The sequence below is a fragment of the Lissotriton vulgaris genome, chromosome 9 (genome assembly GCF_964263255.1).
Source record: "Lissotriton vulgaris chromosome 9, aLisVul1.2, whole genome shotgun sequence".
NCBI lineage: Eukaryota > Metazoa > Chordata > Amphibia > Caudata > Salamandridae > Lissotriton > Lissotriton vulgaris.
The window spans coordinates 528,675,371-528,819,549 of NC_141697.1; positions in this window are offsets into that span (position 1 = coordinate 528,675,371).

Here is a 144,179-nt window from a genome sequence, read left to right on the forward strand (position 1 = left end):
GTGTGGTCCATCTTTTGTTGGCGGTTGATGCTTGCACTGCTGCTGCCTGTTCTTGGAGTTGGGTTCTTGTGGTGGGGAATGCCCAGACACTGACCCTTTTGACCAGCACTATGCTTACGAAAGAAACTAAAATGAGACCGAACATCCCTCAGTCCCTTACTGTATGTAATCGTGCACATTCCTTACTTTTGTACACCTTGTTACAGACAAACCTATTGTTTTGTGGCTTCTCTGTGCTTTGACTTTTCTTGTTTCTTGGTAATGTACCCCTCCCATCGCTCCACCTCCACGTGCTAAAGGCCTCAGCCTCTGCAGGTGGTTTTAGTTATGCTTGGAAATCGGAATGAAGGAGGCGTCCTGGGATTTTGGGGATTTCTGTTCAAGACAAACTGCCTCGCTAGCGCCTGAAAAAAATAATTTCTCTGCTGTCTCCTTTTTCCTCACCCAGCCTCTAACCCACCCGCCATTCCCCACATTTCAGTTAATTTAGTTGTGAAGCTTTGAGGACAGCAAGGAATAGGCACAGGCAAAGAAGCCAAGGATTACACAGCGCATTGTGTTTCTGCCTGGGCTCCTTGAGGTTTGACCCTGCCCTCTGTCCCACCTGCAGTTTAAAACAGGGGGCTCCTGCCTTCCACCCCTCCTATCCCGATAGATGCCGTAGTGACCTTCCAGGGAATGATCCTGCCTTCCACCCCTCCTATCCCGACAGATGCCGTAGTGACCTTCCAGGGAATGATCCTGCCTTCCACCTTTCCTATCCCAGACAGATGCCGTAGTGACCTTCCAGGGAATGATCCTGCCTTCCACCTTTCCTATCCCCGACAGATGCTGTAGTGACCTTCCAGGGAATGATCCTGCCTTCCACCTTTCCTATCTCCGACAGATGCTGTAGTGACCTTCCAGGGAATGATCCTGCCTTCCACGCCTCCTATCCCCGACAGATGCTGTAGTGACCTTCCAGGGAATGATCCCGCCTTCCACGTCTCCTATCCCCGACAGATGCTGTAGTGACCTTACAAGGAATGATCCTACCTTCCACCATTCCTATCCCCGACAGATGCCGTAGTGACCTTCCAGGAATGATCCTGCCATCCACCTTTCCTATCCCCGACGGATGCCGTAGTGACCTTCCAGGAATGATTCTGCCTTCCACCCCTCCTATCCCTGACAGGATCATTCCCTGGAAGGTCACTACGGTATCTGTCAGGGATAGGAGGGGTGGAAGGCAGGATCATTCCTGGAAGGTCACTACGGCATCTGTTTGGGATAGGAGAGGTGGAAGGCAGGATCATTCCCTGGAAGGTCACTACGGCATCTGTGTTTCACCTCTCCTATCCCCGACAGATGCCGTAGTGACCTTCCAGGGAATGATCCTTCCATCCACCTCTCCTATCCCAGGCAGAGTGAGATAGTGGATTCTCAGGTGCCTATCGTCCTCCCGGGGGTGGAGTCAATGGGCTCTCTGGATTTCTGCTTCCCAGCTCTTTGGTCATTCTTGGTGCAGAGGGAACATGACTCCCGGGATCCCCTCTATGTCTATGCTTGAAGGGTGCTGCCTTGTTGCACTTACGGTGCCTCCGTGTGCCCCTGTTGCCTGCTTGTGCCTCCGTGTGCCCCTGTTGCCTGCTTGTGCCTCTGTGTGCCCCTGTTGCCTGCTGGTGCCTCCGTGTGCCCCTGTTGCCTACTTGTGCCTCCGTTTTCGTGCCCCTGTTGCCTGCTTGTGCCTCTGTTTTCGTGCCCCTGTTGCCTGCTTGTGCCTCCGTGTGCCCCTGTTGCCTGCTTGTGCCTCCGTGTGCCCCTGTTGCCTGCTTGTGCCTCTGTGTGCCCCTGTTGCCTGCTTGTGCCTCCATGTGCCCCTGTTGCCTGCTTGTGCCTCCGTGTGCCCCCGTTGCCTGCTTGTGCCTCCGTGTGCCCCCGTTGCCTGCTTGTGCCTCCGTGTGCCCCCGTTGCCTGCTTGTGCCTCCGTGTGCCCCTGTTGCCTGCTTGTGCCACCGTGTGCCCCTGTTGCCTGCCCCTGTTGCCTGCTTGTGCCTCTGTGTGCCCCTGTTGCCTGCTTGTGCCTCCGTGTGCCCCTGTTGACTGCTTGTGCCTCCGTGTGCCCCTGTTGCCTGCTTGTGCTGTGTGGGTGTGTGTGGAGGGCTCTGTGTGGCTGTGTGTGTGGGAAGCTTTGTGTGGCTGTGTGTGTGGGGGGCTTTGTGTGGCTGTGTGTGTGGGGGGCTCTGTGTGGCTGTATGTGTGGGGGGCTCTGTGTGGGTGTGTGTGGGGGGGGGCTCTGTGTGTGTTTGTCTGTGTCATTTGCGAGAGAAAGCTAGTGGCATTGTAAATGACAATGCCATTTATTTATGTTAAAAAAAACGTAAATAAAAATAATGTCAAGAGCAATGCCAATAGCTCTAACTTTAACAAAGGCAAAACCATTGCATTGTAAATGCTTGTTTTAAATGGAATTTTGTAACTTACACATGTAAGTTACAAAATGGCATTTTAGGTTTGTTTATGTACAGGAAGGGACACCTTCCTGTACATAAACAAACCTCCCTGCTCACAGGGACCCTTGCACTCTGGTGCAAGGGTGCCTGCGTTGGCATTAAGTCGTGAGACTTAGCGCCATCGCAGGGGGAAACGCCAGGCTGCACCATATCCTTGGTAATATGGTGCAGAATGGCGCTTCTAACGCCTCTCATCGCCACTTCCTAGATAATATGCCCCTGAATCTTAATTTGTTTCTGGTACTCCACACTGGCACTTAATTGTTAACACCACACTTAGGACAGTCTGCCACATGGTGACGCTGCTCATCTAATTTAGAGATGAGCAGAACAACGGTTGTTTATAAATACAATTTACGTTAAAAATGACTAATATCTGCCGCCAAAGTCATTCCTTTAGCTTTGGGGACCTCGAATAATCTGAACTGTTGCACTTGTTGGCGAGAGAGATGGCTATTAGTTGTTTTGGCAGCGATGACAGGAGCGATAGTTTGTGCAAGCTGCAGTGGCCTCCTGGTCAGGGCCCTGGCACTTAATATTTTACAAATTAAGCACTGCACACAACAACTCCCCTTGGGTGCAGAGGACACCATGCCTGCATTTAACTATTTAAAAAAAATGCTATCCTTGTCCCCTTACAGCAGACCATTAACAAAACAAGATCCCTGTGCAAGGCACAACTGTGCTTGTCATTGACAATCACCCCTGCACATCCTTCACCACTCATTCAACATTCTAGCTTATTTTGTCCCTCCATTGCCCATAAGAAAAATTCTGGTTATGTTTCTGGAGTTGCACACATCCTTTTCCTATGGTTGCCACCTAACTGGTTTTATATGGGCATGAGCTGTATTTTAATGTCCCGGCCAGTACAACAATTAGAAAATTCAGATTGGTATGTTTGCTCCTTATTAGTAAATAGTTTAAACAGGCAATGTAAGAAGTAAACACTTTAAGTGTGCTCTACAGCTGCCCTGGTGACCCCTGACTGACAAAGACAGAAAAGCCATATTCAAGTGAATAACAATGATTTCTTATAAAGTTCTATTTCAGAACCATGTTGGGGCCTTTTTGCAGAATGTTAAATTGTGAACAGATGACTACATTTGTCTGATGCAATTAAAGGTAGCAACCTTATCTCTTCCCCAATAAGTTCTGTGCAGCCCCTTCCCCTCTCAGACAAGCAGTGCTCTAAGGAAGACGCGTTCTGTGAGGAGGAGTGGGAAGGGGGTATCTGCTCTTGTAAGTGAAAAAGTTGTTATTTTGTCTCTCTTCACATCTGAGTCAGCTGTGTCCCCTTAGAGCTGCTCAAATCGGGCTGCAAACTGCATATTCTTTACAGGAGACACACACCCCAGACAAGCAAGCTGAGGGGGACCCCCTGAGGTTCCGTGAATTCTGAACCCTTGGGTTCCATTTTGTGCATGGCAGCCATTTTGTGGTTGCCCTCACATAGGCCGATGACTTTAGGTGACTTCTGGATGACCTGAGTGAACTGACCCTGTTGCCTGCAGCTGACCTTGTTAGACCAGTTCCTTGCCCAGTAGCTGATCAAGATTAAGGATCAGAGCACAGGAGATTGTAAAGTTTGGTATACACATACACACCCCTTATCCTACTTCTCATCTGTCTCTGTTCCTTACTTCTTTTATGGCTTGTTTACGATATGGGTTGTGGTCTTTTATTATGGGTTTGTCCGGCTTTTGTAAGAAGGAATGTTGGGCTTTTTGCATGCTTGCAAAAGCTAGGACTGCCCCTTACTTTTGTGCTGAGTTTTGTAACCCTAAGCATATAAAAGGCCTCTGTTCTCTGTATTCCTCAGACTACCTCATTCAGTTGCTACGGCTTCTGTGTGACGTGGCCTCACTTAATTAAGTTTAATAAAGATGTCTTTTTATATTTCAGCTTCTGTGCCAAGTTCTTTATTGATATTTGTAAGACCCCTGAGAATGAAGATTTTTTTGGATTTCCTCACCCCTTCATATAAAGAAGAGTGGGGGACCAGGCACTGTGGGGGCTGCGGGGGTGTCTGTTACGCCACTGCCCAATGTGCGCAGTCAATTCCGCATAATTGCCGGCGCCGCCCTCCAGTATGGGGAATAACACCAAAAAAAACGTTCTGAAGCACTAGAGTAAGTCTGTTGCATTGTTATTTTTCCATCTGCAAATCTTACCAGACCTTACGCGGCGAAAACTGTGCTCTGGAATCCTTGAATGTTGTGGTAACATAAGATACATCTTGAGATCCCGACGCAGGTGTCACATTTCGGCTCAGAACTGGGATTTCCAGCCCAATTGTACTAGTTCAAGTTCAAGTTCGGGAATATATATAGCGCACTACTCACCCAGAGGGTCTCAAGGCGCTTGGGGAGGGGGTTCATTATTTATCGAATAGCCAGGTTTTAAGTTCTTTTCTGAAGGAGATGTGGTTTTGTGTAAGGCGGAGGTGAGTGGGGAGTGAGTTTCAGGTCTTGGCCGCCAAGTAGTAAAAGGATCTACCTCCCATGGTGGATCTTTGGATACGCGGAACTGCGGCGAGGCATTGATTGGAGGATCTTAGTTGGCGGGTGGGTGTGTAGTAAGGATAGTAGGGTGTTGAGGCATTCGGGCCCTAGTTTGTAAAGGGCCTTGTGTGCGTGGGTGAGGAGACGGAATGTTATTCTCTTGTTGACGGGAAGCCAGTGGAGGTCTTTCAGGTGGCTGGTAATGTGATCTTGGCGAGGGATGTCCAAGATGAGTCTCGCTGATGCGTTTTGGATGCGTTGGAGTTTTTTCAGTAATTTGGCTGTAATTCCGGCGTAGAGGGTGTTTCCGTAGTCTAGTCGACTCGTAACCAGTGCGTGGGTGACAGTCTTTCTTGTTTCGGTGGGGATCCAATGGAAGATTTTTTTGAGCATACGAAGTACGTTGAAGCAGGAGGATGAGACGGCGTTGACTTGTTTGTTCATCGAGAGTGAGGAGTCTAGGATGAAGCCAAGGTTATGTGCATGGTCTGTGGGTATGGGTGCTGAGCCCAGATCCGAAGGCCACCATGAGTCGTCCCAGGCAGAGGGGGATGATCCTAGGATGAGCACTTCTGTTTTGTCTGAGTTAAGTTTAAGGCGGCTGTTTTTCATCCATACGGCTACTTCTTTCATGCCTTCGTGAAGATTGTTTTTGGTGGTGTTGGGGTCTTTGGTGAGGGAAAGGATCAGCTGGGTGTCGTCAGCGTAGGAGATGATGTTCAGGTTGTGTTGACGCGCGATGGAAGCGAGTGGACTCATGTAAACGTTGAAGAGGGTGGGACTGAGTGATGATCCTTGTGGTACACCGCAGATGACGTCGGTGGCCTCTGATTTGAATGGGGGAAGTCGGACTCTCTGAGTTCTCCCAGCTAGGAATGAGATGATCCAGTCCAAGGCTTTTCCTTTTATGCCGATGTTGCTGAGGCGTTGTATGAGGGTGCTGTGACAGACAGTGTCGAAGGCGGCGGAGAGGTCGAGTAGAATGAGGGCCACTGTTTCTCCGTTGTCCAGTAGTGCTCGGATGTCGTCTGTTGCTGCGATGAGGGCGGTTTCGGTGCTGTATTTGGCTCGAAAGCCGGACTGTGAGGGATCGAGGGAGATGTTGGATTCGAGGAAGGCGGCGAGTTGGCTATTGACGGCTTTTTCAATGACTTTGGCCGGGAATGGGAGGAGGGATATGGGGCCGGTAGTTTTTAAGTTCAGAGGGGTCTGCTGTGGGTTTCTTCAGGAGGGCGCTGACTTCGGCATGTTTCCAGCTTTCTGGGAAGGTAGCAGAGATGAAGGAGCAGTTGATGACGTCACGGAGATGGGGTGCGATGATGGAGTCTGCTTTGTTGAAGATGTGGTGGGGACATGGGTCGGTTGGCGAGCCAGAGTGGATGGAATTCATTAGGCGGATGGTGTCTTCAGTGGTGATTGAGTTCCAGGCGCTGAGATTGTTAGAGGGCGGTTTAGGTTCTGAGGGGGGTGGAGAGGATTGTTCGTTGGAGCTGTTTTCGAAGCTGTTATGTATGTCAGCAATTTTGTTGTACAAGAAGGAGGATAACGAATCGCAGAGGTCTTGGGAAGGTGTGATGTCGTTAGAGGCTGCGGTGGGGTTGGTGAATTCTTTGACAATGTTGAATAGTTCCTTGCTGTTATGGGCGTTGTTGTCGAGTTGATTCTTGAGTGCTGATTTCTTGGTGGATCGAATCAGCTGGTGGTGTTTGCGGGTGGCTGCCTTGAAAGTGGTCATGTTGTTGGTGGTTGGGTTTTTTCTCCATATTTTCTCGAGGGTACGGCATAGCTTTTTGGATTTCTTAAGGTCATCGTTGAACCAGGGGGCTTTTTTGCTGTCTAGTTTGGTGTGATGGTTTTTCAAGGGTGCTAATTCGTCAGCGCTGTGAGTGATCCATTGTTTGAATTTGATGGCAGCTTGGTTTGGGTCCGATGAGAGGGCGGGTGGGTTTTGGTTGAGCGATGTGAGGAGTTGGTCAGTGGTGATTTTGTTCCATTTTCTTCGTGGGATAGGTTGTGGGGGGTTGTGGGTCGAGGTGGTTTTGTAGCTGAAGTGAGCACAACTGTGGTCCGTCCAATGGAGAGCTGTGGTGCGATCGAAGGAGATGTGTTTGCTGGAGGTGAAGATTGGGTCGAGCGTGTGTCCGGCTACATGGGTGGGGGTGTCAACAAGTTGTTTGAGATCGAGATTGGCCAGGTTGACAAGAAGGGTGGTGGTGTTGCTGTCGTTTTTCTTTTCCAGGTGGAAGTTGAGGTCTCCTAGTAGAATGTAGTTCTCGGAGGCGAGGGCATGTGGACTGATGAAGTCAGTTATGTCTTCGCTGAATTGTTTACGGGTTCCTGGAGGCCTGTAGATGAGGGTGCCTCTGAGTGTGGTCCTAGGGTCGGTGTGGATCTGGAAGTGGAGGTGTTTGGCGGTTGTAAGGCTATCGTCGGAGCTGGTCGTGATTGTGAAGGTGTTCTTATGGACGAGGGCGATGCCTCCTCCTGTTTGGATGGTGCGGTCTTTTCGGATGATCTTGTAATTGTCCGGGATGGCTATGGCGATGTCGGGTGTTGATGATGCATTCATCCATGTTTCAGTAAGGAAGGCGACGTCCGGTGATGTAGTGTCGAGTAGATCCCAGAGTTTGGTGGCGTGTCTGTGGACCGAGCGGGTGTTCAGCAGGATGCACTTCAGGTGGTTAGAGTCTGAGCTGTGTTTGGGGTTAGTGGAAGTGATATGGGTCTTGATGCTGGTAAATTTGCGGGAGTGGCAGGCGAAAGGACCGTGGGTGCGTCCCGGGGCAGCTTCGTAGCATTGAGGTGTGTGTCCGGGGTTAAGGGCTAGGAGGGTGGCGACGTCATACGTTATGTTGGAGGAGTGCGGTTTGCGGGGGCCAGGGGGTCTGGCGCTGGGCACGGTCCAGGCGCGGACAGGCGTAGACGGGCTTACCTTTGGCGCACCTTCGACGCGGCCGCTGCGCGTGAATGCTGTGCGCATTTGCATCTGTCATATGTGGATAGTGGAAGGGGAGGGGCGAGGGAGGGTCAGCTGGGAAGGCGGGAGCAGGGTGGAGACCCGGGCAGGGCGACACAACAACAACAACAACAACAAAATGGCCGGCAGCGTAAAACGGAACAAGCAGCCAATATAGTGCAAAAAGTCAGTGGCCCCGGTCTACTCAGTCACACCTCGAGCAGCGCAGCACCAAAGATAAGGGAAACTGTACTTGCAGCTCGCCCCGGTTATGCAGCGCTACGATGTCACAAACACATAAATGAAATGGCAGTCAAGGCAGCACAGCGACGACACAGAGATTCATGCAGCCAATTAGCAGGCGAGGTGGTTCAGCGCTATTTGGTAAAGTAATACACGCAATGCAGCACAAAATGATTTAGCAGTCAGGGCAGTTTAGCGATGACACAATGAAATACACAATGAAATACAAATGAAATACAAGGTGAATTTGCAGCAATTTAAATCGGCAATTTCTATCCAAGCAGCGGAGAAGCGCAACGATACCAGGCTGTGAGGCGAGGCAGGTCGGGCAGCAGCGTGGGGGAGCGACCGCGTCTGTAGTGAACAGGATGGTCACAGCGCAATCTCGTCAGAGCGGGTCTGATAGTATTAGTGGGAGGGAGGGTCAGCTGGGAAGGCGGGAGCGGGGTGGAGACCCGGGCAGGGCGACACAACAACAACAAAATGGCCGGCAGCGTAAAACGGAACAAGCAGCCAATATAGTGTAAAAAGGCAGTGGCCCCGGTCTACTCAGTCACGCCTCGAGCAGCGCAGCACCAAAGATCAGGGAAACTGTACTTGCAGCTTGCCCCGGTTACGCAGCACTACGATGTCACAAACACATAAATGAAATGGCAGTCAAGGCAGCACAGCAACGACACAGAGATTCATGCAGTCAATTAGCAGGCGAGGTGGTTCAGCACTATTTGGCAAAGTAATACACGCAATGCAGCACAAAATGATTTAGCAGTCAGGGCAGTCTAGCGATGACACAATGAAATACACAATGAAAAACAATTGAAATACAAGGTGAATTTGCAGCAATTTAAATCAGCAATTTCTATCCAAGCAGCGGAAAAGCGCAACGATACCAGGCTGTGAGGCGAGGCAGGTCGGGGAGCAGCGTGGGGGAGCGACCGCGTCTGTAGTGAACAGGACGGTCACAGCGCAATCTCGTCAGAGCGGGTCTGATAGTATTAGTGGGAGGGAGGGTCAGCTGGGAAGGCGGGAGCGGGGTGGAGACCCGGGCAGGGCGACACAACAACAACAACAACAAAATGGCCGGCAGCGTAAAATGGAACAAGCAGCCAATATAGTGCAAAAAGGCAGTGGCCCCGGTCTACTCAGTCACGCCTCGAGCAGCGCAGCACCAAAGATCAGGGAAACTGTACTTGCAGCTCGCCCCGGTTATGCAGCACTACGATGTCACAAACACATAAATGAAATGGCAGTCAAGGCAGCACAGTGACGACACAGAGATTCATGCATTCAATTAGCAGGCGAGGTGGTTCAGCGCTATTTGGCAAAGTAATACACGCAATGCAGCACAAAATGATTTAGCAGTCAGGGCAGTCTAGCGATGACACAATGAAATACACAATGAAATACAAATGAAATACAAGGTGAATTTGCAGCAATTTAAATCGGCAATTTCTATCCAAGCAGCGGAGAAGCGCAACGATACCAGGCTGTGAGGCGAGGCAGGTCGGGGACCAGCGTGGGGGAGCGACCGCGTCTGAGGTCTAAGAGTGCCCTGCCCTATCAAATTTGTGGCAGTACGACTGATGTGGTAATGGCTTTACCACCATTAAACTTGCAGCATTACCTGAGGTCGAGCATTTTGGCCAAACAGCGCCTACATTTGTTGAGTATGTTTCCACCGTGATTGGTGTGTAATAATGTCTTTGAGTTATGGCAAATCCCTATCAGTACCAGTGGCAGGAATGATTGGTTCTTTGCATATAGCTGCAGGGGCACTGGATTTCACAAAGAACTGGGGAGATGGTGAATTCATAATTTGTTTAGGACTAGGGGAGCCATGAATTGCAGTAAGGACCCCTACTAAGGTGATGATGCTGCCAGGCTAGCAGGGTGACCAAGTAGGACTCTGACTAATTTCATGGCTATGTGATTTGAGAATGTAGGATGTTACAATGCATACATTTACAACGCATGCCTTTACAACACAGTTTTTGCATCGCAACATCCTTTACAACGCACTCCAGTACATTACATGACACTACATCGCATTTTCAGAAACTACCTTTACAACGCATTCTATTACTTTGCATTATACCTTTACAAGGCATACCATTCCATTGCATTTAAGGTAAGTATTGGATAGTATAGGGTAAAAATTACTATTCTAACTCCAGGGGGTGCAACAGTAGGGTAAGTGTTGGATAGTGTAGGGGTAACAATTACTATTCTAACTCCAGGTGGTGCAACAGTAGGGTACGTTTTGGATAGTGTAGGGGTACTATGCGTTGTAATGGTATGCGTTGTAATGGTATATGTTGTAATGCCTGAGTTGTAGTGACATGCATTGTAGTGTCATGCGATGTAGTGTCATGCGTTGTTATGCCTGCGTTGTAGTGACATGCATTGTAAAGGATGTTGTGATGTAATGACTGTGTTGTAAGTGTAGTGTGACGTAATGGTTGCATTAAAAAGGATGTTTTCCATGATTTGATGCCTAGATTTTGTGTCATGAGCCATGTATGTAATAACATGTTGTATGAAGGTTATGATTACTGTTTTTTATAATGAGTTGTTAAAAGAAGTGGGGCCTGATACAGGGGTGTAACGTAGGTCCATGCAGTCCCTGTGGTGAAGTGGGGTCCCTAAACCTTCTGGGGCCGCTGCAAGCTTCTGGGGGGTCCCCATTCAGCCACAACCTTTGTATATCTCTGATGTGGGATATTTGTGGCATCATTTTGGGTCATTCTATTGGCCTGAGACTCTGGTTCTCAATTCCAATTCGGTGATTCAGAGGTGAAATCTTGTGGATAGGGGAGGAACCTGAGCAGCTGAAAAATGTAAATTTGTCTGCGTATCATTCCTCTGATGCTTTACCTATTGGCTTGCCGAAGGTGAATATCCACGGGAGGGGAAGGTGTGTAGGATATGAAGATGTGAATGAGATTATGCAATTTTTCAAATGTATGTGTAGGGTGTTATTGATATTGGTCACATTAATGGTGGACTGTTGGATTATGGAGATCAAACTGAATTACCACAGTCTCTGGCTACTTCCCACGATGTTTTTCTTTTGTTTTCTGCCTCAGTGATGGTTTTGGAAAAGCATTCTGATTTGGGTAGGTTGATCTCAAATGTGTGGATGTCACCGGCAATTTTAAGGATGAGGAGGCCAATTTGGACCACCAACAGATATTTCAAATTCCAGATGCGTTTCAAATCTGTTCTGAGATAGGATACATGAGCATCATTGAATGGAGTGAGTGTGGAAATGAGTGATTCAAGGTAGGGGTTGACTTCGTCAGAGTCATAGCCATAGACAGCGAACAGTGTATGTTCGAGGGTAGCAGCGGAGACGTTTTAAAAGATCTAGAAGTGATGGAGAGCAGTTTGTATTTACCCAAGTGTGAGGCTGGTGTGGCATAGGATGGAATGTTAGTGCTTAATGTTCTATTCAGTCAAGACGGATGGGTAGAGAGCATGCGAAGGGGGAGCGTAATATAGTATGAGATTGGTCATGTCCAAGATGATGCTTGTCAGGCCCATCACTTATTAGGTATGATTGAGTGAAGTAGATGTAGAGAGCAACCCCTCATTAACTTTGTGTCGTGAATGCAAGGGAGACTGAAGTCAGACAGCTATGTTGGGATGGAGTTAAAATTTGAGATAATGAAGTCAGAGAAGTCTTCTATGAACTGACTTTTATGGCCAAGGATCAGTGTATGATGTGAAATGCACTGTGATATAGGTATATGTGAGGACAGGCATGTGGGAAGACATTCAAGGCTTCACGTGTCATGTTCAGAAGGGGTGTGAAGGAAACAGTGAGTTTCAGAATGATTGTGAAGCCACAACCTATTTTACGTGGGCAGGACAAGATGCTGTGGCTGTCTGGGATGAGTTTGCCACAGGAGACAGATGGAGGGGTGAGATATGTTCTAAAGAGAACACCAAGTTCATGTTGGGAGCGAAGATCTGCAATGCCAGCTGACTGTGTGAGTTGGCGGGCATTTTGGAAATAGGTTGAAGTGGGTGTGCTTCTTGTTGTGGGTCATGAGTCAGGATGTTTATTATTTTCTGGTGGCTTGGTAGTGGGTGTGTAAAGCTGTGTGGATTTGTGATAGCTGTATATGATGGTGATGTAGAATGACAGGATGGAAGAGTGGTGAGGCACAAGGTTGGATGGTGGAATTAATGGTGGGTGGTGTGGGTGCAGAATATATTCCAAAGTGTTTTAGGTGAGGAAATAATGTATTTGTACACTTCACTCAATTCAATTCAATTCAAAGAATCTTTATTCGGTGATTAAAAAACACCATAAAAGCACACACATATATACATTATAAAAAGTCATTAAACATTTCCAGGATCCTTTGTACAAAGTGTTAACGAAAACATAAAATACAAACAGTGAAAAAATATATAACACTTTAAAAGGGTAAAATTAGAGACATTTCATTCATCTCCCCTAGTTAGCCTTAAACGGACCGCTACCTTAATAAAATTCATAATACTACACATTGTTAAGGGGTCCGAAGCTTTTTGTAAGAAGACTAATGCCTCCCTAGCGTGTGCCAGTTTTTTTTTTTTAAGAGGTTTACAAGAAATCTGCGCCTGGGCATTGAATAAAAGGGGCAGAGTAAGACAAAGTGAAGGGAGTCCTGCGGAGACCTGTTGTCGCAGCCGCAGGGCCCCTTCTGCTCAATTGATGTTACAAATCCTGCTGGTGATGCCAACATAAATGGGAGTAAGTTCAGTCTGAAACGGCACATCAAGAATCTATCCTGTGCGTTATACATGAGGTACAAGTATGGCTCCATACCCTCCACGCTCTTCACCAGGTTATGGGCCCTCACTGTCTTTTTACACCCTTCAGCCTCAGCTCTGCATAGGTTTTTCCGCTCAAGAAAATTTTTCCCTACTTGCATCTTATTCTGAGCTACAATTGTTACGGGGTTAGTAAAGAGGTTCCCAAACCCTAGTTCCTCTAGGGTGTTCTTTACATAATGGAGCCAGGGAATGCGCATACATTTGTCCCTCTCTAAACAATCCGATAAGATTTCTCTACTGAGTGACGCATCAGGATTGACCCAGATTTTCAACCAGGCCACAATGGGCCTCAGTTTTACCAGGTCTTCTATATATGGCCTCCCTAACTCCCTGTGGGCTACAAATCCAGCAGTACTTTGGGGTGCCCTCAGGATAGATTTCAAATATTTGTTTTCTTCCCGTTGGATTCTTGTGGTATTAACAAAGCCCCATACTTCTGCCCCATAAATTACTTTGGAGCATGATACAGAGCTGTACAAGTTCATCACCTGTTCCGGGGACCATCTTCCTAGCCTCCTGCCGTAGCTAGCTATTGCCCCATTAGATGCAATAATTTTACCACAACGCTCCTTCACCAAGGAATCAAACTGTAAGGCGCCATCAAATGTTACACCAAGATAGGGAAACGTTTTAACCTCTTCTACAATGTGACTCCCTATTGTGCAAGTGAATTTGGAGGTAGTTTTTTTCCCCGCCAGGAGCACATAAGATTTACCCAAATTAACAAAGAGGTCCAGGGCACCCATGAACGTTACAAATCCATCGATCAAGATTTGTAAGCTCCTGGGTGTGCGTGCAATCAGCACTGCGTCATCTGCGTAAAGCAGAACAGGAATATGACGCGACCCCTCCCTTGGGCAATCTACCTTTAGACCTAACAGAAACTGCTCCAAATTGTTAATATAAAGGGAAAACAAAAAAGGGGCGAGAATGCAGCCTTGTCGGACTCCACTCATACAGGGAAAAGAGTTGGTCAGTCCCCCCTCCCTATTGAATCGAACCTTAGCCGTGGTGTCGCTATGTAATTCCCACAGTATATTAATTAGGCCACTCTCTATCCCCATACTCGACATCATGACCCACAATTTCTCCCTATTGACGTGATCAAATGCCGCTGCCAAATCCATGAATCCCATGTAAATGGATTCATCGCTAGCCATGGTATATTTGGCAGTCAGCATGTAAAGGTTCAGGCATTGATCACTAGTGGACCTCCCTGTCCTAAATCCATATTGAGTGTCCGAGAAGATGTTATTTTCTTCGGTCCACTCGGACAGTCTGTTAAGGATTGCCCTACCCAGGAGTTTTGCCGATACGTCAATAAGGGAAATCGGGCGATAACACTTAGGATCTTCCCTGTTGCCCTTCTTGAAAATCGGCACAATTACCGCTTTGGACCAGGACGGTGGCAGGCCACAGGTAATGGCAGTATTAATGACCCTTGTCATTAAAGGGGCCCAAAGTTCAACGCTACTCAGAAACAGATCTGGGGGAATTCCTTCGGGACCCGGGGCTTTGTTTTTGGTCAAACCCTCTATCCCTGCAGTGATCTCCTTGATGGTAAATACGACCGGTGGGGCCTGTGTTGGAATAACCGGTAACTCTACAATAGTTCTGGACTCATGGTTATACAGACTCCTATAATGGGTGACCCACTGTTCTGGGAGGATATTAGCCCCTATCTCCGGGGTATCTTTTTCCTGGAAGGTTGGGTTATTAATGATTCTCCAGAAACCCGCTAAATCCTTTCTTTCCCCTGCTTCTCTTAAATCTGCCCACGCTTCTGCATGCAAGGCAAGTTTCCTCCTCTTAATCTCTTTTTTATAATTTACTCTACACGCCTTGATTTTATGGGGGACCCTTGGTTTAGATTTAAGTCAGCTTTTCAGCTCCCTCAAAGCTTTGGAGCAGTCTTTATCGAACCATCGAGGATTACCGTGGTTCTTTAAGGGCACGCTAGTCTTTAGTAAGCCATCAATCAGATTAACAATCTGATCGAATGCTTCCAGTAGCCTCGGTCCGTGGACTTCTGTATCTAAACAGTCATTGATGGCAAGTTTGCCAGCGTCCACCAGGTCCTTATAAAACTTTTCCCCGTCTATTTTGGACCACTTTAGTCTCCTGCCTTGATCTGTTGCCCTCTCTATGATTGTGCATTGGTCTCTATTTCTTGAGCCCACCCTATACATCAGCTCCAGGACAAGTGGGTTATGGTCACTGAAACCACTCCATTCAATCCCTGCACTAGTTATCTTATTTATCAGAGATCTTGAGACCAGGATGTAGTCTATGAGGGATGAGCATCCTCTGCCCTTAAATGTGGGTGGGAGTGTACCATCCTCCTGCGTCCCCATCATGTTAATAGTATGCACAAGGTCATACTTGAGCCGGAGCATACTGAAAGCTAACCCTGTCGATGTATGGGAAAAATGCGGTCCCTTCTCCATGGGACATTGGGACCAGTCTGTATTTGTTTGAACCAATGCCGGGCACAAGTGGCAATTATAATCTCCCATAACCAACAGCGCATATGGCTGCCCCTTTTTTTGGACCGTTGTTTCCTGACCCAACCTGTGATCCAATTCAGCTGCAAGAGGGGTGTGGGTTCCCGCTGTCTCGTTATTGTAGATATTAAAGGCTACAAATCTGAGCCCCTTCCAGGAGAACCTACCTGCCTGAATCCTATGGGAGTTCCAGTCTGGGCAAGAGCATCTGCCCGGAAGGCCTAGGTCTATGTAAATAGCTAATCCTCCCATGGCTCTCCCTGATCTTGATTTTTGCGCGGGTACAAAGAAACACTTATACCCCTGCAAGTGGAAGTTATTCTCCGTTGCCCAAGTCTCCTGCAGACAGATTACATGGAATTTCCTAATGTAGTCGAGCCACTCTTTGTTATTAAATTTACCAGCCAGACCAGCTATATTCCATGAGATCATTCTCAGTGCCTCACCCCCCTGCTCTAATTCCCCATGGGGCCCCCTTTGTATCTCACACCCTGACTTTTCCGTATCCAGCCCATGTCCCCCTCCTATACATCCAATATCTACAGCCCTGGGTCCATCTAGCACGGGCTTCGTGCCACAACTCGATGTCATTTGCTTTGCCACGGGACTGTGCTCCTCCGACTCTTCTGTCGAGACCCCTTTACCCCCATCTCCCAGGGGACCATTATCCGTTTGTCAATACACCCCCTCTAGACCATTCAGACAATTAAACCGGTTGAATGTGTGAAGGGGTGGCTCTGGGCGGCTAAATAATGGCCTGGGGTTAAATTCGTGACGTTCACCCCTCCGACCAACCCTCTCCCAATTATCATAGGTTCGAAGCAAATGTGCAGGGGCAGGGATAGGGGGAAAGAAGAAGGACACCTGCAGGGTTTGAATGGTTGATACCTGCGATCTATTCTTTCCCTGACATATGTGAGAGACCGTTCCAGCGTGACTGAAGCTCACCAATATGCAATCCCCTATAATGGATTTGTGTGTTCTTCCCACCCATGGAAGCCTTCTGACCATTATAATTTCGTTATTTAGATGTACTGGTAGGGGTCTGTTCAAGTTTAGCCACTTAATTACCCTGCTTTTTAGGGAACAAAAATCCTCAGCTTCACCCACTTCTAGCGGGGGAACGCCCGCCATGACTACAGTGAAGTCATTTGCCTCTGGTGGTAAGTTAGGTCTACGTGGCCTGGGGGGAAGCTTCATTAAAGGTGTTAGTGCGGCACTGTCTGTAGGCTGTGCCGGAGGAACAGAGTTTGCAGGGGGGGTGGGCCCATTGGGATTAGTTAACTTCGTTGGTACAGGGTTATTCCTCTGGGGTTGTGATGGGGCAGCCGCATTCGCAACCTGTGTGGGGGCTAGACTCGTTACGCTTTTTGGGGGCTGTTTGGGGGCTGTTGGGGTGGGGATGAGCTCAGGGGGCCTTCCTTGAAGGCTAACCGGGATTTTCATGCTACTTAGTGTAGCCTCCAGGATGGTTAATTTTATTTCAACCTTTTTAATGCTTTCACTAATTGGTAACAATAGTGACCTGAGCAGAAATTCCAAGTTACCTAGCGGGGCGACAGAAAGGGGGACATTAACAATGTTATTTGCTATGTCTTTAATCATAACGGGGGCCAAACCGTCCTGTGCAGCAGGTTTAGGGTGTAATTCATCCACTGGTGTCACAGTCGGTATGGGGGGTTTAGATGACTTCCCAAACTCAGAGTGAGGGGTTTTGGGTTTATTTTTTCCCTGAGCACACCTCGTCTTCCTCCTGCGTTTGTTTGGGGGGGGGGCCCAAATACTCCTTGTACAGCAACTGGCTTAGGTTTAGCTTTCCTAGCTTTCGGAGCTGGGGGGGTTGAGAAATGAGATCAATAGTCACCCTACTTGGGCTTATACTACTCACTGGAGTTAGACTCGTGGGTGAGACTAGGGGGGTTTTTATACAATCCCTCAGCAGGATTGGGACGTCGTCTATTGAAGTCAACTCTTCACTAGGCGTGGTGGGATATTCTCCCAGGGGTCTATTTTTCAGGTTGTCTATAGAGCGTCTCCGCTCTGCCCTGAGCCGGTTTAAAGTGCTCTCCTTGTCCCCATCCCCCACAGCCCGAGGAAAGTAGTTCTCTAAGGTCCTATTTTTAACTACTCCCTGCTTCATGGGGGTGCCTTCCCTTGCCGGGGACGGCATGGCATATAAGGTTTGTAAATGACTATGGGGCACTATATCAGTAAATTGGATCAGGAACCAGATGACCAAAGCAAGAGAGTAGGCCCAGCCCAGCCTACTCCGGCCTAGGACGGCCTAAGACGGTCCCGCCCTTGTCCCGGGCTTCTCCCGGCACCCACCCGCGCGCTCCCGCGCAGCGGTGTCACAGTGCAGTAATAAAGGGGAAGAGGTGGGGCGAGGGGCGGGGCAGTCAGGGAGAGCGACCCAGGTGTTGTGGGTTGACCTCACGCAGGGACTCCTGGAAGTTTGAGTCCCTGCGGGTCCGCTCGCAGCCCTGAACTTGCCTGTATCCACGCCAAAGTCCGAAGTCCAATGTCCAGGAACAGAGCCCCTCTGTCCTCGGGGCGCCTCTCTCCACACCACGAAGCGGGACCCGCGGAGCGGGTCCGGCGAGGTGCTGCGGCAGAAGAGGAAACTCCACAGGTGCAGGGAACAGCCCACGGCAACAACCGGGCAAACAAGGAATCCCACGACGTCCAGGAAAGAGGCCGCTTTCAAGTGCTCAGGCGGGGGGCGGGGCAGTCAGGGAGAGCGACCCAGGTGTTGTGGGTTGACCTCACGCAGGGACTCCTGGAAGTTTGAGTCCCTGCGGGTCCGCTCGCAGCCCTGAACTTGCCTGTATCCACGCCAAAGTCCGAAGTCCAATGTCCAGGAACAGAGCCCCTCTGTCCTCGGAGCGCCTCTCTCCACACCGCGAAGCGGGACCCGCGGAGCGGGTCCGGCGAGGAGCTGCGGCAGAAGAGGAAACTCCACAGGTGCAGGGAACAGCCCATGGCAACAACCGGGCAAACAAGGAATCCCACGACGTCCAGGAAAGAGGCCGCTTTCAAGTGCTCGGGCGGGGCAGTCAGGGAGAGCGACCCAGGTGTTGTGGGTTGACCTCACGCAGGGACTCCTGGAAGTTTGAGTCCCTGCGGGTCCGCTCGCAGCCCTGAACTTGCTTGTATCCACGCCAAAGTCCGAAGTCCGAAGTCCAATGTCCAGGAACAGAGCCCCTCTGTCCTCGGGGCGCCTCTCTCCACACCGTGGAGCGGGACCCACGGAACGGGTCCGGCGAGGAGCTGCGGCAGAAGAGGAAACTCCACAGGTGCAGGGAACAGCCCACGGCAACAACCGGGCAAACAAGGAATCCCCTTCACACTTCACTCAATGGTGGAGCAAACACATATGTGCAGTTCACCAGTGCTGGGTTAGATACGGAGCATACATCCTTTGTAAGGTTCACTAAATGCTGGAATTGGGAAAACACAAATATATTGGCACATTGAAAACTGTGGGTGAGTAGTGTCAGCATTATTTACATTGAATGTGGGTGAGGCCCATGGAGTCTTGTGCACGGCAGTGCTTGTGCGGATGTGTGAACGGCACATGTGACAAGTAAGATAAAGAGAGATACCTTAACTTGGCCCAGGATCATTTGCTTGAACTCATTGTTCCTACAACCAATGTCTTCTCATGTGATGCTGCCCTTCTTTACTGCATTGTGTGTCCACTTTCGTAGCCCATTATATTCATGCTTATCGTACTACCTTCCTTGACTCCCTGTTTTGGGAAACAAACGAGTATTCCTACTTAATGTCAATTTTGGATCTATGCTCTTCTTTTCCGCAGTGTGTACCCCATTCGTAGTCTGTTACATTCCCGTTTAGATTCATCTGCTTGGGATTTGGGTCTGTACTTATGCATGTATTCCTGTTGTGTAATCTTTTCCTGTTGGTGATATTGGATTCATGTCCTTCCTTCCTTCCTCTGTAAAGAGCTCTGATATCCTTCGGGATCTTGTTCGCGCTATATAAAACTTTAAAAATAAAAGTAAAGGTAGTCCCCACGATTGGCCTCTATCACCTCAAATGTGGAATGCAGGACTTCTGCTCTGAGTAGATTCCCAGTCAGGAGATTTGAACTTAGGGGATCCTTAGACCAGATCTCACTTTCATCTGAATAGCGTGTGTCTTACGGAGATCGCCTACATGTAGAGATCCTGGTTGTTAGAATAGGGGGATCAATAGACACCTTTGCTGGCCCTCCAGGGACAGAGAATCAGCTCCCACTGTGCAACCCACGATGCCCTCTGCTCACACTTCTGTGATTGTCTGAATACACCTTGATTTGGAATCCCTGTATGCTTGAAGCATCTCAGAGGACTATGAAGCAGCACAGCGGTGCTATGTTGCTGCTATATAAAACACCTAAAAATGCTCCCAAAGAAAGTTCCAGTGTTCAGAAGAGCAAGCTTGCACATCGACCAGGTTGTTCTCCCTGGGTGTAAATTCGAATTCCATTCATAGGGCAGGGTATAGTGCCTGGAGTGAAAGAGCGCAGATAAGTGCTTGTGGGTGGAGGCACAGTTTGTGGATTTTAAAGAACTTCATACATGATCTGTTGGCCTCTCCTTTTTCAGTTTTTCATTCGGCCAGCAAGAACCATCCTTCAGACATGAAGCTGATGAATTGAGGATTTAGCAAGGAATGATTCTTAATGGGTCAGAGTTACCTTGTTAATGGAAATACCCTTTCAAATGACATGTATGCATGAAACTTTATATAAAATAAGGGCCATGTTTGTGGCAAAGCCACTCAGTGCAGCGCAGCAAGTCACTGTATTGCACTGCACTGTGTTACAGGGAATGGGAAGGAATATTCCGTATTTAAGTTAATATGGTGCATTTCTGCCTTTTCCCCAGCACTGGCGCCCTTTTGACTGCCAATGTAGGCAGTCTTGCACCATGGTGCAAGGGTGCCTGTGTTATAAGGAAGATTGTTTTTGTGCAGGAAGGGACGCCTTCCTGCACAAAAATAATCCCCCGAGGCTGTTTCCTCTATCTACGTGTGCTGCAGAATGAAGCACACATAGAAAGAGATAAAAACGAGGAGAAATACAAATATTTCTCCTCGTTATACCTTACCTGGGGAGGCTCAGGTTTTTGGCACACTCCCAGATCTGCCACTTCTGTTAAATCTGGGAAGGCGTAAAAATCCAGTGGGAAAACCCATGCAACACCCATGGAAATGCATACCAGGTGCAGAGTAATGCAACGGAGTGAGTTGTGCTGCATTGTATTACTCGAGAATTAGGAAGCCACTCAGGGCTGCGTGGCTTCATAAATCTAATTTTTAAATTGTGTCGCTCTTGCACCATGTTGCATGGTGCGAGAGTGGCGCAAAGGGGCTCATAAATATGCCTTTAAGTAGATTGCAACCAGATACTTTCACTACATTACACATGCCTTCATACACTGCCACTCATTCTCACTCACCTGAGCTACCCATCCCCTTGAAATACCCTTCTACCCCCACCCCCCAAGAGTCCCCAGAACTCTAAGCCACACAGAGATTGGTATAAATACCAAGTTTCTAAGCTAGTAGCTGAATCACTTGAATACTGTAGGGTCATGTTGATACTGTCTTTTAACTCCTTCCATGCTCATGACGAGCTCAGCTCGTCATGAGCCGTGGAACGCTCGCATGCGGGGATAATTCCCCTGCTGTGCTGAGCGTTCCACGGGAATGGATGTGGTCATGACGAGCTGAGCTCGTCATGAGCACAGGAGCGCCATGCCTCATGACGAGCTCAGCTCGTCATGAGCATGCGGACGCCGTACACGCCCCCTCCCCCCCCCAGCACAGCGGGAAAATAACCCCCGCAGCGAAGGGGTTAAAAGAAGCTGGAAACTGCAGCATAGGGACAGACAAGGAAAGTGGTGGATTAAGTTATTAATTTCGTCAGGGGGCCAGCTCTGGCCTATGATAATCACAACCTCTACAACAGGCCACAAAGGCTGTCTGTAGCACTGTTCTTCATCAAACACAATATATATTATACTCTGGGGGTCTTTATTTATTGAATGCTTTAAATAATTGCAATTATTGCCCTGGAAATCGGGCACAAAGGCCCAGGTCTGCATCACTTTTTTGACCAGACCCGACACAAAATCCCTTTGGAAATTACAAAGCAGCGTATGTGTTGATTTATGTTGCTTTATTAAAGAAGAAAAAATAAAAAGTAGGACAAGGCAGTGGAATGTGCTGCACTGCATTACTTTGCATCAGGAAGGCATTTCAAGAGTGGTGCTTGGGCAGTCCCGTGTATCCATCCACGGATATTGATGCCAACTTATATTTTCAACTTCCTAGACATGGATTTCTGCCAAAATGGTGTGCTGTCTCTTTGTTATTTCCTCTTTCCATTTGAACTGCAGAAGAGGAAAAAGCACCCAAGGATAGTTTTTGTGCAGGAAAGTACACCTTCCAGCACAAAAGCTATCCTGATCATACACTAGGGTCCCTTGCATTTTGGTGCATGGCTATCTCAGTTCGAGCAAGGCAGCCCAAAGTCCGCCAGTGAAGAAAGAGAGCTTTCATTGAAAATATGTCTCAGTTATGCTCTCTCCTTTTCATTCAATGCAGGGCAGCAACTTCACTTGCTGTGCTGCGTTTCATGAAATGCTTGTAAATCCGGCTCAACATGTTTGATTGTGATGCTTATCGCTTCAAAATCTGGATGCCCCGGTCTTAATTGGGCAGTTATTTACCAGCTAAATTTCAGCAGGTTTGGCCTGCTGATATTTAACAGGGGGAAAATGTGACTGTTGGACCTCTTTTCCAACAGTGGGTTGCATCTGCATCAGAATTTCACGGGGAACGCAGAATAGACTGTAGCGTCTTTCACAAAATGTGTTCTTAGCGTAAGGCAGCTTTATTACATATGGAAAGGAGCAACATTATGAAGGAAGTGGCCCTTTTAGTGTCACCCAAGTCACTCACAACCACCTCTCAGCCTTCCACACAAATGAACAGTTGGTCAGACAGTAGAGAATACAAACTAATATTTGTTTATTCAGATACAGTTGAGTGGAGCCCGGTCTGCCCAGTCTCTTAGGAGTGCTGCAGAGGGACTGGCATGAGCAAACCTGGAGATACTTTATGTACAATTCAGAACCAATGAAGCCACACCATGATGGAATTTTCCAGACAGATGCAACTGAACCAAGAAGTACTTTTGAAATACAATGGTCATAAACCATTACTTTACTTCCACTGAATAAATCAATATATAATCAATGTTATCACATAGTCGCCGGATACGTCTGTCAGATCAACCCTACACATTCAATGTATCAATTTTTACAAAAACAAGCAACAGCAGTAATTTACAAAATCAGGGGCAATTTAATTCATTGTGCTTGCCACTATATTTATATCAGCAATTTCTCAGGATGCCCAAGGGGTGGCATGCAAGAAATAAAAGATTGTCAAGTGCTCAGTAGGAAAATAGGCATAGATATATTCCCAATATTATATACACAATAAATCGGTTGCTCAGTACACGGTCTGACAATAACCTGGCCTATGAAATACATTTTATAGACATTTTTCATTAAATGGAGACATAGCTTCCAAAGACTTGTTGCACTAGAAAATGTGTTTCACAATCCAGGTATTGAGAAAGGGGGGGAGCGTCGTCGTCAGAATCAATCTGCCTAATTCTAAACCGGCCGCTTCATTCCTCCAGGAAACGGCCGGTGTAGAATGCGCGAAATCTTCGAATTAGGCAGTTTGATTCTGTGGACTTTTTCCCCATATACGCCCAGGAACTAAGGGTCTGAGTTATTCACAAACTTTGGACCCTCGATAATGAAAGTTGGGGACTACTTGTAAACACCATGGACATTTGAACATGCAGAGACATAAGCCTGCGATATCGTGAAACCAATTACTCCATCCACGTCCCGTGGACAAGGAATTGTCACTTACTTTGGGACAAAGGGTGAAGACATCTCACTTGGTCCATCCTCACTTTAGGGGCCAACACCACTCTTTTGGTTGCCTGTTTTATTAGTCCTGATGAATACTCGCACAGCCACAGTCTAACTCACCTACAGGCCTTAAGACGAGTCGAAACGTCGACGCTCCCCCCTTTCTCAATACCTGGATTGTGAAACAAATTTTCTAGTGCAACAAGTTTTTGGAAGCTATGTCTCCATTTAATGAAAAATGTGTATAAAATGTATGTCATAGGCCAGGTTATTGTCAGACGGTGTACTGAGCAACCAATTTATTGTGTATATAATATTGTGAATATATCTATGCCTTTATCTATTTTCCTACTGAGCACTTCAATCTTTTATTTCTTGACGCCCCCCAATGGGCAACCTGAGAAATTGCTGATATAAAGATAGTGGCAAGCGCAATTGCCCCTGATTTTGTAAATTACTGCTGTTGCTTGTTTTTGTTAAAAATTGATACATTGAATGTGTAGGGTTGATCTGACAGACGTATCCCGTGACTATGTGATAACATTGATTATATATTGATTTATTCAGTGGAAGTAAAGTAATGGTTTAAGACCATTGTATTTCAAAAGCATATAATACCCAGGTCTTTAAACTTCTTGGGCTACCCCATTTCTGATAATGGCGAACAAAGAAGTACAGTAGGAAAGGTTTTGACTCTGAGGCCGGGCACACACTATATCCTACCCAAGGTCACTCTGTCTGTGCCCGCCACTAAAAGTGTGATCAATTGCATGTTTCATTGGAACAGGTGCACAAGGGGTTGACCTATTGTTAGCCGTTGTCAGTGGAGGGAGATGCACAGGCGGTTTTCCCAGAGTCTTCATTCAATCGGTTTATTGTTTTTGCGGCGGTTGAAGCAGTTTGAAGGGGGGAGATATGTTCACAGTTGTTGAAGGCAGGAAGTTAAAGGATACGGTTACAGGCAGTGCAGAAAACAGAATGTAGATACCGGCTAGGTAGGACAGTTTGGGTAAGGGTTGGGGGCACATTTAGGGATGGGTGTAGTATAAATGGTAGATGAAGCTTGATGTATTAGTGAGCATGGTAGTTTTGTAAGGCAATTTGCCTAGGGATGTTCTTTGTGGTGATGTGCACCTGTTTCAATAAAGCAGGCTTTTCCACACTATAACGTGGCAGTCGTCTGTGCTTTGCCCTTTCGCCCAAACGACACCCATGCTCCCTATTTCAGTTTTTGAGAGAAGTAGAAAGTGCACTCTTTTCTTTAGCTGATTGCGCATGCTACTCTTGATGTCGGTGGATCGAAGCCAATCAGGACTGCTCTAAGGGCCTGTTTACAGAGCAGGCCCGGTACCTCTCACGCCTGACTAACGCTGCAGGTCATTAAGAGCCCTCCAGCCTCCTCTCATGGCATCTTAACATCCCCTCAAAGAACTCTAGGACGTCACTAAAGTCCCCGGCATATTAACATCCGTAGGTGGAGGAAGCCAGCTTGGCTGAAGAAGTGCAGATGCTCTTAAAACACAGTCGGCCACGTCAGATGAAACGCGGATGGTCAGGGTTGCGTGACGCTCCCAGTCATCAGCATCTTAACGCAAGGCCCACTCTTGTTAAGTGGTAGTGTTACTACAGTGCTTCTTGCTACGTTATGGATGTTCTCTAATAAATGGCTACCAGGGTCGGACTGGAACAGAAAATAGGCCGGGCACCCAAATAGAAGGGACCCCATTAGTGGCTCAGATAGCTAAAAGTGGCCCGCATTTACAAATTGGTGAATGGGCTTTCTCACTGTGTGCCCGCCAATATGGGTTAAACCGTTTGTTTATTAGCTGGCAACTGTGAAGAAGGAGGGCGGTGGGTATCCATGACCGATGGTTTGAGGTCTCCCGGGAATGTGTTACATGATTGTGCTGTCCTAATAGGACTGCAATGGGGGGGGGGGGGGGGGGGGGGCATTTTATATTTATGATTAGGGCTCCCCGTTTTCTGTATTTACTGATTTTTACAGATAAATGCAAACACATCATTTTATTTCCTGTCTGTATTCATTTTTAAAAGTGGGAAAAATGAATTTGGCTTCTTTAGAGTGAGAGTGACTCTCATGCTGAGAATAATGACTTTCCGGCCAATAGCTGAGCCACATGAATGTTTAAGACCTGCTTTTTTGTTACCTGTGCTCGGCATAACTGTGACACAGCACAAGCTGATTTCACAGAGCGCTTACCTGTAATCTTAATGACTCATATTTTTGGTTTATTTAATGCTGAATCTTAAATCAATCTAAATCAATTTCTTCAGGTATCATATAGGGACACTATTGCTCCATTTATTATTGGACCAGCTTTACATGTTTTTTGACGGTCTTGGCTCAGGAATATGGGGATTATCCAATTGCAACTTTGCTTGATTTGACCTATACATTTGGAGACTCCTCTCACTAATTTTGTACCGGGTATAGGTATGTTCACCTCTACCCATATATGGGGGCAGGTAAATATAACACAGGATATAAGAAATAAAACGGTGCAATGCATAACAAGCACTTTGACAATAAAGATTTTGCAAATGACGGAAGTACTGAGGGAGTGGCATAAACATGAAATGATAATATTGATTGTGGTAAATATCAACTAAGTACTGCGTAATTATGTATTTAGCCTAATTGATTCATTCCTCTCTACTGTGTTTATCAATTTGAAGGAATGTGGGATAGCAACTTAGCAGGTCCCCTTCTTTGGTGGGGTTTCCTTGCACACTAGCTTCATCATTGGTTCAGTGATGTTTCGTCCTGTGATTACGAATGTAATGTATTGTGATTGTCCTTTCGTTGTGTGCAAAATGGTCTTTTATTGTGTGACTTGTCTATTTTTAAAAGTACTGTATTGTTTCTTGTACAAAGTTATGTTAGTGTATGGTTTCTTATATAGTGTTTTGTATATTATTCACAGCCCTGACGAAGTGCTTATGCTTGTTTGAACGACACGTGTTGGCTGGATATTTGTTTAATGGGAATTTTTCTCATGAAAATTAAATTAAGGAAGAATATTTTTCAATCACAACTGAGGATTTGTGTACTGTTATATTTCTGAATGCACCATTCCACTTCTTTAAAAAATGTGTTTCTGCTTGGCAGTGGTATCAAACAATGGCTGGTACTGGAAAAGAAGTGCACCGGGCTCTAAATAGTTGGAACTGTGTGTGAGGTGTGGTTAACAGGTCCACCGTTGGTGTTGGAATTGACTGCAAATCAGTGACGTGTCGAACTTGTAGAGACACCTTAATTAGGTGTTTTTGCAAGGTATGGGAGACTATGACTCTGTTCTTGCTGCAGGCAATGATTATAGTAATATCATGGATATCAACAGTGAGGAGCATTCACCTTTGATACCGATTGGCTCTACTAATGAGTTTTAGCCATGCTGCACAGCATCCTGAATGCTGTGCAGCATGGCTTAAGTATTAAAAAAAAAAACCTTTCCCAAGGCTGGCCACTTCATTTTGTAGGCATGTGCAGCATACATGCTCACATCTACAAAGTTACACAACTATTTTTTTCCTTTGCAGTTACCAGTCCGAACAGGATTGGTAATTAAAAAGAAAAAACCCCACAAAAAGCATTTTTTCAAGGTGGGGGAGGGGGGGGGGGGAGCCACGCAGCGGAAGCAACACAGGGTGGAACAAAACGGGATAGGAAGACCAAAATGGGTGCGGCAATGTGGTACAAGCAGGGAAGTAGCACAAGGTCAAGAAATCAATGGGGGACAGAACACGAGAGGGAGAGCAACATGGAAGGGGTGGGAAGAGGCACCTGGGTGACGGAGAACCACATGGAGTGCAGTAGGAGAGAAGCACATGAGGAGACACCTGGAAAGTACGCGCACTCCTACCCTTGGAGTGCTTAATCCAAAAGATACAAGTAGGCTTGAGAAGCAAGCGGTGGGATCATAAAAGTAAGCCAATCTAAAGAGATGGTTAAGAGCCTATGTCCAATAGGAGATATAAACACAAGAATGACAATTTGGGACATGAATAAGTCAAATGAGAGTGACAGGGAAGGCAATCAATGGTAAACAATTTAAGGACTCCAAGCTCCCATATGCTCCTAGTAAGCTCACAATATGTCTCGCAACAGGCAATACACACAATGTCTAGTTGGCGAGACCTAAAAAATGGCCCACAAGATCATAAAACAGGCCCACAAACTGCCAATAAGGCCCATTCACTGACCCTTAAGATGAGCTCTTCTAGGGCAGGCACAATGTCATATAGGCCACTCTGGCCTTAATGGCCACAGAAGTAGGGAATATGTTGTGGGGGGAAAAATTGCAGGAGGCCTAAGTATTCTTACGAGCCCACTGCACTGTAACTGAATGTTGGGGTTGGCTTATACCAAGGCTGCCCAATCTTGATTCTACCTCATGCCTCTTTCTTTCTCGCCCTTCACTTCCTATCTCGTGATCTCATACTTGAATGTTCTTTTTCATCGCTACCTTCTCTCTTTGTTAGTTTTTCTTTCTTTATTTTCCTTCCTCGCTTTCTTTTTTCTGCCTATCTTACACTGAGGGTCAAACTCTCATGATGAAAAATAATCCCTGGTCCCCAAAAACGAGTTTTGATGCCCACTGTTGTAGGTGCTGTATTACACAGGCATGGATGTGTGGTTTGGGTTGTGGTGGAATTGTGAGGGTGAATGTGGAATGTAAAATAGCTACTGTGGTGCAGTAGAATCATCAGTGTAGAATGGGATTCGTTTGGTGAAAGGCAGATGGAGACAAATTTCTGCATTTCATATGTACCACAAATGCATTGGAGTACAGTCAGGAACAGTGGGAGGGTTTCCAGTGCTGTGCCAAAATAGCATTTTGCCTGCTGGCGTTCGCCCAATACGCTGAAAAAGTAAATTTTTTGAGGCCTTTTGTATACATTTGGTACCACCACTAGGGGGCAGCCAAAGACTCTTGCTGCCTTCCCTTGAGGAAGCACGGGTCTGGATTAACCTAACTGAGTTACCATAAGCTTAATGACGAATGGATGACATGTGGCACAAATATGATCATGTTACCTTCAGATGACCTTGGAAAGAACCACATGTATCCTGACAAAATACGTGTAATTTTTCTACAAAGACATAATGCCCCCAGAGGGCATCTCCTTGGTCTTATGTCCTAAAAAAACAAAGAGATTGTTGCTTGAACTGGGTTATGGAAGATAAGCAGAGTTGTGACCAATTCCAGAAATGTTACATCCCTAACCATGTCTGACTCAAGCCATTCACTAGGCCCAAACTGTATGGATCATAACCAGCCCAGTGAAGCTCTGTTAAACCCAACTCCTCGTTCTACATCCAAGGTGAAGTTCACACCACTGAACCAGTGATGTCACTCAAAGATTCATCTTACACTAACAAAGCACATCTGAGAACTTTAGTAAGCCATGTTCTCTCATGCTTCAGTTTCAAATCAGAGTAATCGCCATAAAAAGGAGGAACCCCTTGGCATGGTAGGGAGCATTGAACCCCTCTGATTAATGCATGCTTACAGATGATGAAATGCCACCTCCCTTGTTCCAGGCTAGCCTTAATGGAGACCCTAAGCTCACACACCTTGCTAAAAGGCAAGTGACACAGACCTCTAACTATATCTGTCTCAATGCCTGTAACTGCCAACACCTTGGTGAGACCCGTTTTCATTCCTTCATGCCACCCGTCCTGACCTAAGTCTCAGGGTGGGGTGGGACCAGTGCTGCCGTGTGGCAGTAGCAGGGAGCTGTGTGCTTTAAAATATGCATGTCTCTTTGGCCGGCCATCTTGGGAGGGACAGCCATTTGTGCGCCTTTTAAAGTTCTCTAACCCAGCTGTCTTAGGGTTAGAGAAAGCGCAGGCGTCCAGTGCTTTTAGAAGCACTGGGAGAGCCTGCGCTATCCAATCCTGGTGTCGCTTTTATGCTGTGAAAGCAGCGCCAGGATGGGTAGTGCAGTTTTCCCGCATAGGGAGCTTCCTGGAAGACAGCCGAGGGAGGAGGATGTCGCTCTGTGACCACCACCCTTGGTACAAGCCAGCCTCCACTGTAAGAACCATGCACAAACTTACGGTCCATGTGTAAAAAGAGGAGTTTCCGGTCTGCGATTAATTTAAATTATCTACAAGCTTGCGTTCGAATAATAAGGAACTGCAGTAGTGATACACTATTTCACTATTTTTTACTATGATGAGACATACCTTTTAAACAACGAAGAGATATTAATAAAATAAGGATACCCCTATGTGGCAACAAGTAGAAATATAAAAGGAATTAATATTCCTTGATGTACATTGAGACCATTGAAATACTGAATATTGCCAACTGAATTGTAAAGAAGACTGTAAGGCATACGCCTTGCGAAAGAATAATTCCCTGGCTTTTGTTGTGCTAAGAAATGTTTGTATCTGCATAGGTCCTGAAGAAGGTGGTACAGAACCCACCGAAACGCGCGCCGACCTTGCGTGGAACCCATTTTCTACATCTTATGGTCATTAATTTAGGCAGTAAAAATTCTAACTCTGCCTGATTACGTCAAGATTTGTTCAGATACAGCATTTTTGTATGGAATGTGTGGATGGCAATAGGATCAGAATGAATGTGAATGCATGAGTGGTACTGTATTTATTATGTTTGTATATTCCAGGGTTTCTTCCTTTCCTTTTTGTAATAACTTTGTTGGTACTTGATGCAATATGTATTTCTTACAAAACAATATATACCTAAAAAAAGATGAAAACACTTTTAAGAAATGAAAATGAATAAACAAAAAATGATGAATTTATAAAGTACAAATGACAAACAAAAGAATGATGAAATAAAACACTAAAATGAAATTCATTAGTTCTATTGTTATTGTTGTGCATGAACAAAGTAAATATATGTAAACCATGTTTATAATGAAAAGTTTATAGGTCTTGAGGGAATTTCTTCAGTACTGGTTACTTCTCTCTCCTCTCTTTTCCCTGACCTCAAAGTAACGTCAGAGGGGTCCCCTCTTATATGTATTTAGAACCACGCACAATCTACTTAAAACATTCTTGCAACCTTTTGTATTGCTCAGTGCCTCTAACATTAAAAAAATCATGAAGGTAATGGCCGACAGGGTGGGCATTCAAAATATAGATTTTTTTATATCAACCTACACTAATATCGAGTTTTTAATTATGTAGAGACAGAATATCGATGTCAAGAATATCGTTGACCAGAATTTCGACCTTAAGGTAAGTAATATATATTTTTTTATATCGAAGTAATATCGAAGTTAGTAATCTCGAAGTGAGTAATATCGTTAGCAAAAATATCGTTGTTAATAATATCGATAGTTATATTAGTGTTATGTATTTTAGTATGTATTTTATATGTATGTTTAACATTTTTTGTAATGTATTTTTATTATTTTTAAATAAATGTATTAAATGTTTAGAAATTAGTAATTTTTTAAAGTAAATTTTGCGTTTTAGTATTAGAGCGGGTTGTGGGTTTATAGGGGAATAGGGTGGGAAGTAATTTAATTATAATTAATTAATTATTTAATTAATTATTATGCAGTTATTTATTGTCATTGATTATTAAGTATTGATAAATAATTATTAATTGGTAAATCATTTGTATTAATTGATTAATTTATCATTATTTTAATTCTACTTAATTTATTATTTTATTTATTTATTGTTATTGTTAATGAATTTTTTGTTAATAAGTTAATAATTGCTAATTACTTTCTTATTAATTGATTAATTGATAATTACATTATTTATGCTAATTTTTATGTGTAGCTGGTTGTGGGTTTGTAGGGGAATAGGGTGGGAAGTAATTTAATTATAATTATTAATTAATTAATTAATTAATTAATATATTTTTATTTATTGCTGTTGATAATTAATTTATTGTCAATTAATTATTAATTGGTCATTAATTTGTATTATTGCTTAAGTTATACTTATATTAATTATAATTAATTTATTCTTATTTTTTTATTTATTGTTATTGTTAATTAATTTATTGGTAATTTAATATTAATCGGTAATTACTTTTGTATTCATTGATTAATTGAGAATTACATTATTTGTGTTTTTTATGTGTAGCAGATTGTGTGTTTATGGGGGAATATGGTGGGAAGTAATTTAATTTTATTTAAGTAAATATTAATTTAATTTTATTGGTATTTATTATTAATTAGTTAATTAATTTTTAATATGTTATTTATTTCACAAAATGTATTTCATTAATAAGTATGTTAATTTAATCCCGACGCTATCCTACATTTTCCACACTGTTACATTCACTGGAATTGGAATATTAATTTTAACTCCTATGCTATCTAACACTTTTCCTATTGTTGCACTCACTGGAGTGGGAATAGTAATTGTTACCCATAAGCTAGCCAACACTTTCCCTACTGTTTCAAACCCTGGAGTGGGAATAGTAATTTTAACCCCTAAGCTATCCAACACTTTCCCTACTGTTACATTCCCCAGAGTGGGAATAGTAATTTTAACCCCCTACGCTATCCAACACTTTCTCTACTGTTGCACTCACTGGAGTGGGAATAGCAATTGTTACCCTTACGCTATCCAAAACTTTCCCTACCGTTGCACTCCCGGGAGTGGAAATAGTAATTTAAAACCCCAATGCTATCCAACACTTTCCCTACTGTTGCACTCACTGGAGTGGGAATGGTAATTTTTACCCCTGCACTATCCAACACTTTCCCTACTGTTGCACTACCTGGAGTGGGAATAGTAATTTTTACCTCTACACTATCCAACACTTTCCCTACTGTTGCACTCACTGGAGTAGGAATAGTAATTTTTACCCCAATGCTATCCAATACTTTCCCTACTGTTGCACTCACTGGGGTGGGCATAGTAATTTTTACCCCTACGCTATCCAACATTTTCACTACTGTTGCACTGTTTGGAATTGGATTAGTAATTTTATTACCTCTGCTAGCTAATATTTTTTGTATTATTTTAGTTAATGCAGTATATAATTAATATTAAAAAGATAATTTTTAAAAATGTTTTATTCATACTATTGTTTTATGTGTATAGATGTATTTATAATGTATATGATATTTTTTTTATTTAAAAATTATTAGTAAGTAAGTATATATATTATATATTATATGTATATGTTTAATTTATGTTTGCATTATATATATATATATATATATATATATATATATATATATATATATATATATATATACTTATAATTTTTAAACATTTTAAAATATTTTAACTATGTTTATTTTAATTATATGTATTATTTCCTTATTTCTCATTATTTTGTTAACCTAAATAAAAAACGATATTTTTAACAACGGTATTTTTGACATCGATATTTTTTTTCGATATTTTTTTACTTACCATAATGTAGATAGGATGTCGATATTCTTAACTTCGATTTTTTGTAGGGCGATATTCTGAGCTTCGATATTTTGTCAGTGATTCGGCTGATAGTATAAGTGCCTGCCTCTTGCCTGAAACCCCACCCAGAAATGGCTATTGACAACTCTAAATATATACATGAATATTTAAAACCAGGCACATGCGTTTATCAACTGAAAACTCACTGGGTAGAAATCAGCGGGGAGGACTAGATGCAGTGTAATGCAGACTCCATGTCTGCCTTAATCTGGGGTCCTGGTTTTCCTAGCTCGTTTAGCATTGCTACAATTTTATTCAATTCCTAAAACTTATAATTCCTAAAAGAGTGCACAACAATCAATTCATGGGGACTCCCAGAGCACCCACCAAGTTGCACCTCAGTCATTTTCTGTGTTTTTGCCTGTCATTTCTGCACTTGTAACAGGACTTCTGGTTTTGGTGCAGAGTCTCCTCCATGCCCTGTGCCCCGACTCACAACCAACTTATTCACAAGCACTTGGAGAGACCAAACTGCAAATACTGTTCTGTTCTGGCTTTGGACCAGAGGAGCTGGAGGTTCCACAAGGTCCTGTCTGGAGCCAGATTCTCAGACAGGGGTATATTCTGGAATAGTGGTGTGGTTAGCTCTTGGACTGGCAGCACTGTGGGCAGAGTCGATAGAGACCATTAGTGCAACCAAGTCCCCCAGTGAAAAAACACATGGGAAAGACTGGATGGTAAGTCACCTTGCAGTAAACGTGGTGGTGGTGCTGGGAGATGGGAAGGTCATAGAATCATATGCAGAAATTGGCATTACTGGAGTGGGCCCTGCAGGGGTACAGGGGTATTTTTAGGGTTCAGGGCTAGGTTTGGGTTTTGGGGTATAGGGGTATTTTTAGGGTTCAGGGGTAAGTTTGGGTTTTGGGGTACAGGAGCTTTTTAAGAGTTCAGGGCTAGGTTTGGGTTTTGGGGTACAGGGGTATTTTTAGGGTTCAGGGCTAGGTTTGGGTTTGGGGTACAGGGGTATTTTAGGGTACAGGGGTAGGTTTGGGATTCAGGGTACAGGGTTATTTTTATGGTTCAGGGCTAGGTTTAGGTTTTGGGGTACAGGGTTGTTTTAGGGTTCAGGGGTTGGTTTGGGTTTTGGGGTACAGGGGTATTTTAAGGGTTCAGGTCTAGGTTTGGGTTTTGGGGTACAGGGGTACTTTAGGTTTCAGGAGTATGTTTGGGTTTTGGGGTACAGGGGTATTTTTAGGGTTCAGGGCTAGGTTTGGGTTTAGGGGTACAGGGGTATTTTTAGGGTTCAGGGGTAGGTTTGGGTTTTGAGGTACAGGGGTATTTATAGGGTTCAGGGATAGGTTTGGTTTTTGGTGTACAGGGTATAATTATAGGGTTAAGATGGGTTAGTGTTTAAGCGTGTTGGGGTATTTTAAGGAGTACGGGTGGGTTATGATTATGGGGTGCAGGGGTATTTAAAGGGGGCAGGGTGGACACCCGGAGCTGGAATGTACAGAACCTGGGAAGAAAAAACAATGAAATATTGGGCACAATGCTTGCTTTTTTTTCCGTAATCCCGCGCCCCGCACACACCCACGCCCCTAGCACACGCCCACAGCACACAATATGAGACATGGCATGAAGGGCGGAACGTACCTCACGCCCCCAGCGTTTGTCATGCCCCCAGCACACCCCCACAGCACAACGCAGACATGCCCACAAGGGTAAATTTATTTTAAAATCTTACGGTAGACAACATTTTTAGCTTGAGGTGTCATAATAGTTAGGCATGTGTGTGCAGATACTGTGTGTACCTCGGAGTAAGAAGTATTAGCAGATGTCTCTAGTGTGTATGTACTCCACTTCCGTAGGTAAGCGTGTGTGAAAGTGCATTCAGTTGTACATTTCGTGTCCCAGCAGGCAAGCTGAATCGCGTCATTCCCCGCTTGAGGCCCGGCTCCAGTTTTGTTTGATGTTGTGCTTGTGGTGTAAAGTCGTTGATGCAGAGAGTTGAGTGGGTGACAGCGCACACTGGAGACACTGCACGTGTGGGAAAGTGCAGTCAGTTCAAAGGTTGGTGTCCCAGCAGGCGCGCTTAGTCGCGTCATCCGCCGCCTGAGCCCGGCTCCAGCCCGGTTGATGTTGTGCGCCTGGTGTCATTCGTTTATGCAGAGAGTTGAGTGTTTGACAGCGCACAGGAGACGCTGCAGTTAGTGTCCCCGCAGGCACGGTCCTTTATGTTATGCAGAGAGTTGACTGGCTGACAGCGCGCAGGATACTGTGCAGTTATTGTCCCCGCAGGCACGATCAGTCACGTCTGGCCCCACCTAGGCCCCGGCAATTGCCGCGCCCATGGCCACGCCCCTTGCTCCTGCGCAATTGCCGCAGCCATTGGCCTTGGCCACGCCCCCGGCCCAACGCACACATTTGTTTTCCACACGCCCTCAAGGCAAGTTTTGTTTTTGGGGGGATGTGCCACGCGATTGTTGCCGTTTGTCCCACCCATTGGCCACACCCCTTGGTGCCACGCAATTGCAATTGCAGCGCCCATTGGCCTTGTTCACGCCCCCAGCACAACACACACGTTTAAGGAACGCTTTTTTTTCCCTTTCAAATGTATATGGTGGGAATCCGTATAGCCTATGTCCTTCTGCTGCAACTGCCCTTTCCAATGCTGTATTGGGTGTTGTGATTGGTGCTGTGGTTCCTGAGATTACCCGCCTCAAAGGTTTCAGCTCTCTATTTATAATAGTAGTATAGATAGATACGGAAATACGGCAAAATGTTGTGGGCATAGAAAAGGGACATTCATTACAGGACTACCACACAGGCAGCTGTACTGCATAACGAAATTTACTGCATCACGTTTAGGAGATAGGGGAAGCTCCAGAAAACAGACGGCGGCCACTTGGAAATAATACTCCACCAGCATTGATTAGCAGCACTGGTCCCCGATGAGGCACAATGCTGTTATACATGATTTTGCATTTCAGTGTGGTGATGCGGATCACCACACTTACATGCATTAGTCTAATGCCAGATGCGTGGTACTTGGCAGGGCTGAATTAGGCGGCGTGGATTTCGACAAGCTGTGCACGCTAAGGCTTTTATGTCATGGGGTATAAAGTGGACGTTTGTCTATTTTTCTTTGTAAAAATAGTATGGGTTGCTTCTTTACCTTCTGGTACATTTCTGAACAATTTGTTCAGCTAAATTGTATTGTTGCATTGTGTGCGCATGCAGGGAAGAACAAGTGTCTGGCAGACATGCAAAAAATCACCCTACGTCTCAGTATTAACTTCCACACTTCTAAGCAGTATTTCTAATCCTAGAATGAGTTACCTGTTTGCTTTCAAATGACAGTTAGCAAAACAAATAAGTACTTTGCAAGCCTGTATAGGTAGCAAAGGTTTTAAATGGAATTGTTTTTGTGCAAGGTATTGGTTTTCCCAGTTCACAGAAGGAATAAAAAACATCTCCAGATAATAAAAGGGATGACAGGAAGGTGCAATAGCAGAATTTTGATACATGTGGATCAGGTGAGGACTGCAGGCAGCAAGTGCTTGATATGCTATTTGCATAAAAAAATACTATATATTTTTTTCATCATCCTCCATTAGTTATTAGTAAAGAAGGGGGTAGAGAAGCGTTCTCCGACAGCATTCGGTTAGTCTTAGGGAGACAAAGAATGCAGTGGTATGTGGTAGATGCCACCCAGAAATCATAGGTATATGTATCAGGAGCTGCCATTGAAAGGAAGTGGAAATGCGCTTTAGATGTTGCCGGTATTGATGGCTACTGCGCAGTTGCAGACTTCGATGGGCTGACAGTGGGTGGGGAAATGCTACGTTGTCCCTATAGGTTTAATTACATGAATCACGCATTCTCTCTTGTGTTTGTCCTTGGGGTACTTGCTGACTGGTGCTACACATGGGATCAGGGTTGCCTTTGACAGGAGGTATGGTTTAGTGGGGTACATAGTGTAAATTAATGTTGGCGTGGGGAAGACAAAATCTGACCCTTTGTACAGTTAATATTATTGTGTGCACCATGCCGTAAGTGAAAAGTAGCAGGAGCGGCTTTGATGCCGTAGAGGCTAGCAGGATGAACTTTTTTGAGGTGTTCAGTTAAAGTGATTGTTTAACATGTTTTAAACTGCTACAGTGGCATCGGGGAGGGCAGCAGCTGAAAGGCTCAATCTTTACTGGTAGGCAGTGGTTAGATGTGGACCGGCCATCAGTCTTTCTGTCGGTGGTGGACAGGGGAGCAGTGGGCGGCTGTCACGGGTTCTCAGTGACATCTGAAGGGTGGTTTTAAAGGCGAGCGGAAAAGCATAACTGCGGGTTTCGTAGGGGTGATAGTAGAGTTAATTGATGCGTTAGTAGCAGGCACGAAGGCTGTTGTCTGCGTTTGGAGGTGGTTAACTGAGAGGGCTTCGCTTGAAGGTGGGTCATCAAGGAGGAGGATGTGTTTGGTGGGCCGGCTGGAGGCAGTGTTATGTAACTTTGCTGGAGGGCGCAGCAGCAGTATTTACTGAAATATATAAATTGCCCAATGAAGGGGCGGATGTGACCAATGGAGGAACCAGAGTCCTTTTTTATGGCTGGGGTGAGCCCCTGCAATATTGCAAGTCGCTGGCCTGAGAGCTCTTGACTGACACGGAGAATGGGGTCCCCCCTCCATGTAGTTTGCAGGGGGGCTCCCTCAAGTTTCATTACGTCACTGAAAGTGGTGGCAAATGATCCAGATATTTTCAAGAAAAAGGTTTTACATGTGGTCTTGATGTATTTATATTTAAACATGTTCAAGCCCACCAAGTCATATTATCGACATTACATGTGGTACTAGACTAACATTGTATGAATTAAGAAACAGTATGTATTCATTCAATATTCAGAATATTCTCCACATGCACAAATAATGAAACTTTTGATACTAGAATATTCTTCTAGCAATTTTTCGAATACCTTATTGTCAGGACAACTGGAAGTATGCTACAGTGGAGCACCAAATTATGCAGCAGGGTGACGAAATTCTGTGTCAAGAAAAGGCTAATTATGCTGTAATATTATTACTTCATTACTTTCGAATTTGTACACATTGCAACAATGTCTGGGTAACAATGTCATCTCATTAGTACCAGTTTAGTAACCAAATACAGAAACAAACAACTCAATGATGACCAGTTAACCTATACGAATGCCCCAACACATAGAAACCATTTTTTGTGTGAAAATCTGCAGGCTATGCAGCAGATGGTGGATTATGTGGCAAATGTGGCAAATCCATAATTATGAGAAAAAATGCTGCAGCAGCAGAATCACATCATTCCTGTGGCCCTGAATATTGTACAAAAAAGCACACCTGGGCAGCAGCGTTCAAAATACACCTTGGAATGGAGTACAAATCTGTGCAACTTCTGAATTTGTTCTCGAATCTACTGAATGCTACTGAATTAAGTGGTCCCAAAGGAAATTAACACAATTACAACACCTGGAAAACAAACACCCCCCCCAAACACTCACACACACATGCAAACTCACAATCCTACAAATGATCACCTTTTACCAAAAAGATATATACAGACACACAAGAAACATTCATACACCGTCTAAAACTCAATGCATAAACCTTTGTAAAACATAGACAGCCAACAAATCCAGCAGTAACGCACCTGAAACTATATCCAACACGTTTGTCATTTCAATTGCTGGTGCAAAAGGCCCCGTCAATGGTGAAGTGCCAGTAATCTGACCTAGGTGATAGAATTCATTTTTCGATGCCTCACTCATCCCTATTTCTATATGCGAGTTTGCATCATGTGACTAACTGATAAAATACGTATATATGCACATGTTTGCATTACTCTTGCTTGTGACATTATTATTCAATTATATGTGTGATGATATTAGTTCCTTAACTTAGCCCGTGTGCCTCCATTTTGTATATCTCCCTGAGCTTGCGAGTCGCACTCGCTCATCTGCCCCTCCCGTAGGAATAGAGAATTTCACTAAGACAGCAGTTTTCGTTTCTCAGCTAACGGTGGCCGAAACTAACAAGTCTCTTTATCAGTAATGTTCTCATGCCCCAGAGACGCTGAAGCCTAGCTCCGCGGCCTTGAGCAAAGATAGCGATGTATCCCTTGCAGGTGCAGATGCCTACTGTATGAGGACATTGTTCCTCTGTCTGGGTTTCAGTCATTTTCCAGAAGGGGCGTACCCTAATGTACTGTGTTGCATTATAATGTACTGCTGTGATGAAGAGAGTCAGTCCTCTCGTTCGCACTCCTAGGAGTGAGGTCGGACAGGGCCCTCTCATATGAGTGTGTTTGGCCTAATAAAGACTATTGTTTATTCTTCTCCACTGTCCGGCTGACTTTCTACAGAATTACTATAGGTGAGTGCGGTAAGTCACTCGGGTGGATTTGAGCCACACTTATCAGATGGTGCCCGAATAGGGACCCCGCGATAGAGATCTTTCTCACCCGTAAGTGGGTAGCAGAAGACCGGGGACCCGCTGGTCGGCACGGTGGGTCCGGGAACCCATATGATGCCGAGCTTGGTTCTCGCAGCGCTGCCCCACCCTGCTGATCGGGAGAGGTCCCGGTTCGGATCTTATGCCGGGGTCCAGAAGGCGGAACTCGGAGCTGACCGTGTTGGTCCTGGCAGCCGGAGGTGGAGAACGGTAGAGGTCGGTCCCGCGTACGGAAGGTGAGTGGTCCACCTGTGATTGTTTGAGGAACTGGAGTGTTCCGGGAGACTAGGGTGTCTCCAGTGGTTTGAGAAGCCGGTGTGCTCCTGGGGCTAGTGTGCTCCGGGGAACTCAGAGTGCGAGCAGGCACTCTGACAGACTTGACGAGGTTGGGAGAATATTTGGATATATTGTTTGTAGTAATCCGACCGGGTGGTACTGTGGTGAAGGCGTGGCTCATTACGGGTGGACTCCAGAACTTACCCTGAACTCCTAGAGTGGTGGTTCAGTGGAGGTGAGTCCTGGGTCTCCCGCGGTAAAGTGCGCAGTGATCCATAGTGCCGCACGGGGAGCGGATCTGTTCTCCACCCTCAGAACAGTGAGTGTTCTGTTCGGTCTGCGGTAGGGTCCAGGTTCCCCAGGACTTGGTCGACGGGCCTTGTCCCAGTTGGTAACACGTGTTTGGAAGGATTTATATGTGTTGGATGTGTATGTGTGTATGATCCCCAATGTATATTATATGTGTGTGAACGAGCTCGAGCTAGCGATTCAAGGTAGCGAATTTTCTGGAGAAGTGTTTTATTTTTCATCAAAGTAGAGATGCCGTGTTTCAGTAAGTTACGATGTTTTGGGTGCTGTTGTCGTGTATCAGACTCCAGGCTGGCTGAGAGTCAACCTGCACCTCTTGAGGGCACTCCAAACTTTGATATGTATATCAAGCATGGATTGCCCCCGATCTTGTTTGGTACTTTATGGCACCGATATACCGCTGACAATGTGGATTTACAATGGCCCTTGACAGGCTCATTCGAGGCAGCTAAATTGGACTATTTGCAAGATAAATTGTTTGCTAAGCGTAGCCGTCAAAGCATGTTTGATTCTTTAAGAGTATGGCAGAAGGAAGTCAGGGAACGTAAGTTGAGAGAAGAGAAAGCGGCTCTTAAAAGGTCCGCACAGACAATGGCGCAGAAAGCAAGAGAACACACAAAGAATGAGAATGAGCAACGTTTGGAGCGCGCAGATAGGCTTTGCAGGTTGAAAGAAAATAAAAGTTACGTAGTGCGAGAGGATGAACAGGATGAGATGGAAGACCTTTTGAGTACTCGACCCCCTCCTCCTTATGCCCCACAGTCATTGTATCCCACTCTACCAGCTCCCGCCTCCATTAGTGGGGTTCCGGGTCCACTGGCAAGTGCCCCACACCAACTTGGCGCAGCGATTTCTGCCTCCCCACCCTCCACATCGACGCCCCTCATTTCTTTACTTTCGGCCAGTTCACCTACCCCCTCCCCATTTTCTCTGGCACTCCCTACTGTTTCAGCTAGCACCACCCCTAGCCAGGAGATGTCAACGCTGAGTCGAGGCGCAGGTAGCGGGCTGCTCTCACAGGTACGGAAGTTGCTTACACGTTCTACAGTTGGTTTGGATGAGAAAAGTATAGTAGCCAACCAGGCGTGCCAGTGGGCTAGGAATAACATTTATTCGTTTGAGGACATTTGGTCCACAATGAAAGATTTTGAGCCTTTGATGCAACAACACGCTTTATGGCATATGTCAAATGTACTGATATCGCTATGGGAGCAGGGGTATGGAGGTGTGGCGACTTTACGAGATATACAGAGCGGAGCCTACAGAACGAATACTGGGGTGAAAGAGGTGATGCGCAGTCTACATGCCATACTACAGTACAGAAATGAATTACCCTCTGCAGGTGTGCCCCATTTTCCAGGTATACATCCAATGCGTGAAGTGCACCCTATCTTTCATCCCGAGATACCCGAGATGGCAGATCCGGTCACGAAGGCTGTCACCCGGAATAGGGTAGATGCACATTTCCAGGAGCAATGGGTGTATACGCCATGGAAGAGAAGTGAGGTACTGGCCTTAAAGGCCCAGTTGCCAGATTCTAGAAAGAACCCGACTGCATACTATAAAGAGTTGACGGAAGCCGCGTCTTCCACAGTAATGACTTTAGCTGATGTTGAACTTTTTTTTGGGCTTCTGGTCCCAGCCGATGTATGGCGGCAGGTGAAGGGCACGGATCATTCGGAGGAATTAGGTGGTACGTGTCAAGAGTTGCAGGATTGGGACAAGAAACGTAAGCCAGGGGAAAAGCCTAAAGCTGAGATTCTGGCGTTACCGGGGCGAATAATAAAGTACATGCACTCTCTCATTCTCGAACTTCTTTACGAGGTTTGAAGAGACGTTTCTGGACTTTAGTGGGCAGGATGTGTCACAGGATGTTGGGTTGCGACTCTTTGTTAATAGGTTTGTAACAAACTTATTACCAGAGATTTCGGCAAGGTTGCAAGCGTCGGAGAGTACGTGGACGACGTCCTCTCCCTCCGGTATTCTCAGCATGGCTCAGTATTACGAACACAGAGAAAATGAAAGTAAGGACAAGCAGGAAAAGAAGGCTAAGGATCTCAAGACGAGGGTTTTGTTACAGCAGGTGTCTAAGGGACGAGGGAGAGGTGCTGCTCCAGGACGAGGAGGCAGCGGCTATGGCAGAGGCGAAAGCAGAGAAAGACTGGGACCGAATCAGTGTGCGAAATGTAAGCAAGAAGGGCATTGGTGGAGAGATTGCCCTCTGCTTCAGTCGAACGCCGGTTCAGGGCGAGGACGAGGAAGAGGTAGTGGTGACTCCGGGAGACAGAATGTACGGTCAGAAGGGGGCGGGAGGCCAGGAGGCAATTACTTTGACAATGGTGCGGACAGGCAACAACTACAAAGGGGTAGTGGTCAGTATTGCAATGATGACTACTCTGTGGACGATTTGACAGGATTCTCCCATAACTAGGACAGCGTAGGACAGAGCGAGGGACCAGTGCCTGTGGAAGTTGATCAGAGGGGACCCTATGTTGAGGCGGACTTATTGGGGTCTCAGCAGAAATTTCTAGTGTATACGGGTGCAATGAAAAGTTCAGTGGCTCATTCTCGGGTCCCCGGGGCGGCTCTGTCTGGCAAGAACAATATCTCTGTGGGCTTTTCAGGTACCCCGGTGATTAGCCCCATTTCAAAACCCCTTACACTTACGATTGGCCCTTTCACTGTTGATTCACCATTTTTATTGACATCTACTTGTGGAGAGAATTTACTGGGTTTAGATTTATTGAAGAGGTTGCACGCCACCATTTATTGTTCTCCGGACGGCGTGTACCTCACGCTAGGCCCGACTGTTGCTCGCCCATTGCAATGTTTCTCTAAAGATGATCCGCTACCACCCGAATTCAAAGGAATACCCAACAGTTTGTGGGCTACCAATGATACAGATGTGGGTAAGATGGATATTACCCCAGTAACAATAAAGGTTAAGGTGGGAGCGAAATTACCTAGGGTGCCACAGTATAGAATACCAAGGGAGGGAGAGAAAGCCTTGTTACAAATAATACAAGATTTGATTCAGTCAGGAGTAGTGGAGGAGACAGATTCGAACATATGTAACAGCCCCATACTGCCGATCCTTAAAAGACGGTCACCTGATGCTGCAGATAATATCCCTGATGTCTATAGGTTTGTGATTGATTTGCGCCATGTGAATAAAGTAGTGGAGCCACAATATCCGGTGGTGTCGGACATCACTACGATATTGACAATGATTCCCCCATCGGCTAAGTATTTTTCTGTTTTGGATTTGAAGAATGCTTTCTTCAGTATCCCAGTACATGAAGAGAGCCGTTATCTCTTCGGATTCTCATTGGCTGGCCGAAGCTTTAGGTTTAAGAGAATTCCCCAAGGTTACACAGAAAGTCCGAGCATATATAGTCAAGCACTGAAGGCACAATTGGATAAATTGGAACTTCCACCTGGCAACGTTATGTTGCAGTACGTGGATGATATCCTGATAGCCTCGGATGAAGAGGAAGGTTGTCGGGATGCTACGATAAAGTTACTGCATCATTTGGCCAAGAGGGGGCATAAGGTGTCCTTTCCAAAATTCCAATATTGTCGAACGGAGGTTACCTACCTGGGCCACCTCCTTTCGAAAGTGGGGAGAAGATTGACGCCAGAGCGCATAAAAGCGATAACTAACATGAAGGTACCTAACACGCAACGAGAGGTGCGCGCATTCTTGGGCATAACATCGTATTGTCGCCAGTGGATACCTAATTATGCATTACTAACGAAACCCCTATTGTATCTGACTACTAAAGAAGTGCGCGAACCCTTACCCTGGACCCCTGCATGTCAAGAAGCGTTTGAGTCACTAAAAACTGCTTTATGTTCTGCACCCGTTCTGGGGACACCTGATTACCAGAAGCCTTTTGTGCTTTATGTACACGAGGCGGAAGGTTGCGCATTGTCTGTCTTAACACGATGTTTCGGAGGGAAGCAGAGACCCTGCGCTTACTTTTCTGCGATGCTCGACAATGTGGCAAGAGCGCTGCCGAGTTGTCTGAGAGCCACGGCGGCTGCTGCGGTCTCTATAAGGCAATCGGCAGGGCTCGTATTGGGTTCAGACCTCACAGTAATGGTACCGCATGCTGTGGACATTTTGCTAAACAGAACACAGACGCAGCATTTAACTAGTGCTCGTCTTACCGGCTATGAGATGACCCTCTTTGCACCCCATGTAACGATAAAAAGGTGTGCTACACTGAATCCTGCCACATTGTTACCTATCCCCACAGATGCAAAGGACGATGACATGCATGACTGTTTGTTTCGGGCAGAGGAAGAGACAAAAGGGAGGGTGGATCTGACGGACAAGCCCTTAGATGATCCGGACGGGGAATTGTATGTAGACGGGTCTTGTTTTAAACTTGCAGATGGTACATCGACAGCAGCATATGCGATAACGACATTACAGACGGTAGTGGAGACCTCTAGAATACCCTACAATTCGGCCCAGGCTGCAGAAATTATAGCTTTACTGAGAGCATGTGAACTAAGTGAAGGACTGGACGTGAACATTTATACTGACAGCCAATACGCCTTTGGCGTGGCTCATAACTATGGGCGACTGTGGGCAGAACGGGGATTTTTGACTTCACACGGACAACGCATACAGCATGGTCCGCTGATATTACGATTGTTAGCAGCGCTGACGTTACCCAAGCGACTGGCTGTGATAAAATGCAGCGCGCACAAGACAATAGTGGATGATGTGGGACGAGGCAATGCCTTCGCAGATCAAACGGCAAAAGAGACTGCTCGGACAAAACTACCTCGGATGTTTGTGGCAGGCCCAGCTAGATGGGTACCAGATGTTACCATGTTTGCAGACACTGTACAGAGTGTAAAGAATATACAAGAAAAAGCGACTGAGGATGAATTGGGGACATGGAAAGATGGTGGGGGCGATTGGATGCTGATGAATGTTGGACAGATGTGACCGATAAGAGACGATGGTTACTTCCGAACGCGTATGTCCTCCCAGTGGTGATGATGGCTCATGGGCCGACACATATTAGTGCCAAAGGTATATGTAAGCTGTTGGACCCAGTGTGGAGCAATAAAAATATCTCTAAAGTGGCGACTCACTTGGTCCGGCAGTGTATGGTATGTTTGAGGCACAATCCAGGAAAGGGAACGCCTGTCCCAGCGGGAAATTTTGCACCCCCCTCTTTCCCTTTCGAGGTGATTCAGATGGATTATATTGAAATGGAAAGGGTTAATAATCTGAAATACGTCCTGGTGGTTGTATGCGCTTTCAGCAGATGGGTGGAGGCATTTCCAACAAAAGATTGTACAGCCATTTCTACTGCTAAAATGTTGATTAAAGAGTATTTTTCCCGTTTTGGATTGCCTAGGGTGATCTGGAGTGATAATGGCACGTCCTTCAATGCTGAATTAATGAAACAGATATGTAAAGGTTTACAGATTTCCCAAAAGTTCCACGCGGCCCAACATCCTCAGGCCGCGGACTTGTGGAAAGATTTAATGGAACATTAAAATTGAAGATGGCCAAAATACAGGAGAGTACGGGACTCCGTTGGCCAGATGCCCTTCCTTTAGCCTTGCTTTCTACCAGAGTGACAGTTAATTCCAAAACGGGTGTCTCCCCTTACGAGGTAATATTTGGCCGCCCGGCCAACGTTTGGGGAGTACCCAGACCCAAATGTTTTTCAGAAATAGAGTACCCTCTGTTGATAGACTACTTGTATGCTTTGACTAAAGATCTTCGTTCTATTCATCAGCAGGTAGCAGACACCCTGAAGCCGTTGCCGGAGGGGCCGGGCCACGATATCCAACCGGGTGATTACGTCCTCGTCAAAAGATATCAGCGGAAGACTTGTCTGGAGCCTCGGTGGTCGGAACCTCGTCTTGTCCTGTTGACTACACGCACCGCACTTCGAGTGGAGGGCAGGAAGGCGTGGACGCACGCCTCGCATGTCAAGAAGGTCCCGCTACCGCTACCCTACGACAAGTGGTTAAGAGAAGGCATTGCTGATGAGGAACATGAGCAAATACCCAGATATGTTCCCTTCTCGGATGCTTCACTGAGGGGAGAGGAGCAAGGTGACGAGACAAAATTAAAGTCACGTGCAGAACAAAGTGCTTCAAAAGGCTCCGTTGCTCCCGTTGCTACTAGTGGAGGTGAATTCGAGAGTTCAGTTCATGCTACGGATGCACCTGTTTTGTTCACTGACCCCGAAGTGCGAGGGAGCACTCGCTATAATCTGCGGCCCCGAAAAAAGTGAAAGTGTACTGGACTAAACACTGGAAGAAGGGCTTAGCGGAGATTCTGATATAAAAGAAGATTTAGCGGTAGGGATGGACTTGTAAGAGCCCTGGTGTTTAGCCAAAGATTGTGTTCTATGAGACTATAGAGTGGTGTGGGGCCCAGATTAAGTGCTCCTCTGTTTCAATTGCTGTGTGTCAAGCGACGTGGGATTAAGGTATGGACGGTAAAAGCCTGCCTGTGAGGCTTTGAAGGACACAGGGAGAAGATCCCTTTTTAGGGTTGAAGAACCCCTCTGGCCGGTTTTTCAGGATTGTCTGGGACTATTTTTTTAGAGTATCTTTTTCTCATTTTTGATATATTTTGCAATTTGAACATGTACCCTTTTGGCCGCCCCATTCCTGATGAGGAGCAGCCCTTTGCGGCTCCTCCAAGACCCTTGCCTGATTCCCCCTGGTTGGCCCTTTCCCGGAAGGGAAAAATAGTACTCCTTATTATAGTGCTCATTGCTTTCCTAGTGACTCTTGGTATATTGTTTTTCCTGGATAAAGCCTATCCCGTTCATGTGTTTGCACCCACACCTACTGCTGTTCCTGAACATAACATTGTTACTGTGGATTATGGTGAACGAATGCTTAGACGAGGTTACAAAGAAAATGTTTTTATAAAGACCTTGCACCCTGCACATGCCACGACTAACCTGACTGACTGTTGGGTCTGTGGGCTTCTGCCTTCTGCTGCTTACAAAAAGGATAGATTTTTAGCGCTTCCCTTGACACCTGTGAATAGTTGTGTGGGGTGGTATACTCTTATAGGTCTTGTTAAATATTTTCAGCAGCCAGACTTTCTGACTCCTCGACTACAAAATAGGGGATCGACAATGACAATACGAGTTCGCCCTATGCCCCCCTCTTCCCTTGGACGGCTATATACTGACGGACGTTTTGATCAGACATTTATAGAGACGTATGAGAAAAAGGTGGGCCGTTTTTTGACTCCAAATGATACTGACAAAGTTAGAGAAAGTTTCTTACAGCTGAATTCCTCCCTGTCCTTCAGACACCCACCAAAAGGAAATGACAGTGTTAAGTCTTTGATACCCTTGGCTGTAGTGGGTCCGCCACCATTCTTTTGTATAGAGGGTAGGGGCCCCATCAAGGTCGGCAATAGTTCTTGTAACGTGACAGCATCAATACGTTTGCCCCTCAGTCCATCCTTGGTTACTCCCCCCAGCATTTATTTTGTGTGCGGAGATAATGGATACTTATGGTTGCCTGAAGGTTGGGGTGGGGTATGTTACCTAGCTTATATGATTCCGCCCGTATATGTGGCACCCTCTGACTATCACAAGACTCATCGTAGGTTTCCCAGTCCACAAGAGCAGCGTAAAAGGAGGGAACTTCAGGTAGATGACGTTGACCAGACAGACACTTCTCTACAACAATGGACTGATTTCTCTAAGGGTCTCCTGCCTTTTTGGGGTCCGATATTTAATAGTAGGGCCATTCGACGACTGTCCAGGGTGATGGAAAAGGTAGTCCTTACTGAAGCAGACATTGCGACCAACATGTCTGTTGAGATTCAGGCTATGAGATTATTTACGCTTCAGAATAGGATGGTGCTTGACGTCATCTTGGCAGATAGGGGCGGGGCCTGTCGCGTCATCGGAACGTCTTGTTGTGTATATATTCCTGACTCAGCACCGACTGTTAACTTAGCAGTACAGAAACTCCATAGATTAGCGACTGAACTTCATCAAGATAACGGGACATGGTCCTTACAGGGGTGGCTCTGGGGTGCTTTCTCCTCCTGGGGTTGGAAAATATTGATGGGTTTAGTTGGTGTGGTGAGCATCCTACTGACGTGTTGCCTCTGTGTATACTGCCTTCCCCCATGTTGCTCAATGTGTGCTACAAATTTGCGACAACAAAAGAAGGTGTCAGGTCAATATACTGCCTCTATCATTACTGAACTTCCTGATGCACATTGGATGGTGCTTATTGCAGATGATGTTTTTGAATAAATATGATGCCCTGCCCTTAGAATGGTTGTGAAGGCGCTACCTTTTGGCAAATAAATGAGTGGCTGCAGTTAGCCAATGATGCTAAAAGGAGGGGCTGATAGAATTCATTTTTCGATGCCTCACTCATCCCTATTTCTATATGCGAGTTAGCATCATGTGACTAACTGATAAAATACGTATATATGCACATGTTCGCATTACTCTTGCTTGTGACATTATTATTCAATTATATGTGTGATGATATTAGTTCCTTAGCTTAGCCCGTGTGCCTCCATTTTGTATATTTCCCTGAGCTTGCGAGTCGCACTCGCTCATCTGCCCCTCCCGTAGGAATAGAGAATTTCACTAAGACAGCAGTTTTCATTTCTCAGCTAACGGTGGCCGAAACTAACAAGTCTCTTTATCAGTAATGTTCTCATGCCCCAGAGACGCTTGAGCCTAGCTCCGCGGCCTTGAGTAAAGATAGCGATGTATCCCTTGCAGGTGCAGATGCCTACTGTATGAGGACATTGTTCCTCTGTCTGGGTTTCAGTAATTTTCCAGAAGGGGCGTACCCTAATGTACTGTGTTGCATTATAATGTACTGCTGTGATGAAGAGAGTCAGTCCTCTCGTTCGCACTCCTAGGAGTGAGGTCGGACAGGGCCCTCTCATATGAGTGTGTTTGGCCTAATAAAGACTATTGTTTATTCTTCTCCACTGTCCGGCTGACTTTCTACAGAATTACTATAGGTGAGTGCGGTAAGTCACTCGGGTGGTTTTGAGCCACGCTTATCATAGGTGTACTGTCATTTAGGCTCTTCTTTGAATAAGCCATGCCTTCCCTGGACCGAAGCTTGTATCCGGTCCAGGGAAGGCATGGCTTGGCAGTTCGGGCTTGACTGTTCCCATGAGGCACAGGTTCATAAGTGTGGCAGGGTATGCTCAGATGTGAGTCCCTTGCTCACTTTGCCACTGGATTCAAGCAAGCCTGGCTGAAGACGGCAGGTATGCCAGAAACCGGTCGTAGGAAGCTTGTTTCCAGTCCAGGGAAGGTATGGCTTGGCAGTTCGGGCTGGACTGTTCCCATGAGGCACAGGGTCAGACTGACTTGCATAAGGCCATGTCTGAACTGAGGTGGCAGTGGGATAAAGAACGGTGATGAATTAAACCCAGATCTGTTGACTTGGTGTGAGTGTTTGATTGGTCCAGATGCTCCGTCCATCACCACCCCCTTTTGTACCGCTTCTTTGAATAAGGCAGGACTACAGGCCTCATTTAAGCCTCTCTCGCGCCTCCTGCAAAGCCACTGGGCAGTTGCGGCAGCGAGTCTGCCTAACTTAGAGGGAATATTTGCTAAAAGTGCTTCCACCAAGATAGCATGATCCATTTCGGCAAAAGTGTGCAATGCTCAGGGCCAGTGCAACAATCTTTTTTGGAGCTCCACCCCCATGAACTTTTCCTTGGATTCCCTCACTACCACCCCACAAAAGTGCCCTCATTTTTCCATAGCCCCTCTCTCACATACATTTCATTTGTTTTAAAGTGCTGGTAAAGGCTGGCATTACTAATTCGCTCAGCTATCTACATAAAATACAGATCTGTTGTTCGGAGGAGGGATATTAACCCGCTGCGCTACTTTATGGCGAGTCAAAACTGCCACTAGAAAAAACTCCATTCTCTCTGTCTAGCAGGCACATTAATCACAATAGTTATCTTGACATGGATGCACAAGGAACTCTGCAGCAGGTGCTTTTAAATTGTACGTTATTACTAAGCACAATGCACCCCCCCACCTGAGGTCAGTGCCCCATCCAGGTCAGCACCCAGTGCGGCTTCACCGGTCACACCGCCCTAAAGCTGGCCCTGGCAATGCTGACTGGCCTGCCAAATCATGATAGTGCAGTTGGTATTTCTAGTTTTGGCATTAGAGAAGACCTTTTAATTTATTAAAATGATATGTATACTGTATTGTAGGGAGTTTCAGCCAACACTCTTCATCCATTGCTCTGTTTTTGAGTCATTCCATTTTCCTTTCACACACTACAGCATACAACATTGGGCAATGGGTCAGCCCATTCCAGCCAGCTTCACTGTGAGTAAGGGGATTTTTTGCTTTTCATAAGGAGCAAAGCCACACACAAAGTAGCTCCCTTAAGTTGCAGGAAGAACTACTATGGCTCTATGAGCTTTTTGAGACCCAATTTATTTTTTCTCGCTTTTAGACAAAGTTTTTCTTTAGATTGATGGGGGCAGTTTCCGAACATTAAAGTTTTTCAAAAACGTTGACAATACACAACAAGCACTGACCCAGCCAAAAGGCTGGTTGTGAACACCAGAACTTGGCTCGCCTTTCAGGCAGTCTAGCACTGCCAAATGGGCCAGCTTGAAAGGGCCAGCCTCTGGGATAGGTGTTTTGGTCACACCACAGCCCACGTGACCCAAAAAAATGGCACACATACTGGCCCTTTCAGGTAAGTCCCTCAAGTAGTTCGAGACTGCTAGAGTGGCTTTAAGGCCAGTCCAACACTGGGGAACACCAAATGCGTTGTTTTTTTCAGCCTCAAACCCCAATAGTTGGAATTTGTTTCTGAAAAAAAATCCCTGTCGTGCATGTTGGGGGTTATCTCCTACTGAGTTTTCATACATTGCTTATTTTTCTTTCCATGATCTATCTTGCCTTGCATGAATGATGAAATCAGAAGGTCATCCGTACAAAAGGCCGTACCTTCCATCTCTGTTGATTGGCAGTTATCTGGTGGCTGACCGGTAGGCAGGTTGTTACTAATGGGCCCAGGGGGTAACGCCAACCAATGGTGGGCCCCCAGGACCGGTGTGGGCCAGATCGGGCCGGTTCTGCATTTATAGATTTCGTGGGCATCCGGCGATGTAACCGATTGGCTAGGATGCCATCAATCGGGACTGGGGGGACCTGAGGGGCAGGAGCGGCAACTCAGGTAAAATGGGAGTTCATCCCCGTTTAGCTTACCTGGTTTTTACCTCATGTGCAGTAGCGACTGCAGGTCTTGAAGGGGTTGAGTTTTCGTAGACTCTGTAATGTTCCTTCCTTGCCCCCACACTCAATGCACTGAGCCTCTGTAGGTGAACTGCTTTATTATATCTTTACAAAGTAATCATGAGCTTAGGGCGCCGAGCGTCTATTCAACACAAGCTCCGGTCACCAACTGCCGTTTTCCCCGTTCGCGCCTTCACCTCCGTGCCTGCTGCGCATGCGCGCGCCTACCGCTCCAGTCTATGGCGTGACGCGTCATCGCGTACACGCTCATAGACTAGAGCGCACACCACATATCTCCCCCCTTTAACAATGACAAGATAACATTTCCCCCAATCTCACTGGGTGTCCATTGTCCCACAGTCTATGTCTCTGGAGGGCACCGTGGAGGTAACAATACATATGACTAGTGTCCACTCATTTCAAAGTCTCTATATCGAGAGGGCACAGTAACTGCCCTGCCACTGCGGGTGTGTCTTACCGGCATGTTCTCTTCCACCTCTCTCTCTCCTCGTGATCTCTCACCATCTCTCGGATCTCCTCTCTGTACTACACCGGCCGGTGTACCGTCTCTGTCGGTAGACTCTGTGTTAGGAGTTTCCGCTTCACTGCCATCTCCTACTCCATCCCACAGGTCTTCTGCGTTATGCCCCAGTGGAGGTCTTGCTTCTTGGGAGTCCACCTGTATCTCCTCCTCCTCGGACTTGGGCCACACTACTATCTTGTTGACTCTGGCCATGCGGTCTTGGGACCACACTTTGCCGTCGCTGAGGAGAGCCGCCCTGCCTCGCACCTCTTTGACCTGTAAGGGCTGGCTATACTTGCTTTCACCTTTCTTTTGTATGGAAGGGAGTTTGACCCTGACCCATTCTCCTTCTTCCAGCTCTGTTTCCTTCGTGTTGCGTCGTTTGTCGTAGTGTGCAGCATAAATCTTCTGGGCCTTCTCCAGGTTGTGCTGAACCACCGCAGGGGACCACTTGCTGGTGATGGTCTTCTCCCTCCACACTACCTTGTCCCGGGTGAACGGATGTCGTCCTCTTAGCACTTGGAACGGACTGTACCCCACCACCGTGGGGGTGATCCTGTAGGCCCACAGCATACTCCTCACTTCGGTCTCCCAGTCTTTTCCCTGCGAGATGGCTGCCTGTATGGAGCCCATTAGCACGCGGTTGAACCGCTCCACTTGGCCATTGCATGCTGGGTGATAGACTGCCGTGTGTTTTGACTCAATCCCGTTCCTCCTCATAAATTGAGCCCACTTGTCCGAGACAAATTGCGGTCCATTGTCACTGAGAATAGATTTGGGTATACCTTCTCTTAAGAACACAGACGTCAGAAATTTCAGTATCGTGTCCGTATCCATGGACTCTTGTATGTCCACTTCAGGCCATTTGGAATACTTGTCTATCACCACACATATATATTTGTTCACACCTCTGCTGTCCAGGACGGGCCCAAGGATGTCGATGGCCACGTTCTCCCAGGGGCTTTGTGGGGTGTCAAACTTTCCCAAGGCTGGTCTGAGTGGTCGTAGCACTTTGTCCGCTCCTTGGCACTGCCCACACTCCCTCACTTGTCTTTCTATGTGGACATCCATGCCTGGCCACCAATACATTTGCTTGACTCGTGCTTTGGTCTTTACGATGCCCAGATGTCCTTCATGCAGTTGTTTCAACAACTTGGGTATCAGTGTTTCCGGTGGCACGACCCTTTCTCCTCTGTATATGAAGATTCCCGAATCGCTCAGGGACAGTTCCTCTCTCATCTCGTAGAACCTCCGCACTCCTTCCGTGAGCTTCTTTTTGTCTGGCCAGCCAGACGTAAGATGTCTTTTTATCTCTACCTTCTCCGCATCCTGCTCGTAAGCAGCCGCCCATTCCTGACAGCTTATCGTCGTCTCATGGTCCTCCATGCTGGCCACCATCTCCTCTCTGTCCGGGGCCTCCTCCGGCGCATCCTCCATCGCCGCAGCCCGGCTGAGGTAATCTGCAACCCTGTTTTGCGTTCCCGGTAGGTACTCCACGTCATAGGTGTAATCAAGTAGTTTTAGAGTCATTTTCGCAATTCTCGGAGTCGCTGTATCATGGCCCGAGGACGTCAAGACTTTGATCAGGGGTTTGTGATCGGTTTGAAGCTTGAATCTCGTGCCCCAAATGAACTGCCGAAACTTGCCCATGGCCCAAGTGACCGCCAACATCTCTTTTTCAATGACGCTGTACCTTTGTTCCGTCGGGGACAGCGCGCGTGAAGCAAAGCTGATGGTTTCAATGGATCCATCTTCCCTTTCCTGTGCCAAGACCGCCCCTAAGCCCTTGTCGCTTGCATCCGTCGTCACTATGGTCTTGCCTGTGGGGACGTACCCTTGCAGTGGAACAGCTTGGCTGATGCAATCCTTTATTGTGTCAAATTCAGATTGCGCTTCTGAGTCCCAATCAAACTTTGTCTTGTCTCTGATGAGTTGCCTCATTCTGTATGTTCTGGTGGCAAAGTGCCTCACGAACTTGCTATAATACTCGGCCATTCCGAGGAATGACCGCACTTCCTCCTTGGTACTCGGAGCTTTGGCATTCCTGATGGCCTTCACGTTTTGTTCCTTGGGTGAGATACCATGCGTCCCAATTTCATGACCTAAGTATGTTACGGAGTGAGTCCCAATCTTACATTTGCTCCATTCTGCAGTTAAACCCTTGCTTTGCAGCACTCCTAGGACTCTATGTAGCTTTCTGTCGTGATCTCCCTTGGTGGAGCCCATCACCAGAATGTCATCCTGGAAGTACTGCACCCCTGAGATGTCCTTGAACAACCGATGCATCAGCTTCTGAAATACGGCCGCTGCGGATGCCAGACCAAAGGGCATCCTCCGGAACTGGTAGCACCCAAAGGGCGTAATGAAGGAGGTGTACTTCCTACTCAAGGGATGCAGCTCAATTTGGTAGTACGCTGACGTGAGGTCTATGGTGGAGAAATGGGTGACACCTTTTGTTCTTGCCAGCATCTCCTCAATTCTGGGAAGAGGAAATCTCTCCACAATGAGGTTTTTGTTGAGCTCTCGGAGGTCCACACAGAGACGAACCTTCCCATTGGGTTTCTTGACCACCACCAAGGGGGATAGCCACTCCGCACTGTCCACCGGCTCTATGATGCCTTGCTCCTCCAGCCTCAGAAGTTCTTGTTGCACCGCTCCGCTTGTGGATATGGGTATGTTCCTGACTTTGTGTACTACTGGTACTGCTCCCTCCTTGAGGACCATTTTGTGGACGAATTTGTCCAGTTTGCCGACTGTACCCTCAAAAACCTTGGGGTATGCAGATTTCCAGTCTTCTTCTTTCGTGAGGGGCCACTCGTCCGTTAATAGTATCTGTTCTTTCCCGCCTGGGTTGAGTATGATTCCTAGATCCCCTGCGTCTCTCCATCCAAGCACCGATGGGCCCTTCTCCGCAACGTACAGGGTGCATGTGGCCGACCTCCCTCTGAATTCGAATGTGAAGTCTCGGCACCCCACCAGGGGAATGGCGTTCTCTGTATACGAGATGGGTTTGATGTCCGGCGGCATTAGGTCTGGCCCCACTACTGGCGCGAAGTCTTCTTCCCATATGGATCTTTGTACGATGGTCCAGGGAGATCCTGAATCGACGGCCACGTGTACCTTCACTCCCCCTATAAGCATGTCCGTGCGAGGCTTATCTCTTCGCTTCCCAGTCACCTCCAGCACCTGGTCCTCAATGCACAGCACCATTTCACCATCTTCTAGGTCGTCTTCCTCGCTGATGTCCGCGGTAGCCGATTCAACACACTTGACCGTGGACTTCTTCCCCCTCTTACGGCATACCTTTTCAAAATGGCCGACCAGGCCGCAAAACGCGCATCTGGCGCGGAACGCGGGACAGCGTTTATCCTGAGCCGAATGCGCCGTGCTGCCACATCTGTAACACGCGAACTTGCTGTCTGTGCTGGGGGGGACCGTCTGTTTCCCTGTCCATTTTGTATCCTTCCTCAGGTCTCCATACGTCCCCTTTGGTTTACTGGACTGTGATGCCTCATCTATCTTGTTAATCATTTGCCTCGGTGCGCCTTCCCGCTTGGCTGCATCTGCGCCGCGTTTAGACATTTCCGCCTTTTTTACCATTGCCACTACTTCCTTGAGCGAGGTTTCGTTCTGCGCCCATAGTTTGTCTTGGACGGCCCTGCTGGTGGTATGCATAACGATCTGGTCTTTTATGTACTCATCCTGTAGAGCACCATACTGGCACGTGATGGCCAGGCGTCGGAGCGAAGCCACGTAGTCGTCTATGGATTCGCCAGCCTCTTGTTTCCTCTGTTGAAAATTATAACGGTCTATGGAAACACAGACTGCTGGGCGGTAATGGCTGTCCAAGTCTTCCAGTGCATTTTTGAAGACATCTGTCTCAGTTGCGTCCCTTTCCTTGGGCACCAAGTTTTTGAACACTCTCACCCCTTCCGGGCCTAAATTGTGGAGTAACAGTCTCTTTTTCCTTGCCGGGGTGTATTCCCCATCATTTTCGTCCTCGAGTGCCTCAATGTAATTTTGAAAGTATTCCTTCCAATCCTCCCATTTTAACTGTGGTTCCCCCAGTCTGGGCAGGAATGGGACGGGGGCCATCAGGGCTGAAGCTTGATTTGCCATCTTGGCCTCGCCTCTGGGGTCTACTGCCTGGGCACTGTGTTGGGCGGGCACACCGGATGCTCCTGCACTCCCTGCCGTGTCACCTTGACCTCTAGGACTACCTGGGGTATTGTCCCTTATAGCCTGCGTGGGGTTATCAGTCTGCGCCCCTTCCTCTGGCTTGGGGGTGGTGCCTTTGGTTGCCAGGGTGCTGGCTGTAGGCTCTTTTCCCTTGGGCAGCACTGACCTGAATGCTTGTGCTTGTATTCTGGCTTATATTTGTGCTGTTGCGCTGCTGCCACGCCCTTTGCTCGTTCTGGTTGCTGTTCTGTCCTTCTGGCTGGTGTGGGGCTGTTGGAGGGTGCTTGCTCCTGTCCACTGTGCTCGATGGTGTTCGTGGTACCAGCCTCGTCGCCAATGTAATGTTCCTTCCTTGCCCCCACACTCAATGCACTGAGCCTCTGTAGGTGAAGAACTGCTTTATTATATCTTTACAAAGTAATCATGAGCTTAGGGCGCCGAGCGTCTATTCAACACAAGCTCCGGTCACCAACTGCCGTTTTCCCCGTTCGCGCCTTCACCTCCGTGCCTGCTGCGCATGCGCGCGCCTACCGCTCCAGTCTATGGCGTGACGCGTCATCGCGTACACGCTCATAGACTAGAGCGCACACCACAGACTCCTCGGGCAGCGGGTTTTTATTGCTGGTTCGGTATCTTCTTCATGCTTCATTCTTAATTTTGCAAGTTATCACTTTGATGGCAGTTGCTTTGCGAGGACAGCAGGTGGAGCTATGGTATAACTGATTGAGACTCTGGCCTAGCACTAGCAGTTCGCAGATGTGAATCTTCGACATGCTATGGCTTATTGATCTTGTATAGAGCATAGACACCTTCACATTTGCCATAACCTTACATTAGTATTAAACAGTGCAAAAAGAACAAGTGATGGACAGAATGCAGAACAATGTCAACATTCACCCCAATACATAGATCTGTGCCAAAAGCCATCTTTGTTTTGCTCACCATGCCATTCCAGTTTGAACGCTGTTCAGCCCGAACTGCCAAGCCAGGTCCTCCCTGGCCTGGAAACAAGCGTCCTAGGACCGGTTTCATGGTATCACCCCTCATCAGCCAGGATAGCTTGACTCCAGTGGCATGGAGAGCCCGGGCCCCACGTCTGGTCATACCCATCCCACTCGGGGTGACAAATGCAAAAAGAACAATCGATTGACAGAATGCAGAACAATGTCATACATACACCCCTGTAGAGATCTGGGCCTAAATCCATCGTTTTTTTGCTCACCATACCATTCCAGTTTGAACCCAGCCATGTGCAAATCAGTATTGACCCTGTGCCTCATGGGAACAGGGATACAGTCCAGCCCGAATTGCCAAGCCAGGTCCTCCCTTGTCTGGAAACAAGCATCATAGGACCGGTTTCGGGGTATTTTAACCAGTGGCCTCAATCTTGGTCTGCTAGATCCTTCTTTGTACCTTTGAATTGGCTTCTGTTGTTTATTCGGAAGAAGCGGAGGCCCCGGGAAAAAATTGTCAAAGTTGAAAATGGTTGCTTTTGAGGAATAATGTTTGCCATCTTTGACGTGTTGCATATTCAATGTTCTCCTAGCCACACGCTTGTCTGTGCAGCAGCATATGGCTGGATACTGTATGCTGTGAGCTGCCCGAATGCAGATGCTTGGGGGGGGGGGGGGGGGGGTTCCTTTCCATATGGCCACATTTTCTTTGACTCCTAAGGGAGTTGTCATGGGACGTTTGTTCATTGGCATGGAGATCAGCGGAAGGTGTGCAGCTTGTGCTTCAATGCGACATCGAGACCGTTTCCAGAGTGATAGTCTCATATCTGCAGTCCAAAGATGGAGTCATATTGCTAATGACAGGTTGGCAGGGCAAAGTGCATGCGACCTCTTCCCATCTTGAAGCACAGCATGATTATGCAATTTGTAAACTAGGGTGTCACTCGCCTGACTACCAGTTAAGATCAGTGAAGAAAGCAATGACATAGAGGTTCAGGATTGAGCTGCGGCATAGTGTAGTACAGAGGTCTTCAAACTTTTGGATGCCGAGACCCCCCTGTGAACATTTTGAGGCGTAAGGACGCCCTCCTGACAAAAATTTCTAAACCTGTAGGCAGGGCTACTAGAATTATGAGGCAAGTGAGGACCAAATTACGAGACACGCTTGACTAAATTGTGTGGGAAGAAAATGTAAGTGATGTTATGTGATGCCGCATATTTTGGGATAGCATTGCTTCATTATTTTGACATTTTTTACACACAGTAACACTGAGGAAATATTTCACCCCATCAGTACACGTTTATAACCAAAATACAGCAATTAACATCAGAAAGATTTCTAGTCAACCTTTGAGAAGGGCCTTCCACTCCGCAGGAATATGTGCTGCCACATTAGAAGCTCAACTGGCCCTGGCCAGGAGAGGCAGGGGTCCCTTAAAAACCTGGCGGTTTTGTGCAGAGTTAAGCAGTTTACCCATGCAGCTTTCCTCTCACCCCCTCCCTTCCATCCCTCTCTCCTCTCCTAACCCCGGATCCTTCTCTCACTTTGCAGGCCATTTTCTTTCACCCCTTTTTACAACATCTGAACTCTCCCCATTCAACCTCTCACTTTAGCAATGCACCTCATCTCTCTATAGCACCTTTCTGACAAACATTTAATTTTTTTATAGTGCTACTCATAGTTTACTCACACCCAGTTCTGTGATCTGCATGGTACACATTCTTTGTAGCAGGCACATTAACCCTCAGCACACTGTGTGGGTGACAAGAGTGCCCATGTGAGTGTACGCTGAGCGATGCAACCGTGTAGGTTGAGAAGTGACTGCAGGGTGAGTGAGGTGGCGTATGAATTTGGGTGCGGATGCATGTTCAGAATGGGACGAACGAATGTATGATTACTGATGGGCTTGTTTGAGTGAGTTGCTTATTGAGCAGTGAGGGAGTCAGGTGAGTGAAGTGTCACATGAGTGCAGGATGAGTAGTGTGCTCGTGTGACTGCAGGGTGAGGTATAGGATGAACAGCGCAAGTGCATTGTGAGTGCAGAGTGATCACTGTGAGTGCAGGGTGAGCAGGTGAATGGTGTGAGTGCATGGTGATCAGTGTGAGTGCATTGTGATTACTGTGAGTGCAGGGTGAATGGTGTGAGTGCAGGGTGAATGGTGTGAGTGCACAGTGAGCGTGAAAGTGAAGGGCGAGAATGAGGAGTGAGTTGTCTGAATGCAGGGTGCATTTCCATACACTTGAAGTAACTCAGCATGTTCTTGACTGCGGCATAGGGTTTAAGTTCTAAGTTAAACTACTGCGCCATTAATCTGGGATCGAGGGTGGAGGAAATAAATAATGTGCTGATCCTGCAACAAACTTACAGTACTATGGTTAGGGTTGCCAGCAGATTATTTTGATGGCCCAGTCGGTACAAAAATAAGCAGACACCTAAAGCTGTATTTTAAGCACTTATCTGTGCATACATCGAACAACAAATATAAATGGAAAGCACTTTTAATTGTGTTCTAGGGCTGCCTCAATGATCCCTGACTGACAAAGAGAAAAAAGACAGAAAAGTCACATAACTAATGCATAGATACTTTTGTATTTAAAAGTCTATTTAGTGCCAAGAGGAGATCTTTGCAGGCTCTTTAAACAAAACAGGCAGGATTTTTTTCTTTTGGCAAACCCTACTTTATATTCCTTTTCATTAAATAAATGTTCACACTAAAGCAGTAATTGTAAAATACAAATGTAAGGGACAGGCACAGTGGGGGCCCAGTGGGGTACTGAAACCAGGAAAAAAACTAAGCCTCTGTAATCAGTTTACAAAGGCATGTAAATATGCAAATGGTCTTTAAAGACCTGTGAAAAACTTGGGCGTGTTGCAGATGACTCCAGACACTGCCCAGCCCAGCCCACAGCTCGAGTTACACTGCAGCAGCAGCCGGGCTGAGAGACACGAGGGAGGAGGGGGGCTGAAGCCCTTCGGCCTGGGAAGAAGTATGACTGTGAAGGCGCGACCCCCTTTGCATCGCTCCACTGCCCCCCTGGGGGTCGCGCCCCACAGTTTGAAGACCCCTGGTGTAGTACATGGGTACTCGCAAACGTTTTTACAGGGGCCAAAAAGTTTAGACTGTGATGTCCCTGAGGGACGCATTGATGCCAGCGGGGTGGCGTTCGGGCAACGGGGTTGGGGGGATTGGCGATAAGGTGGGTGTACGTGAAGCAAAGGATATACATGAAGTGGCTGGATTGAACAATGTGAAACCAGAAAACCTAAAATTAATCCCTTATTCCCCGCATTTCCAAATTGTGAGATCCTTGGCAATTGTTTAATTTCACAGTCCCTTCTTTTTCTTCATTATTTATTTATTTATTGAAGTTTTGTATAGCGCTAGCTGGACCCGAGGGTGTCAGAGTGCTTCACAGCAAATACAGATATGCACCAAAAAGAAAATGTGGACGATAAACAAGAACAAGGAACACAAGCGGGAAGTAAAAGTCTGCACAACATCAACTTGGGAGCAATACGGGATGGAGATCAAGAGAGAATCATCCGGCTCAGGGATATCAAAGGGGGGAGATAACGGTCTTTCACAGTCAAACGTTTCTCGTGGCGATCAAGAGCGCTCGAGGAAGAGGCCTTTGAGTAGAATCTTGAATTTCGGGAAGGAGGAGGTCATTCTGATATGGGGGGATGGAGTTCCAGATCCTGGGAGCATTTCCTGCAATGGATTTATTTGAGGTTTTGTGTTTCCGTGATTTCAGAGGGATGAGTAGGAGCGTGTTGGAACTTCTGAGGTTCCTAGACTGACCGCCCCTTTTGAGTTTGGCGGCCAGATATTCTGGTGTGCCTGTGTGCAGGGCTTTGTGTGTGAGGCAGGCTGTACGGAAGCTGGCTCGTTGGTCTATAGGGAGCCATTTTAGTTCCTTGAGTGCCGGTGAGATGTGCTCATATTTCTTTGTTCCTGTGACCATTCTTGCTGCTGCTTTGAGGGTGGTGGTAAGAGGCCCCAGGTGAGATTTGGCTGCTCTAGTCAGAGCTGCGATGCCATAGTCAATTCTGGAGAGCACCAGTGCCTGAGTGGCCTGTTTCAGATCTTTCGGGGGGAGGAAGAGTTTTATTTTGTAGAGAAGTTTCAGGTTAAGGAACACACTTTTGGCGGTTTTTGAGATGTGTTTTTTCATGTCCAGTTTGGAGTAATCCCTATGGATTTCACAGAGTCCGATGGTACGAGAGTTTCATTGAGAGCGTTTAAGGCTTTGAGCCATTCTACTATTTGGGGGTTTTCATCTCTATTCGAGATGAGGAGCACTTCTGTTTTTTTTTCATTGAGTTTGAGGTGGTTGGATGAGAGCCAGTGCTGGACCTCCATGAGTGTACCGTTCAGTCTGTGAATGTCTGCGATCGATGTGGTTTCCAAATAGAGTTGTGTGTCGTCCGCGTAGAGGTGGAAGGGGATGTTGGAGTTCCTTAGAAGTGAGGTGAGGGGTTCCATGTAGATGTTGAAAAGTTGCGGGGAGAGTTCTGACCCTTGTGGAACTCCTCTACTAATGGGGAGGGGGTCCGACACAAAGCTGTTGATGATTTTTATTCTTTGTGTGCGGTTGTTGAGAAAGGAGGAAAACCATTTTAGAACTGTCTTTTCATTGCCCGCTCTCTCCTGGAGCACTTTGAGTAGCAGGGTATGGTCAACTGTATCGAATGCAGCCGAGAGATCTAGGAGGATGAGAAGGCTGCATTAGTTGGAGTCGAGTGACAAGTGGAGATCATCTAGGACATTTAGGATTGCGGTTTCAGTGCTGCAGCCCTTTCTGAATCCTGATTGGTGTGGATCTAGTAGATTAGTGTTCTCTAGTTGTTGGGTTAACTGTGACAGCACACATCTTTCAAGAATTTTGGATAAGAGAGGGAGGTTCGATTCCGGTCTGAAGTTGTTCATGTCCGTGGGGTCAAGGCCAGGTTTTTTTTAAAAGCGGCGTGACTTGTCCTACTTTGAGGCAATCTGGAATGGATCCCTCCCTTAAAGAGCTGTTGATGCTCTTGCCCCAAATAGGGGCTAGGGTAAACTTCAGGTCTTTGGTCAGTCTCGAGGGTAGCTGATCGAGGGAGTGGGACGAGGGTTTAGCGGAGGCGATTAGATTGCTTATCGCTTCATCCTGGACGAGCCACTTATAACCTCGATTTAAATGATTTCTGGGTGTGCACTTTACAAAACCTGCTCTTGTGTCTTATTTATTAAACTATAATGTTGTTCATTTATAGCAGGAACCCAGGTCAACAAAAAAGGGTACATACCTTGCCTCTTTAGTTCACTATTGGGGCTATTGTCAGTGTAGGGGGAAGAATTAATGTTTCTAAATCCATGTTTGAAAACTATCACTTTTAAGTTAATGCTGCTCAATGCACTGATATAATGAATTATACTACAGTGAAAAGGTTCTGCGTGCTAATTAAATACAGTTTTTAAATTTTGAAGAGACTCATAATTTTACAGTTTTGTTGCAAGATGTCTTTAAAAGTGAAGGGGTTTCTAAAGTTAAGCGCAGGACTCCCAAGTTACTTTGTTTATTTTACACCAATAAAACTTGAAATAAATCATCAGCTACCTATTTAATATATTTTATATTGTTAGTGCTCAGTGGAGTAACCAGCTTCCCAGTGCTCCTGTTGATCAGGGGGCAACATGTAAAGGTCAGTGGGAGTGCATGCGGACCCCCGGACAATACTTTGAGTAATCATGGTTTAGCATCGTACCATCACGGCACGCTTGAGCAGGTAGCACACTCTCAGGGAAATTGGGAATTGGTGTCTTTGCCTCAGAACTGTCCTGAGGCTAGACAATTGGGCACAGCAAAAAAAAAATCATGCTACACTGCCTATTAATCAGCATTGTATATGTACTCATCAAGGGTCTTGGCTTCATGTGTTGTCAATTATTTTTAACAGATAGGTGGTAAAAACGTACACTGCATGAGCCAAAAACACATTGTGAGACGATTGTCATAGCCAGGCCACTGGAACTATCGAATGCCACATCTTCTTTTTATCCCACATAATCATGGATTTGCCGCCTTTGCCACATAATCCATCATCTGCTGCAAAACAATTGTTTCTAGTTCAAACAGATCTAAAGTTATCAAAATCGCAATGATGTGGGTTCGCGTGCAGAGGAAGGCCCTTTGCAAAGGTTAACCAGTCATCATTCTGTTCCCTTTCCGGTATTTATTTGGTTGTTAAACTGGTCCTAATGAGGGAAAATCTGTGCCCAGTATGTCCATGCATAAAATGCAAAAAATTGAAGTAATAGTATCAAAAATTGGGCGGCATTATGCAGCATAATATTCAGTTTCTTGCTTCTTAATTTAGTTAGCCGCGCCGCATAACTTGGTGCTCCCCTGATACATAATTCCAGGGGTCCTGGACATAGGAGTAAATTATAACTGAGATTAGATTTAGGCAAATTATTTGGCACATACTTATATCACTACTGGGATTTACAGCTGCTCCTTTGATTAAACCAACTCTCAGAAGAATGGTTCACACAGTGCAAAGAAAGTTATATGGGCTACACACCCGGCAAGATGTTGGATACTTATAGAATTAAAACTGGGGAAAGTGGTATCCTGCGTGTCCCACCTCAACCACTGACAACTCTAGCGTCACTGGTGGTTTCAAGTATTGAAACTCAAGACTGCCCCCCCCCCCCTCTCCACAACAGCTCTGTAGTCACCAAATATCACGGACTCAGCAGGCAGCATTGGTTTTAGGGCCATTTGTAGGCACTAAGTGATGCACGCAGGCCTGGCCTCGGCTTTGGGAGGCTTGAAGGCAGACTAAGAACATCACCTTCTTGGAATTATTTCCCATAGTGGTGTTGGTGCACATATGAGTTGATCGATTTTGCAATCTGTGGTTTTTCGGTATGACAACATGGCGATGGTTGAAAGCATTAACTTCCAGCATGCCAGATGCAAGAGAGTACTGGGTTTGTTAAATTAATTGGTTTTAATCTGTTAATGCAATAACATTTTATTTAAAATGAAGCATGTACCAGGTATTTTTTAATAACGTGGCAAGTGCCTTGTCTTGTTTTAGGCTACGGGAATTTTGGCGTTTCCACCCAGGGGTGGAGATGGAACCCACATGTTTCCAGTGACAGCTGTGGAACCTTGGAACACAACTTTTGCAGATTTAGTCGCAGCCAGCCTTGCACCTAAAATGAGAGCTTATGTGAAGCTCTTCATAGTTACTTGGCATACACCTATGATAATTCCCAAATCCATCCGTTTTTCCTTGAACAATTGGTTAGGTTTTCTTTTGCATTTGCATTCGCTTTGCTGCACAGTAGCTAATGCCAGATGCCACATCTCGGCCATGGCCTTTTTCTCGAAGCTAGGAGGGCACACAGATCATCCTCAATCCTTCCTTGTTAGGCAGGGACTCGAGGGGTGGGAAAGGATAGAAGGAATGTTCCCGGATCAGAGGCATCTCATCAATGTAGACAAGTTAGGAAGATTCCAAGCAACCCTGTCCAGATTTGTGATTCTGAATTTGAATCCACCCTGTTCGAGGCAGCCTTCATGTTTGCCTTTTACGAGGCATTCCGAGTCTCTGACCTTACCGCACGATCTAAACAGGACATTCATGAGGGAAGTTTGATTAGTCATTTGTACTGCAGGGGGGATGATCTGGAAATTACCTCACCTCATTCAAAGGTACATCAGTTAGGTAGTGGTGAGCAACTATTTTTGGGGAGGGCAGGCGGCTTCTGTAGAACCAGCTGTTTGTAGACACCTACCCCTCTAGCAGAGTCAAAGCCAGTGGTGCAGGGGACACCTAGAATCTACGGGTTCTTCTTGCTTAAATCATACATTACCAAGAGACCAGGACAACCAGCCGTGGAGGGAAGTAAGTTATTTATTAGCTCGAGCTAAGGACAGGGTCCCAGAATGATACAAAGATAATTCTACGGAGCCTGCTGCTTTAATCTGCATCGCACACATACTTATAGTACTAGCCACGCCCATTTACACAATACATAGTTCCACATTTGATAAGTTCCTCATCTGACAAGTTCTTTGTCAGTTTTGTGGTGCAATCGTGGCCAGGGGACATCTGTCCCTGCACAATGTACATAGCCTCGTGCTTCCTTGATCAGATGGTGTGGTCACCAGGCACAGCCTCGTGCTTCCTTGACCAGATGGTGTGGTCACAGGCCACAGGAGTAGGTTGTGACAGGCTGAGTTACCAACAATGGACAGATATGTGGCTAAGTCTCTTACACAACTGGGGGGGTGAGGCTTACAGGCAGCTTCTCAGAATCGGCTCGACCACAAGGAGGAAGGAGGGTTGTGCAAGTTTCAACAGGGACGTGGAAAGCAAATCTTCACCAGGTTGCAGAGAGCATGGCAACACAAAATGGAGTCTCGTGGGTCATTTTAATTACAGTTCAACAGTCCCTCCTTTTGCCATGCAGAGGCAACAATCAGTTGTCATCCAGGTCAATGTCCATCATCTCCTGGACCTCTTTCGGGATCATCATCATGGCATTGTGATGGTGTGAATTCACTTGTTTGTGTGCCAAAGAGGTGGCACAGAGCCCACACAGCACAGGCATGTATTGAACACAGAGGCAGCAAGAGAATAATGCGGCTGCAAGGATTGCAATGAAAATTATTATCTTCCATCCCCACTGAGATACAATGCTTCAAAACCAGCCTGTTAGGGACCATGAACCCTCATCCTGATGGATGTCGGAAGCAATCTTATGGAGCTTCTGGATTGCTTGATAAACTGTTGGTGCATTATCAGGGATGTAAAAATGCAGCCACTTGTTTTGATCAATGGGCAGACTCCTCCACGGTCCGCCAATATTATGTCAAGCGCCATTCTGTTCTGTAAAGTCATGAGGCGGTCTGCTTGAAGTTCAGCCGTGATGTTACTGAGGGCACAGACAGTCGCGTTGATGGTGGCCTCTACCACCCTGGTGAGATGTCGGAGATTGAGACTATTGACCATAGGGCCCCAAAAGGGGAGGAACACTTTAGCAAAGTCACCAAATTCTTGGCCAGCTGTGTCGTCAGTATCAGCCACACCTCTCTTCTGGATGTGGTGTTTTGCATCGGCTGTGAAGGTGGGCGGTAGCAACCAAGCAATGTAACAGGTGCCTGCCCAAGACTTGGGCAGCCAGGTATAGGCCTTGTTCCCACACACAAAATAGGTATTCAGTGAAGACACCAGAGCTGGGAGAGTCAAACCATTGAGCTGAAGTGTGTAGGCACAGTCACTTTCTCCCACCCATACTGTTTCACTGCTCTTCGTGCAGTATTGTCCGGGATGTGGGTAGACAGGGAGGTCCCTGAGAGGTGGCAGTCTTTTCTTTCCCCCACCATTATAGATGTTCAATGGATAAAAAGACCCATGATTGTTCTCATATTCATTCTTTTCTGCTGAATCTTTATCCATGCTTGACCAGTTCGCCGCCATGATGTGGCGGAATGCTTGTCTGCTACTGATCTTCCCCAGGGATCGTGTGGATGTGTCACCTGAATAGAATGCATCAAAGAACACAGTGTACCAGCCATAGGCCGAACCAGCTCGAGAAAAAGGAGCAGGAATTAGGGACATACCAGTGCTTTGCAGTATGGGGCAGCAACTCACATACCCAACAGTTTGTTGTGTTCACCACAAGCTGGAGCTGGTGTAACATTTGAATGAAAGTGTTGTAAAAGAAACCGTCCTTCTGTTCTTCTCATGGGTGGGTAATGACTCATGTTGATGAGAAGATTCTGTAGAGGTAGGAGGCTCAGGTGCTGCAAGGGCAAAGTGTATTACCCATCCGAGGCAGGCCAAAATAGTCATTAATATGATTAGACGGATCGAGTACCGGCCACGTATTGTCTTTATGTACTCTTGTTTCTTTATTTCTTTGCTCTTCAAGCTTTCAGTGTTCATTTTGTTCATCGTCTGCTTCACTTGGATCTTTCCTAGTTGCTGCCTGTGATTGATGGTTGCTTCACCGGTCAGTGATTCCGGCGGTCCTATTGGCACGTTCCGGTCCGCTGTACCGGCTACGGTCAAAAATGCGCCAGTGTATCACAGCCCTGCAGTGATTTGTCGGACCATGTCAAGCAGAGGGCAGAGACCTTTGTCTTTTCAGTCCTTTTTTTCTGGGTCAGAGGTTGTACCGGGTGGACCTTGGCGTTGTTTGATCAGGAAACAAAGGCTCTGGCTGTTGAGTGTCCTGCAACCTCAGATGTCGTCGTCCTCTCGTTCAGATGAAGCCCAGGCAATGTTGGCATTACTGAAGGGTACAAGGCGTGGGACTTTCTCTCAATCGTCGTCTCCCAGGCCTTCCTTGACCCACCGGTCATATGGTGGTGATAGAGGCACCTTCTTGCAGTGCACTCCGTGAACCCAGTGTTTTCTTCCTGCCACCTTCACTGCAGACCTGGTAGCCAGCAACACTTGCTGGGGCGGCTTCCACCTGGGCCCCAAGTTCTTTGTTCTCTGGAAATTGCGGATGCAGACCCAGTCGCCTGGCTGGATGGTGTGACCAGGGCCCTCAGGTTTGGGTGGTAGGATATGTTGTACCTGACGATGAATGAGACATAGGTTAGTGGTCAATTCATGTAAATAATCAATCAACAATGGGTATTCAATGTCAGAGTATTTCTTTGGGCGGGGTACTCCCCAAATATTTGCTGGCTGACCAAACACTATTTTGTACGGAGATAGTCCGGTACGAGAATGTGCCGTGGCTCTAGTTGATAGGAGGGCGAGGGGCAGGGCATCCGGCCAAGACAGTCCTGTGTCAGCCTAAATCTTTGCCATTTTTAAATTCAGTGTTCCATTGTGGCGCTCAACCAAACCTGCTGACTGGGGGGATTGGCGGCATGGATTCGTTCAGGGGTGAAGAGGCGTCCCTCCTTCGACAGGAGATGACCTAAGTAGGTCACCTCATGTCGACAATATTGGAGTTTGGAGAGGGAAACTTTGTGATTGAACTGTGCCAGATGCAGGAGCAATTTCATTGTAGCTTCTTTACATAATGCCTCGGTGTCTGCCGCTATAAGCAAATCATCAACGTTCTGGAGTGGGGTTGTACCTTTAGGTAGGGACAAGGAATCAAGTTGGCCCTTGAGGGCTTGACTATAAATTGAAGGGCTCTCTGTATATCCTTGTGGAGCTCTGCAGAACCGGAAACTTCGTCCTGCCAATGAGAATCCAAAAAGGTCCCTACTCTGTTCATCAACGGGTATACTAAAGAAGGCATTTTTTAAGTCAATGACAGAGAAGAAACATGCAGACGGGGCAACCATAGTCAGTAGAGTGGTGATATCTGGGACCACAGGAAACTGGGGTACTACTATTTTGTTTATCTCGCGTAAATCAATGACAAAACGATAAACAGGGGGCTTGGAAGGATCGGTGCGTTTTAGGACAAGCAAAATTGGGCTATTGCACACATTTCCTCTAGTCCCTTCAACCACCTCCTTGTCAACAAGTTCAGAAATGATCTGGAGTAATGCCCTTTCCCCCTTCTTTGGGTATTTTGTATTGGGAAGTCGGGGAGGGCGAGCATTTTCCTTCAGTGTAACAGAAAAGGGGGGTATGGACAAAAGGCTGACATCAGTATCACCTTGGGCCCAAAGAGCAGGAGGGACATTCTGAAGTTCCTGGGAAATGGGATCTGAGGAGGCTAAATATACTGGGTGTGTGATAGGGGGACCCATAGTGATGTAAACCCCATCAGGAGAACAGTAAATGGTGGCAAGTAATCTTTTTAATAGATCAAAACCCAACAATTTTCGCCACATGTAGAAGTCAAAACCAAAGGGGAATCAACTGTGTAGGGTCCTATTGTTAGTTCCAGTGGTTGTGAAACAGGGCTAAATACTAGAGTGCCAGAAAACCCCACAGAAATGTTATTTGCGCCAGACAAGGGGGCCCCAGGGACTTTAGACCTAGCAATAGAACTTTTAGTTGCACCAGTGTCGACCAAGAATTTTTCCATAGAGCCTAGTGTTGTAACATGGACATACGGTCCCTTTTGGTCAACAGGAATAGGCACGGGCCCCTTCTCATGTCCTTGGCAATCCTAGTGGGACAAAAACCCCGTCCCTTCCTCGGGCTCATAATCCTCAGAAAAATAATTGCGGTCCTCATAATTAGCGGTATCAAATCTATTCTCTTGCATAAGGGGGCGCCTGTCCTGTAACTGCGTTCTAGGTCCGCCTCGCCCTCGTCCTCTATGGGGACGTTGTCCTGTGAAGCGGTCAGCGGGGGCAGAGTTGTTCTGGGCCAACAAGGGACACTCATCGCGCCAATGACCCTCCTGGTGACAATAAGCACACGGGTTGGGTCCCAGCGGTGGGCGAGGAGTCACAGGGGCAGGTCTCTGAGCTATTCGTTGAAACTTAGGGGCACCTTTGTTTTGGGTCTGGGTCGGGTATGCTTGTTGGAGTAATACCTTTGTCTTGAAGTCTTTAGTCTTTTTATCCGTTCTATCTCGCTCTTCATTCTCCCTATTCTCATAGTACGGGGTCATTGACAAAATACCAGACTGGGTGGAGATGGGCCATGCACTTTCTGACATTTTTAGCTTAGTTCCAAGCTCTGGTAACAGATTGGACACAAATTTATCCACTAACAGTCGCTGCCCTCCTTCTAAAGTCATGTCCTGTCCACTATAGTCGGTGAATGTGCTTTCGAATCGTGTGAATAAGTCAGAGACACTTTCATCTGTCTCCTGCTTGCAAGCAGCTAATCTGTCCCAATTGATACAGTGAGGTTCGAAAGATAGGTGGTGAGGTATTAATAGCGCATAGCCTATGCAGCAATAAATCTACAGCTTATTATCTCAGAATGGGGCATCAAGGGAACCACAGACAGCTACCACCCACCGCTGTCAGGGGACAGTAAATTACAAAAGTAATTCTTGTCACAATAACAAGTTTTGCAGAGTTCCCTGAGCACAAGAGTATGTGAGTGTATCTGTGAGGTTTACAGATGATATCCGTTCAAACAATGAAAGTCCATATCCATGTATTCAAGTTTGAAAAAAGTCCTTATTTTATTTTTCCATCCAGATGATCACGAGGACTTGTAGATATAGCAGTACAGTCTTGATATAATTTACAACAGCCAAACGCCAACACGTGTTTCGTCAAGGGGCATCACCCAATGACTTCCTCAGGGCATGAAATTGATATCACTTGTAGATGTAAAAAACGGATGAGTATCAGGGAACTCTATAGAGCAATCCACCTATAAATGATTTCGTAAATATATTCCTCGCTATTGTCTTCAACAGTATAATATTCTCATTAGGAAGCGATAGGCAAGATAAGCCTATAATTCTGGAACCATCAAGTATATCTCAGGTTCCCGTACCCGATCCTCATCGTTAGGACGGCGATGGCGTTTGGCTGTTGTAAATTATATCAAGACTGTACTGCTATATCTACAAGTCCTCGTGATCATCTGGATGGAAAAATAAAATAAGGACTTTTTTCAAACTTGGATACATGGATATGGACTTTCATTGCTTGAACGGATATCATCTGTAAACCTCACAGATACACTCACATACTCTTGTGCTCAGGGAACTCTGCAAAACTTGATACGGTGAGGTGTCAACATCTTTTTCATGGCAGTAAGTATCTGGGCTGGAAGGGCTAAGATCATGGGATCGGGTTTCTCACCACCAGTTCAAGCTCTTTCAGCTTCCTCAAATTCCTTCCACGTATGGCAAAATTCTGTCTGATCATTATGGCGTATTTTGGACCATACTTCAGTTGGTACTACCTGTCCCATTAACATATCTATATCTGCTAAAGTCCTAAAGTCATTACGCAAGATTGGAGTGTCTGAGTCAATTCCTTATCATAACCTGCTGGATTTTTACGCGGGTCAGGCAATTGGCTTTTAAGTTGGAGGACGTTAGACCTTTTCCAAGGGACATGGACCTACATTTGTCTAAAACCTGCCGGTGTGTCACGGTTGCCATCTATACCAACAATGCGGTCTCTCCAAACAGGCTGTACCTCCCTCATTGGAAAACCCTTATTTAACGTAACACCAGATAAGGAGTCTCTGTAGGCTACTAACGTGACTAGATCACATAATAGTTCTGGGCCCTGAATATCCCCTTTTTCAACCTTATGGCGAAGGTCAGACAGACCTGGAGGTGGACCTGATTCTACAAAATCCTACCACATTTGGATCAGTATCTCACACATTTCACAAAAAATGACAATCTGTTGAATGCGTGTCCTCTGATCCATTGTCATCCATATATCCTGAGCGGTGTACATAGTGTTATTTTTCATCCACATACGAGCTTGTTGACTCATAGCGAGTTGTTCCTGTGTACTACCTATCAGTCTGCGCAAGGTGCGTCGTCTGGGAGTCGGTGGTCTATGCAGAGTTACATAAGGGAAATCACCATGTTTAGCATAGACTTCATGATTAGGAGTCCCCAAAGGAGGAATTGGACAAGATTTCTCCAATGCGGAGTCCTGTGTACAATAACAACAACACCATTTCCAAAACTTACTAAATCCAGGCATCTCTAGACGTGTATCCTGGTTCCAAACATCAAAGGGTAAAATCTAATATTTACAGCATACAACTGTACTTACCCTCTGGCTTCGGCTTTTGCAAAAGTCGAACAATACCCAAAACCAAAATACAATTCACCAAAGAAGTCGGCCACTCCCACTCTTACCTGACCATTAATCTTCCATCAAGTGTCACAAAGGTCTCGATCTCCAAAAACTAGGAACCAGAACTGGGGCGTCAGTCGGGCCGCAGTCGGGTAGCCCACTGGAGGGAGGAATCACGCAATCGGAGACCTCGGGCCCACAAAGACAATTTTCAGCCAATGTAGTGGCGCGCCTCCCTTGGAATTCGATCACGGACCCCTCACGACCACCAGGCTTTATGACGACCACCGAAGACGCCCCACGTTGGGCGCCAAATTGTAGAACCAGCTTTTTGGAGACCCCTCCCCCACTAGGAGAGTCAAAGCCAGAGGTGCAGGGGACACCTAGAATCTACGGGTTCTTCTTGCTTAAATCATACATTACCAAGAGACCAGGACAACCAGCCGTGGAGAGAAGTAAGTTATTTATTAGCTCCAGCTAAGAACAGGGTCCCAGAATGGTACAAAGACAATTCTACAGACACTGCTGCTTCAATCTGCAGCGCGCACATACTTATAGTACTAGCCACGCACATTTGTACATTACATAGTTCCACATTTTGATAAGTTCCTCATCTGACAAGTTCTTCGTCAGTCTTGTGGTGCAATCGATGCCAGGGGACATCTGTCTCTGATTGCACAATGTACACAGCCTCGTGCTTCCTTGATCAGATGGTGTGGTCACGGGGCACAGGAGTTAGTCGTGACAGGCTGTGGTACCAACAATGGACAGGATGTGGCTAAGTCTCTGACACAACTGGAGGGGTGAGGCACACAGGCAGCTTCTCGGAATCGGCTTGACCACAAGGATGAAGGAGGGTTGTGCAAGTTTCAACAGGGACGTGGAAAGCAATTCTTCACCAGGTTGCCGAGAGCATGGCAACACAAAATGGAGTCTCATGTGTCATTTTAATTACAGTTCAACACTTCTATTGGTGACCAGTGGCTATGCTCCTCGAAGTATTTACAAATTCGTCCCTTTGTGGCATCCACCTCCCTGTTGGTCCATGCGTCTGAGTTACCACTCACGAGGTACCAGTTCTCCCTCCCAAGTATTTGCATAAGACATTGTGGGCTGCTGGTATTCAGGGAAAGTTTAGTTTCCATCCCTTCAGGATAGGTACGATGACATCAGCAGGGGGGGGCGAGGCTCAGCACTGACATAGACAAAGGACTCAGGAGGTGGAAGCCAGACTGTTGTAAACACTACGGGGCAGATTTACAAGCCCCTTGCGACACTTTTGCGTCACTTTTAACATGGGAAAATTGACGCAAAAGTGGCGCAAGGGGCTTGTAAATATGCCCCTACGTGTGGCTCCACATGCTAGAAGTTTTGCTGAATTCATATCATGATTTACCAATTTTATCTATGTTTGTATCTCCTCTCAGTTTTGCATAGGGCACATTGCTCCAGCCTTGGGTTCTTGGCCATTCCTTTGTGCGTTGGTTAGAATCGTTCTGCAATTAGTACTGTGGCCGCGCTGCGAAAGCAGGTTTCCGGTTACTTTGGAGCAGTAAAGGTGGTTTGCGTCGTCTTGATGGTTTTTGTCCACTGGTGGAGTGGGTTTTGCGACAACGGCTACCGTGGCCAGCGCACATCATCCTACACAATGCCTTTGGAGCAATGAGCAGAGGAGCCCTATTCGAGAACTTGATGATTGTAATTTCTTGGTTGGCGAAAAGATACCCTGGGGCCATCATCCCATGGTCCCACATCATACCTAAACGAGTATGGAGATAAGGCCGGTCAGCTAAAGGCCTTAGCGAGTCAGCAAGGCGCCTCAATGGCAGGAAGATGTAGCTTCTCAATACTGCACCGTTAAAGTCTATTCTGCATGGGTGCATCTTTGGGGAAGCCATGCTACACAGGGATGGCGTCCATCTGTCGGACAGCGGTCATGAGCGTTTTGTTGTGCATTTAGTAGCATTTGCACCTCAGAGTTTATCTCAACACTAAGTCATCTGATCTTGGGGAGGCTTGGTCAGTCGGGGAACTGCCCAGGGCTGTGGCAGGGAAGGAGTCATGTTTGGGCACAAAAAAAGGTAGACAACCGTTGGCATCAGTAAGCGAAGGGCAGGCGAATTTAGGATGGAATTAGAAAGTCTTTGGCTTAAACCAGGGCTGAGGGTGCCTTTGGGGTGTAGTGGAGGGCTCGAGACGCCCGTTACAGCGATGGTTCTTAGCCTTCCGCTGTACTCTATTACTGGGCCCCGGAGTAGGTCGGGGATGCCGACTGCGCCAGGGGACCAAGGTATTGGCTCAGTTGCCCAGGCCCATCTCCCATTTGGTGCCCGGGGGGATCCCTTTTGGGTTGGCTCTGGCATGGTTGCGTTTGGGGGTCCAGTTTTCATGCTGGCCCACGCTCCCTCTATCTTGAGGGGCAGGGGAGTTCGCCTTGTGATATGCAACTTGTGTGCGATAGAGGGATCACGGCCCAAGTCATTTGGAATAGTCAATGCCATGGTGCCTTGGGGGGCTCAACCATTATTCCTTTGTGATCTGTGGCTAGTAAATGCCAAGTATTATATCCCCTGAGAATATGATGTTTATGACGTAAATATTGTAAATATGAGATATGAATTATGGAAAGTGTGTCAAAGTCGTGTGTATGAAGTTGTAATAAATACGGCTTGAGAATAGGTATATTCTTTAACGCAGCAATTTTGTCAGCGTGTCTTTATCACCCTATGCACTGGACAATTTATACCCTTGTCATGGGGAGGAGGTGGAGTGGACCCCCCCCCCCCCCCTCTTGGCGGGATATCTGGGACAGGTCTGGAGAAGGTCCCCCATATGCGGGACATTGTGGCAGTTATCTGGTGGCTGGCCTGTAGGGGGAAACATCCTTTACGATGCAACTTTTACCACGCAGTACCTTTACAACGCAGGCTTTTTAACACAAGTCATTACAACGAATTGCGCTGGGGGGCGCTCTAGGATAGGTAATAGTTTAATTTACTATCCAACACCTTCCCTACTATCCACGGGGACTGGAGTTGGAATAGTAAATTAAACTATTCACTATCCAGCACCCCCCAACGCAAGTCGTTGTAACGAATTGCGTTGAAAAACCTGTAGGTAGGTTGTTGGAAATGGCCGAGCTGACTGTGGGCCTGACATCAGAAATGAAGCAGTTTCCACATATCTACATGAGGTGACGAAAACTAAGAGTGAGGTAGGCAGCCACCAGTATTTGATGGGTTTCTTCTTATCGCACCTTTGTAAATAAGGCATTAATGACTCCATTAAATGCTTAGCGGCAATCTTACTTCCTTGTTGATAATTTTGGATGCAGAATTACCTATCAATTTCAAATAGGACTCTAATTGTTCCTGAAAAATAAGGATTTACAGCCTGATTCATCATTGGGTGGTTTTGCGAGTCTGAAATAGCGAATCATAAGGAATCGCTATTTCAGACTCGCAAAACGGGATTCATGTAGGAATAGCAACATTTTTTGCGATTCCTACAGATTCCTTATTTGCGATTAGCAAATTGCTAATCGCAAAAAAGGAATAACTCCCCATTCATTCCTATGGGCCAAAAGGCCCATAGGAATGAATGGGGAGTATTCCTTATTTGCGATTAGCAATTAGCTAATCGCAAATAAGATAGCGATTTAAAGGGTGCCAGGGGTGTCCAAAGAACACCCTGTAGCACCCCTTAAATGCAAATTGAAACAGGTGTTGCGCACACACATGTCCAAAGGACATGTGTGTGTGCAACATGCCACTTAGAAAAATGCTTTTAAAAGCATTTTTCTAAGTTTTCGCTATTTACCGCGAGGTTTGACCTCGCGGTAAATAGCGGGCCGAAATTGCGAATTCGCAATTTTTAAATGGATGATGAATTACATTAAAGGAATCTCAAATAGAGATTCCTTAAATGTAATTCTTCGCTAAATAGCGAAATCGCTATTACCGATTTTTGCATTTGGGATGATGAATCCCAAATGCAAAAATAGCGCTCGCAAAGGGCCAGATTCTCAGAATCTGGCCCTTTGCGAGCCGATTTCGGCTTGATGAATCAGGCTGTTACTTCGGAATTAGTATTAGCGAACGCAGCAAACATTTGCACAGCGCCAGAAAACCCACGAATTCTTTAGAAGTATTGTACGCTCTCACAACTCCAATAAAACGTGTTGTTGACCAGTCAGTAACAGCGACGTCTCCTGCACGCTGATCTGAGGATGACATTGGCCGTGATCTGCCAATTATAAGAATCGTAAAGACATACATATAAAGATGCCCATTGCATTTGTTAGCCGAGGTTACCAACATCGACACCAGTGGCGGCTGGTGACATTTGAAAGTGGTGCGGCGGAAACTGATAATCATACTGCACCGTAGCGAGCGCGCGTAGCGCGCGAGCCCGAACCCCCTAAGGAGGGTTCGGGGGGAATTCCCCCCGAGAAAATTTTGAAAAAATTGTGGGAAAATGGTGCATTTCCAAGCAAATTTGAGTAAGCAGGAAGGATAATAAAGCAATTGTCAAAGTGCAGGTATTACATTATTAAAGAGCTGTCATATAACATACTAGGTAGTTGCTTATTCAGTATAACAACAGAGCTTCATAACAGACTTCAAGATACAATGATGAGAACCTCACAGATTGTTTTTATTTAAACTGCAAACAACAAAACAAACCACTTTTTTGATTTAAACTGCAGACAACAAAAGAACCAACTAAACAGGTCACAAACTATCACCATTCAACATATTTACTTTTTGCTGCTCTTTCATCCCGGCTACGACCCAGCAAACAACCGTCCGTGTTCAAGGTAAGGAAACTGATGATATTTTTTGTAGCTTAGAGTTAGGGCTATGTGTATGTGGTCACTCACAGGGTGTAATATGACCTGTAGCTCCACAGACACTAAAAGTATACAAAAGTAGTAGAGACACTAGTACCATCAAGTGTTTTGCAATGGCCACTGATACATGATATTATTCTGTAAAAATCATAATAAAGTTATTGAGCTCTCAAAAGCAACCATTACTCTTGACACGTCCACTCTAAGCGCTCCGATGTGAATATGGTGGCACTGGAGACTGTGACTGCTTCCCTTGCAAGAGGGCCACCTCTTTCAGAGAGCGCAAGGAAGGCGGAGGGTTGGAATATAGATTATGGTCATTCGGCATGCTGCTTTTTCTTTCCACCACTGTTCCTTTTAATAGTGCCCACCTTGCTTGCGATTCACAACCATTCCACAACTGTCGAGGTTGTGAATCTTTGCAGTGCAGCATTTTATTTGGGTCCCACACTGGTTGTAGGGGGAATAGTACACCCCATGAATGCCTACACTGTACTACTTGACTTGGTCTCCGTTACCTTACCATATATCATTCCATTGGATAGGGCTCAGGAGGATAAAGAAATTGAAGACTTGAGAAGAAGACAGATGTTTAAAGAAGACAATTGGACACCCTAAGCCCACCAGTGTCTCAAACCAGCAGACAGCCTGCAGAAATATGTTGGAGGGGTGGTGTTATTTCAGAGGATTTAGCCCCAATACAGTGAGAGCGCATGCTGAGGTGTGAGGGGCTATTATTCAAGACATGCATAGAAGGCATAGAAGGGTGTAGAAGGCTGTTGGCCCCAGACTGTGGGTTCTAAAAGGCCTGATCGGACCCCAGGCATGATGTATTTGATAGCGCCTGATTTGCAGTCGTAGCATCATTCTCAGTTACTCTGGGCGCTTGATAAGTTCTCCAACTGAGTCCTTTGCAATTTTTTTTATATGACGCAAACTCGTCCCGAATGTGTTAGAGCGCTTTACATCAGCACGGGTTCCATGTGGGGTACAAGATGCCTGCAGCAGTCGAGGGTGGAGGTGGGGCTCCTCTGAGAGGTTTCGAGCAGGAGAGGCTGGGGGAGGTGGGCAGATGACTGAGTGCTTCACTGAAAACAACAGTTATGATGCACTGAATGATCACAAAAGATTCTGTTTATAGGGGTGGTCTGTGATTGATCATTGAGTTTGTACCTAGGCAGAATACTATGCAAACTGACATGAGAAGTAGTGCCACTAGATGGACCACAAGGAGGAGGTTGCAGACTCTTTGTAACATATGCTATTTTAGATGAGCACTATACCAGTCCATTTGCAATCAACTTCATCACGGACGCCAGCTCTTGAAAGTTTCCCACATTCCCTCAACAAAAAATGTGGTTGAAGGGAGGAAACCATTAAAGGCCAACCACAGCTAGAACTGTCAGATGTATGTAAGGTTCACACCAAGCAATATTTTTGTAGAGTTAACTTAGAATGTATAGAAAAATATGACATGATTTGCTATAGAATAAAACAAAGTGAAAAAACTAGTGTTATGGGAGAGTAGGCTATGACAAAAGCGGCTTCCTTAACTTCTTCAACTGCCTTTTAATGAAAAACATGAAACCCATATGTGGATAGCAAGCTAAAAATGATTTTCTCCAGCTATATTCAATTAGGCCCACAGTAGGTGGTTGACCACCTTACTTAAGGTCATTATGTATGCTGCCTCCAGTCCTAAACTTTTTCCCTGCAAATTTTTGCTTTCAGGTGTGTTAATTCTATCTAGCAGGTTTGGTGCACTCATTGCATGACTACAGTATCCACAATGCAGTAGGCTATCACACAAAGGTTCTGGAATGAAGTGTTCATAGTGACCGGATGATAGGAAATCTCCTTAGCCGGAAGCGAAAAATGAACGGCACAAGAACAGTCAGGAAAAAGTGAATCATGAAATGTCAATCATTGGTTAAACCCTTTATATTAATTGGAGTCCGTAACCTTTGGCATCAATATGACCCAGACCCAAATGTACTGCATAATAAAGACAGAGAAAATAAAATCTTGTCAGAAGGAAAATATGCTCACACGAAAAGAAATATATAGGCAAAACATGTTTGGACTAATGGACTTGTTCGGTAGAGTGAAGGGACTTAAGCAGGTGTCTCATATGCATACGTTTACCAATCTTTACGTATTTTTGGGACATGCAAGCATAACACGGTATTAACTAAATACATGCATCTAATTGTAACGCTCCATTTGTAGTGACTTTATGGACACACTTCGGCGTCTGCAGGTTTGTTTTACAAGGAGCAGTGTGTTTATTGTCAATAAGGGTGTTGGCGCCCTTTCAACCACTAACAGTTTGCACGGTTAGATAGGGTTTAAAGCACTCCATTAATGAGAAAAGCAAAACTATATATTCCTCAATAGAAAGAACAGTTACACAAAGGTCAGGGCTGTTTGGTGTCAAACATGACGTTAGTGCATCAGAGCAAGCAAAGCAGATTGGTTTTACATTGCCAAATTCTGTTCTGATTCCTATGTGTAACGGCTACCATCGCATCAATATAGGGAAGTACACTAATTAAATAACATACACAAAGCATAGCATTTATTTTTAGGCTTTAATAACATATGGTTTTACAGCAGGCAGGCACACACCGTGATGCGATGGCGGAGCAGAAGCCTTGGGCTAATTCCAGGCAGCTCAGCTCTATTCACGGGCCTCACAGTCAGGGTATCGCGCACTCAGCACATGGCACAGCCTTCGGGTGGAATGGCAGTACGCTCAACGTCAAGTGCAAGGAATAGTCCGTCGTTAGCAATTGTAGCAAGATACCCGGTAATTATGTACTCCCTCCAAAATGGCGGCACACTCAAACGTGCCTGTTGCGGTAGCACGCACCACGCAGAGATGGACAGGCACTTGTACCAAAACGTCTTACTCATTGTTCCTAAGGTTTATTAATAAAAGCAGTTGAAAACTACATCATTGGCTGGACATCGTAACTTCCCAGGACCTAAGTTGGCCAAAGAGAATGCCTGTATCTTATATCAATGTTAACACCATCCCTGTCAATAAAGTGAGTATGGGAGTGGGCTTTAGTAATTTCGTATGTCCTAAAGGGTTTTGGGACCTTGGAAGGTTGGTGTGAACTGACATTGCTTTTCAATGATACTACCGTAACCTAGAGATGCAGATGGCACTGTCGAGAGGCAATGGTATAATTACGTTGACAGAGGTTGCTTTAAGAAACATTAGATTATGTGTTACATTAATTAATAATTCAGAGAAGGACCTGAGTGTAACGACACAGCTGTCCAGCTGTATGATCCCCTTCACATGAGGTAGGCCAGGGATGGAATCAATCTACTCAAAATGTGCAAAGTTTTTTCAGATGCGTAGTGACTTGATGTGCCTAGAAATGAAGGTACCGAATTGCAATGGAACTAAGGGGCATATTTAGCAAAAAGTAATGCAACGTAGCACAGAGCACATCAAGTCACCAGAGGAAGAGCCACTCAACACCCCTGGGACGCCTTCCCAGAGCATAGTAACGCAATGCAGCGATTTGAGATGCATAGTTTGACAGTTTTCTCATTCAATGCACTCCAATAATATCACTGCAAAAGCGCAGTCTTCAGCTTCAGCCCTGGGCAGCAGCCTCCCTGGCTATTCAGCCAGCTCATAAACTGTGCCTATTCATGACAGGAGGATAACACTTGCAATTGTAAATTTCAATTCGTATTTTATGGCCCTCCAGTAAACTCTTACGGCTGCCACTTGTAAGTTGTGTCCTCTGTGTCTGATCTCTGGTGCAGCCTTACTCATGGCAGGAGGAGCTAGGGTCTGGGACAGTGAAATCCCTTGTATTTCTGTAGCCTAATAATACAGTTGCTGAGTACCTGCGCTTTAAAAAAAGAAATGTGTAAAGATCGGCACTGCTTTCACTTCTCTGCCGGGGCGCAATACTTTTATTGGGAGAGAGGGGTGGGGGGAGAGTGAGCAGACTCAAAAACCCTTCAAGTGTGAAAAAGGCCGCTTTATTGGAACAGGTGCACATTTTACAAAATACACAAACTCGGCAACCGCCTCACAATCTAAACCACAAATCAAGTTTTTGTTCGTTTTATTTCAAACCCCAAACCCCGCCCCCACCCCACACCCTCCATCACACCCACCCCCACCCGTACATACCCAACACAAAACCATACAAACCCCAATAACATTATAACATTATAACATCACCTAATAAATATAAAATCTTACATCTCTGACTATAAACCAACTGAACATATCCCCCGAGCCATATTCTCCGAACCCCACCTCAATCAGTCTGAACAATCCCCAAACAAGAACCGATACAACTAACGGGTCCAACTTGGCCCAAAACTGACGATCACATAGCAAAACCGCCACGCACCTGTCCAAAGCGACAAAAGAACAACGTAAAACCCCATGAACACATGTTTCAAACGGCAGCCAAATAAAATAAATAAATAATAGAAAATCCCCTAAAAAGAGGGAGGGAGGGAGGGACAAAAAATTTCTAAGCTCAACCGGCCACCAGGTCACCAAGCCTAAAATGGTGCCCGGAGCGAGGAGCCCCGCCCATTTATAGGGGAGCGCACAATACAACTAAAACCAGCCCAAAAACGCCCAAAAGAACCTGCTAGAAGAAATATCCCCACCCAGATCTCCCAAACCGCCCGGGGGAGGGGACCTCCCGGGGGTCGGCTGCCCTCCCCCAAGCCCCCCTTGGGAGAGAGGGGTGGGGGGAGAGTGAGCAGACTCAAAAACCCTTCAAGTGTGAAAAAGGCCGCTTTATTGGAACAGGTGCACATTTTACAAAATACACAAACTCGGCAACCGCCTCACAATCTAAACCACAACTCAAGTTTTTGTTCGTTTTATTTCAAACCCCAAACCCCGCCCCCACCCCACACCCTCCATCACACCCACCCCCACCCGTACATACCCAACACAAAACCATACAAACCCCAATAACATTATAACATTATAACATCACCTAATAAATATAAAATCTTACATCTCTGACTATAAACCAACTGAACATATCCCCCGAGCCATATTCTCCGAACCCCACCTCAATCAGTCTGAACAATCCCCAAACAAGAACCGATACAACTAACGGGTCCAACTTGGCCCAAAACTGACGATCACATAGCAAAACCGCCATCCAGAAAGCCGTGGGGGGAAGGACTGATATGGAGAGAACCCCACCTTTCTGCCCCCCACCGACCTAAAACAGGGGGAGGGTGGGGGGGGGGTGGGTGGGGGTACAAGGGGGACCAATGAAGAAAAAAGGAGGAGAAAACCAAAGCACAACACCGACTACCACTTACTCACCAACCAACTGTTGCACCGTCAAGCAGCGAGATAGAACCTCCCGCAACTCCAGAAGATATAGGTCCATACCCATACGGGACAGATGTACACCGTCCCCCCGAAAAAATTCCACCGCATCATATTTAATGTCACTATGGACGATGCGACCGAAACCTAGGTCCCTACAAAAACGAGAAACCTCCAGATTCACCTTCCTCCGGGATTTGTCCACCGCCTTCGGTTTCACCGCATACCTCCAAACCCTCCGTGGCACCATTTCCGTCCAAAGGACATGACAACCCGACCACTGGCTGTGTAATAAGGCCAAGTCCTTCTTAATCGCCCGAAGCAGGACAACCCCTTTAACAGAACCCATGTCATTCTCACCCAAATGAAGGACCAGAACATCCGGGCAAACTCCCCCTACCAACCAAGAATTCAAAGCAGGGATAAGCTCTTTCCATAACATACCCCCCTTTCCCCTCCAAACCACATTAAACAAACGATCATTGAACCCCAACGATGAACCAAAATAACTCTGACGAGCTTGAACTTGAGCTCTCTTAATGAAGGAATGGCCCACGATCCAAATCGTAACGTAAGCAGCCCGAGGACCAGCCACAGAACCTGTAAAAGAAAACAGAATCAGACAGGCGAAACAGATGAAGACGCCAGCGCACCCGCAGCCTCATTACGAACATAGCGCCGAAAACAATTCGAAGTCCAGCGCCCCAGACCCATGATGTCCTCCCTCGACCAGCCCCTGTTGAAGGCTTCCGTGGCCGCCCCAATTCGAAACGAGTGAGTACCGTATGAAGACCCATCCAACCCAATATATCGCAGCGCTTTACGCAGCACCATGCGCAGTTGATAATTTGTCACACCAGAACCGTTAGCATGGCGAAAAACTTGAAGCTCCAAAGGCCCACCCGACAGTTTCCTCCAGCAAATCGCCCATTTTAAAGGGCACGTTTCCGGAGTCGAAACCGACTCCAACCAGACACCCTTACCCATACTCCTCTGATCCGTTTTGGAGTGTGAGAGCCAGATGTGGACCCCCCGCTCCGTGATTTGAACATCCCCCCAAAGAAGACCAGGAGAGTACCTGTTGCCAAGCAACTCAGACACACGAAAAGCTCCAAAAAACATCCACACCATCAACATGGCAAACAAACACGCTTCCACTCGGTCAGTGCACACAACCGGGAGAACAGAAATAACCTGGAACAGCCTTTGCCAAGACAAAGGGGATCTCAAAGTGCGAATAGCACCACTCTCCCTAGACCACCCCTCCAACATTCTCCTACCCAACTCCCCGGCCGACGGAGAGTAACCCCACAAGAGCTTACCCATAAAAGACACTCCCGCCAGTTTTCCGGAAATAGTAATTCTAGACAACCTTTTATCCATCAAAAACAAAATGAACTGTACCACATCCTCCGACCGTTGCCAATCCAGTTCCCTCCAACAAGCACCTGACTCCAAAAATTCCTTCCAGGCTAACTCATACGCCGTCCTCGTGGAAGGGGCCAGGGAACCTAAAACCAGGTGAAGGACCCGGTGTTGCCTACCGTCCACAGGTATTCCGGCATGGGAGTCGGCTCCTCGTCTGCCTCCAAAGCAAGCCCACGGAATCTCTCCCACTGTGAACGAGACAAAGCATCCGCAATGTCATTGTCCACGCCAGGAACGTGTAGGGCCCGAAAACCAATATCATGCTTCAGACAACCCAACACAAACACTCTCAGAAGTTTCAAAATCTGGGGATCTCTAGCCGACTGTTTGTTAATCACCTGAACCACAGCCAGATTATCAATCCGAAAGAGGACCTTTTTGTGTGCCAACTCCGCCCCCCACAGTGTGACCGCAACAACCACAGGAAAGAGTTCTAGAAAGGCAATACTCCTACCACCATTCTTCCATTGCAAGGGCCACTGTTGAGCACACCACCGTCCTTGCCAGTAGAGACCAAAACCCTCACTACCGGCGGCATCAGAGAAGATCTGTACCTCCCAACACCAATCCACCTCCCAACACAAAGGCACACCATTGAAGGAATGTAAGAAAAAGACCCACATTCGTAAGTCCTCTTTCACACCCGCTGACAGTCTCACCCTATGATGTGGAAGGGAATGACCAGACAAGGCCCTGCCTAACCGCCTACAGAAAGTCCTACCCGCCCGAACCACTCTGCAGGCAAAATTCAGGTGTCCCAGCAAAACTTGTATATCTCTCACAAACACCTTCCCCTTCCCCAACATAGTTCCAACCAGCTCAAGCATTTTTTGTTTCTTGTCCAATGGAAGACGAGCCTGCATCAAATGAGAGTCAAGCTCGATCCCCAAAAAAGACATGGTCGCGCAAGGACCCATGGTCTTCTCCGGAGCCAACGGCACACCCAAGTAACTCATCAATGATTGAAACGACGTGAGAGCCGCTTGGCAAGCAAGCGAATTGGCAGCACCTACAAAAAAGAAGTCATCCAAATAGTGAGTGACAAGGACATGGCCACTCTGTGTAGTAAACCACCACTGAAGAAATGTGCTGAAAGTTTCGAACAACGCACAAGACATGGAACAGCCCATTGGCAACGCCTTGTCCACGTACCATTTTCCAAGGAAATGGATGCCCAGAAGACACCAGTCTTCAGGATGGACTGGAAGGAGCCGAAATGCGGATTTGATGTCGCATTTTGCCATCAGAGCATCAGGGCCCGCAGAAACAACCAGCTGCATGGCTACATCCACCGATGAATAGGATACCGATGCAGCTTCAGTGTCAATGAAATCATTCACCGACCCACCTTCAGGCCACGATAGGTGTTGAATGAGCCGAAACTGACCAGGCTCCTTCTTGGGGACTACACCAATAGGGGATACAATTAAGTTCACCAGCGGCCAATCCTCAAACGGGCCCGCCATTCGACCCTCACTTACTTCCTTGTCCAATTTGGACTGTACAATATCAGGGTGTTCACTCGCTGACTTCAAATTCTTGGACCAACGTCGTAAACGCGGTCCTTCATACCCCAAACGAAACCCCCTCTGAAAACCTAGCAACAGGACCGACCGCAGCTCGGCAGGCTCGTAGTCCCGTAAAGCAGCAGCCAGTCGAGTAACATTAACCGGCGTACGAGCCTTTGGGCCCAGCACCGGATGAAGACTTCCCTCCCCTGGGAGCTGAGGGTTGTTGAGGTGGCACGAAAGTTCCTGAACTCTGTTGAGAACCCTGGGGCCCTGGAGTCCTAGGACCCCAGCAACGGGATAACGGATGACTCTTCCTCCCACATTGTGAACATTCGTGACGGAATTTACAGAACTGTCTATTACAGGTTCCGGTATTAAAATCCCAACACGTGCCGATAGGCGACTGGGAAGTAGAGATGGCCCCCACCCCTCCCCGGGTGGGACGGGACTGAAAGGGACGATATAATATAGGAAGACCGCTGGCTGTAAAAATGGTTTTACCAGAGGCAGACGACCCCATCGTCTGCTGCCAAAGGTCAGAGTCCAATTCTCCCCATTTCGCCTCAGGATCCCAAGCCATACGTGCCCTAAACTCCTCATCATATTGAGCCCAAGCAAAATCGTTTCTAGTTAGCTGAGCCTTACGGATAACATCCATGTACTTAAATAAGGACACGCAGCGCTCGGGGAATTTCTCACAATAGACGCTGGCAAAAATTAAAAAGGCCGCCGTCCAATTTTCTATAGTCAGGGGCACTTTAGGGCGTTTAGCCAACTCAAACTCCTCCTCCTTGGAACCCTCTTTAGCCCGAACCTCCCTGTGGAGTAATTTCAACAGTTCCACGTACTCACCATTCCATATCCTTTCTTTCGTACTGAGCATCAAATGAGCCCCCAAAGGCTTCGTAACACCCATGTACGGTAACTTTTTGATTTTAAGTTCTTTACTGTGGAGTACATTTTTCGTAGCGCCCAAACCAACCGTGGACGTGCCACTATCCACTTTCTCACCTGTATTGATATCATCACCGTTAGTACCTACACCTTGATCTCGTACAACACGTCCTTTATGTAATTTGCCATCCTTTTCAGTGGATAGCAAATCAACACCAACACCAATAGACACCATATTGGGCCGCACGGCCTGAACTACATTCTCACCTGGACGTAAAAGAGGCGGTTGACTGGTTTCCGTCCTCCACGCCGTCTGTGCACCGTCGTCCGCCCTCCGAGGAGCCCTCACCGAGGGGCCGAGCACTCGTGGCCTTGACGATTCCACACGACTCCGAACCACTTGGTCCTGTAACATGTCACGAGAAACATTAACATGCCCCCCCCCAGACACCAACTCACGAACCTCGCCCTCTTCAGGGCTATCCTCATCATAATCTAAAATGAGTGATTCCTCCAACGGAGGGGGGGGAACAACCATTGAAGTCTGCCTTGACTCCACCGTTTTCGAACGACCCTGGGCCTTACCAGCCCTCACTCTGGACCTAGGTGGGGAGGACGACTGAACTCGTCTATACGTCCCCCCATCAGAACTACTGACAACCTGACGATTTCCAGAAAAAGATAAACCAGTAGTATAACCACCACGAGGCACGAGAGAGGTCGCACTTAACCCGCTCCCATGTACGACGTTGGAATCCACCGCTGAGGCCGGGAAGGTCGTGCCGGACCCAGATGTACCGCCCATGTCGAAATCCCTCGTTGGGCCCATCGAGGTCGTAGTAAACCTGCGTGTGATGGCCATGGCGGGATCCCTCGAAGGTATGGGACGTGCCGCGCTAGGCTCCACCCGCACTTCTCCTCGGCGCACCCGGGCTGCCTGCCGCCCTGCCAAGTCTGCTGCCGTAGGTCGAGCTTCTTCCTGCAAAGAGAAAGGCCGGACTGGTGTGCCGGGTCCCTCACAAAAACCAACTCTATGTGCAGAAGACAGGCCGCCAACAGTAAAACCGCCACCCCTGCCAGCCACCATAAAACTTCCAGAACTAACAGTACTTTTCCTTTTCAAAGCATCGCAAAGCCGCGGAGACGGCGGACAAACCTCCTCATCCGAGCTACCGTCCAACACAGCCTGAACAATCCGCGAAGCCGTTCCCTGAGGATCCCAATCCTGAACCCCCCCAACCGCAACAGCACCCCTAGATGCATGCCCCGAAACCGCCATCCTACCAGGACACTGAAACTCCCCCGCCAGCCTATAAAAAGACCCCTCTCCCTCCTCACGTTGCTGAACAACCTCCTCTCCACTCCCCACCCCCCCGATAGGAAGGTCTACCCCCACCTCCAACCGGCGGTAACCCCCCACCGACCCGACCACAGCACCCAAAACCCCACCAGGTATCAGCAAGTCAGGCCGCCCAACACCCTCTCCCAGACCCATCTGGGCCCATTCCCCCTCCCCCAAGGAACTGCAACCCCCGGACACAGCTTCCCCCCCAACAGATCCCGAGGGAGAGAACAATAACGGACTCTGCACATCCCTCCCCACAGAACGAACAAGCACGCCACGGCCCTCAGGCCCCCCAACACCAGTCTCCGACAACAAATGACCCGCTATGGGCACACCTACCGCACCACCGCCAACCGTTACAGGGCCCTGAACCACATGGTGGCGAATAACGCTCAAAGGAGCGACCACCTCCTGGACAGCCTGACCCGAAACACCTCGTAACGGTTGCTGCGCCACAGAAACCACATCCAAAATGGCCTCCGCCCGCCCCATCTGCGTGACGTCAGTCCTCACCCCCGCGGAGGCAGAAGCCGAACGCCGCGTGCAACCACGTTGCCTGGAAGCACGACGGCCCCGCAAAACGGGAGCAGAGGCTGCTCTTTCCCGCAAACCCACCTCGGAAACCTCCCCCTCCCTATGAGAAAAACCCCCTTCCCCTGCCATCTCCAACAACGAGGAATCCAAAGAAACAGCCGGATCAGAAGAGCTAGCATCACTCCCCCGACGGGCCCTGGAACCCGCCCGCCGAGACCTGGGACGACCCCGCTCACTTACCCCATCCTGCCTCCGCCGCTTCGGAGAGTAACATGCTGCCACCACAGCCGACACCCTCGCAGAGGCCTCCCGCTGGGGGCGCGGGGTCTCCGTCTGACCCCGGTCGCCAATGACCAGGTCCAAACGCCCCGCCTCGCTAAGTAGGCGAATAGCCTCCAACACTCGGTAATCCTCACCCGACATGACCACGAATCAGAAAACACAAGGAAACAAGACACAAAAAATTTCTAAGCTCAACCGGCCACCAGGTCACCAAGCCTAAAATGGTGCCCGGAGCGAGGAGCCCCGCCCATTTATAGGGGAGCGCACAATACAACTAAAACCAGCCCAAAAACGCCCAAAAGAACCTGCTAGAAGAAATATCCCCACCCAGATCTCCCAAACCGCCCGGGGGAGGGGACCTCCCGGGGGTCGGCTGCCCTCCCCCAAGCCCCCCATGTGGGAGTGCACAGAATGAATCAGCAGCAAACAGTGGGGTGGTGGGGGTGAAGGAGGGAGTGAGTACCTTCACTTTCATTTCTAGCACGGATTACAAATGTCGTAAATAAAAGTGACGAGTTAGACTTCCCGCACCTATTACGGGACATTTGGACTAACTTTCTTCTTTGGGCCTCGTTAGGAGATGGGAAGTAATCCGCTTCAGCTGGTAACCGCAGGTGACGGACAAGTTCAGTTTACAAATTCTATGGGAACAATGCCACGCGTGAGTTTAGCCAGGAAGTAACACTGTGCAATGTTTTTCAGAAACAGGGACCAGGAATAGGTCTAGGTGGAAATGTATACCAAATGGGTGTGTGCCAATGCCCCCAGGCGTGGGCGTGCCAATGCTCCTCGACCGGGCGGTGTGCCACTACCCCTAGCAATAAGGGCTTCTGGGCACTGTAATAAATACGCACAGTAGAGCGGGGCACATCCCCGGAACACTTCTTAATCAGCATTGCAGACAGGGTGGACGGTGCACGTTTTTCACACTTTCTATCAATACTGCTCACCTGGACACTCTGAGAACTCTTCTTTAAGCATCACTGAAAAAGTGAACATCAACAGCGGTTCTTCTCTCACCGCCACCAGACAAGACTACGAGGAGTGCTTTGGACACCATCTCATTATCGCAAACAAAAATGCAGAGGCCGCAGGAGCCGCGATTTGTTTTAATATTTCGCAGACACCGAAAAGAAAACAGATCTAACTCCTTGCTGCAGAATTTCTACTTCTATGAATAAAAGCTAAAGCACCAAGACATTTTGGCTTGTCTTGGTAGTGTGCTTTATAAAGCTATATTATCATAAGATAACATGGGTCTTTTTGTATTGCGATGAAGCTTTTATAAAGCGCTGCCCAGATGGTGTTTCAAAACGCTCCACTTTGCATTTGGTGTACTTTTCCAGTTTGTGATTGAAATTAGCTGTAGACTGGCCTATGTTAGGGTCAGGTGTTGTCGAGGGGTGTGAAGCGCTTAATTTGTACGGGTGATTGCAGTTTGTGGGCACTGGCACTCACTTTTTGGGGGGACAGAGACCGAGACATATTTTATCATTAGACTCAGACTCAGAGCAAGAGATAAAACAGCAGAAAGATTAAAAGAATGAGGCAAACACTCCACTGCCCTAGTGTCGGATTATTATAGCCAAGGTCGCCCTGCCAGCCCTCAGAAAGCACTTTTCTGTTCCGCACAGACAGATATATATGTTCGCCTTCACAGCTGTGCAGTGACCAGCTCTGGCAGAGGTGGGGGGAGTGATGGGGTGGGGGTGAGTGGGGGCTCGAGGTGGGCTCTGAGTTTTACCGCAGTAAAATAGATCCATTCTTTAAGTTTGAAGAACGCCACTGATCTGCTTTCCAGAGAGACAATTGTTTCCCCCCTTCCCTCCCTCTCACTGCTCCGCATACACTGTCAAATTCACCTCCGTTCAACTCTCAAAAACAATAAAATAACAGGACGTAAAGGCAGGACGGATGCCCAAGACAGGTTTCAGGTTTGACACAAAAATCAAGCATTTCAGATGTATTCAGAAGTGGGGATATGTTGAAATATCGCTGGCGCTGAAGCACAATAGAGAAGAAAGAAAGGCAATACGAGAGTTTTTTTTAGATATACCTATAGGCCCGCAGCGCTATCTCTAAGGTTACTAAATGGGCCTGCAGTGCGACAGGTCGGACAGGAGGGTGTAAAGAATAAACTGCATAGCATTAACAACAGTAACGTTACTTACATCACCACGATACGATACGACGACGAGTCGGGAGTCAGTCACGCGCTCTCCTCTCCGGATGGATCGACTGGACTCTCAGTAGTGGTCTGGTCTGGACTTAATTAGTTCTAGAAGAACTTCGACTTTCAGTTTCACAATCACTCAGTCACTTGTTGTTGTAATGTGTGTGGCACTGGTGCGCCACGCGCGGTCACGTCACTGCAGCTTTCAGAAATGGCCAATCACCTCAACATGGCTTGATATAGCCATATGTGATTGTCCATTCTGAACAGAGCAGCAAACAGCCACACTCGGCACCATGATCTGACCCTGCTGTCTTCTCAGCCAATCCTGGCGCAGGCTTAACAGCGCCACTGCGCCAGGATTGGGCTACGAGCAGGAGAAAATCTGCCCATACTGAGACCGGGGCCCCGGGTCCCTGCCAGTGTCTCTAAATGCTGTAGGGGGGGGAGGGCGAGGTCTAATAGGTACTACGCATGCGCAGGCCAGTCTCAATTATGAGTACCCCTGGCTGTCACATGCGTAGTCACCCCGACCCCGCTGCAGCTGCTTACGCTGCCTGTGCGCTGTCACTCACTCTGTCGCAGCCCCGCCCCCCACGGCCCACTTCCATAGGCAATGCCCGATTCTGTCGGGCTCGTCCCGGCCCGGTAGCGCTGAGTCAGTGCGCTCGGATTTATTTTAAAGAATGTGTTTTGGAACTTTTATTATGCATGTTGGCACCAGCGGCGGTCGTCCATGGCTAGTGGGGCAACGCCCCAACGCCCCCAATGGACGCACCGCCACTGAGTTACCACAGAAGGAACAATTCAGACATCCCAGACCCGGCCAATAGTTTCTTTAAAATTATTTTTTGTTCCAAAGGTTTTATGGATTTTTATTGCAGTAAAGAAAGGAAAGACCTCTCCATAGACATTACAATAAGACAATATGTTAACCTGTGTTAACCTGTGTTCAGAAACGATACGAGGATAACCACACAGTTATTGAAAAACACAGAGGAAATGAGAACTTGGTACTTATATCTAGCAGCAAATTGTAAAACTCACTCTATAAAATTTGGATGGGTGGAGATGTAATCATATATGGATTTCTTCTTCTTCTTCGAGTGGTCTAGACTTTGGCCAATAATTTTGAATGTAATTTTTTATCTTCGATTTATAGACGCTACGTGTTTTTTCCCCTTACTTCTGAGGGATTACTATCTAATCTTTTGCTGACTCATCAGATGACACAATTCCACCTGGCCCACCTCTAGCGTTCATACCAAGTGAAGCACAGTCTAAGTCAGACAAGATATCATTCCCACGTTTATTGAAAGAGTACCTCAGTAGTATGTTTCCTTCAAGTGTTTACAACCGATACCGTCCATGGCAACAGGACAACCTGTGTGTAACAATCCTCTGTTGTCTTCCTATGCATTCTGCCTCTTCTCCTAGGCACACAGCCCAAAGGCCTTGCACCTGGTGATATGAGCTTAGTCAGTCAGCACTCTGTAAGGAATATGTGACGTTATTCCGCATACAAATACCCCGCATAACATCACTCCGCAAAAATTATTCCGCACATACTATCACTCCGCAAATTAACACAACACAAACTTTTACAACGAATATGCCTTTACCACGCATGCCTTTACAACGCAAAGGCATGCATGTTAAAGGTATACTAATTGTAAAAGTTTTCAAGGTATGTAAGAGTACCCTACCCTACCCCCTATGTAGTACCCCTGCACTACCCACCCTCGACACAGTCCTTTTCCTACATTTACACTACCCAGCACGACCCCCCAACACTACCTTAAAGCACTTTTCTTCCCTACACAAACACTACAACACTACCTTAATACACTACCCCCAGCATGGCCCTACACTACACAAACACTACACTACTACCCTAAACCCTAAAACACTACCCCCAGCATGACCCTACACTACACAAACATTACAACACTACCCTAAACCCTAAAACACTAACCCCAGCAGGACCCTACACTACACAAACACTACAACACTACCCTAAAACACTTCCCCCCAGCATGACCCTACACTACATAAACACTACAACACTACCCTAAACCCTAAAACACTTCCCCTGCATGACCCTACACTACACAAACACTACACCACTACCCTAAACCCTAAAACACTACCCCTGCATGACCCTGCACTACACAAACACTACAACACTACCCTAAACCCTATAACACTGCCCCTAGCACGACCCTATACTACACAAACAATAAAACACTACCCTAAACCCTAAAACACTACCCCCAACACGAACCTACACTACACAAACACTACAACACTTCAGTAAACCCCAAAACACTACCCCCGCATGACCCTACACTACTCAAACACTACATCTACCCTAAACCCTAAAGCACTACCCCCTGCATAACCCTACACTACACAAACACTACAACACTACCCTAAACCCTAAAACACTACCCCCTGCATGACCCTACACTACACAAACACTACAACACTACCCTAAACCCTACAACACTACTCCCAGCACGACCCTACACTACATAATCACCACACTACACTACACAAACACTACACTACAAACTCACTACCCCAGCACGACCCCCACCCCTAAAAAATGAACCCAAACCCCCTTACCTCTCTCGTCTTCGTGGTTCCACACTCCTCCTGGTTCCATCTTCTTGAAGTCTATTTTTTTTCACAACGCATGTGCATTTACCATACATGCCTTTTCAACGTAATTCGTTGTAAAGGCATGCGTGGTAAATGCACACACGTTGTGAAAAAATGCGGAGTGATGTTATGCGAGGTCAAAGACCTCGCGGAGTAATGGTATGCGGACTCAAAGTCCGCGGAAAAAAAGATGCAGAGTAAACGTTGATTACCCTCTGTGAGGCGTAGGCCTCACCTGCTGAGGTGCGGTAAGAAACCATGAGGGCAGAGGGCATTCAGCACTGATGATGGCCCTGGGGACCGCCACCCCCCAGGGCCGGCTCGTGCAGTTTCCTAGGGTGCCTATCCTCGGGACACTGTAGTTTGCTAAGGCAGGGCGGGAGCCTCGCGGCTCTCGACCCTGCCATAGCAAACTTGGTTTGGATTTTGAAAGAGAGAGCAGAGAAACCGGCTTTCTCTTTCAAAATGCAAACCAAATTGCTTTTCCACACGGGGAGCTGCATCTTAGCAGCTCCCTATGTGGAAAAGCAATGTTGGCTCCCGAGGGACCCGGGGAGCCGGCGGGACCGTGGGGGGATTGGGGACCTCCCCCACATGGTTCCCAACAGAGAGGGCTAGCCCCGGGCGATGGGGTCCCTGGGGCTACAAGAGGCCCGGGAGGGGGGCCACGCAGCTCCCCTCCCGAAAATGTAATTAAAAAACATAATAATTAAAAAACAAAGGCCGTCCCCGGGCCATAAGTGGCCTGAGGAGGGGGGCAACACAGCCCCATCCCAAAAATGTATAATAAAAAAGGCCATGCCCCGGGGATGGGGTCTGCGGGGCCGATTAAGGCCTCTGGAGGGGGGCCACGCAGCCCCCTTCCAAATGTTTTAATTAAAAAAAAAAATAATAATTAGGGGGCAGGCCCTGGGGGATGAGGTCCCCAGGGCCAATAAATTAGAAAAAGAAGGGGGGCCACACAGCTCTCCTTCTTAAAAAAAATTATAATAAAAGGCCATCATCGCGCCAGAGGCCATGCCCCCTCCTTGCAGCACTCTGCAAACGCGCCCCCTGGCGCGTTTGCAGATGGGGAACAAATTCCCCTTGAATACTGGGGGTTCCTGTGGGCCAACTAGCCCACCAGGAACCTCCAGTATGCGCCAGGGGGCTGCGTTGCAGAGAGGTGTTCTGAGGCCACAGCCCTTTTTACACCTCTCTGCAACGCAGCTCTGTGGTGCTTAATGGAGTTAGCTGGTGGGCTAGTTGCACCCCAGGGACCCTCAGGATTCAAGGGGAGTTAATCCCCCAACTTAAAACACGCCATAGGGCACGTTTGCACAACAGTGAATGAAGGGGGCGGGGCCTGAGGTGACATGTGTGCAAACACGCCCTGTGGCGCGTTTTAAGTTGAGGAATTAATACCTCTTCAATTCTGAGGGTCCCTGGGGGCCAACTAGCCCATCAGGTACCTACAGTAAGCACCACGGAGCTGCGTTGCAGAGTGTTGTAAAAAGGGCCGTGACCTCTGAACACCACTCTGCAACGCAGCTCTCTGGCGCATACCGGGGGTACCTGGTGGGCTAGTTTGCTACCAGGGACACTCAGGATTGAGGAGGAATGAATTCTCCAACTTAAAATGTGCCAAAGTGCCTGTTTGAAGACATGTCATCTCAGGCCACGACCCCTTCCTTCACCATTGTGCAAACGCGCCCTGCGGCGAGTTGTAATTTGGGGAATTATTTCGCTTTCAATACTGAGGGTCCCTGAGGGCCAACTAGCCCAACAGGTATCTTCAGTATGCGCCAGGGAGCTGCGTTGCAGACAGGAGTTCAGAGGCCACGCCCCTTTTCACCTCTCTGCAACGTAGCTCTGTGGCGCCTACTGGAGGTACCTAGTGAGCTAGTTTGAACCTAGGGACCCTTAGGATTCAAGGGGACTTAATCTCTCAACTTATAAGGGCCACAGGGCGCGTTTACACAGTGGTGAAGAGAGGGGACGGGGCCTGAGGTGATGTGCGCAAACACGCCCTGTGGTGCGTTTTAAGTTGGGGAAATAATTCCCCTTCAATCCTGAGGGACCCTGGGGGACAACTAGCCCACGAGGGGCTTCCAGTAAGCGCCACTGCGTTGCGTTGCAGAGAGGTGGTGCAGGCCGTGCCCCTTTTTTACACCTCGCTGCAATGGCGCTTACTGGAAGTATCTAGTGGGCTAATTTGTCCCTAGGGACCGTCAGGATTCAAGGGGACTTAATCTCCCAACTTAAAACAGCCACAGGGCGTGTTTACACAGTGGGGAAGGGAGGGGACACGGCCTGAGGTGACGTGTGCAAACACGCCCTATGGCGCGTTTTAAGTGAATCTCTGACAGAATATCTACGGACAGAATATCAACCTACAGCAACATCGACGCTGGAATATCGAAGGCAAGTATATCAACACCCTATCTACAACATGATAAGTACAAAAATATCGAAACTAAAATATCGATGTTAAAAATATCGTAATTAAAAATATCGTTTTTTTCTGCAAAAAAAAACGTTAAATAAAGTAAATAAGTAAATAATACTTCTAAATAAATTAAGCATATTTGAACATATTTAATGTTTTAAATTAATACATAATACATATTTAATAATAAAATATATAATATATACTTACTTAATAACAATATTTATTAATTATTTTAATTAATTATAAATTAATAACAAATACCATAAATTACAAATACATCTACACACATAAAATATTAACATACATAAAAATAATTAATTATATTTAATAAATTTAAAAAATGAAATATACTTTCAATATTTTAAAAGTTAATTAAATACAACATTATCTAAAATAATGCAAAAAATATTAAATGCATAAATAAATAAAAAATACTATTTAAAGTCCCAAAAAAACTACATTAATGAAAACATTGGATAGCGTAGAATGTAAAATTACTGTTCCCACTCCAGAAAATTAAACAGTAGGGAAAGCATTAAATAGCATAGGGGTAAAAATTACTATTCCCACTCCAGAGAGTACAAAAGTAGGGAAAGCGTTGGATAGCGTAGAGGTAAAAATTACTATTCCCACTCCAGAGAGTGCAACAGTAGGTAAAGCGTTGGATAGCGGGTGGGTAATAATTACTATTCCCACTCCAGTGAGTGCAACAGTAGGAAAAGCGTTGGATAGCGTAAGAGTAAAAATTACTACTCCAACTCCAGAGGGTGCAACAGTAGGGAAAGCGTTGGATATCGGGTGGGTAAAAATTAGTATTCCCACTCCAGAGGGTGCAACAGTAGGGAAAGCATTGGATAGCGTAAGGGTAAAAATTACTATTCCAAATCCAGAGGGTGCAACAGTAGGGAAATCGTTGGATAGCGTAGGGGAAAAAAATGCCTATTCCCACTCCCAAGAGTGCAACAGTAGGGAAAATGTTGCATAGCGGGTGGGTAAAAATTAGTATTGCCACTCCAGTAAGTGCAACAGTAGGGAAAGCGTTGGATAGCGTAAGGGTAAAAATTACTATTCCAACTCCAGAGGGTGCAAGAGTAAGAAAGTGTTGGATAGCATAAGGGTAAAAATTACTATTCCAACTCCAGAGGGTGCAACAGTTGGGAGAGCGTTGGATAGCGTAAGGGTAAAAATTACTATTCAAACTCCAAAGGGTGCAACAATAGGGAAAGTATGGATAGCGTAAGGGTAAAAATTACTATTCCAACTCCAGAGGGTGCAACAGTAGGGAAAGTGTTTGATAGCGTAAAGGTAAAAATTACTATTCCAACTCCAAAGGGTGCAACAGTAGGGAAAGAGCTGGATAGCGTAGGGCTAAAAATTACTATTCCAACTCCAGAGGGTGTAACAGTACAGAAAACGTTGGATAGCGTAGGGTAAAAATTACTATTCCAACTCCAGAGGGTGCAACAGTAGGGAAAGCGTTAGATAACGGAGGGGTAAAAATTACTATTCCAACTCCAAAGGGTGCAACAATAGGGAAAGCGTTTGATAGCGTAGAATTTAAATTTCACATACTTATAAATACATTTTATATTTAAAATAATGTATAATTACATTTTTAAATAAATCTACCTCATTTACAAACAATTAATCATTATTAAAAGCAATTACATTTGAATAATTAATTAACAATAAATTATCAACAAATACCAATAAATATTAATTATTAAATATTACTCACCAAATAATAAATATTAAAGAATTAAATAAAGTTCATTACACAAAATATGATTTAAAATTAATTCACAATTAAAAATTATTAAACAATATACCAAATAATACTTTTTTAAGTAAAATATTGATTACCAATTAATTACAAATATTTTCCAATTAATAAGAAATAATTACCAATTAAAAATATTAATTCCAATTAACACAATTATTTACCTATTAAAAAATGAATTACCAATGTAAATAATTATTTACCAATTACAAATATGAATTACCAATTAAAAAAAATTGTTAACAATTAAAAACATGAATTACCATTTGAAAAAATAAATTATCAATAAAAATAATTAATTGTCAATGAATAATTAATTTAAAATAAATTATTTATCCATAACATAAATCAATAAATAATTACAATTAAATTACTTACCACCCAATTCCCCTATAAACCCACAACCCACTACAGAAATAGAAACAAAATTAATAAAAAATAATTTATAATTCCTATAAATAATAATTAATTTAGTATATTTAAATTACTTCCCAACCTATTCCCCTATAAACACACAACCCGCTCCAGTACTAAAACATAAAATTTACTTACAAATAACCTTAAATACCAATTAAATAATTAATTTATCAATTAAAAAAATTAATTGCCAATTAATAATTATTTTATCAATTAATATAATTAATTGCCAATTAATTATTAATTAATCAATTAAAATAATTAATTAAAAAATACTTATCCATAAAAATAAAAAAATCATGAATTAATTACAATTAAATTACCTCCCACCCAATTCCCCTATAAACCCACAACCCGCTACAGAAATAAAAACATACATTAATTAAAATAAATTTATAATACCTAAAAAATAATAATTAATTTTGTATATTTAAATTACTTCCCACCCTATTCCCCTATAAACCCACAACCCGCTCCGGTACTAAAATATAAAATTTACTTAAAAAGAACATTATTAATATATAAAAATAATACACATATAATTTTAAAACATTAAAACACTTAACAAAAACATATTACACATACATAATTAAAAGCAAATATCGATATTAGTAACATCGATATATATGCTATTGATATTGCTCACTTCGATAATACTTACATCGATATAAATAAATTTGATATTACTTACCTTAGGGTCGATATTCTGTCCAACGATATTCTTGACATCGAAATTCTGTACCTTCGATATTTGCAACACAATATTTGTGTAGGTCAACAATTAGGACTCGATATTTTGACTGTGTACCGTTTTAAGTTGGGAAAATAATTCCCCTTCAATCCCGAGGACCCCTTGGGGCTAACTAAACCACTAGGTGCTTCCAGTAAGCGCCACTGCGCTGCGTTGCTGAGAGGTGGTCCAGGCCGTGCCTCTTTTTATACCTCTCTGCAATGCAGCTCTGTGGCGCTTACTGGAGGTACCTAGTGGGTTAGTTGGACCCTAGGGACCCTCAGGATTGAAATGAATGTAATCTCCCAACTTAAAACGGCCACTGGACGTGTTTACACAGTGGTGAAGGGAGGGGACGGGGGTCTGATGTGACGTGTGCAAACACACCCTGTGACACGTTTTAAGTTGGGGAAGTAATTCCCCTTCAATCCTGAGGGCCCAAGGGGGCCAACTAGTCCACCAGGTGCTTCCAGTAAGCGCCACTGCGCTGCGTTGCAGAGAGGTGGTCCAGGCCGTTCCCATTTTTACACCTCTCTACAACGCAGATCTGTGGTGCTAACGGGAGATACCTGGTGGGCTAGATGTATCCAAGGGACACTCAGGATTCAAGGGGACTTTATCCACCAAATTAAAATGGCCATAAGACGTGTTTGCACACATCAGCTCAGCCCCCCTTCCCTTCACCAGTGTGCAAATGCTCCCTGTGGCGCGTTTTAAAAGGTCGTTTTAATCTCCCTGCCCTATTATACCCTAGGGGCTTACAGAGGAGGTCATGCTAATAACAGGGGTACCCCAACGCATGGTGTTCCCTAGTGTATGTCGGTGTTTTAACTGTATTCTAAGTGTCTTTTAGCATAGCACTGGCTCTAGGACTGGTTAGTCAGAGTCAGTTACCACCAGTACCCATCTGAAAAAGTTGAGGGTACATCATGATTTTGCGACAAGGCTTCTTTCTGCTCCTCTGTTTTTTCTTTTTGCATGTCTTCCTTCTTCCTGTACTCTTCTTCGTCTTTGAGAACTTCTGTTGCTTCTTTCTGCATTTCTTTTTCTTCTTTCTGTGTGTTTTTTCTTCTCTCTTCACATGTCCTACCTCTGTAAGCATAGTTAGAAACTAGCATTTAAAATACCTTTAAAATTATCTGAAAAAAAACACAGGTTTCAGGCACATTATAGTTACTAATTAGCATTTAAAAAACATTGATATTCACTGAAAAAACCATAGGTTTCAAGCACGCTATAGTTCGGAATTAGCCTTTAAAAAAACCTTAGAAATTCACTGAAAAAACAATAGGTTTCAGGGGCGTTATAGTTAGGTGGACTTTTCGCTCGTACAAAACCATTGAAATTCCCCCGTTATAGTTTGCTCAGCTAACTATAACTCGCACGCCCGCAATGCACTGCTGATAACGTCACATATTACATCACCCATGACATGGTCAGTGACATCACTCATTTCATCACTGATGACATATCAAATGACATCACTGATGACATCATCCTTGTGATAGAGTGGCAGACCTCTTCACACCCTAATATAACCTTTGATACACATGCTCAAAAATAGAAGCTAACTTTTTCAAAACAATGGACATACCAATACCACTTACAACACACCTATTCAATAATTCCAAAATCTGCACACACATCCACTCATTCTCCAACAGTCCTATACAGTCACTCATATATGTAGTCACTCATCATATGTACTTATACACCTATACATCCTGTTAGACAGGTTCACTCATCCATAGAGTTACTGACACACATAGTCACACATGCAAAGTATCAAACATCCATTAAATTGCATGTACAGTGATACACAAACCACCACACTTACTGCTACAGAAACTTACACATACTTACTCTCTTAAGCAATCCCTTATAGAAACACATGCTAATTTATACAGGAACTCTTCCAATCTCACACGCTCACATATACTCACTTACATAGATCAATACTCACATATACTAGTTTAAAACATATGTAGTTACTCATAAAGACACTATTGAGACAGGCATTCACTCACTAACACACCCATACACACACTCATCCACCCATACAGTCCTGCACACATGCTGTCTTCAACACATACAAACAGTGAGTCACTCATTCATGCATCTATGCACTACGCAATACCCACCACGAACCATACAGAGACTCAGACACTCATACTGATACTCAAAAAATAAACTAATAACCTGTATAGACACTCACGTAGCTACTCACTAACACATGCAGCCACTTATACACAAAGTTAGAGACTGATACAGATATTTACATATTTAAACATTACTCACCAACCCATGTAGTCACTAGGATACACTTAATCAGTCAGTTATACAATCAATTTTTCAAAAAAAATCATCCATTTAGACACTTATATACCCATTTATTCTTCCATCGACCTTGAGATATACATATATAAAACATATTTAATTTTCAGAACAACACACATTCACTGGATGATGTCATCAGTGATGTCAACTGAGATGTCATCAGTGATGTCATGAGTAATGTCACTGACCATGTCATGAGTGATGTAATATGTGCCGTCATCAGCAGTGCATTGCGGGTGCGCGAGTTATAGTTAGGGCTCCCGGTTTTATGGTATTTTTTCTTTTTTGCCATTTCCGTCTGTATTTATCCATATTTATTTTTGGGGCTTTTTTTCTGTATTTATCCGCATTTATTTTTGCCACAAGCAAAAGATGACGCTACAGCTAGTATTTTTCCACATTTATTTCAGTCCCCAAAAACACATGTGCAACTGCTTGTACACAGACACAAGAGCCGAGCAAACAACAAACTAAATGGCAACAAACTCAACACACACTGATCACAATGCAAAAGGGACACCACAAGCCAGCAGGCCGCAGAAGCTCATAAAGGATTAGTGGTGAATTAATATGGTGAAATATTAAAGTAATTTCAGTGGTGGATATGAGTCAGTTATTTGGAGAGAGAAGGATAGCGGAGGGATAAAAGGGGGAAGAAAGGTTTGCATTCATATAGCACTTGTTCCCCCTGATGGATGTTGAAGCGCTTTTCTGGCATGTAGCACACCGCTCTGGAACCCATAAAGGATTAGTTTTGAATATTAGTATAGTAAAATATTAAGTAGTTTGAGTAGTGGATATGTTATTCAGTTATTTGGTAGAGAAGGGTGGGTGGGGCCTTGGCGCACTTTACTTTGTTATTTAAAGGTATGGTGTGCCTGCTGTCTGCCTACTCGGGTTCTTTGCTCCTGAATGGGTTGGGAACTTAATATGTATATGCAGTTTCAACTGTACTCAATCTCCCTCCCACACAAAAACTGACAAGTACAGCAATTTCCTCTAAGCAGCACTATTTCTGTATACATATGTGCCCTCTTTGGGAAAGTTCCACCAACCACAATCTGAATCAAGATGGGCAAATTAAACTCACAAATCGCTTTTTCCTGACTTCCAGTGCAATTTGAGTGTTGCGCTTTTGGAATTTCTACAATTGACACCCAGGACATCTAGAATAGGAGCAGTAGGCATCAGAGGAAAATCAATATTTGAATATACTTATAATAGTTTAAATAACCATGCAACTAACACAATTTGAATTTCAAAAGAAATGCATTCCAAGATTCCTGCGGAGAAACGGAACTGAAACCGCTCGTCCACAACTAATCTGGTCTACCTGCTCCAGGGATCCTTGCATGCTTGCGCTATCCATCAAGGCTACCCTACCCCATGATAACAGTGAGGAAAGAGAGGAGGAGCAGCAGTGTGCTGGCAGGTCGGCTAAAATGTACCCAGTTCTGATTTTAATAGCTGATGTGGTAAGTGAAATACATCTCTCCCCACATCCAGGCACATAGGTATAATCAACTGCACACACACACACATCTTAAATGAGAGCTGCACGTGGGCAGCCATTTTTATATTTAGAAGGGATTCTTCAGAAGACCAGCAACGCAAGACCCATGGGAGACTTTGCCCTTTGCCACAATACACAGCCCCATACCGAGACACACATGGAGAATGTCTCATAAACGGTGTTACCTCTACAACTACTTCCCAGCGCGGACACATACTCCCTGACACAGAGGCTCAACTAGAGTCACATTTCGGGGTGGGGGCTACTGGGGGGGCTGATTCTCCTGGCAATTTGCAGAGCGGAGATGCAGGGACGAAGGGGTGAGAAAACACAACAAAGCCTCGTTAGCAAATAAATGGTCTTTAATAAACCTGTGGAGTACTCGGGTGCTGCTGTGTGTGTGCCCGGGGAAACTGCCTCAGCCGGGCGGACACACACGAGGGGGAGGGGGGGAGGGCTGACGCTCTTTGAGCCTAATGGCATTGCACGCCATTAATCTGACCCCTGAGGCCCCAGAAATACACTTGACAAACAGATGCTGAATTCAACTCTGGGATGAAGCAGGGCAGCCCGGCAAAATTTACTAGTATTTTGCCGTTTTTACATATAAATACAGACAAAGAAAACATTGTTTTCTGTCTGTATTTATATGTACAAATCCCTTTAAACTGAAAACCGGGAGCTCTAGTTATAGTTAGCTGAAATAACTATAACGGGGGAATTTCAATAGTTTTGTGCGAGCGAAATGTCCAACTAACTAAAACGCCCCTGAAACCTATGGTTTTTTCAGTGAATTTCTAAGGTTTTTTAAATGCTAATTCCTAACTATAACGTGATAACGTGAGTGAAACATATGGTTTTTTCAGTGAATATATATATATATATATTCCTGCTGGAGACGATGGAGAAATAAACCACCTTGAAATTCAAATTTCTTGCGTAATTGTGGTCTGTACCTGTATATATATATATATATATATATATATATATATATATATATATATATATATATATATATATATAAACCTACTGGCGGTTGCCAGTAGACAGTTATAGTTAGAACCTAGTTTCCATAGGAAAAGCATTTTTTGATTTGCTAATAACTTTAGCGTAGTTTGACGAATATTTCTGAAATTCTCTGAAACAAAAATCATTCCAGGTCAGCTCCTATTCTGAAAGTTTGGGGGTGATTCGTCAAGTGGAGGCTGAGAATAAAGGGGTTCCCAAAACGCATTTTCCCCATGTTAATTTACATAGGAAATTTTGTGATGATCTCCAGCCCGAACTGCTGAACGGAATTACCCCAATTTGGCAGGAAGGTAGACCTCGGTTAAGAAAGTGACCTTTTTTTAAATGGTGTAAATCCGTTCAGTCGTTTTTTGAGAAATTAAAAAAAAAAGAGTGAAATAATAATTTTCCCATAGGAAACTTTGTGCAAGGCTACAGCCGAAACTACTCAATGGAATTACACCGAAGGTAGTGCATGGGTCAGAAAGCAACCTTTTTTTTTTTAATGGTGTAACTCCGTTTAGTAGTTGCTGAGAAATTAGAAAAATAAAAATTTTTGAGCTTCAACGTGATTGGCTGCCAACACTCCAAACCAGGAAGTGTTGGCAGCCATCTTGTGGGTCGGTAGCAGCGAGTCACCTGAAAACGGAGAAACAAAGGTATGAAACAAGGGAAGGGGGCAGGGTAGAAATACCCTGACCTCCTAGGTCTGCTCAGAGGGTCCTAGAAGGACCGCCAGGGCCCAAAAAAAGTATTTAAAAAAAAATCGTCCCAATTCGCGCTGGGATCTCGGGTTCCTGCGTTTTATTTTAATGAGGTCCCTGGGTGGGCTAGGTTATGGGGGCATTTCTTTAAAAAAATAGAGTGGTCTTGCAGGTGTTGCGGGGGCCTCATGTTAGGAGGGGGTTGCGCGACCTCTGTCCTGGAGCCCTCTATGTGTTCAGAACTTTGTCATTGTTTGGTGAATCTATACAAAATTATTCAAACAGTTTGTCTTTTTTAATTATCTTCTTTATTGAAATTTTTGGGGTGAATGGTGTAGGAGGGACTGAGAGAAAAGAGGGTCTCAAAACGTGTTTTCTCCATGCAATTTCGATACGAAAGTTTACAGAAGACTACAGGTGAAACTGCTGAACGGAATTACGCCAAATTTGGCAGGGAGAAAGGTGGTGGTACAGAAAGCATGCTTTTGTTTAAATGGTGTAAATTCGTTCAGTAGTTTTTGTGAAATATCAAATTTATGATATTGATATTTGAGAATTCTGACATCTGATTGGCTGAGAGGTTACAAGCAGGAGATTGCGGCTCATTAGCTGTGAACTGTTGAAACCAGTAAGTGTTGGCAGTCATTTTGTGATTTGGTTAGTCTGTTTGCATCTCTTCATCAACAAGTCATCGGTTCAGTAGTTTTACCTCTGCGAAGCAACACTGGCATCTGTGTCTGTGTGAGATACCCCTTTCACGCTGCCTGTCCTCATATCACCAGGTCGCGGCTATGTCTTTAGAAGCCTGTCCGTCAGCTTGGAGCTCTGTGAGTTGGTCTGTCGGTATGATCCCATACAGGACCCAAAGACTACCGAAACACCACTGCACTGGTGTAAACTCTAAAACACTACCCCCAGCATGATCCCCTACACTACACAAACACCACTGCGGTACCGTGAACCGTAACACACTAGCCCCAACACGACCCCCTAAATTACATAAACACCATTGTGGTATCTTAAATCTTAAAAGACGACTCCCATCACAACCCTTTACAGTACCCAAACACCACTGTCCTACCCTAAACCCTAAATCACTACTCCCAGCGCGACCTCCTGCACTATATAAACACCACTGCACTACTCTAAACCATAAAACAGTTTTTTAGCACGAACCTCCACACACTACACAAACACACTGCACTACACTAAATCCTAAAACAGTACATGCAGTACAACCCGTTGTTCTGACATGGCTTTTGGCTCTATTTCTGAGTGATGATGACTTTAAGCTTGCTAACATCTATAATCTGTATTCTTGCTTTGTGTTGGTCCTTTTAAAGCCTTTCTTCCAGACCTAGAAGTATAAACTAGAGGATAGCTGCTTAATATGATGATAGATCCCTTATTCTTGACTCTAATCCATCTATTGCCTATTGGCTTTGACATAATTATGTGTCCTTTCATCATCCTGCCTATAGTAGAGGGTGGATCCTGTAGTCCTGACTTTATATTACATATTGGTATGGTTTGTGTAGGTACTCTGACAGAGCTAATGGTTATTTCATCCTTCTCAGGCCTACAAGGCCCAGAACTAGAGAGACTCCATTTTGCTTTCTGTCCCTGCAGAGCTGAGATGCTTGCAGGGTAAAGGTAATGTTTATAGTTAAGCCTGTTGTTCGCTAGGGGAAAACCAGCCGAGACTGGTTCTTATCGGAAGAATGTGTTTGTCTCCTGGGCCCAGACGTAACATGCGGATGCGCACTGCTGTTGCGCGAGGGGCCCTGGAGCTGGCACAGGAATTCGGTGGGAGGCAGCCCTCTGTTGGAAATTTCCATGAGGGAAGAGCATTCTATATTAGTGAAGTGCAGAGGCGGAGTCAGTTAGAAAGAGTTTGAGCTGGAAGCAGTTGAGTTGGATTGAAGCAGAGGAGAGGAGTGCAGTTGCAGACAGAGTTGAGTTGGATTGAAGCAGAGGAGAGGAGTGCAGTTGCAGACAGAGTTGAGATGGATTGGAGCAGAAAGAGTTGAGTTGGATTGGAGCAGAGGAGAAGAGACAGAAGATGCTTGGAACAGAGAGAAGACAGACAGACAGTCAGTGAGCTGGAATTGAAGGAAGAAGTCAGAAGCAGTTACTTATCAGGAGGAGTTGTGAACAGCTGGAGTCTGAAGTAATGCCTTTTGGAAGAGACTGAAGTTATATCGTGGATTAATCAGTGGGAGCAGCTGGAGTGAATTGGACATTGGCACGGAGACAATCAGACAGAATGAAGAAGCTAGTGGAGCGAACGGTTAGCAGAGCGGCAGAAACAATTAGACTGAAGTTGGAAGGTGGAGAGAGTTCGTGGGGGAGAGGAATCCAGTGCAGAGTGATCAGCGCAGATGTGTGTCCAAGAGTGCAGGAGAGGATCTAAGACGAGCTAAGGCACAGATGAGAGAGGAGCCCAGATGACAGCTAGAGCAAGACCCCACACTCCTTAGGTGATATTGTTCTTTAATCTTTAAATATTAACCTTGTCCCTATGATATGTCTAATCCTTTTTCTTTCAGCGGTGTGCAGTCTATTTACAGTTCCTGTTAGTTACATGTGGATGTTGTCAGATCTGTGTATGTGTCTATTCCCATTTTATTGTTATTGTAATAAAGATACCTCAGTTCTTAGTGAACCAGCATGTGCCTCGTATTCTTGTTCAATCAGGGTAACCTGTTCTTCTAGTCAGGCATTGTTTTCATGAACGGATGTAATTCCCGGTCAGGTAAGTAGTGACTGAGCAATGAGGGAGAGAGGGGCCCCTTGAGGAGGAGAATAGATTGTACATCATCTAATTTGGTAAACTGTGCTATAATATTGTAGTATCCTATCCCGAGTAGCCAATGAGAGATTCCTTCCAAAGGTATTCATAGGAAAGTGATCATCGTTGGTAAGTGGCGTTAATGAGAACACTAGGGAGGAGACTAGTGTGTAGGTCCGCCGGATTGTGGACCGGGCTGTGAGTGAGAGAACACTAGGGAGGAGACTAGTGTGTAGGTCCACCGGATTGTGGACCGGGCTGTGAGGGAGAGAACACTAGGGAGGAGACTAGTGTGTAGGCACGCAGGATTGCGACTTGCCGAGCGAGCACTGACTGTGGTCAGTGTGTAATGGTAAATAATCCGAACTTCCCCAGGGTAGATTAGTCTGGACCCATGTGGTCGCGAGACTATGAGGTATGAGTGTGGTGTAGGGCATGGACGTCCTTAGTAATCAGTGAGTATTCCTAGTAATCCCTATAGATATAGTGGTGTTTCTGATAATATGAGCTTGTATATTGCGAGTTCCCCATCCTCAGGTAGGTACCCAGGTGCCTGGATATATGGGTCCTGAGGAGGGAGGTGGTTACGTTTCGGCTGGGTTGGTGGTGCTCTGAGGAGCTGATCCTATCTGGTCTGAGAATCCGGCCGTTACACCCGTACAGTACACAAACACCAATGTACTGCCCTAAAGCATAAAACAGTACCATTCTGTCGGCTCACAGGTCTGGTTCTGTGAGCCGTCGTGTCCCTAGCTGTACATGTGCGAGCCAGTCCGTTAGGTCATAGGTGTGTTTCTGCTAGAAGGGCTGTTGGCCCATTGGTGTCCCTTTGCAAGTTAGACTCGAGCTCTCCCTCTGCGAGCCAGCACGCTGCTCTGCATTTGCGAGCCAACAGCCCTTAGCTCTCTCTGTGCGAGCCGAGCCGCCGGGCCGGAGCTCTCCCTCTGTGAGCTTGCCCGGCAGCCCGCAGGTCTTCCTGTGCTAGCCGGATCGCAGCTATCACTCTGCGAACCAAAATTGGGAATGTAAGGCAGCTCTAAAAAGAGCCCTTGTGTTTATTAGTTGGAGCTACATATAAGTGCGGATTCACAGCTTCAATTTATTCAGAAAACCTCGATTTCCCTGATCTGTGAAGAGTACTCCATCACTTCTGTATATATCAGCCATATCAAAACGTATGTTGTTGTTGTAGATGGACTCCATTCTATGGTCTCTGAGGTATGCAGACACAGCTTTGTTGACATTCTTCCTAGATTTTTCAATCTGAGGGCAAAATTGGTTTGACCATTTCCACTTCTGTCTTTGGCATATATTGGAATATACAAAGACAGTCTGAGGGAAAAGCAACATCAGTGTCCTTCATAAGCATTTCCAAACCTACGCCAGTCAATGTGCCTAGGTTATATCCACCACAGTGCACAATCATACGGTCAGGGTGTTGGAGATGGAAACAGGTTTTAACCAAAGGCAACAATTAGTGCCACTTCAATCCTCTCTGTGCAAACCATTTAATGTCCAGATTTTGTAAACCTAGGTCTAAGTCAATACATCTCTGTTCTGCATACCTTTTGCACCGGAAAACATAGCTATGTCCTACGATCCACACTAGCATTTTGAAGGTATGGCTGGGAGGCATGGATAGATGTTTTTTCCTATACAATACAATAACTGATTGGGAGATGGAAAGCATTGTTTTTTAAAAGTAGGATGCACATTTGTTTTGTGGAAAAAGATCTTTGTGATTGGTTAAGAAAAAGCAGTTTAAACATGGAGTACATATCATAGGATAAAATTTGCTCAACTCAATCACACCTGCTACTTGCATTTGGAAGGCACTGTTCGAACAATTGTGAACATTTAAGCTGCACATGCTGTTAAATGTTCGAGAAAATGTTGCAAAAAAATATTGTTAGGTTTAAAAAAAATTATGAACTTTTAACCTGCACGTGTTGTAGAATGTTCTAGAAAGTGTGTTGATAGAATATGTTGCACTTCTGACTTCTATTTGTCCTTGAATATTAAAAAAACTGTTTATATGGAAAATTCAGAATATAACCAATAGAGAGTAGTGTTGCAATCTAAAAGAATCAAAGAACTATTCTAATGTGGTATTTACATGTATTTATGTGTGGAACAACACAATTACAGACACAACAGCACCAGGAAGAGGAACAAGCAGGGAGTGGGGAACGGGGGAGATGGGAACAATGGCACACATGCACAATTAAGCACAGCACAACTACAGATAAACCATGGCCAAAATGAAACACACCAACAAGGAGCACAAGACACACAATCCACCAATATCACACCACTGAACAAGCACAGAAGTGAACACCACACTGCCTGAAAGGGAGAAGGGTGAACAAAACTTCACATGAAGGACATCTCACACACAATGCAGCACACACACATAGGAAGTAGGACACACCAACATCCAACACAATGTTGTCCAAACACAAACATTCGCACAATCGTACACAGGACACAAATGCACTCGCCTGTGGCGGATAAACGTCCAAAAACGTCAGTACAAAACAGGCACATGAGAACGTAGAAGTACAAACCCACAGACCGGATGGGGTGGCAATTCACGAATGGCAGGTAGCCATAGAGTATGTGACACACACATTGGCATACAAATGAAGACACAACACATTTGGAGACAAGTGAAAATGTGGGAACTTTATAAAAAAAAGTGCTTGTCAGTGCGGCCAAGAGTAGTGCCACGATATGCAGACAAATGCAGCAGAATGCTTGAATAAGGAACGTAGGAAAACGCCCATGTTCAACTCAGGGTAATCCATCACCAACACACATCAGTGTCAAGCAGCGTTGGTTGTCCACGCCTCGGACATGAGTCGACGCCACTGCAGCAATGTCCACTGTTGTCTTGGGACATGTGACCAGATGCACAACGTGCAATGACGCGGCGGGATACGTGCAATGTGGGACATCGAGTCGTGGTTGTAGGTACCTTGTCACTCGTCCATGACCGCGAGTGCAGCTGCGTAAGCCACTATCTCTAATGAGTAATGGCTGGCCACAATATTTGATATGTCGTCAACGTAATCCATCAGCTGAACAGGACAGTTTGCTGACTCCAACCACTGTACCCAATGTGCACCAAAGCAGAATCGGGGAGTGGGTCAATTTGCTCACTGCATACTACGACACGTGTAACGTCCCAGGCCCAGTTCTCAACATGCATGCCAAACATCCATGCATGCCATAAACGGGCATCACCATGACACTCCTGATCGTGGGACAACAGGGGGCACACCCACTCATCGTAATCCATGTCGGCTATCCACACGTTGGAGAGGCACACATCCATGCACCACTCGAATAGGCACGTGCGACATTGCAACACCGGTTGAACTCAGGTAACGTCCGCAATGCAGAAGCTCAGCCGGTAAGTGATCCGAAGCACTGCCAAAGGCAGTGAACCCAGGACATGCACCAGACGTGCAAGGTATAGGTGGATGTGAATGGAGTCGACCAAGTGTTTGGGATGACCTGCTAGTGCGTCAGTGGCTCTGCTTGTAGCTGCACTGGCTTGCTGTGTGCCAGTCTTGTGGAAGAAATGGCACAGCTTGGTGCAATGAGCCAGGTCTGTGTGCAATGGGTGCAGGGCAGGGGTGTGGTGGGAGTATGTGTGAAGGCCATTTCACGCACGTTAACTACGACAAAGGACTTTTGTGTGTGGGATGTGTACTCATTATTCTCAAATTGGGTAATGCGTAGTGTGGGAGACGGATGCAAATATTATTGTATCTGTCACTTGCAAGTTCCTTCTCGGAGCAGCAGGTGTGCTAGCGCAAGATAGCTCAGCCAATCAACCTTTCATCCCTACAGTAACTTTTCCAGCTGCATTCATACAGGATGTATACAGAGGTCGGTCGTGGGTGTTGTGAGATGTCTGCGACCCTGATCATCATGGATGAGATGCCCAGCACATGGCATATGGGCTGGTTCACTGTGTGTTACGTTGCCAAACAGCTGCTCATCCCTCCCACGAGCCTCCACACTTTTGTGCGCTGCGCTGTTTTATCCCGTACTCTCCTACGACACACCATTGTAATGCCTATTTGTGCATGTCCTGCGGCATTCCAATCACACCATGACACTGCCCTTTGGAGGTGGTGCATGCCACTTTTCAACATCAACTGCTGCAGCCCTTGTGGCGGCCACACCAGAACACAGTGACACACTTACCACACTTCCTACACATGAACATGTCCGAGACACCCTGTTCCCCTTGCCGGATAGGCACACCCCTGCGCTGACCTGTGTACGCCGGACCAGCACACGCCGCTTGTGCATGCAGGAGGATGTGTGTGTAGCTACATGTCCAGGCTCACTGCCAACACTGAGGTGACATGGTAACGTCAGTTGAAGACAGCACACTGTGATGTTGTAGGGCCCGTGCCCATCATGCTCTACACAATTACCATACGGACACACTTGCTCAGATGCGGGTTCGGGGGGCGTTGGTGGTCCTAGGGTTGTTGCGATGAGTGTGGTGGCCCTCATGGGTATCTGTGTATCATGCTCATTGACTCTATGGCACCTGTGGGTGTTCCGGTGTGGTTCTTGGCTGTGTTTCGTTTCATGCTGCAGGTAGTCATCCTGCTTAACACCAGCAGAAAGCAGGTGTAAAATCCCTGGTACTAAAGCGGCTTATCATCGGAATTTGTTTTGCATCACAGTTTTTGCCTTTCATTGTAAAAGTTGTGATGTGGTTTTTTAATGTACAGAAAAATAAACAAACTTGGCAGTGTATCCTGTCAAGATCCAGCACCTGACCCACTATTACCAATCAATATAAATACAATGAGATTTCTTAATTGATTTTGTGTGTACACTGTAAATGCACCCACTACCACAGTGCAATTCAATACAGGATTTTAGTATTTAGAATACATCGCAAAGGTGCACCTTGTGTGTTTTTGCACGGGTACGCCTACTCTGGATCTCATTATCAGCACTTTAATGCAACTAAAGTTGAGATAAATCTAACACACTATTCAGAAGCTGCTCCAAACTGCAGACATCACCAGTATTCCCGCAATAACTGCCCCAAAATTTAACACTATGGTGGACACCACCAAATAACAGTAATAAGAACAAGAGAGAGTCACACAGCAATTAAGTAACAACCAAAACCTTTTATTGAAATTTAACAAACTCAACACAAAACAACAAGTCGGGTCCATCAATGTCGACGACACAGCCTGGAAAATAAAGCACAAAATAAGGACGTGTGTAATGCGCATATCAAAGGAGTGAGTCACAGAGAAAGAGAGAAGGGAAAAAAAGCCAGAGAGGGAAGGAAAGGAAGGGAATGAGAAAGAGAGAGATAGTGATAGAGATAGAAGGAAAGGAAGGAAGAGAGTGAGAGAGTGAAGAGAGGGAAATGAGAAAGAGAGAGAGAGACACCGCCGCCCCTGCACATCCATGACCAAATAATTACCTGCTGCCACCGGAGTGTCTATCAGTGGGCATTCCACGTGCCTATGAAAGCTCTAGGGCCCAGTCCCACCACCATGGCTTAGTGCACATTATGTGGACCCGCTCCGTGGCACACCAGATCCCACACGTGTCGCTGAGTCATCAATGGTGTAGACCGCATCAGCTTCTAGTGCCGGTAACCCTGTGCAACGCAAGTCAGTGCCACGTGGTGGTAGGCCGCTGACGGCCATACAACTTATGTGTGCAACTAACCCTGTGCAACTCAAGTCTGCGCCACGTGGTGGTATGCCCCTGACGGCCACATCAGCTTTGGTTGGCACTAACCATGTGCAACTGAAGTCCGCGCCACGTGGTAGTAGGCCCCGGACGGCCACATCATCTTATGTTGGCACTAACCCTGTGCCACTCAAGTCCGCGCCACATGGTGGTAGGCCCATGACGGCAATACAGCTCAAGGTGCGACTAACTCTCTGCGCAACTTTTCATCTCTTTATGATTGAGACCCGTGGAGCATCTGCAATCCAATCACCACCGGCAATAAGGATGTGACGTTGTCGATCCATTATATTTGCTTGGTCACATGGCCTGTGACGCATGTGCCGAATGGGTGTGGTGTGTGTGCAAATCTGCCCTCAGGGTGTGGCCGTGACATGTTGACAACTAGACCACTGACCTGCACACCAACAGCGAGTATGCCTGCGACAAGTAGCTATGTGGAGCCAACGACGGAACGTAATCGGAGTGGCGTACAACAGAACAGGCAGGGATAGCCACAATGACTCTGAGGCTTTGGACGTGATTCAGTACATGTCCGGACAAGGAAGTGACTAATGCGTGTGTCTGCATTGTAGTGTTTACGGCACCAGAAACACAATAGGCTATGTAGCATACTGTGACTGGCATCCCATTAGATGAGCATCATTGACATAAGGTGAATCACTGTCTCTACATTCTTCCACATATTCATACATAAATTAGGTAAAACATAACACAGCAGTGCGTCACTGGATGTTTATTGCACATCCAGTGGAGTTTAGCAGCTGAAGCAGTAGAGGGACAGGACAAGCACACTTCACAATATGGGCTTGTGAAGGGCGAACCAGAGTCCATCCGGGGATGACAGGTACCGCAGAACTGGAAGGGTACAGTCCCCAGTGAGGTTGCAGTGTCATTGGTCATTGAAGAGGATATGGCAGGCCTTGTCGCGGACCAGGGTGAGTGCATCAGAGTGTAAAGAGGGATAATGGAAGGTCGTGGGGCCATGTGTGGCACCAAGGATAAACAGCCCAGGTGGCAGAAACGAATGGTAGTGCCTTCTTCTGATCTCAAACCCATCCACGTCCTCGTCCTCATACGTGTGCACTGCCCTACCTGTGGGTTTTTCTGTACCAGCTGCAGGACTGTGTGCCACTGAGACATGAGTGGACAACGATGGATTGTTTTCCCCACTGTGTGACATTGACAAATCAGTGGACGGTGATGGACTGCCTTCCGCACTGTGTGCCACTGACACCTCAGGGGGCGCAGTGCATATGCCTGCCGCACTGTGAGGCACTAACACACCAGGGGGCAGAGATGTGAAGGATGTGGGGGAGCAGCATTCATATACACCATGCCTTGAGGCAGTAATGCCATGATGAGGATCTGAAGGGCATGGTAGATCCCAGCTAAATGTTATGTTCAGCGGTGGGTGCCATCCTTTACGCCTCCATCCACAGCATGTCCTACATGAGCCTCTGCATGTGAGGCAGGTCATGGCATTTAAAAAACCTTTGACATTCACTGAAAAAACCATAGGTTTCAGACACATTTTTGTTATAAATTAGCATTTAAAAAGCCTTTGAAACGCACTGAAAAAAACATAGGTTTCAGACAGGTTATAGTTAGAAATGTTTCTTTTCCATTACTGCTTTTAGAACGAAAATGCATAGAAAGAGGTGAATTGTGGGAGAGGTCAGCATTCTATGTTTGTTAACTTGGGGAAATGAAGTGCTGCCTCACTAAGGCATATTTTTTATATTTTTTCCTTTATAAACATGATATAGACTTCAAGTAACCCTGAAGAAATTACATTTTTTTCCACAACGCGATCATGGCATGGTCCCAAATCATAGCAGCAGTGAAGGGAGTACAGTGTTAGTGCATTTGCCTGGGTCGTGCATCTACTGCCCTCTCCAGAGCATAGTCCATCCATATCTGAACTATGGCCCAATTCTGCATAGTTCAGATATTGATATGGTAGGTGCTGCATCTGTTAAATACCATTACCTGAGGGTAAGATATTCCCCACGTGCCTCCTGTTCTTTTAACACAACAATTAAATAATTGTTTTACTTTTTTTTTTTAAATGTTTCCCTATTTTCTGTTAATGGAAAACTGTGGGGTGTCATCACACAACGTGGAATTCCATTCCCTGCTCTTTTTTCCTTTTGTCTAATGCAATTGTGGTAATTCATGGCATATTGTGGTCATCCCTGGCTTCATGGGGTTAGCATGTGGTATAATGCTATCCTGGCATAATGGTGGTAATATAGGCATTTTGTAGGACATATGTGTCATGATGGGGCCCATCCCTAGTGGATTGCTAGCCCTATCATACTGGTGGTCATTTTAGGCATATCGTGGCATACAAGGTATGAAGGTGGCCACCCATAGTATTGTGTTTGCCCTAGTCTAATGGTGGTGATTCCTGCATAATTCAAAACACCTGAGGCATAACAGTGGAAGTTCTTCTTACCACATACTAGGATTTCACAGTATGATGGCGCCCACACAAGGCATTGAGGTGCCTCCGATATAATGCTGTTCATTCCTGCCTTTTTGTGAGCCACAATGGCATGATAGTGCATTCACCTGGTGTAATGTTGGTCCTGGCATTATGTCGTAATTTGGGGCATATTGTGGGCATCCAAGGCATGATAACACCAATCCCTCTTATTGTGCCTGCCCTGTTGTAATGGTCAAAACTGCTTGTATTCTTCGAGCCCCCATAGCATAATGATTGTCTGATGCAATGTACTGGTAGCTGCAGTGCTTAACTTGTCAAAGAAATAAATGCTGGGCCCTCATCAAGAGCCACTGCAGCTTGCACTACTCATTGCCCCTATACTTGCCACCAGTGACAGAATCAACACATCTACTAAATCAACACACCCTACCAGTATACCAATCCAGACTCTTCTAGACACCAAAGCTACAATAAAGGCTTAGGTAGCAGATATTAGTCATTTTTAATGATCATTGAAATAGTAAACAACAGTTGTCGTTTAATCTCTAATTTAGATAAACAGTACAGACTGTCATAAGTGGCAGTGTTGACAATTAAGTTCCGGTAGAGCCACAGAAACCACCGGCTCAAATGAAGCACTGGCTGGCTTTGAAACCATGGCACCAGTTCTTAACATAATATGGACATCCACCACATGCTCCCCCCCCCCAAACGGCAATGCTGGTCCCCAAATAATGTCATGCTGTGGTCATCCATAGAATGTTAATGCCCATTTCCGATATCGTGCAGGAGATGGCATATGGGTGAGAAGCCTTGGCATAGCATGCACATACATGGTATGCAGATGCCCATCCTTGGTAACGTAAGAAGGGTAACATATGGTGTATTGTGGGCATCCATGTCTTGAGTCTGGATGATACCTACACCTGACATTATGTGAGTCCTGGTATTATGGTGATAATTATTGACATATTGTGGTCATTCAAGGCGCGATAGGACCCTTTCCTCATATAATTGTGAACCTGACATAATAATGCTAAATGCTTACATATTTAGACAGCCACATAATGATGAGGTCCACCCCAAGCTATAGCTAACTCTTGCAAAATGATGCTAATTCTTGCATATTATGAATGGCCATGACATAAGATAGTTCACATCAGGTATGTTGCTGGCCATGGATAAAGGTGGTCATTCTTGGCACAGTTTAAGAATCCATACCATGATGGTGGTGCCCACCCACATATGTCATAGTACTGCCCTAGCAGGATGGTGGTAATACATTGCATATTATGGGCTTCCATGGCATGATGGTGCCATGATAGCGCCAACCCTGTGTATTGTGCTAACCATGGCATAACTGTGGCAATTCACTGCATACTTTGAGCATTCGTGCATAGGGCTGCCCCAGGCATAATGGTGGCTTTCTACATCTATTGAAGGCATCAATGACCTGGTGGTACTCACCCGGGGACACGGATGATGATGGCATAAATGTAGTTTTCTTTAGTGTGGACTTGGTGCAAGGGCATCAGAGCACTTCACAAAAGACCAAGAACTAAATTATCGATGACAATCATCATATAACAACAGCTAACCAACAAAGCAAGCATGTATATCAGGGAAGATAGGTCAACAGTTCTTGTCAACATAGGTTGGGAATATTGGTAAAAGGGATGGAAAAATAGGTCATAGCTTTATCCAAAGGGTCTCTCAACCCTAGAGGGTTTTGAGTGCCTTTTTAAACAAAGACAGAAAATAGGTCATGCTAAGAGCTGGTGGAAGGGAGTTCCAGATTCTTGCTGTAGTGCCGGAAAATGCATTTTCCATACAGCGTTCTTGTGTACATATCAGTAGTTCCAGCAGAAGGGCTTCAACATTTCTCGATCCCCATTGAGCGCTGGAGACTTTCAGTTTTTCTGACAAATTGGAGTTTGTGGTGGGCTTTATGGGTAATGCATGCAGTCTTAAATTGGGTTCTTGCTTCAATGAGAAGCCATGTAGTGTATGAAGGACAGGGGAGATGTGGTTGAATTTCTAGTGCCATGCCTCAAAGTTGGCAGTGGCGTGAAGCACTGCTCTCAGGGGCACTAGATGTGCTTTAGTGAGACATTAAAGGAGGGGGTTTCCATAGTCCGGTCTGGGGAACACTCAAACATGGACTGCAGTTTTCAAGTCCTGCTCAGGAATTAAATGTCTAATACTCCAGAGCATTCTAAGACAGTGTTGGGTCCTTTTGGCCATGGCCGAGATTTGCTTCTGGTTAAAACGATTATCAAGGGAAAAACCTTGTGATTTTGCTTTCTCCACAAAGGATGTTTTACTGTTCTGGGGAGGGAAGGGTTTAAGCCTCTCTTGAACGGGGAGGCTGGATGTTAGGGTGAAATTAGAGAAATCCAGTTTTTATTGGCTTGAGTTTCAAGTGGTAGTTGGCCATCCATGTTTGACACCTGGCCAGGGTGGTGAAAGGTGGAGGAATGTTGTTAGGGGACAAAATCTTCCGATAGATCAGGATGTCATTTGCATGTTGATGGTTCGAGACATAGCTTTAACAAGGTTGGGGAAATGGTCGAGCCCTCTGGAACCATTGGTTATAGGTTAGTTTTTCTAAAGACTGCATTACTTACTTTAACTGTTTGCAATTAGTGACACGGATACCAATCTAAGACTGCTCCAATGATGCCCATTTGTTCCATTAGGATGTAAATTAGAGCATGGTGGTTAACTGTATCAAAGGCAGCCAAGAGGTTGAAAAGCACAAGTAAACAGGAACTACCTGAGTCAAGAAAGTGGAGAGAGCTATAGCCAATTTGAAGAAGGGCTTTTTCTATGCTGCAACCTTATCTGAATCCAGTTTGGAAGGCATAGAGCAGGTTGTTTGTCTGGATTTGGAGGGACAGTTGTGAAGCTACACAGCTTTAACACATTCCCTTAGAAGGGGACAATTGGAACCACACAGAAGTTATTCAGGTTGTCAGTGCCAATTGTGAATTTCTTCAAAATTTGGGCAACCTGGCAAATTTTCAAACTGTTGGGGTGAACACCTTGCTTCAGTGATAAGATCACCAAGGAAGTAAAATATGTTCGTAGCAGCTTTGCTATTGCCTAGCTCATTGAGCTAGGTAACACATCAGAGAGTTATAGTTTTTAAAAGTTCTGACTCCGAGGGCAAGTTAAAGTGCAACCAGGTCCAGTGGGCTTTGTGGTTGAGTATGGAGCCACTTAGGTTGTCTAACTCTACTTAGAGCTGGAAATATGGTGCCTCTCATTGGTGTAAAATTTATTTTTTTAGATTGTGCAGAAGGGCTGAGGGTGCAGTCTGAACCTGTAAGGTTTGTTTCACCTGATTTATATCTACTAGTTAAAATCCATTTCTTGTGAGTTTGGGTAACCTCTGGGATAGTTCAGTTCTGTGTAAAGGATGGGATGGGTTATGGTGCAGGACTCCCTTCATTATACCATGATCAGAACCCCCTATAATGTTGCTACACCACTGGCTACCCTAGGCATTTTGGTGAATGACCAACTTACTCAAGAAGAATCTTCTGTGCGAGTTAAAAAGGCCCTTAGTAGCGCTGCTATTGTTCCTCCTTATCATGTGCAAAGTTAGTAATTAATGCACTTGTAATAAGGTGGATGGGATGTTCATTGTGTTTGAAACCCATCTGCCAAACTCTAAATCACACCATAAGTGACTACCCAGAATTGGAGGATATTGAAATGAGCCCAGGAATCAAACCTGGCTCCCCAGTTTTCAGTAGCCTCATGTGAGCAAACAAAGATCAAAATTAGATCTTTTGTTTTATCACCACTCATCACCAGTGCAATTAGTTTTATATGTTATTTTTGCCTTTTTGCATAGCAACCTTGGCCCAAAGGCATTAGCGTATTTTACAAGAGAAATAGATTATATTATAAATTTTTAGGTCTCACCTACCAGATAACGCAAAGTGTCTGGTTGCAAAAGACCAATTGTGAACTTACAGTGAGCTTATAGCCTGCCCACTGCTTACCATTGATTGGCTTTATTGTCACTCTAATGTGCTTGCTTCTTATTCCAGGGCTTGCCTTCCCCTTCTTGCATTTGTCCCTCCTCTTGAACATGCCCTCTTTACGATCCTTTTGATTTGCTGACTTTTCTCCTTCCACTTCTCACATTTAGGAGACAGTTATTTATTGTTTATTCATTGTCCTCCACTGCTCCCCCCTCAAGTTCCTGCTCCCCCGGCGCTGTGTTGCTTCCCAACCCACTCAATGTGACTGCAAAAGTCTAGCAACAGGATTATTTTTGCTGGAGTATGGTTGAAGAGCAGAAATGTAGGGTTGTTTTTGCTTTATCCCCTGTATTCCACATATTGCCTGAAAGCACACACTTTGGAACTATGGTGCAGGGAGAAGAGCCATCTGCTGCATTCAGCTGGTCTCTGAGGCAGAAGGTGTACTTAGCAATATGTTTCTCCTGGAAGCCCAAAAGTCTGCTCCCAGTGCTATTGCAGAAAACTAAATGGATTATCCCTTGGAAAGTATATTAGATATTGGCAAAGGTTTCCCTTCATTTTCTGACCCAACCTTATCCTTTTTAACCTCTATTCAGAGTTTCCTGAGTGAAAGTTACTTGAAAAGTAAACCATGCCATTTATAAAGGTTGAACACATTGAATGCAATGTACAGTACTGGGAAACCAAAAGATATATTTGATTTTTGCTCAGAATTTTGAAATGTTTTTTTTCCATCTACATTTTTAAATAGTACTTTAGGTACAAAGCAAATCTAATATCTCGGTACCCGAATTACATGAGTGAGGCCTGGGAAACAACCTTTACAACGCAGTCATCACATCGCACTACATTTACAATGCAGTCATTATATCTCAAAATCCTTCACAACGCATGTCACTACAATGCAACCCTTACATTGCATGTCACTACAATGCATGACACTACAACGCAGGCATTACATTGCATGTCATTACAATGCATACCATTACAACGCATATTACCCCTACACTATCCAATACTTACCCTACTGTTGCACCCCCTGGTGTTAGAATAGTAATTTTTACCTTTACACTATCCAACACTTACCCTACTGTTGCACCCCCTGGAGTTAGAATGGTAATTTTTCACCCCTACACTATCCATCACTTACCTTAAATGCATTGCAGTGGTATGTGTTGTAATGGTATGCGTTGTAAAGGTATAATGCGATGTAATGGAATGCGTTGTAAATGTAGTTTAAAAAAATGTGTTGTAATAGCATGTGCTGTAAATGTATGCGTTATAAGGGATGTTACGGTGTAAAAACTACGTTGTATAGGCATGCGTTGTAAATGTATGTGTTGTAACGTCATACATTTGTGAGGCCTATTGTATTTACAAATGCTTTTTTTAATTGTTTAGGCACGGGGAGATTGAGGGTCTAATTTCGAGTTTGGTGGATTGCTATCCCATCTACCTTATTACAAGTGCATTAATTCTGTCTGCCTTACTACAAGTGCAATAATGCATAATAAGGCAGACGGATAACTATCACGTTCGTCACAGAGTAACCCATCTGCCAAACTCTAAATCAGACCCTAAGTGATTTGTCCAGAATTGGAGGATATTGACCAGAGAGCGAGATTTGATTCTGGCTCCCTAGTTCATCAGCTTTAGCCACTAGGCCACATCTTCTTACCAAATATGCCACCTCCCATACTTCTGCTTATGAGCCGCCCTCACACAACTTGAAGCCAGCTTATTCCATGTTTAGATTTTTACCAATGCCTTTCTTCACGGATACAGGATGCAAGTGAACTCGTACCCAATCTCAGGTAACTTCTGTTGCTGTTGAAGGCCTCAGTTTACATCCTGGTGCGCTTCTAATAAGTCATACGGTATTACTTCTGAAAAGTTTTTCATGATAAGAACCTCAGCACAGGAAACGCGGCTGCCATGTTCCAAGCTGCCTCGGAGTAGCTTGACAAGACCACGTCTTTCGAAAAAGGCATTATTTGAAAATAGCTTAAATATGATGGCGTATATTCTGGGATTCAACAAAATATCTCCGCTAACACCCTGCATCTTTAATCATAGAGAAATTAGTAAAACATTAACAAACATGTCAATAGACCCGATTCAGGCGGGAGACTACCGATTTTTCAAACCAAACATTACTTTAGCTGTCTCTCGCCAGAAATTGCATTTTCTACAATAGAAGTCAATGGGGAATTTTCATTCTCCCGATTTTTGATTTTAAATATCCCACGTCCCTGTCCTAAAATGTTGGCATGTATGCATTAAGGAGATGTTGGTAAATGAACAATCGTAAAGAGGAAAAACATCCCTACTTATGGTTACAAATGCAAAGAGAAAGTCTTAAAAAGCATAGGGTGTTGGCAAGTATGTGATGCTTAGAAGAGACAAACAATCTCACACACGGTTCGCCTTCCCCATTAGAGAATCCCTTTGAGCCTAAGCCTTTCCTCAGCCCGTTGTGCGAGAAGAGAGCGGGGCAAAGCTGAGGTAAGACATCTTAATTGCATCACACTGTTCCTAAAAATACAAACAGTCATGCAGCTTAATGAGGCACCCTGCCGAAGGCGGGACAGGAGATGACAGGGCATCAAAAATTGACCCTTCGTTCTTTGTCAGTCAGCAAGAAGCTGCCCCCCACTCTCCCCCTTCCTTCCCCCCTGCAGGCCTCAACGAATAGCACGGTTGGGGCTAGGTGGTCTCAGATAAAGACCTTTCCTTTTTATGTCGGACTACTTAGTGCTTCCGGGTATTTCAGGCTCGCGGCTAGGCAACAACATCTAGACCGAAATTCTCCTCTCTGTTCACACACTGATCTCGTGCCTAATCCCCGCTGCCCCCCCCCCCCCCCCCCCCCCCCCCGGGCTGCCAGTGACTCGCCCGGGAGTTCACTGTGTAAAAGGCGTCATGACAGAAGAGTGAAACGAGAAGTACTCGTCCCACCCCCCCACCCCCCTTCACCCTCTTTCTCCCTCAGGGACACACACATTCCACTTTAACTGATGTAATCCCATAGAAATGAAAATGCCGCTTTTAGAGCTGGGAAAGCCATTTGCACTTGTAAACCTGTGGAAAACGGGGCTGAAGCTGTGTCTATGGCCTAATATTTATATACGTATTTTCGCAATTATGGTTCAGCTGGTGCCTCAAAGGAACGCAGTACCGTGACTGATGCAACGCGAATAAAGTATAACAATCACGCCAACCCAGCTGCACGAGTCAAGTGAAGACTGGTTTATTTCAGATTTTTCTTCCATTCCTTAGAAAACTCTTGGAATTTATTGTATAATAAAATGGTGTAGCCCAGCATACCCCTGATGAGACCCAAAGGCTCGTCTGAGTGGTCGGTAAAGCTCTACACATCACATCTGTGGTGCAATCTCACAGACGGAAATAAACAACCTACAAGACAGTACGTATTCCCTGGAGTTGCGCGTGGGTGCACAGAGCCGTGAAGGTGACACTTGCAATATGAAGTGGCTGTGGACGGTATACAACGTTTACAACGAAGTTTTTACCACGCACTACCACTACAACGCAGGCATTACCACGCATACCATTACAACGCATTGCGCTGGGGGCGCTCTAGGATAGGGAATAAGTATAATTTTATATCCAACACCTTCCCTAGTGTCCACGGGGACTGGAGTTGGAATATAAAATTATACTTACCACTATCCAGCACCTCTAAGCGCTATGCGTTGTAACGGTATGCGTTGTAAATACCACGTTGTAATGGTATGCGTGGTAAAAGTTTGTGTTGTAACGTCATACATCCCTGTGGACATTACAATTGCATCAGATAACACAAACCATCCCATAGAACACAGTATACAGAATTCACAGGTACAACACGGATCCGATTTTCCTTCAGATGGCAAGCATCGGAGTTGGTAAAGACCCCTGGCTTCACACATACAATTCCACAACGAAATATTACATACACTCTGAAAATCTCCCACTGACAATAATATTCAAACAAAATACAGACTCCGGTCTCTGACAGACTCCTGAAAACCTGGGCATGAAGGTGCTCGAATCCGGCAGTGTTACCAGGCCATACCAATGGCAATACAGCACCATACCAATCTCTGTTAGGATATGATAAAATATAACTTAACATAATTTAACATTAACATAAAACAAATATGACATTGCTGGGAGAGTGTGAGCTTACGGTGTGACCAATGTGGGAAGCACTGGGTGTTGAGTGTGAGGAACAGAGGGGCGCTCCAGTTCTTTCACAGAAAACTTGTAACTCTAGCTACGCATGCAATAAAGCAGATACATTCAAGATGGATAGAGAAGTGCTTGCAGCAGTGCTTAATTTGTAAAACACATAAGTGCCAGGGCTCTTGTCAGGAGGCCACTTCAGATTGCACCACACTTTCCCACTGCCATGCTGTCAGTGATTGTAACAACACAACTACTAGCCATCACACTACCACAAGTGTGACAATTCGGACTGTTCCAGGCACCCAACGCTATAAAAATGGTTTTGGTGGCAAGTAATAGTCATTTTCAATGTATATTGAATAAAAAACAATAACTGTGTTTGTGCTCATCTCTAAATTATCCGGACAGCGCCACCTTGTGGCAGAATGTCACAAGTGCTGGTGTTGACAATTAAGTGCTGAGCACGGGACACCACAGGCTCAAATTAAGCACTGGTTTACAGATACCATCTTGTGGAGATTGGGTCTGTTTTCTCTTGGTTGTCAAGGTGTGGTTTACTTAGCGTAGTCCATTGCTTGAAATGAAAATATAAAGGTGTGGGCCCTCACTTTCCCATAGTACCTATTAGCTACCGAGAAGTGTAGGTACTCTCCTATTAAAAGGTTTGCACTCCTCCCAAGAGGTGCAGGTGCTCTCCCTTTCAAATTAGAGATGCAGGACAAAGTGCCTATGAGTACCTGCCCAAGACGGAGGTCCTCATCCTGGGCTCCTCACCCTCCGCCTGGGACGACTCCTGGTGGCCTCCCGCCCTGGGCACCGCACCCAAACCGACAGACCATGCACGAAACCTGGGCTTCACCCTGGAATCCTCCCTCTCCATGACCAGGCAAGTCAACAGCGTCTCCTCGGCGTGCTTCAACATCCTACGCATGCTACGGAAGATCTTCTGGTGGATCCCCACAGAGACCAGGAAGACCGTCACCCAGGCCCTCGTCACCAGCCGACTGGACTACGGCAACGCCCTCTACGCCGGGACCACCGTCAAGCTCCAGAAGAGACTCCAGCGGATCCAAAACGCCTCAGCCAGACTCATCCTCGACATCCCACGTTCCAGCCACATCTCCGGACATCTGAGAGACCTTCACTGGCTCCCCGTCAACAAAAGAATCACCTTCCGCCTCCTCACCCACGCACACAAAGCCCTACACGACCAAGGCCCGAGCTACCTCAACAGCCGAGTCAACTTCTACGCTCCCAAACGCCACCTCCGATCAGCCAACCACGCCCTCGCCGCCGTCCCCCGCATCCGAAGAGCGACCACAGGAGGAAGGTCCTTCTCCTACCTGGCCGCCAAGACCTGGAACTCCCTCCCGTCCGACCTGCGCCTGACCCAAGACCACCTCTCCTTCAGGAAGAAGCTGAAGACCTGGCTGTTCGAGCAGTAGCGGCACCCCCCCCCCCCCAGCGCCTGAGACCCTACGGGTATGTAGCGCGCTTTATAAGTGTATCTGATTGATTGATTGATTGATTTCGAGCACTGCTGTAGTCTATAAGAGAGGTCTATTTGTGAAGCCTTCGGTGTGAACAGAAGCTCCAATTGTGTTTTAGCAAACCTGCGGGCACCAGGTAGCTGCAATTACATGTGAAGTGAGACAAAACGGGCCAGATAGAGATGAACTTGCAGATGTGGCCCATTAACTCTCTATCTAACCCGTACATGAGCAGCTCATCTTGGGTCCAGCCAGGTCTTCGTTCTTCTGTGAAATTCAAGGTGGTTATAGATGATCGGTATTCGGCATGAACGTGAGTGTGGCCACCTAAGCTGAGAATATTTTTTGCCAATGAGAGGCGTTCTGAAGAAGCAAATTGTTAGAAGAGGTGACGGACTGGACTGGCATGTCTATGTTCTGGAGAATTTCTGAGGTATAGTTGCAGGAAGGTTGGTCCAACACAATGAATGACCCAGTGGGCAAAGCAGAAAGCCATGAATGAAATGCTTCTGGTCCCACACAGTCAGTGGATGGGGACTGCAGGGTTGTGATCAAGCATGCACATTGTACTAAATTAATCTTGCTCTGTTGATCCTTGCCATAAAGCTGTGCATTTCTTAAGAATCCTACGTGGGCCAGCAACATGTTTTTGCCACCCTACTGTGGGGCCATCGGGGTTCCATAAGTGAACATTAGTTCTGAACAGCACCCGATTAGTTCCTTACTCCACTGGTCTGCATTCATGCGTTTAGAACTACTCAGCCCCATCCCTTCTGCCCTGACACAGAAACTTTTTCCCAATACACCCTCCTCACATAGCTGGTGGAGGAGTCCCGGAGATCATTGCAAGAGGTGGTCCTAAGTCCCCTTTTTAAGACACCACCATGGGGCAGATCAAAAATGTATGTAGGATGGATCAGGCATCTATGCAACTCTCAGGTGATGTCAGAGTCAGCAACACCCGATGAGAGGATGGCACTGGCACCCTAGTAATCCAGCATCTGCCCCATGGTAGGTCATAACATTTTCTAAAGCACAACATTTGGCATATGTATGGCCTCTTAGTGACAGAAATTAACCAGTCTTACGGTGCAGTGGTGGCCAACAGATGGGCATAACTGTGGATATAAAATGATCTTGAATGACCTTTGGAATGAGATATAAAGGACAAGGCTCATTATCTGGACCATGACTTTCGATTTTGAGGTACATATAGGAGGTAAGCATCCTAGGAGTGGAAGTTGCATCATGCTAGTGGCAATAGAATATTTCAGACAGGAAAGGTTGGTCCCGTTTAATAATAGCTTCTAGGGATATGATCAGATTTTTAGAGTCTCATTTGTAGTTGTGTGTCCAACTTTTTCATCCTTTTAAGGTATACATAATATAAGCTGTGAGACTCAGATTGCGGTATGTGCTGGTAGATTAGTCCAGTCATGAGAAAATCTAGTCTGTAATGGCTGTTAACACTGAATGGAAGACGAGGAAGAGAGATATATTTATCATGTTTTTTAGGTAGCAGCCTCCACACACCACAGCTGCCTGGTTTGCTAAAGACATCTTGGGGACATTCAGAAAGTTGACCTAGGAATGCATTCTGTCCAGTGCTTGCCATTGGCTTTGTGGTTTGTAACTCATGTTTTCTTGCTTTCCATTTGCCGGCTTTATTTGTTTTATGCTGTCCAGCTTGGGTTTGGACCTTCCCTTGCCCAATATCTTATTTACAGTATCCTTCCGAGTGCTCCCTTTCTGTGAACAGACCTGTAAATCTTGTTCTTATCTCATTACATTTACTGTGTATTCAAAGACCGAGGTCAAATGCCAGGCACGGTCTTCGGGAAGGGGGTGGAGGGGGCGCTTGTTTACTTTTCTTTCTCTGACTTCAAAGTGAGAGGATTTATGTGACAATCTTGCTGGATACTGAGGGCAGGATAGAGTGTTTTGCTAGCGCACAACAACATAAATGAACTGTGTAAGTATTTCACAATAATTCAGAATTAGGGACACAAATGAAGCACATTTTTTGTTATTTCTGAAGTGTGTTGGAAAAAATTACTTTAACCCGTTGCATGCTCGTGACGGAACCGCTCCGTCACGAGCCTCGGGTGGGCTGTGCTGGTGACGGAATGGTTCCGTCACGGCCAGCTCACCGCGCCTGCGCTGCGCTGATTTCGCGCCTGCGCGGCGCGTTCTATTAAGCGGACGGGGCCGTGACGGAACCCTTCCGTCACAAGCACAGCCCCCCCGAGGCTCGTGAAGGAGCGGTTCCATCACAAGTACGGGAGCGCCACGCGCCCCCCCTCCCCTTAGCGCTGCGGGGGAATAGCCGCCGCAGCTAAGGGGTTATTATGTTCAAAACAAATCATTTGCCTCATCGTCATTGAGTTAGTTGTCTGCTTTGTATTATATAGGGTACACCTCTTCAGGAGATTTGGTCTTATCTTGGTCTTTCTGTACTTTTCTATGATTGTGTTTAGATTGGGCTACATTGATTTGTTTCTAAATTTATAATTAGACCCTAATAAACTCAGATTAAGTTGTTGAGTGGATCACTGTGTGGCCACATTGGTTGCACTGGAAGGAGATGTTAACAAGTGATAGTTTTCTCCCTCTACTTCTCATGCTGCTAGAAAAATTGCCCCTTTGGAGATTAATGTGTGAATGGGCCCAAGCTCCAACAGCTCAACTGGGCTTTCTTGAAAAACTGATTTATAGGGACGTTTTAATTAAATCAGTGGACATCTATTCTAAAGAAAACCATTTCTTGGGACAAATTAAGAGAAACACACAGTCAAGAAATCTGCATGCCTTGCTCGTCATTTCTTGCTCTGACTTGATCCTGTCCAGCATTAGTACGTTATAAACAGCAGAGGTTTCTTCACTTGGGCGGGGGACCGTCTCCCCTGCCCCTCGCCCACTGAGAGCTGCGCAGGAAGAAAAATGGCAATGAAATGATTTCAATGCCTTTTATTTTTTACCTTTGTGCGTGATGCATCAGCCAGCCTGCCCCGAGCCAAGAGACATATGGGGCATGTCCTCTGCAGCTGATTGGCAACAGAGGACAGGAGTAGTGGCTGGCTGGATGCTCCAAAGTGCGCATGTCACTTTGGCCGACTGTCTTGAGCCGGCTAAATTGGCATGCACTCTCTGAAGCTCTCCACCCAGCTGCCTTAAGACCAACCTTGGTGGAAACCAAGCACAGGCCAACAGGGCCTGAAGGAGCATCCTGCCAGCTCCATCCACCCCTGGCGCTGCTCTCACAGCATGAGAGCAGCACCAGGATTGGTTAAGGGAGTTGTCTGGGCCCATGCTGCAGAAAAGAAGAAGATCAGGAACGGAGCAAGGAGTGCAGCCAGGTAAGTGGCTTATTTCCTTTTTTTTTTTTTATGATGTACTTTCAGAAGCGGTTTGCCAGCTTCACCACTCCACATAGCTGGCAGCCGCCACTGGTTTTTAAACAAGAACCAAAAATAAAACAATTAAACCAGAATTTAAATGGTAGAACGATTCACCCTAAAAAACAAAATCCTTAAAAGTAATCGGTTTGAGGGGTGGAGAGCATGGGTTTATTGCACCCCCAATCCTTCCGCATGTAAAAAACACACAGTGTGCTTTCTGAAGGGATAATAGACACCTGGATAAAAAAACTTCCAGCTCATTTTACACATGCCCTATGGTTAGATATTTTAGCAATTATTTACTGCCTCACCAAACTCTCGACCCAACGCACAGCAGAAGTTTCAATAATGTACCAAGTTTATATGCGCATTTACAGAAAATGTTGGAAATACCCGTTAGGAGACATTCCAGGTGTGGGTGTATGTTTGTCTGCGGGCTCTCTGCAGTCTACACTTTGAAACTTTCATTTCCACTAAATAATTTGTTTAACATGTAGTCCGTGGCACCCAATGAAAGCCACCGAAAAACTTTACGAGTCACGCAATGTTATTTAACGGACTCTGTCACCGCGTAGTTATGAGAAAGAAACCCTTGCTGATATTACCAGCTTGCATGTGGGGCTGGGGAGGAGTTTTGAGAGAAAGGTGGGGTCCTTGGGAGTGATTTAGGGGCAAAACAGACTCAGCCCAGTGGGCTGGCTGTGGGCACTAATGCTATTGTGGTAAATTGAAAGTCCTTTGAGCCAGGTGTATAAAATCGGTTGTATTTATTAAAGCTTAGTTCCAGGTTAAGTTCATTAGAAGAAGTTAGGTAGATGGAAATTAACACCCACCAGGAGCGACCTCCCTGTCGCTCAGCCTGCCTGTCATCAACTGACAGTCTACACTCAAGCCAGGCACCCAAACATTCCATGAGGTCATCAGACATTCTAACACTCATACTAGCTGAGCAACAGGGAAGACACAGCCAGAGCAAGCAAACACGTAAGTCAATTACAACAGCTATGTAGGGAAAACGGCCCTCACAAATAAATTATATAGCGGGAAAAGGAAACACCTTGAGATGGATTGAGGTGGTTCTCCATCAGTAACACTTTAAAAGAAAATTCGGTCATATGGGCAATTGTAACAACACAATCTTCCAAAGAAACCGGTTAAAATACAGTCATTAAGCTTGTTCTGAAAAAAAAAAAACTGTCATTACAGACAGTTCAAATAATCTAGCGACCCATTTGGCTTGCGTTCCTTTTGTTTTCCTACCCAGCTCCTTTTAAGTACATTTTCATTCATATAATACTAGGAATAGATAAGATGGAAAAATTAAATGTTACACAGTTCCATCAATCTCAAAACGTAAACAGTTTGTCATTATTCCAAATCTTGGAAAATTATAAAGGGGTTCTGCCCAAATTACCCTACCATACCTGGGCAAGGAGCATCACAAGGATGAGGAAGTAGAGAAGAAAGGTACTGAGGAATCAATTCAACATTTATTTTTACAACAAGATATATTCAATTATCCTGTTTTTTAACAGTTATTTGTATCAAAATCAAATGTAAACAATTTTTTTTAAGGACATTAATGGAGACGGAGCTGTCTATATTGATGTACTCCTGACCACTCCTTGTTCGTGAATCGGGAACAGAAAAAAAACGCACTTCAGGCTGCAAACATCCACGTAGTGGTCAGGAGTACATCGATATAGACAGCTCCGTCTCCATTAATTGGGCGAGCGTGTGGACACTTGGAAGTGAGAGCGGATGCCCTCATTTAATTGAGGGCCCGCTGTGTGTGCACTAGACAAGGAAGCTTTCACTTTCTCCAGGAGTAGTTACCCTGTGTGGATTATATCCTTTTTGCAAGGACCCTTGTCCTGATGAAGCCAAAAGAGACAACTGGCGGAAACGCGACCGCGACTGCGTCGACACCTTTGTGATAAGGAGTCCCCATATATTTGTATTTTGTGTTTGATTTCTGGCGCCCTGATTAATATATATTTGTTTGTTAAGGAGAATTTACAACCCAGGCGCTGTGAGGACTTCCTCTGTTGTGATATATCACTCTAAATTAGGAGTGGGTATTGTAAAAATTTAGTTTTTTCCTTTCTTCTTTGTAGGGTACACTTTGTAGGGTATATATTGTATATGTAGGTTGTATATATAGTGAATTTTTGTAATATTCCGATTACCTTGTTGTTTTGTACCACCTTGTCTTGTGACAAGTATACATGTCCTTAAAAAATGTGTTTAAATTTGATTTTGATACAAATAACTGTTAAAAAACAGGATAATTAAATATATCTTGATGTAAAAATAAATGTTGAATTGATTCCTCAGTACCTTTATTCCAAATCAGGCAGATTTTACAGGCTTAGACAACATAATTCATGTTGTTAAAATCTAGTTCATAAAGCAGCTTATGCCTTAGGTTAAATCAATCTTACCTGCTCAGGTCTCAGACAGCCAATATATATTGCAATGTAATCATAAAAAAAGATCTTCATAGATCATAAAATGGCTCTAGTTACAATTAGTTTAATAAACTAAATAGAAGTATTGGCTTCTGTTTTGAGTAACAAATGTAGGATCCAAATGGAAAAAGACCCCACCTTGCTTCACGGATCCTAATGTACGAAAGTTTTAAAAAAGACAAAGGAAACCGTTGGTGGGATAAGCAGATAGACTCGTTGCTGGGTAGGGATAGTAAAAACTGCAGCTCAATCCAATAATTCAGGCCATTACTTAAGACAAAATGTCCACCTTCATGCATGCGTCCCTAGGAGCTGTCCAGTGGACTTTGTATCTCTATACCAGCTACCTTCTCCTGTGAACATGAGAAAGGATCCTGTGAGAACCCTGAAAGGGATGAAAAGTATAAACCTCACCCTAAGCTTACTTTCGAACATCCCTAAGAAAGGCTGCATACCCTTGTTTTTCAGTTGCTTTAACTGCTCCTTCGATAGTGAGGATTAATCTGCCCATCAGACCGTGTTAACCATGATGTTTCTCCTTACAGAAGTTGTTTTAAAGAGCATTAACTATTACCTTTTGTTTTCTTCCAAGAATTCGGAATGTGTCAGATCATCAAGGATGGAGGGTGACAAGTTAGAGCACAATCGGTAATGGGAGTGTTCCACTTTGATAGTACTTAATCACTCCCACTATTGGGTCCAAGTCAGTTGTGAGCTGGAAGAGTTCTGTTGTTAGCCCTACCCTAGTAGAGTGCCCTGGCAAAGAGGGGTTTGGAGTGGAGTGATGTGGAGTGGAGTTGCATGGTGTGGTGTGAATTAGAGCAGCATAGAGTAAAGTGGCATAGAGTAAATGGTCTGGTGAGGAGTAGAGTGGAGTGGGGTAAAGCAGATTGGCATAAAGTAGAATGAAGTGTCATTGAGCATAGTGAAGTGATGTAAAGTAGAGGGAAGAGTTGTCGTTAGCCTTATCCTCAAACACATGAAGCTAAACTCCGGTCTATGGGCCTTATTACGATGTGGGTGGTCTTCCTTCTGGCCCACCACCGCCCCGCCGACCAGAGGACGGCCAAGCCCATAGTGCGCCTGCCAGATTATGAGTGTAATTCATGGTGGGCGGGTGGTGCTATGGTGGTCTCACGGCGGTGGTCTGTTAGGCTCATAGAAGAGCCTTAACAGCAGACTGCAGTCGTGACAGTGTCAGCAGCCCGTTCCTGCATGGCGTGGTATGCACCATTCAGTGTATGCCATACCATGCAGGAACGGGTATGCAATTCCAGGGCGTCACAACATGTGCCCCCCTGCATGCACCCCCTATTAGGGCCCCCTTACTTCCATGTCCACCATCCTATTCATGGTGGACTCACTGCCATTAAAAGGGCGATGGAAATGAAAGTTTCACTATGCTTGGCGGTGGTGCAGCGACACCGCCTGCATATTCCTGCCCATTTCCTGACCACCAGCACAGCAGGTCCTTTGATCCTAGTGGAGCTGGCAGTCTTGTGGCCGTACAACCACCTCACTCATACTACAGTGGGCGAACCACCAGTGTTGCGGTGGTCGGGCTGCCACCACTAGTACGGTGGTCCTGTAGACCACCGTACCTATAATATGGCCCTTAGTCTGGGTTATGTTCATTCCACTTGCTGGGTGTGAGGGCTTTTTTTATAATAGACCTTTGTCCTGGTATTGCTTCTGTAGACCAGTAAGGACATTGTACCTAATTGTCAGATTAGTTCACCGGGGCCTAGGAAAGTTTGGGACAAACGGGGAATCATTGCAATAAGTATTGTATATTGTTCCTGGAGATTCATAACCAAAAATACTATCATGAATTCACTGAAGGATGAGGGTACCCTTTTCAGGCTTTGACTTTAGTCAAAGCTTGGAGGGTGGTGGGATGGTAGAACATTCAGGTATGTTAAAATTAGAATTGTGCAGAAAAACGAATGGTCCAGGCAGTGTTACAATGTTGTAAAAAATATATGACTTTTGTTCTTTTTAGCCACATTGCAAGTTAAATTTAATGGTAATACTGTGGACAATCTGGCTTTCCCAAATTATTAGGGGGATAGTGCAAGCCTTAATATTATCCGTGAGTGCCGAGCTAAACCAGATGTCTGGTTTGCTTTGCAAAGTCAAAGATTTATGTGTGGGCGGTTTGTTTGAGACTTGACTGCACACTGAGGAGCAAATTTATTAAAGGGTTGTGTCGCTTTTGCTTCACACAATGGGGCGCAAGACCAACGCAACTCTTAAGTTTGATATCTCAACCCACGCTAGGACACCTTTAATGGCCTTGTGTGGCTTGACAGATCTAGAGTAATGCAATGTACTGCAAACTGCTGTGTTGTGTTACTCTGCCCCAGGTAGGCGTTCAATGGTGGAGTATTAGTGTTCCCATGCATCCACCAATGGATTTTGGGGCATTCTCAGATTTACCATTACTGGTAATCCTGGTGATGAGTCAAAATGAGTTGTTTCCCCAGGGGAGGCATAATGAGGAGAAATATCTTTATTTCTACTTGCTACTTCTTTCAATGTGTGTTGCATTCTGCAGCACATAAAAAAAGAGAGGAATATGCCTCGGGGATTGTTTTTGTGCAGGAAGGTGTCCTGCTTACAATGCAGGCATCCTTGCACAATGGTGCAAGTATGCCTGCTTAGGCGCCAGGCAGCACATCATGTGCAAGCACTGGGAAAATGAATTGGAATGCACCATATATTGTTGAGTATGGTGCATTACTGCCCTTTTTCTATCACGCAGCACAGCAAGTGACTTGCTGCGCTGCACTGCATGATTATTTGATAAATATGCCCCTGATTCTTTTGGATAGCCGTGTGTGCTCAAAATAAGGCAGTCAAATCTCTTCAGCAGTGATTGACAGGTAGTGGGCAGTAAGACTGTAATTGATGTAATAGTGTATGAGCTTGTTGGCAACCCCCTTGCCTGAGGTTCATCACACCATTCACAATGCAGTTCATAGCCACTTCCAACAGGAGTGAGTGGATATATTTGTCTAGGGATGTGACACAATCTTTGCAGTCCAGAAGGAGAAGGTTCCAATGGCTGCAACTTGGTATGGACACAAGGAGCATGCTGGTCTCAGGGTGGGGCAGCAAAAGCAGATCTCTCCTTTGGCATATTTAACACTTCTGTTTCAATCCTGGTGGTAGATGTAGAGGAGAGTTTCTGGTCTTGGCTATGATCATCTTTCATTTGGCTGAGCAGCCAGTCAGGGTTCTTCATGTTTCAGGAAATTATTCCACAGCAGCACACAAGCTGCTTGGACTTAATTGCGCTGTTAAAATAGGATATTTGTATACAGGGTAGACTACTGACTTCTCTTCTACGGTCCACAACAATGCCAACTTCAACTACTAACGTCTCATCCCATCGCACTCCCCTTACAGCATTGCGCGGAGATACACCGTCGGGTGTGATTCCGGCGCATTACAAACCCATAAATAAATAAATAAATAAACTTCCTCTGTAGTTTTTCGAGTTTCGTACTTGTGTGGGTGGACAGACAGTCTTGCTGTTCCAGGTGCTGGCTGGGCAAAGGGTTTCAGATGGAAGCCAATAATAACCCATTTTCCAGGCAAAAAGGACCATATTATATCCGCAAGGAGTGGCATTTTGGAGGCGGAGGGCACAAATAGTGAAGCTCTTAAAATTGTGGGGGAACCCAACCATGTTCACATGCATCTTCCTCATACTTGGATTTTATTTCTTAGAAACGAATGTCACATACTGACTTTTAAGACCTGGCCCATGGCAATAGCTGACATTAGTGGTTTCAACATAACCTTTCACCCAAACTACTTTGGCAGTGCTGCCATCGGGGATAAGGATGGGCACTCTCCACATCACCTTTATCCAGGTGTGCACTGGAATTGCCCTTGGTCACTGTCTTTGTAAAGGTGATTCTTCCGTGCTGGACACATACTGACATGTTCAAACTGGTCAGAATCAGTAGGGTATGCTCAGAGTTTCCCCATCATGGAATCAACACTGATATTCAGAAATATTTTGTACTCCTGCCTCTGTACGGGATCACCGAACACTTTTTACAAGGGAAATCTCCCTTATTCCCTTTTTATCTATTTCTCTTTTAAAAGTAACTACGGGGCAGATTTACAAGCCCCTTGCCCCTCATTGACGCCGCCGTTGCGTCACTTTTGTGACGCAACGGCGGCTCAAATCCTGCTCCATGGTGCGGGGGTACTTACAACGTGACGCATCTGGGAGATGCGTCACGTTGTAATGCCCTGCGCCACATGTAGGCGTTCCTGTGCAGGGGGGGGCGTTCCGGCGCAGGAACGCCTCCTAAAAGTGGCTGAGTGAAATCTACAAGATTTCACTCAGTCACTTTTAGACCCATGCTGCGTCAAACCCTGCGCCTGCCTGAAGCAGGAGTAAGGATTGACGCAGCATTAACTAGATAGGGCCCCCAGAGCATTGCTGGAGCTGCGTCGCGCTGTCACTTTTACTGCACAGATGCGTCACGCATCTGTGCCATTTTTGCACCATGGTGCGCCGCAGTGTAAATGCGGCGCATCCATGATGGCAGAGTTGTGGCGCACTATAACTGCCGCATCCCTGTGTGGAAAATAGAAAAATTGATGTACATAAGCAGCGTTCATTTCCCTTTTTCCCACTCCTCTCCCTGTATGCACCATGAATACCATAAAATATTGACCGTATCACTCCGCCAGTAAAAGCCTGTGCCCATATGTACATGACGGCCATTTTAGGCACCTTGGCCTCTTGCCCACTCATTAGAATCACTGGCTTCCCTCCTGCGCGCATTTGAGCACCCCCCCTCCCACTCTCACATGCATAGACCATGAAACCCAGCACTCTGCGCGACCCTGCTATGAAAGGCAACCCTCCTGCTTGACCCAGGCACCCTCCCCATTTCCCTCTTGAAGAGGCATCCTTCGCCTCAGCTGACATAGCCCCCCCAGCTGTATCTGACTGCCCCTGTTCTCTCATGTACGGGTCATAAGACCTCTCTCTCTCTCTGTGCGACTCTGACCCTGCGCGCACCCTGACCCCCTCCTTCTCCCTCACATGGACAAGTCATAAACCTTCTCCTTCTGCAAGACCCTGTCCTTGGGAGTCACGGCCGCGCCTGACCAACACCTCCTTTCCTTCCATGAATGCCCCTCTGTTGACAAGCCTTCCCTCCGCGCTCGATTGTCCACGCGGCATGAATACCACTCCTTTGATGACCCCTTCCCCCGAGTCCGACTGACCACACATGTCCGAGGCCATCGCCTAAGCCAGAGGATACCATTTACTGCACTTTATTGTATAAAGTCACTCCTCTTCAAAGGACCCACTATTGATCCTGGTCTCCCCACCCCCTGGGCTACGATCAGGCGCACACATCCTAATAATCAGCAGAACATTCAGCTGCGTCATTGCCCCCTCTCTTATCAGCAGGTCAAGGGTCCCTATTGTGAACACATGTGGGGTAGGAGTGACACGAGGATTATGGGGTTATCTTTTCTTTGTTTCACAATGCTGTGACTGTAATGCCAAGTGTTTTGTAAGGTATAAAAGGCTGAGTCTCAGCTCACTTGTTAGAGCACCTCGACATGATACCTTGTTGTCTGATCTGATGTGTTCTGCTCCGTCGGAATAAACTTCTGTTTCCTGCCTTCTGGTCTCCGGCGCCTGCCTCATTGCTTGGTAATCTTGAATGGTACAAGGGCGGTTAGCGCCGGGCAAATCTTGAGAAAGGTCCTAGCCCTACCTTTTTCTACACCTGCTGATTTGCAGGGATGTGCCAGTTATTGTAAATATGCCCCAGTATCTTTTGGAATTCTGGAACACTATACATTATTTTGACATTCCTCTTAAAAAAAGACTGCACTCAAATAACTATAAAGTTACAAAATAAAGAAACACGTTTTGGAAGCTTAATAATCTTTTTAGAACAGGAAAATTCAAAGACAAATGAGCAGATAGGCATAACCATCTGCAGGCATAGAAAAGTAAAAATAATATAACTGCACCCCCAGGAGCCTGTCCCAGCTATCCCAGAAAAGAGTATCTAAGCAGTTGTAAACCAGGTAATCTTTCTTCACTGCTCTGTGAGTGTCCCAGACCACTAAGCTTTACCGTTTCCACCTTATGGACAGATTTTTCCAGTCAGGATAAAAAAACCAGAACTTGACACCTTGTCCCGCGGGTCGTTTTTCCAACACCTTTTTCAGTTTTTTCCAACATCGCACGGTTTCCTCATGTCAGAAATATTTCTGCTTTTCTACTCTATTTTTGCTTCTCCTTTTTGTGAATCCGTCTTACTGTTATAGGAAACAGTCTTACATGGATTCTCTTGCCCTCTGTATAGTTTGACTGCTGGACAGACACACTGGTGAAGAGTGTCTAGTCTGTAAAGAAAAACGTGCTCTGTCAGGAGATATCCTGACAGGACAGGCATGCTGGTGATTCCTGTGAGGGAATTGGGTCCATTTCCTAAGTGAAAAATAGAAAGAGAAACATGAAGGCAATGTTATTCATTCTCATGTGAATAAATCTCTGTGTAGATATTGTGTTCCTCAAGCTGTACCGGAGATGGAGGCATTGAATATGGTTAACTCCAGGCTAAGGTGCACCTATATTAGTCTCCAACCACCTCCACATCACTGGGGCACCTAGGAGGACATTTAAATGTCTTTTAGATATGTTGTTCAGCCACAAGCCTGCTATTCAGTATTCAGTATGGCTCAGCGTTTGTGGCGTGGTGTAGACTGGCGTAGAGTGGTGTAAAGTAGATTGGCATGGAGGAGAGAAGTGTTGAATGGAGTGGAGTGATGTAGAGTACAGTGGTATAGAGTAGAGTGAAGTGCAATTAGTGGAGTGGTGTAGAGTAGAGTAGCAGAGGGTAGTGTGACGTGGAGTGGCATAGAGTAGAGTGGCGTAGAGTAAAGTGGCATAGAGTAGACTGCATAGAGTGGAGTGATGTAGAGTGGAGTGGAGTGGAGTAGAGTGGTGTGGAGTGGAATGGAGTAAAGTGATATAGAGCATGGATCAGTATCTAAATATCGAAGGACCAAATATCGACTTACCAAAATATTGTCTCCGAAATATCGAGGGACAGAATATAGAATGCCTATCTACAAACAGGTAAGTACTAAAATATCGATTCCAAAATATAGAAAGTTAAAATATAGTTAACTAAAATATCTATTTTTTTAATATATCAAAATACTATAAAAGTAATTAAATAATAAACACAATAAATGCCATGTAAACATGTTTTAAAATATATATTTACTTAATAATATTATAAAATAATTATTAATGTTAATTATGAAATATTTAGAACATTATTAAAAATATATTGGCATATATATATATATATAAATAAACATATTATTTAAATATAAAAAAATATATATAATAATTCATGTTTTCCTATTTGAATATTAAATCATTACTTTCCGTACTGTTGCACTCATTGGAGTGGGAATAGTAATTTTTTACCCTCCCGCTATCCAACGCTTTCCCTACTGTTGCACTCTCTGGAGTGGGAATAGTCATTTTTACTCTCCCGCTATCCAACGCTTTTCCTACTGTTGCACTCTCTGGAGTGGGAATAGTAATTCTTACCCTCCCACTATCCAATGCTTTCCCTATTGTTGCACTCTCTGGAGTGGGAATAGTAATTTTGACCCTCCCGCTATCCAATGCTTTCCCTATTGTTGCACTCTCTAGAGTGGGAATAGTAATTTTTACTCCTACGCTATCCAAAGCTTTTCCTACTGTTGCACTCACCCGATTGGGAATAGTAATTTATACCCCTCGCTATCCAACGCTTTCCCTACTGTTGCACTCATTGGAGTGGGAATAGTAATTTTTACCCCTATGCTACCAACGCTTTCCCTACTGTTGCACTCACACGGGTGGGAGTAGTAATTTCTACCTTTACACTATCCAACGCTTTCACTACTGTTGCACTCATTATTAAATAACATAAACATTATTACTTTAATTATTTAAATTATCAATACCAATTCAAAATTAATTAAAATGAATTACCAATTAAAACATATTTAATAATTCATTAATTATAAATACCAATACATGTTATTTTTTTAAATTAATTACATATTATTAATGAATTAACGACCAATTATTTTTCAATACCAAAAATGTAATAAGATAAAACAATGACCAATTAATAAAAATGACTTACCAATCAATAATTAACAATAATTAATTATCAATACAAACAAACAAAAATACATATTTACTTAATTACAATTAAATTACTTCCCACCCTATTCCCCTATAAACCCACACCCAGCTACAGAGCTAAAACGCAAAATTAAATGAAAAATAAACATTAATTCATAAAAACTAATATTTAATTAACTATAATTAAATTACTTTCCACCTTATTCCCCTATAAACCCACAACCCGCTACGGAATTAAATTACGCAAAAATTAAATAACAGAACGTTCATTATTTTAAAAAAATTAAACATACATTACAAATATAATATATATTTTTAACACATATACTAGCATACATAACACAAAAAAAATCGATATTATGGAAAACAATATTTCAACTTCAATATTATGGAAATCAATATTTCTTACCTTCATTTCGATATTCTAACCAACTATATTTTGTTAATTCAATATTCTGTTCATTATATATTTTTATTCGATATTCTGGGCAGTCGATATTTCTGAACCGATATTTAGGGTGTTCACAATAGAGCATTGTTCCATAGAGTGGCAAAGGGTGGAGTGACGTGGACTGAAGCGGTGTAGAGTGGAATGGAGTGCATAGAGTAGAGTAGAGTAGCGTAGAGTAGAGTAGCATAGAGTGGAGTGATGTAGAGTTGAGTGGCATATAGTGGCATAGAGTACCTTGGTGTTGAGTGGAGTGGTGTGTATTAGAGCAGCATAGATTAAAGTGGCATAGAGTAGAGTAGAGAGGAGAGGAGGTGAGTGGAGATGGGTAGAGCAAATTGGCATAGAGTAGAATGGAGTGGCATTTAGTATAGTGATGTGGCATAGAGTAGATTGGCGTAGAGTAGAGTGGCGTACAGTGGAATGGCATAGAGTGGTGTGGAGTGGAGTGGAGTGAAGTGAAGTAGAATAGCCCAAAGTCGAGTGGAGTAGCTTAGAGTGGAGTGGTATAAAGTTGAGCGGCGTAGCGTGGAGTGGTGTAGAGTAGAGGGAAGTGGCGTAGAGTGGATTGGTGTAGTGTGAAGTAGAGCAGAGTGGCTTAGAGTGGATTGGCGTGGAGTGACATATCATGGATTGGAGGGCATAGGATAGAGTGGCGAAGAGTGGAGTGCGTCAAATGATGTGATGTCGCATAGTGTGACATAGAGCGGCATAGAGTAGAGTGGCATAGAGTGGAGAGTTGTGGAGTATAGTGGCTTAGAGTGGAGTGACAAAGAGTAGCATGAAGTGGCGTGGAGGGGCACAGAGTTCCCTATAGTGGAGTGCATATAATAGAAGGGGCGTAGAGTAGAGTGATGTAGAGTAAAGTGACATTGAGTGGAGTGGCATTGAGTGGGGTGGCATAGAGTAGAGTGGTGTAGAGTGGAGTGGCAAGGACTGGAGTGGCATAAAGTAAAGTGGAGCGGAGTGGCGAAGAGAAGAGTGGCATGGTGTGGAGTGGTGTGGCAAATAGTGGGGTGGTGTGAAGTCGCACAGGGTAGAGTTGCAGAGAGTGGAGTGGGATGGGGTAGAGGGATGATGTCTAGTGGCGTAGAGTGGAGTGCTGAAGAGTGGGGTAGATTGGAGTGGCATAGAGTGACGTAGATTGAAGTGGCTCATAGTGCCATAGAGTGGAGTGACACAGTGTAAACTGGAATAGATTAAAGTGGAGTGGTGTAGAGTTGCGTAGAGTAGAGTGGCATACAGTGAGTAGATTTCAGTGGCATAGAGTCGAGTGACGTGGAGTAAAATGACATAGAGTGAAGTGGCTTAGAGTGGGGTGGCTAGAGTGGAGTGGAGTGGCACAGAGTCGAGTGGCATAGAGTGGACTGCTGTAGAGTGGCGTTGAGCGGAGTGATGTAGGAAAGATTGGAATGATGTAAGTAGAGTGATGAAGAGTAGAGTGGCACAGAGTGCAGTGGTATAGATTGGGTGTGTGGCATACAGTGATGTGGTGTGGAGTGATATAGAGTGTTGTAGTATGGAGTCGAGGGGCATAGAGTGGAGTGGCCTGGAGTTGTGCAGTGGGATATCGAGTGGAGTGGACCAAAGTAGATTGGAGTACTGTACAGTAGAGTTTCATAGAGTAGTACAATTGTGAGTGGAACTTAAAGAAGGAACCAAACTTAAAACCAATGCAAAGGTGTGAGGCATAAGCGGGATGAATGGCCGAAAGGCAGCGATAAAAAGCATGCAGCGGCAAGCATCATGATGGTGTAAATGTGCTGTTAGTGTGACATTTACACAGTGTTACCGCTGAATACAAGCCACCTACAATTTCAATTTATTTTAGTAGTGCAAGTAAGCCAAAAGATGCTGGTGTAGATAAATAATTTCCAAAATGCGTTTGAAAACAGAGGAAGCGTCCTGAAACATGTACGTGTACAGTGATAAGCAATATATATTTTAAAAAAGAGATGTATGTAAAAGTGCAGCAGGTAAGGAAGAAGTACCTGAATCACAGTGGACACTAATTAAGATGGATTAATCTGTGCTTGTTGCATGCCCCACACAAAGAAAACGAAGTGACGCCTGTCTCAAGCTGACCAATTAGGGGCCAGCAAGGAAGAGTGACAATGAAGCCAAAGAATGGTTAGCAATGAGCGGGCTCTAAGCCCTTTATAGTAAACAATACCCATCTCAGCCGAAAGTGCATGCACTGTTGGAGGGCAAGACGAACAAAGTATGGGCGCAATGCAGTGCAGCAACATTGGTTACCCTACTGTCCACAGCCATTAAACCCTAGTGTAAACACAACTAAGAGAGGATTGCCATTCATTTAAGTTTGATCTGAAGAAATTGCGTTTGGGCTAATGTCTCAGCTCTGGGACAAACACGACATGCTATTTCTTAGCACGCAGGGGTCTGGTGTTCAATTTCATGATACACTGGTGCCTAAGGCACAGAGATGCCTGGTGGCCCTTTAACGTTCATTCCAACGTTGCAGCCAGTGCCCAAACCATCTACTGGGTTTCTGCACTACTTCGAATGTTGGTGCCTCTCAGAAGAAAGAAAACTATCAAGCTGACATCATTTCTCCTGCCGGGCTCTGTGTGAGAAAGTGCTGCAGAATTATCGAAGCAGCTATGGTTTTACACAATTAAAACAAACGACGTTGATGGTGAAATTACTCCTGGCTAGCCACCTTACTTACACACTGTCTCCTGCGGAGCAAAAAATTAATAGAGGATATTGTCAAATGGAATGCACTGTCTGCAAAAAGACGTACACGGAAACCTTAGGCAGAATTTGTAGGGGTTTCGGACATGGCCAAGAAAATGAGAAACTTAAAAAAAAATCGAACCGTTTTCTCAAGTGCAGTTATTATTATCAATTGCGTTACTCTTTGTCTCTCCTAGAAAGGCCCGGCTGCCTGTTCAACTTATTCCTTTCAGGAGGACGGAAGTCATCAGAGCCTACACCTGGTAAACAAGGTGGTCTTTTCTAACGTTTTCCTCAAACCAAACAATCGGCAGCAAGCGGGTGATTCAGCAGCCAAAACAAACCTGAGTGGGCACTCGCTGAGTCACTCGGGGCAGGCTGCGGCCTACACGGAAGCTACAAAAAATAGGCATACATCACTGAAGTCTGGATTAAAGCCTGTCTAGAAGTGCTGACTCACCTCGCAGCGCTTTCAGTGTCACTCTGCGTAGAAAATAAATAGCCGGCCGGGGGCAGAGGTTTATACTGCAGCTCAATTCCTATTCTTCGCAGGAGTGGCGTAACAAAACGTTGTGGCCCCCTCCAGTATGGGTAAGCCTGGGACCCCCCTCCAAAGGGGCTGCAGGGGGGCTTTGTTTCCCCTGCTGCTCAGATGTCAGTGCACTTCACAACCAAGTTTATCCACCTCGCAGTGAGAGGCACAGCGTAAAGACTATAAAACACGGGCCTCCAATCTTCCAGTAATAGGAGCTACTTATGTTCAATGAAAAGCGGTCCAGAGCCACTAATTAATATTAGTCACGGCATCAGTCAAGACCACATCAGTGACCACACTTTGCAAGAATGCCAGCAGTTCTCACCTCAGTGCATCAGGCACGGTTACCAGCTCTAACTAAAACAATATTTCTCAATAAGCAATGTCTCTATATGAGTAATATGTAACAGCAATAGTTGCAATACCCCTGGAACTAAGTTAATAATATTAGTAATCACTCACGCCGCCTGAGTTGCCACTCAAATCGCTTTAAATATATTTTGGAAAGTCACATTTTATTTGCACACAATTGTGTCTCTGTATTTCCACTTTTCAGTGTTGGTATGCTTACTTCAATGAAACCATGCAAAAGCTTCTAATTTAATAGGGTGATCTTCACATAGTAGAGCTACTTTGAGTTAACTAAAGAGCTAACAGTGGCTCACAAGCTGCTTGTTGCAGACGTCTGGTGTGAGCTTCATTTGTAAAATACTAAGAGCCGGTGCCCAAAGTTTTTCCCAGGAACCCGCAGCTGGCACTGATGAATGTTGGCGTTCTGAATACCAAGGCTGTGTAGTCTGGATTGCTCCACAGGCCTCTTACTTCCCTCACAATACACTCCTTGCCCCTTTATTTCACTCTTAACAGGCTCGATTTCAACCCTGCTTTCTGCCTATGTTACTGTCTTTTTGTATTTCTCTTCCTACTCATTTTCTTCATTCGAGGTTTTTCTCTCTATTGTTCTGGGACAATAATATCTGATGGGGAAAGTAAGTGCTGTTCCCAAGAAATGAGTGCCAGTGGGACCCATCTGCAACAATCAGCTCAAATTAAGCAGCTACAACCAGTATACTTATTTTGTGGTGTGAGCGGTGCTCAGAAGACTCGCACCGCGAACACAGTGTAGTGTTCTGCTGGACAAGTTCTAGTATTTTAGGAATGTGCTGTACATACACCCATCACACGCGTCACAGGTCAGATGACCCTGCTAATAAAAGGCGCCGGGTGCACGTGCCCTGGGCTAGTAGCAGTTACCATATTGGGTATCTTTGTCATTATGTTGCCTGCATGTGGGCATAGGGCCAGAGACTCCAAAATGGCAACAGGCAGGTCTGACCCCGCGTGTATGCTGGCTGCCACTCTGCTGTGCCTCGCGGGGGAAGTTTAACCTGCACCCAATGCACCCCTTCACCTGGTGACAGCACAACGGCCACCGGGGCAGCAAGGACAAAGACACCCACTTCTTAAGGCTTCTGCAGCAGTCTGCCTGCCTGTAGAGCATTGCAAGTATTCCTGGGGGTTTAGAAAGCAGAGCATGAAGCACATAGATCCATCCAAGCACAGAAGTAGTGGTAAGCGTACACAAGACGGTGTACAGCACTACATCTCTGCATCAGGAGGTCAATAGAAAAAATACAACAGGGAGAAGCATCGCAAAAAGCATTGTGCGGCCGACCCTTCTGCAAAGACTCTCCCATTCCGGTAGTACCCATGTAGGCAGAAAGAACTGCGCTTACAGCGAAGTGGGCGAAGGTGCTCGCAAGTAAGAAGAGCACAGTGGGAAGTAGCTGCACCACCACCCAAGTACATAGTAAGCGCTGTAGATATGCCGTCTTGCCACCCGCAGTATGGTGCCCTGCATCACGAACCCCTGCCTGGAGCTTAAGCCCTCGCGCCACCTCTAATCAAAGAGAGACTGCTAAGGTGGTGAAGGAGCAACAGCAACGCACTTAGAGGTTGCCCGTGTGAGGTTCCGTGAATTCTGAACCCGTTTCATAAAGGTCATGGTTTCGTTACGAATTTGGTAGTAGCGAACCGTAACTAGTGAGTGCGGCAAGTACGAGTGTTTTCGCCATGCTAGACCGATGGATTCACTACGTATTTAGGGATTTCGTTCTGAACCCTTGGGTTCCATTTTGTGTATGGCAGTCATTTTGTGGTTGCCCTCACATAGGCCGATGACTACGGCCGAACGAGTACACGTTAGCTGACTTTTGGATGACCTGAGTGAACTGACCCCTTTGCCTGAAGCTGACCTTGTTAGGCCAGTTC